The 124,865-nt window shown below is 41.6% G+C and overlaps 1 protein-coding gene, 1 non-coding gene and 1 pseudogene across 3 annotated transcripts; all 3 read right to left on the reverse strand.

The window, feature by feature from the left end:
* Window positions 1-18,096: 18,096 nt before the first annotated feature.
* On the reverse strand, window positions 18,097-18,933 carry LOC127199605 (glycosyltransferase 1 domain-containing protein 1-like; annotated as a pseudogene).
* Window positions 18,934-37,860: 18,927 nt separating this feature from the next.
* On the reverse strand, window positions 37,861-95,908 carry Ect2 (epithelial cell transforming 2). 2 transcript variants are annotated; one of them, XM_051156991.1, is made up of 25 exons: window positions 95,750-95,908; window positions 91,355-91,506; window positions 90,753-90,832; window positions 90,559-90,651; window positions 87,987-88,169; window positions 85,460-85,549; window positions 84,203-84,310; window positions 80,927-81,000; window positions 79,380-79,510; window positions 78,879-78,994; window positions 78,715-78,777; window positions 76,273-76,495; window positions 74,589-74,725; window positions 73,967-74,086; window positions 72,041-72,109; window positions 69,754-69,864; window positions 68,765-68,861; window positions 66,117-66,198; window positions 63,593-63,671; window positions 63,111-63,230; window positions 58,706-58,844; window positions 56,329-56,483; window positions 45,115-45,222; window positions 42,054-42,197; window positions 37,861-38,258 (listed from the first exon to the last, which is right to left on the reverse strand). In XM_051156991.1, the coding sequence occupies exons 2-25, from the start codon at window positions 91,482-91,484 to the stop codon at window positions 38,169-38,171; spliced, it is 2,742 nt and encodes a 913-aa protein (XP_051012948.1). In that variant the 5' UTR covers window positions 91,485-91,506; window positions 95,750-95,908; the 3' UTR covers window positions 37,861-38,168. The 2 variants fall into 2 exon arrangements, with proteins under 2 accessions (XP_051012948.1, XP_051012947.1); XM_051156990.1 differs by lacking the exons at window positions 90,559-90,651; window positions 91,355-91,506; window positions 95,750-95,908 and having other exon boundaries at window positions 90,753-90,883.
* LOC127199715 (U6 spliceosomal RNA) lies at window positions 44,724-44,830 on the reverse strand. Its single transcript, XR_007831980.1, has one exon. It is a non-coding gene; the product is annotated as a U6 spliceosomal RNA (small nuclear RNA).
* Window positions 95,909-124,865: the final 28,957 nt, after the last annotated feature.

Raw genomic sequence — 124,865 nt, forward strand, 5'->3', positions numbered from 1 at the left:
TGTGTATGTATATATACAATATATATTACAACACACAATGCACACACATCATATAATATGTGTGTATATACATATATATGCATATATGTATATATATATTCAAACTATTTCACAACATTCCTGTAAACCTGTTTATCTCTGAATATACAGCTGTAGAAACTGAATCTCAGAAAGGCTAAATAACTTGCCACTTTCCCAAGGCCACACAGATAATGAACAGCATTTGGAACTTATGCCCAAGCCCATCTGACCTTAAAAGCCATCTTTTTGGCTTCAGACTAGCTTGTGCCTCACCTTTGGTCTGCAATGGAATTTGGCAGCTTTTAATTGCCTTCAGACGCCACATGTTCTTTTCTAATGAAAACAATGCTTAGCGATGAATGACCCTGAAGAGAAATTGAAAAACTCAAGAGCAAGCGTGGAGAAGTCAGAGCTTTGAAATTTTTCCCATCATATTTCCTGAAAGCAATTGTTCATGAAGATAAGGTGGTACTTCCAGTAAAACTGTGACAATCCCAGAGGTGCTGAGTCACTCTGAGTGCAATGTCATTCCTGGAATCGCGTCCTATATAAAGTGGCCTGTCAGAACTCCAGCAGAGACAGCAGGCCTCTCTGGTCATGGCGCCTCTCCCCTGGCTACCCTTCAGCAGGAAGGTTCACAAGAAACCTTCTGTCTGCCTGGTGCTTCCATGATGGCCCTGTGTTACAGATGCCAACGGTCCACAGTCCATACCTACCACACACTGACACAGTAATGGACACTTGTTTTCCTTTAAACAAGGTTTGAAATTAGTCATTTTTAACAATGACTCATTTACTAGTCTAGCATTTCTTTGGGACCATTTTACCCTCCTTCATTGCTCAGAAACACCTCTCTCTCTCTCTCTCTCTCTCTCTCTCTCTCTCTCTCTCTCTCTCTTTCTCGTGTGTGTATGTGTGTGTGTGTGCGCGTGTGTGTGTATCTGTGTCTCTGTCTGTGTCTATCTCTGTGTGTCCCCTGTTTCTTTCTCAATATTCATTTATTGTGTGTCCTCTATCTTTCTCTCTCAATATTTATTTTGTGTGTGTGTGTGTGCCTGTGTCTGTGTGTCTTCTATCGCTTTCTCTCTTCATGTTTATTTATTGTGTGTGTGTGTGTGCCTGAGCATACGTATACACACCACGTGCACTCAGACGCCTTTGGAGGTCAAAAGAGGACCTGGAGCATTGAGAACTGGAGTCCTTAGTAGTTGTGCCCCTGTGTGGATTGTAGGAAGCAAACGCAGATCCTCTGCATGAGCAGTAAGCGCTCTTAACCATCTTACTAATCACCTTTTCTCTTCCTTTTGATGAGTGGGTTACAGGGTGCTCAGGGAATGCCTTGGATAGAATCATACTCTGTAAAGAAAATCCAGGAGCAACGAGGATGGTTGAAGGATTTTAATCCACGCCATTTTCCTGTGAGCAGGTTTCTAGTGAGATCCCAAGAGCATTGCTGGTTTACAGCTGAGAAGGAAGAGAGACCTTTGTGATTGTGCTAGACTTCCTGTTTCTCCATGTTGGGGGTGCTCCTTCTCCTCATGTCTCCCACATTTACCTGCCTTTCTGTCTTGTCACAATTCTCCAATTATTTTTCTCTAATCCTCCCCATGTTTATTTATTAATAGTTTAATTCATCTTTCTTCCTCCTGAATCCAAGATGTAAGTTTTCGACAAGCTACTGCATCCAAATCTTTAATTCTGCAACCTCCGTACGTGACCTCATCCTGACCACTTCAAATGTTTGTATTAGTCTGTGTTTTCCAAATCCTGAAATCACATGGAAGGCAAGATTTACACTAATTTTGACCTGGATCCTAGAAAATGACTGATGTGTTTGTTGAATGCATTAACCTATGTCTAGGTTAGCCCCTGACAGCAAATACGCATGTCCATGTTTATATGTACGTACTATATTTGTATGCATGCATGTGTGCATATATGGATCACTTCCTTCTGTGTTGTTGTGATAAAGCACTTTGTCTAAGGCTACTTCTAGGAGAAAGGGTCTATCTGGGGCTTACTGCGCCAGAGTGATGAGTTGTTCATCATGGCAGGGGATGCGCTGCATCCAGGAGGCACCAGAAAAGGAACCACTGACCACAGCATCTCTAACCACAAGCAGCAAGCAGAAGACGCACACTGGAAACTCACTGTCAGTAACACATTTTTTCAGCAATGCCACGCCTTCTAAACCTACCCAAGTTATGTCACCAACTAGGCGTCAAATAATCATATGCCCAAGAATGCAAGAGATCTCTTTTAAACCACTACAATGTATAAATAAGTAAATTTGCTTTTCACTGGCCGGGAAGGGCAGTGTTAGACATAGGGTTTCTCTGTAGCACTGGCTGTCTTGGAAGCAGCTCTGTAGACCAGGTTAGCCTCCTGCCTCTTCCTCTCCCGGCCTGCACTACCATCTCCCAGCATTTAACTTTTAAAAAAGGTTTAACCTTTATTTTTGTTAACTCACTATGTATGTGTGATGCACATACATACACACCACATACATACACACAGTTGTAAGCCACTACCTGGGAATCGAACCTGGGTCCTCTAGAAGAGCAACTGCTGCTCCTAAGCCACTTCTCCAGTCCTCAACTCCTCTTACCTTTTCGGTTTTCAGTTTTGCAGGAGAAGCCACAGAACTCTTCCATGTGGAAATGTCTCCTGTTTGATGGTTCCAATAAAAGGCATTATGAGAATCTGTTTCCGTGAAGATGCTCCCATGACTCTTCACTCAGCTGTTGTCTTCCCATGGTTATTCTTCATCACAATCATTTCTTCCCCTTTGGTCAACTTCCCACACATTTACACTGTTAAATCTTAATTCATGGGTTGTATGGTCATGCTTTCCTTGTGTGCGCCAAGACACCTTTCATGACAGGCTCAATTGAGGTAATTACAATGACACCTTAGTGGCAGGATTTAGCTTGACTTACAAGGGAAGAGTCCTGAATCAAGAGCATTCTGGATTTTTATAGGCTCACCATGCAAGGCCACTGTTGCCAGATTTCTCACCAATATATAGTCTATTTGACTAATTTTAAGTTATTGCTGACATCCCTCAGGCTCCTTAATAAACCCTCTAGTGCTAATTGAGATGAGTGGGAGATGTATATTGATAGTAGCTACCTGATTTAGACTCCTTCAAATGCTAACTAGCCCCCCCCCCAAGTGTGTATTTCTGATGAGCAAGCTGCCCCTGGAGGTGTTTTAGGCCAACTAAGCACACACATATGCATCATACGTCCCATGTTGGATGTTTTTCATCCAAGTTGAAGACGATATAATACCCTATTTTGCAGGGCCCCATGAGCATGCCTAATTTGTCTACTGGGCAATTAAAGAGTGAAGAATGAATATAAAACAAATGTCCCACCAATGCACAAGTGAGTGCCTTTACTTCTCTGTTTGCTGTAAGGCCAAAGACTTGGTGGAACCCAGAATTCATTTCGTCTAGCCAAGCTTCCATATCTCATTTCTCTCACAGTAGCTGCGGTTAGTCTCAATCTTAGCAAAGTGCCAAATTTGAAGTACAAAAACACACAAATATTGTGGTTTACCTTTCTTGCGTGCTTCCAAGCCACCTCCAAATGACAAAATGGAGCTAGTTGAAAGCGCTTGCAAGATTTGAGCTCTACTCCAACGCTTCATAACAAGATCTCCAGAGGAGAAGCAGATGCCCTCCTCTCAGGGTTGCCAGTTGCCTTCAGCCTCATTAATATTCTTAATTATTCAAGAGGGGGGCTGTGGTTGCCATGAACTTGTCATCGATCAATTAAACCCTGAAAGTTTCTAAGGTGACATTCAGATCCTTGACAAGGTGAAAGGAAATCAATTTTCCCTTTTCCGCCTGCAGGTGCCCACAGATTTCCTGGGGTGAGTGGTGAACTCTCATTTCAGACACAAAGGCAAAGATGGCCTCGCCTTTTGGGGCCAGAGGCTGATTGCTGAGGTGAGGCCTAGAAGAATGGAGACCCCAGGGGTCTTGCCTTGCCATTAGAAGCTCTGATACAAAAAGACCTCTTTATCCTGGAGTCAGAGAAAGTAAAGGATGGAATTCCTATTTCACCAATCCTTGAAGTAAAATTACCTCGCACATTTGGGCTTCAAACAGGGATAAGAGCAGCAGCCTTCATTATTAGCCAATACATGGGGGGAAGAAATGCTTTCTGAGGAAGAATGCCACTTCAGGGGAGGAAAGCAAAGAAAGATGAGTCGAAGTGGAGCAAAGTGAACCCACCATTTAATCAGAAATTATCCTGACCTGTCAGGCTCCGCTAGTGTAATTCCTGAATGCTTGGGTCAAAGAAAAGGGGGCCGCGGGGGGGGGGGGGGAGATAATTAAACAAGCACTAGAGCATTAAGAGACCTCACATTTTCAGGGCTTGCACTGTGATCAAGCTGGATAGATGTGCTATGCTTTTTAATATATTCTGCTTCCTAATTAGCAATCAGGGCTGATTTGTCAGTCATTCTACCCAAGATGCATGCAACCCTGGAAGATAGGGCGGGGCAAGGCAAGTTCAGAAAATCAATTATGCTTATGTTTACATTCCCTTAAGGCTAGGGTGTTGCAAAAAAAAAAAAAAAAAAATACTGCCTAAACATTGCCATTCTCCTTACAAAAGAGCAGGAAGGAAGGGGGAGACTGCAATTCAATATAATGAATAAATCTCTGGCTGTTTGGGGAAAGGTACAATGGCTGAATATTTATGAGACTGCTGATGGTAATGCATTTCATGTGATCCGCCACTGTGAAAATAGAACTCCATTTTTAGAGCTCATAGGAACAAGTGACTGTTCAGGGAATGGAGTCTGCACTTGGACCTATATGAAGTTCCGTGCAAACAGCTGAGATTTAGCCTTTTGTTCAATGGTAGTCGGAAGAATGGAAACCTACCGTCAGTGTCAGATAATCACAGCTTGCAAGGCTATATCAGACTCTGAGAAGTGGTACAAAACTTCCTCCAGACTTCGGACAGTCAGCTAAACCCAGTGTCTCCATTTCCTTGGTGCCAATTCCGTCTTCATCTGAGCACCTACCTCCCATCTCGACCATTCCAGCAAGCCCAGTTCGCCCAAGCGTCCCAGTGGCCTTAGAACGTCTAAGCCATGACTACCTCCTCAACTCAGCTTCCCAGACCTCCCAGTCCCATGGCGACTCCTGTCATTGAAGCCCACTCCTTCCTGTTTCCTGACCCTCCCTCTAACCACGCCCACTCCTTCCTGTTTCCGTGATCCTCCCTCTAACCAGGCCGCTCTGTCTCCAGTCCTTTGCTTTGTTGGCATGTGTCTTAAGTAACTGTTTCCTCCCTCAGCCCCACACTGTCTTAGAGGGATACTCACTTCTCTTATGTTTTTAACCATCAAAGACACTAAATTGGCCTTAATTTCATAGCTAAGCATAAATGGTCACTAACATGTTTGACCCCGTATGTCCTCTAGCCCTCTGCCCCTACCCCAGCTCTCCTTGTGCTGTCCCCTGTTACTGTCTGAGGTTAATGGCTTCTGAGATTGCCTCCAATAACTCACGTTGTAATGGCCATGTCCTCAAGAGTCCCAACCTCTCAGATGTGGACTGGATCTGGTGACTTACTTCTAACAACTAGAACATGGTGACATGTGACTTCTAAGATGATGTTTTTAAAAAGGGTGTATAGAAAGATTATACTGTTTTTGTTTTTTTGTTTTTCGGGACACAGTCAGCTGTAGTTCAGACTAGCCTTGACCTCACTACACAGCGGAAGACGAGCTTGAGGTCTTGATCCTTGAGCCTATACCATCTGATAGTTGGGATTAAAGTTGTATGTAACTATATACAGTGTGAAATTACACTAGGTATAAGAGAATTTCTTAAATGTTTTCTACGAATGATACCTTTTCACTTGAGGACATTTTAAATGACCCCCAGATATACAACTACGTAAAATAAGAATACAAATTTAAGTTTTGTTCTTTCTGAAGTCTCTGATGGAGTTGAAGACCAGATACTTTAATCTGACAACTAAGCTTAGTTGATTTAGCAGTTAAAATGTTTTTTTAGATCTAAATAGATGTTTTAAGTTAATTGAGATAGATATTGATTTTCATTCAGAATTTTAGACGCAAGATAGGAAAGATGTTTACTTCAAGTTTGCCAAATACAGATAGACAAATCACTATGAATGTAACATGTATATAATTCCTGATTGTTTTGTGGTTTTTCCTGCTGTATGTAGTTTTTCTTAATGTGTAAGAATACAAATATATATGTTAAAAAAAGAAACAAAAAAATGGAAAAAAAAACACAAAAAAATGCAAATTTAACATTTACTTTACTTTTTAAAAAATCATAGGGAATTTTACTTTTAAACAATTCTTTTCTCAGAGTTTATTTTTATTTTTTAAGGAGTGGGCTTCGTGCATGGATGTGTTTGTGCGTGTGAGTGTGGGTGCTCGAAGACAGAAGCACCTCATTCCTCTGGATCTGGCAGTTGGTTGTGAGTTGCCTGATTTGGATGCTGGGAATCGAAGCATCTTAGCTGCTGAGCCATCTCTCCAGCCCAAATTTTAAATCAACGCATTGATGAATATAAGTCTACTTGGTTTTTTCGGGGGGGGGGGGGTGGTTTGGTTTGGTTTGGTTTGGTTTTGGTTTTTTTGAGACAGGGTTTCTCTGTATCACCCTGGCTTTCCTGGGCTCGCTTTGTAGACCAGGCTGGCCTCGTACTCACAATGATCCACCTGCCTCTGCCTCCTGTGTGCTGGGATTAAAGGCGTGCGCCACCACACCCGGCTCAACTTTACCATTTATTAAAGACAAAAGCAGAGGCTGTAGAGATGGCTCAGCAGATAAGATCACTTGCTGATCTTTTAGAGGACCCTGGTTTGGGTTCTCAGTACCCACATGGGGCCGTGGGTAACTCCAGTGCAAAGTGGTGCCCTCTTCTTATCTCCAAGGGCTCAGAATGCAAATGGTGCACATATACACATGCAGGCAAAACACTCATATGCATCAAATCAAATAAATACTTTTTAAAATGTCTAATATGACAGCAAATATCCGATCTAACAATATAGATATGTATGTTGAGTATTTGCAACTGCAGAACATAAGGCATCTTCATTGTTTCTTCAGAGTTGATGTATATTTTGATTTTATAATAGTCAATGATGTTCCACATACATACATACATAATATAAAATAACAACAATCTTGAAGGGGAACCATGGTGTTTTGGTCGGCACTTATGGGCACGGTGTGGCTGATAGCACACGCAGCGCGAAGTGTGCATGTCATGGGCTCAGAACCAAGGCGATAGCAAAGCCGTGCAATGCCAGAAATGATTCCTTATGTTTTTGGTTTCAAATTAATTTTTGGTTGTAGCATGCTCAGAAACATTTTACTGTTGCCAAATTTTTCATGGACCCTTCATTTTAAGTCATTGCAACTCATGGTTCAATAGGCTTTGATATATGATGTGGAGATGTATTATTTTATATAGATATTATAAATATACACATGTATATGTATACATACATATATATGGAGAGAGAGAGAGAGAGAGAGAGAGAGAGAGAGAGAGAGAGAGAGATTGACTATGTACATGTACAGAAATAAAGAGGATTCATTCATGCAATTGTAAAACCTGAAGTCCCATAGTTAACTATCTGCAAATGGCAACACGAAAGAGCTAATGGTACAGTTCCAATTTCAGTCCAGAAAGAACCAAAGTGGCCAATGTTATAAAATTTGGTCCAAGGAGAGGAGGCTAGTGATTCAGCCAAGTAGTCGGGCAAGTGAATCCTCCCATCGTTTTGCTCTATTTGGTTGGATGACACCAACTCACATTGTGGAAGACAATGTGCTCTGCTCATACCAAACTCTTCAAACACAAAGTATCTCCCTTAACTGTTTAGCCGACTGTCTGGGTATCTTATGACTGTTCAACTGAAAACATAGAGTTAACCTATCATGTTTATAGTTGTGCATTTGTACATAGATACAAATATAGATGTTAAGAGTGTACTCTTTGACTATATACTACACTTTGAAATAAAAGATAAACCATACGATACATCAAACCCTCTTCTGTGTTTTTATCTCACAGAGATGAAAGCAGGGTCTGGAGCAGAGCAGCCAGCTGCAATCATCCTTCTTCCTCATCATGGATGCCACATGACCAGCTGCTTTACACTCCATCAAGATGAACCGTATCCTAGAACTATGACCCACAATAAACTCCTTTCCCCTTAAGCTTCATTAGCCCTTTTGTCATAGCAACAGGAAAAGACTCGAAGGCAGGTGTTTAGCATGAGCCAGAGGAAGAGAAAAGATACCATACGATAGCAACTCTTATAAAGGAAAAGTTTAGTCCATATTCATTGTGGCAGGGAGCATGGCATCAAGCAGGCAGACATGCTGCTCATGAAGGAGCTGAGAATTCTACATCTGGACCCACAGGCAGAAGGGAGAGAGTTCCCCTGGCCTGGCTTGTGCCTTTAAAAGCTCAAAACCCAAGCACGGTGGAACACTTATTGAAACAAGTCCACACCTACTCCAACAAGGCCACACCTCCTAACCCTTTCAAATGGTACCACTCCCTGGTGACCAAGAATTCAAGCCTAGGAATCTATGGGGGCCATTCTTATTCAAACTGACACCAGGTCAAAGGGGAGTATTCTTTATCAAGCACAGGCTTTTACTTCTGCAGACTGGCAAAGCTATTTCACAGCAGTGCACACATTCTTCACATTGCTCCAAAGCCATGCCACACAGGAGGTTTCAGTTCATAATGGGCCACCCAGAAGACTATGTAGGCTGAAAAATGCCTCTAGTGGTGTCATAGTGTCACAAGCTCATAGCACAATCTGTAGTGATGCTACCATGAACATCTTTACTGTACTACCAGTCACAAGAAAGTGTAGCACATAGAATTATATTAGATAAGAGAGGACAATGTTTGTGGGTAGGTTTTGGTTTTTTGAGACAGGGTTTCCCTGTGTGGCCTTGGCTGTCCTGGAATCACTTTGTAGACCAGACTGGCCTCTACCTCCTTGAGTACTGGGATTACAGTTTATGGCATACTTTTATCATTATATTAGATTTCAAACTTATCTTTTTACCAATTAACTGTTATTATACCGTATTTTACTGAGAGCAATCCCATGCATCTATTTAATGAGTCTTTGATTGCATCAAAAGAAAATGTCAAAGGTTCTGTACCTCAGAGAGCTTGATGCTCCTTCAGAGGACTTGAGTTGTGTTCCTAGCACCCATGTCAGACAGCTTAAAATCACCTGGAACTCCAGCTCCAGAGGACCCCAACACCCTTTTATGACTTCTGTGGACACACACACACACACACAGGCGGGGGGGGGGGGGGGGGTGGAAACTATATCAAGCCTGGAGAATAGCTCAGTGGTGGAGTGCTGCTTTCCCAGCATACACAAGGCCTTGGATTTTATTCCTATCATCATAATAAATTGACCTTTTAATTACTATGAAAGTGTACAATTAATTAAAAACAGAAATTAAACTGAATTACTTACAAAATTAGAAACTGGCACACGGTTGGCACTCTGTACAATATTTTCCAGTGTGTAAAGTATCTTCTGTGCAGTTTGTAGTTAAATTGCTCTAAGCCTGGGGTATGGCTGAGTTGGTAGAGTCTACTATCCACGAAGCCCTGGGCTCTGACCCCAACACTGGAGAGGACTGGGTGTGGTGCTGCATTTTTGTAATCACAACACTCAAATGGAAGTAAGAGGATCAAAAGTTCAAGGTCATCTCTAGCAAGTTCTAGGCCAGTCTAAAATATATAAGATCCAGTCTTTTTATTTTAAAATAAATTTAGAATTACAAAGACATTTTTAAAATAGCTCAGAGTTCATGTATACCATTTACTCCACTTTCTACAGTGCTAGTTGCTAATAACTTGGGTAATTAGCAAAACCAAGACATTAGCATCTTAGCAACGCCATTAAGGAAGCCCAATTTGAGCTCTATCCATTTTCTATTCAGCACCCTTCTTGTTTTCAGGATCCTACCAGGTATCACAGCTGGGATATGGTCAAAAGAATGATGCATGCCCAACAATGCCTTGGGGAGGCGAGAAACAAGGCAAAGGACCGTTAGCCTCAGGGGCGTCTGCCTCCCTGGATTGTTCTTGAAAGTCATTTCATGCCTCCTGTGACAAACATTTACATTCAATTCATAAGACATGTTTATTCTTGCTGTATGTCGGAACATAGCTACTGAATCTGGATACGACCATTTGTCTTGGCCTGGATGCGGCCATTGGTGCTTCCCTAGATATAATCCGTGGTACGAGCCGGGCAATTGTGTTTACATTAGTCTGTCCTTGGAAAGTTCTGGGGAAGGGCTGCTCTGTTAATATTCAGTATGTGCTTACTAACGGTTGTTTACGCTTTTCTCTGATCATGTTTTTCTGAACTCAAGCAACCTTCCTTGGAGCATTACTTTGTTACATTCCTGTATAAAAGCACACACTGAAACTGAAGTAAGGCTGTCTGCAGCATGTGACTGTAGCCTACCCCATTCCTTCAGGTCCTCAGAGCCCAGGTCGAATGGCACGGGTCAGGGCAAGCTGACACATCAGAATCCAGCTTCTCACTTTTCTCCACACATCCACAGAACACGGCCTCACTTCTCCCTGCCTTTCGCACTCTGTATGGAGTGCTGGTCAGTTATTTTCCAGAATGTTCCACACCTTGGATTTGTTTCATCTTTTCACTTGCCTATGACATTGAGCCTTGGAGAAAAGAACACTGCATAAACTGTTTGCTTTCCTCAGGGCACATCAAAGGGTAAATGGGTTGAAGTCATAGCCTCCATCGCTGACTGAGCGGCACCTACAAGGGACCTCCTACATCCCTCATGGCTGTATGTTGAGGTTTGCCCACACCAGTTGCCCTGGGACTTCAGACATCCTGACCTTAGTGTTTCTTGCCGCTGTGCTCACTTAGTAAGAACTGCCTTTTCAGGAACCCAGCTGTCTTTGTTTAGTGGGGTTTCTTCCATAGGAAAGACCCGACCTTTCCCCCTATTTTCTTATTTATTTCATTATTTATTTAGATCCATGTAGAGTCAATGGTATTTATTTTATTGGTTAGAATCCAATATTAAACTTGTATATTTTATTATTCAATTATTCCCATTTGGGGCTACCAAGAACCCTCATGTCCTAGTACCATGCTCTGTTTGCCTTTTTTCTTATTTTCTGATACCACAAGCTCTTCTAGTCTCATATTTTATCTCCCCGGCTCTTGAGTCAACCACTTTTCCAAAGAGGTCTGCTTACTTTTATTGGAAACTAGTGTTTAGAAACCAGTATTATATCACCAAGCTTGCTCACAGCTGCTAGGATATTTGTGTCTCCTAGGCTTTCTCGGGGTGTGTGTGTGTGTGTGTGTGTGTGTGTGTGTGTGTGTGTGTGTGTAATTAATTTTTCTGATTCCAAACCAATACATTCTCTTCCTCTCTTTATCCATAATTTCTTTCTCCAACCATCGGAGACTTCTGGCATCATCAGTGGTAGACTCAATACTATGTAAACACTATGCATTATCCATACTAAGTAGCTGCGTGATTGCTGCGCTACACCTGTAAGAAACAAGCTTACTGTCTGGCTAACAGTGCTTGTATACAGCTCTTTACATCCTTTATCTCACATTAGCCAGGCAAAACGTTGTTTTCCAAATTATATGAGTTAGTCCTTTTGGTCCTCAGGCTGATGATGACACCCATTTGTAATGCTGCCAGCAAATCAGTCCGTTTGTGTCAGTACGACCAGAACGGCAACAGAAACGTTTTGAGTGTGGGAACGTTTATTCTGGCTCGGTTTCTGAGCATGCTCAGTCCATTCGGGCAGGAAGCTATGGCCGTGGGGACTAGGGAACAGAGTTCAGGTTTTAACCACACCTATTCACCTACCTTCTGGGGTGCCGCTGCTGCCAAAACCCACAGGACAAGCAGGAGAGGGAGGGGCTGGGAGCTCAAAATATGTCAGGAAGGGAGTTGTATTTCAGATTAAAACAGCAACGGCCAGGTTCATTTTTTTGCTGGTTACATTCCACTTTGTGTTTTTCTATTTGACTATAATTGTATCCTGAGGAAAACTAGGGATTTTAACACCGCCACAGTTCTACCAGGCCTATACTTAAAAAGAACTCAGAGAAGTATTGCTTGCATTTTTCCACTAGGAACAGAGCCCCAGTCATTTCTTCCCACTCCTTTCTCACCAGTCTCTGGGAAATCAGCATCTAGCTAATGTGCAGGTTTATTTCTCTCACACAAATATTTCTCACGTGAAGGGTAGCATGTTAGGCATACTTTTTGTTAGTGCCACTTATTAAGTCCTAGAAATCACTTTGTCTCTGTTGATTGAGACCTTGCTCATTCTTTTTCACGGGAACTTAGCACTCCTTTGTGTGTGTGTGTCTGTGTGTTAGAAGCTCTTCAACTACTGTTCTATGCATCAGAATTTAGGTTGCTCCTGATGTCTTATAACGGCATATACGCTGGAACATATAACTTCACCATAACTGTTATTGTATTTTGAGAAAGTCTTCAGAGTAGATTCCTAAAAATGATGTGCATTGTGCTATGTCTGACCAACCTACCTTCCAGAGGTGATGGTATGTCATTGCCACTGTCAACCTGACTGGATTTAGAACCATGTGGAGACACATCTCTGGGTATATCTATAGAGTTGACTAAAGGAGGACATGACCCTGAATATGGACCATACCATCCCACAGACTGGAGTACCGACACAGACAAAAAGGAAAAAGGAAGTTGAGCATCAATACTTACCTCTCTCGTCTTCCTGAAATAACATAACCAACTATTTCATGCTCCATCATCTATGCTGCCCTACCATAATGATGGACTGTGTCTCTTTAAACTGTAAGACAAAACGCAACGTTCCTTCCTTCCTCCCTCCCATTGCTTCTGACAAGTATTTTCTCACAGCAACAGGAAGAGAAACTAACAGAAGTACTCTTACCAACTCCTATCAGACACTTAGGAGGTGTCTGTTCTCACAGTATCCCTAACAGAACATACTGACGTGCTTCCCAACTTCTGCATCTAATGAAAAGCTGTAAGTGGGCATGAACAATTTTTCTACATTGACAGGTAGGCATGTATTTTGTCTTTGTTCATAATCTTCACCCACCTACATTTGACTGTGAACTCTTGGTCTTTATCTATTTCTACAAGCCCTGTAGAGATCTAGTTGGTCACTTGTGATTTTACTCAGTCAGGAAAGACTTATGATTTTTTTTTTTTTTTTTAACTTACATTTCTCATTCTGTGCTTCTGCTGAGCTTGAATTCCTGAATTCCAAGTCCAAGCTAAATACACTTTCCTAATACTTTTGTTCAGGTGAAATAAAAATTTACTTGTGTTTTCTCTCATGTTTATATTGCTCTTACATTTTAAATTTTAAATCTCTAACCTTTGGGGGATTTATTCTTGTGTATGCATGGTGTGAGATGACGAGTCTAATTTAATCCCCTTCCAAATGGCTACCCTGTTGTCTAACATGTATGCTATTCAATAAACTGATTTTTAAATCTATAAAAATGAACATCATGAGAAGCATTAACAGACAAAGTAATTTAAAGGACAAATGAATTGCAAAAAGCAAACAGATGAATCTCAACAAAGGAATGCGTTCAGGAATGCGTACAGAGAAAAGATACTTCACAAGGGCTTCCAGCAGTGGTGGGTGTCAAGGCCAAGGCCTTGTGCATAGCAGGTAAGTGCTCTACCGCTGAGCTACACCCCCACCCACAGTGACTTCTAGAGACCCAGTTTTCTAATCTAACAAAACTGCCAAAGCTATCACCTGACACAGACGTTGGTTTAGAAAATCATTTACTTATTTGTTTTTCTGGGATTGTTTTTGCATTTCATCGTGCAAAGCCAGAGGCACAATCCAGAGCTTTGGGCCTCATCTACAGTAGCATCCGAATATCCTGACATGCCTCAGGTTCTTAGGAAAACAGCTGGAGAGGGAGGTAATCCGCTCCTCCAGCTGGGACTTTGATCCTTTGCTTTGGGCTTCTTACCTCTTTACCAACTCATTTCTATTCTTTCAGAAAAACATCAGACACTGGAAACTGCCATTTGTTCTCAAGAGAACGATTCTGAGACAGAACTTTTTTTTTTTTTTTTTTTTTTTTTTTAATCCTGAAGGATTATGAGAACTCAGCAAAGTAGTTCCAGGCTACATCCCATAAACTACTCAATTCCAGGTTAGTCCGGGGTGCTTTTCCACCTGCCGCCCTCCGAAACATTGACGGATGAGTCATTCAATTTCCTAAACACTTGCTGTTAATTACAAACTGGATGATAAATCTTGCTCCATGTAGGATCAGTTTGACATTTAGGAGAGGCTCCAGAACCTAGCTTTAAAGGTGTGCGGAGGTAGGTATGTAGACTAAGTAGCTAGGATTCATACCGAAAGATTTATCGGCACCTCTTGGCTGTTGGGATCTGTGAGTCAGCCCGAGTCTTCACTTCCTGTTTATGAAATGCTTTTCCTCCAGGGAGTTCTCCCCACGTTCATTATCTCATTAATCAGCCAGCTATTCCCTTGGAGAAAGGAAAACGGAGGGAACGTGCATTCTATCAGCTCTCTGATTCCCAGGAGGAAATACTCACACTGTGAGGGAAAAAATAATAATCATTTCCTTGTCTGTAAAAGGAGTCCTCGGGCTTAGTCCGTGCCTTTTGCCCTCAGTGCTTGGTGAGGATGAAGCATTTGAGTGGTTCTTTACTCCTTAGGAAAAAGGAATTGCGTGCAGCTCCTCGGGCAAACTGTTAGAGGACATGCTTCTAGAACTCAAGTGAGAGTCTTCATAAAAGCTAAAATGTGCTATGTGGAGCTGCCTACCATGGTGTGCCTCCAGATGCTTACTTCCGGCGGATCCCTGTTAGGAATCCGGTCAACCAGGCTGCCATGGATTGTCCTAAATTTGAGCATGTTTAGAAAAACTGAGCTAGTGCCTTGTGGCTCCATCATGCAGAGGGGAGACTATTGCCCTTGCGTGGTGGGAGAAACAGGGAGGGAAAGGCACCAGGCTCCTAATGCATCCTGACGATCCTGCCTTCAGCGGATGCCCAGAGCCCTACCTCCTTACACCGTTAACTTCTTTAACAGGAATTTCAGGAAACACATTTAACCCACTGCACACAAGGACTGAGCATCTGAAGCAGGCTTGAGCTGGGCAGGTAAAGAGGGAATGAAAGACAGACTAAAATGGAATGAAAAGAATTGAAAAGGCATAGCGCAAAATTAGAGTGTTTGCTAAGCATGCATAACGCCCTGGGCTTGGCCCTCAGCACCACCTAACTGCTTCTGGCCATCCTCCTAACCATGTGCCCTCTCTGGTTAGGGTCAGTTGGCTTCCTCCTTGACTTGTCAAGCATTTGTGGACAGGTCATATGTAGTGGATGTAAACATGCTTTTGTTTTGATCCCCAGTGTGAGATAAGTATTGGGTATGAACATGTTTTTGTTTTAATCCCAAGTATGGCATGAGGAACAGACTTGTGAGAGAACAGGTGATGTTTATCCACTTAGAAGTCGAACCACGTTGCCGGGGGTGGGGGGTGCCTTGGTTTTTGCCAGCTGAAACACATCCTGGTATAGACGCTGAGAGGAAATATATATGAGCCCAAACAGAAGGCTGGGGCTTTGGGGGTCTTAATATTGTTTGGCTGTTAATTGCTCCATTGCTCCACTTCGAGAGACCCCCAGAGAGAACCACTCCAGTGAGGGGGCTTTGAGGCTCCGGGTTTCAGCGGCTGCTCCTGGTTCCGGCTGCTGTTCCAGGTTCTAGCAGCAACTTTGGTGGAATTGCTGGTCTGCTGAAACCCTGCCGACTACGCCAGGGGAATTGTTCTCAGGAACTGAATTCAACGAGGTCTACTTCTCCTGTTCCCATTAACCTCTTTTCTCTCCCATCTAGGGTAAGTGGGTTGGAAGGGAGGTATACTTATTAAAGAACCCCAAATAAAGTAGGCCTGGGAAAGGTGAAGCCTACAGCCACAGGTCATACACATGTCACTGGTTAGAGTGTCCACACACCACCTTTGGAAGCCAGAAGTTAAAGGCAAGCCCCCGGTTAACTAAATCTGTCCCATTGTCATGATTTGTTAGGCACACATGGCATTTCATTTAAAAATAAGAATCTTCAGAGCTAGAGAGGTGGCTCAGCAGCTCCCAGAACCCTCATTGGATAGCTCCCGACCAAGTGTAGCTACAGTTCCTGTTCCTCAGGATCTGAGGCCCTCATCTGTTCTCCAGAAGCACCCACATGGCATACACTCACAAAGACAAGTATACATAAATAACAATAAAACAATAAATATTTTTTAAAATTATAAGAATTTTAAAGATATTGCAATACTTCTTTTTTTCTCCTGGATTACAGCAAGGCTAACTCTGGCCTCTTTACAATGAAGCACACTGTCTCCACTTTGCCACATTCAAGAAGAATGCTGTTGTTTCTGACCTCTGCTGCCTCCTACAATTGCATTTGTGTGCCTGGCCTCTACTGGCTCCTAAGTTTGCAGACTCTGGGCTAAGCCCTCCCTTTACTCTAGTCATCTGTGACCAGAGTCAAGGAGCCAGATACCCTATGATCATATAGAGGGGGAGGAGGTCCCCCTCAGTCACAGACACAGGGGAGGGGAATAGGGTGAAAGCAGCAGGGAGGGAGGAACGGGAGGATACAAGGGATGGGATAACAATTGAGACATAATATGAATATAATATATATATATATATATATATATATATATATATATATATATATATTAAACCCTACAGAACCGTGTTCTGCTCTCATCCCTGAAGCTCTCTGCCTTCTACTTTGCTTCCTTCCAGCCTGCTTCTCTTAAGATGAGATGTTGCTGTGTGTGTGTGTGTGTGTGTGTGTGTGTGTGTGTGTGTGTGTGTTTTAAGAAAAGAAAAAGGCCCAGGATGTGCCTTCAGAGTTGGAGCAAGGACAATACAGATTCTGACTGCGTCTTGGTTTCCTCGGGAGCCTGATACGTTCTTTGCACGTGTGGCTCTTGGCTGCATTTTTCTTCTGTTCTCCAAGCTGCTCGCTTTAGCACAGGTGGCCATTCCTAGCCCTGTTCACAGCAGCACAGTCTTGTTGCAATTCAACAAGAGGGGCAGTGGAGTCACAGAGTGCTGGTGAGGGGAGAGCCCATCAAAAGACTCCCCCAGGCTGACCTCCCGATACCCCAGTGACCTCCTGTCATAATCTTCGGTCCCATCTTGTCTGGAGTCTTGTAACTCAGTCAACACTTGTCCTCAGTTCCCTAGCAGTAAGAGGGAAGAAGGCCCACACTGAATTCAAGGTCCAAGACTCCATCATAGGGACCACCCAGTCATCTTCCAGGCTTCCTGTGATATGATGCGGTGGGCAGGACCTGCAGGGCATCCTGGCCTCTTGGATAAGCCTGTTTATCTCTCAGGTGCACCAGTGAGGAATGACGTGTCCGGATACAACCTATCTACAGCCTCTCCAGCCACAGGGGGTGGGGACAACACAAGGGACACACCCATCAGGACCCTGTGATAGCCTGTATCAAGACCATATTAAAATTGCTGCCATCTCCACTCGCTTGACAGTCCTGGCTTTTTTGTTTCTTCTTTGTGAACCAGCAAAGGTCACTCTGAAGGCAGAGGAAGAGTCTGCACCGTGGTTGCTTAAAAATAGGCCTCCATAAGTTGTAAAAGCAGTTCTTAGAACACTCCCCCCAGAGGCCCTGAAATGCACCTTCGTGTCCTGCATGGAGCTGCAAACATTATCTGGGACTGAGCCATAAGCACTTTCAGGAGTGAGCTATAAGCCCACCCAGAACTGAGCTGTCAGCAAGCACTTTAGAACTCTGTCTGCCACACAGAGTTGGGCGTGGGTGTGTTCCTGGGGACTTTAGGACTCCAGTGGTCCAGGAGGACTAGGTCCTATCTCCTGATGTTTACTCAGGGCTGGACCCCTGATGGTTCTTGGGACCGGTGTGGCAAGGGCAGACATCCATCTTTTAATCCTCCACACTCGTCTCCAGCTTCCTGATGCGGCGCTGGTAGGTGTCTCTCTTGGCCTGCCATGAACAATGCGTCCTCACGTACTCCCTTCCATTGGTCACGATTTCCTTTTCCAGCGCGGGATCTCTAACTAGTCTCTTTGCCAACTGAATGAACTCATGAGGGTTTGAAAACAGCAGTCCTGTGACTCCGTGCTCCACCAAAACCTAGTTCCCGGGGATGTTCCTGGCTAACACGGGACCTTCCAAGTCCACTGCCTCCAGGATGGCGGCCGACATGCCCTCGGAGACAGCTGTTGACCAGCGCAAAGTAGCTCCTTACCGCAGCGTGCCGATCCTCCTGGCACGTCTCTTGGATCAGCCGCACCTCTGCAGCTCTCCTCACCCGGTCCTTCACTTCTCTTGTAAATGCTGAATCTACCTCAGGACCCACAATCACCATGTAAACATGGCTTCTTGATGCCATTCTGAGAATGTGTCTACCAAGTACAGAGGATCCTTCACTGGTCTGAGTCCACATATTACAAGGAATACTTACAGGTTGTCGGCACTTTGGTCAGTCTCCACTGCACCTGTGCTGTGACAGCCACAGCAAACCTGACTTCCACCAGAACCTTTCCCATGACTTTTTCCCATGGCAATTTCAGATGGGCTTTCAAAGGCAAAGGCATCTCTCAGAATACACACGTGGCCTGCAGCTCCTAGGTGATCCCGCAGGCACCCAGCTGTGACTGCGTTACCAATGTGAGGCCACAGCTTCGCCAGCAACAGGAGCTGCGGCCAAGGACTGGGCCACAGGCCCTGGGGGGTGTGGGGGGGGCGGCAGGCATGCATTCGATCCAGGCAGAGCCTACAGATTCAGGAGCAAGGTGGGGCAGGGGGAAGGGGGAGGGAGGGAGGGGACCTACATGAAAGGGAGGTAGGAGGGAAGGGAGAAGGGAGAGCTAGTCTTTGATTTTAAATGGTATACTTTATGCAGTTTAAGCCCACCCACAACACGCAACAAATGTTCCAAAATTTAGACAGCCTTAATAATAAAGACCAAAGGGTTTGTGTATGAATGTACACAAATGCATAACATTAGCTACACAACTGTTACCTAATGGATGATCTAGTGGGTACGTGTGTGTGCATGCGTGCATGCGTTCCGTGCACATGAGTGCGCTGATGCGTTCACATGGACATGGGAAGAACAGAAGAGAACGTCCCACGCCTCCTCGGATTGCTCTCGGCCTTATTACCTTGAGACAGCAGCACCTCAGCAGTTCAGTCAGGCTGGCTAGCTAGAGTGTTCCCAGGATCCACCTGCTCCCCCTCCCCACACACGGTGCTGGGGTTCAGGTGTGTGCAGCAATTCCTGGACTTTGCACAGGTGCTCGGGATTCACTCCGGTACTCATGTTTGGACGGCATTCTCTCTTGTGGGTATGTCTCCGTTCAACACAGCAAGTTTCCTGCAGAATGTATATCCCTATGCAAAGCAACAACCGTGCGCTTCAACATGCATTTAAAGCTACTGTGCGTTTTAAAGTTATGTAATGAATCCGAGCTTCATTGGTTAAATAACACACAGAAACATGGAATCTGGTTTAAACGATTATGTATGTTTTGGTTTGGTTTGGTTTGGTTGGTTTTTGTTTTTGTTTTTTGAGTTTTTGTTTTGTTTTGGTTTTTGGTTGTTTTGGGGGGTGTTGTTTTTGTTTTTCAAGACAGGGTTTCTCTGTGTAGCCTTGGCTTGTGTAGACTCACTTTGTAGACTAGGCTGGCCTCAAACTCACAGCGATCCACCTGCCTCTGCCTCCAGAGTGCTGGGATTAAAGGCGTGCACCACCGTGCCCAGCATGGTTATGTATGATAATAATAAATAATAAAGGGAGATGGATGAGAGTGAAACAACAGTTTAAGTGTGTGTGTTTAAGTGTGTGTGTGTTTGACACCTTAGTGGGAGGAAAGAGACACTGTTTGCATCTCCCCAGGGAAGGATATTTAGTGACAGAGTTTGTCTCAAAAACAAATAAAAAGGGGGGTGGAGAGATAGCTCACTGGCTGCTCTTCCAGAGGTCCTGAGTTCAATTCCCAGCAACCACATGGTAGTTCATGGCTATCTATTCAGGGGCCTGATGCCCTCTTCTGGCATGTAGCTGTACACACAGACAGAGCAATCACATACATTAAAAAAATGACAATAAAATAAGATCAAACAAACACAATACCAAACCTATGGATCAAACCAAACCAAAGTGACAATAATTTTTATAAGCATAATTACAATTATTTAAGGCCTAGTGTTAAGTGTTTATGGCTCCTTTCCTTTCTCTTCTGGGGACCTAGGATAAGCATCTAAAGGAAGAAGTTCCTTGCTTGTAACCTCTTTGTGTCATGCACTTCGCTAACTTCTTAAGATTTAGGATTCTTGCTTTTCGTTAATCACTTCCCTGAAACCTTGGACATGAGCAACATATGGGCAGGATAGCTTCTCCCTTCGTCCACTCCCTGTTTGTTATGCTACGTGCCAAATCCACCTGACAAACGGCAAGACCTTCTGAATGCCCAAACCTTCCCATAAATCCTTTTCCGGGGCATTGTTACCTGCATCATCAGCCCATATATCAGACAATAAGCACCGCACTTGGTATCACCACGTACAGACAAGATGCCTCAGAGGCTGCAGCGTCACCTAAGTGCAGAGACTATAGCCATGACCCGAAACTGGGAGATAAGAAGGCTGCTTGCTGTGATAGTATCTCCATACCCATCAACACAGAAGGACATCTGGAAGATTGGACTATTATCAAAAATACCTTGTTTGCAAGAGGCTCCCCCCCCCACCATGTACTGTTTTGATGGTAGTAGAGAAAGAGCTAGTTCTTCATATAATCGCTGATCACTACCTTGCTCACCCAATCTTTTATAACGGAAATATAACCTAACAGGCAATTTCCTCTTCCACAGCCCCTAAAAGGCACATGGGTCTTTGCGACAGAACACACCAGCTCCACGTCCACTTTGAAGATGTGTATCAGTCTGTCCTGCACACTTTCTGTTCTGGCACTCGTGTCTGCTTTCCGAAAGGAGCATATGAGAGTGCAATTTCATCAACATTAAAAAAAAAAATTTGCTATGCCATTCAATCATTTTTTGTCAATAGTTTTCTTTGTGGGCTCATGCACTTTCTTCACAGGCTTTTCAGCATTCTTAGGAGACATTTGCATATAATAACGTGCAGAAACTGACAAGATAACGTGAAACATGTTGGGGCTGTGTTTGCACAAGACGCAGGATTATCGGGAGAAAAGCTGAAACTCTCCTGCAACACATTCTCAATTTTCACCCTTGAATATGTGTACAAATCAAACAGTTCCAGTGAGATAGTGCAGATTTTTTTTCCTAAGGAGCTTTCCATGTACAGAGTGAATATGTAGCAAAAATCTGTTCAATTTCTTTTAAAGCAAATATTTACACAGTAGACTCAGATGGCAAGGAGTGCCTGTTACAATAGGAGAAAAACAAAAAGATATAGTTCAGCAGGAATCAAAGTAAGCATTAACTATCCCCAAAATTGAGACAGAGGAACTTCAATTCTTGGGGAGAGGGCAGCTATCAAGTGTGTGTCATGGATTAAATGGGTAAAATAGATACATTAGTCAAACAAAATGCCAGCTGCCTGGACTAACAGTGGCCACACCTGAAGCACTTAAGCATGTCAGTACATTCCATCCATTTGCTTTACAAGACTCTGAAAGCTGTAACACAGGACCAGTAACATGGCTCAGCAAGTAAAAGCACTTGTCCCCAAGTCTGACTTCCATCCTCAAGGCCCACATGATAGAAAGAAAAAACTGACTGCCTCAGATTACCACAGGACCTCAACACTAGAGCTGTGGCATGTGTCCCCACCCTACCCGTAGCACACACAAATAAATAAACGTAATTTTTAAATACAACAGGACATTGAGACATTATTTTCTTATCCATTTCAGTGGAAGCCACCAGAAATGTGAAAGCCAAATAGTAAAAGACACATGGCGTTCACGAAGAAGATAAAATAAACAAAACTATTATCAGGTGTAGAAAAAGGCTTTATAAAAGATCTGACAGTGGGTGGGCACAAAGTCAACCACGGGGTAAGCAAGGAAAACTGCTGCTGTACTTCGGTAGCTTTTTTTCTTGCTGTCTGAATGGCCTTTTGACATTAAAGTGCCTCCAGGCTGTAAATGGGTCCTTTCCACTGTATCAGAAACTGAGGCCCAAGAGACCTTTCAGGTACTGCAGATAAGCTCTAATGCAGTGAGCGATCTGTATTCTTAGACCCTAACTGCCCTTTATACTAATGTGATTTTGACCCAATCTCTTGTAGGCTTTCCAAAGAATCATGGGAAGAGATGTCCAACAAGGGAAGTCTAGTCCACCATGATTTAGGAAGGAAAAAGTGTCAGAGCAATGCATAAATATGCTTCCCACCCTCATGAATATTCGTAAAACTTTTAAGATCCACAATGTAGAACCACTGAGCTGCCCACTTTGGGACTGCCCATTCCAATCTCTCTTGGCTCTGTTTCACTTCACTAAACAAGCTTCTTTTTGAACTGTATCTCTTGGCTGAATTTCCTCTCAAGAAAACAAGAACCAAGAGATTCCCCATGACAAAGCCAAGAAGGAAAACTGGGAAAGCCACTCATGATAGCACACATGGGAAATCCCAGCATTCAGAAGACTAAAGAGGGGCTGGAGAGATGCCTCAGTGGTTAAGGGCACTAAATGCTCTTCCAGAGGACCGGGGTTCCATTCCCAGCACTCACATGGCAGCTCACAACTGTCTGTTAAGTCCAAGATCTGACATCTTTACCCAGACATACATGCAATGCAGAAGGCTGAAGAGGAAGGAGTGGACATTTTAATGCCAACCTGAGATATGTTAGGAAACCCTTTCTTACTCAAAGAAAAGGATGAGAAGCTTTAGTTCCACGCTGTAAAGAAGGAATGTTATTGTCTCCTTGCCTTGAATTTGGAGGATGGTTTTCACGGGAATTGTTTAGAAATTTGACATTCTGGAGTAAGAACACTTTACCTCAGGCAGACAAATCTAAAAAAGCCCAGACTTAGGAGGCAGTAGCACCATCTGAAACAACAAAAATGCCTGATATTGCCAGTCAACCAAGACATTCCAGGGCCCGGCATTGCCAGTAAGCCAATGAATTATTTGGGAATGTTATGGAACTTTTAAAGATTTGCTGGAGGAGGCTCTGGGGATGAAATTTGCAAGCTCATAGCCTCGTCCTATGTGGTAGATTGAATAGGTATGGTCCCTATAGACTTGAGTGTTTGGATGCTTGCCCATAAGAAGTGGCACTATACATGTGGCCTTGTTGGAATAGGTGTGGCCTTGTTGAAGGAAGTGTATCACCATGGAGGCGGGCTTTGGAGTCTTGTATGCTCAAGATAAGCCCAGTGTGACATTCACTTCTGCTGCCTGCAGTTCAAGATGTAGAACTCTCAGCTCCTTCTCCAACACCATCTTGCCTGCATGCCATCATGATGATAATGGACTAAACCTCTGAAACAGTTGCCAGCCCCAATGAAATGTTTTCCTTTATAAGTTGTCATAGTCATGGTGTCTCTTTACAGGAATAAAACCCTAAGATGTAACTGGGCTTTTGAGCTACTTCATTTGGGTTCCTATACTTACCACTCGTCTCCACCCTAATCTCTTCCAATTCCCCAACACTAGGCAGGTGAGAAAGAAGGTTAGAGGGGAGAGGGAGTATAGACCTCTTTAGACTACTTTCTGATGACTAGAAGTGTTGAGTTCCTTGGGGAAATTCCAATTTTCATTGTCAGAATACCAGCAACCAACAATAGCAAAAGCAACAGAAGAGGGAACAGCAACCACCACAAGCCCTCTCAGGGCTCTCCTATTTATACCCTCTCTCAAGAGTTCCCAGAATTCCATATGTAAACTATCTGTAGCTGGCTTCTCCTAGAGTATGAGACAAATCACAATTAGTGGCTGTGGACAATCTTAAGTAGCTCTATATCCCACATGTGGTATTAAAAACAAAAAAACATATTACATAACAGGGTTTTTTTAAGAAACCAAAATCTCACTACATTAAGACACCCCACTTCTAGTTTTCTTGGTATTTCTTATTGTGCAACTGACATGTGATCTCTCAGCTCTCTGTTCAGGCTGTCTGCTGCCATGCCTCTCTCACCACCATGCACATCTAGTTCTCTAGAACCTAGAGCCAAAACAAGCTCTTCCTTATGTGGCTTCTCAAAACAGGATAGTTGAGTCTGTGGCATAATTATTACTAATAATCCTTATTATGTCCACAATGAAAACAGCAGGCAGGAGAGGAAAAAGAACTCCAGAAAGCTGAATGTTACAGTCAAGACATGCATTGAAAAAGAGGCTGCAATTATTAAGATAGGTGCTCTTTAAGTAGGCCTCCACACTGAAATAAAGAGAAGGGCGCCCTCAGGACAAGACCCCACGCAGCTAATCTTCCAATCTGTGAAAGGAAAAAGCCTGAGGGGCTTCTGCTCCTGGAAAACAATAACATAAAAAGCTGCTACAAATGTGATTGAAGGAGTCAAACTCAGTAGATCATTCATATGGTGTTGGTGACATGAAAAATGCAAGAGTAGGATAGTTGTAGATTCTTCACCCATGGTTTTGGGCAGCTGCTGATGCCAGGAAATGTGTGGCAAGGGGGCCTCTGCAAGGAGGTCTAAGAGGCCATTGCATGAAGCAGTAAAATTGGAGCTTGGGTTGTGGTGGAGACTCCATACTGGGTACCAACTTCCGTATAAATTATTTTTGTACTGCTATGATAAAATGCCATGTCTAAAAGCAACTTATAGAAGAAAGGGCTTGATTTGGTTTAGGGTTGCAGAGGGAGCGGCCATATTGGTGAGGGAGGTATGGTGGTAGGCTGCCAGAGCAGAAATTAAGAGATCCCATCTCTACTATACAAAGGAAGCAGAGACACAGAGCTATAAATGAGGCAAGCCCTCCTCCAGTGATGGACTTCCCCAGCAAGGCTCCACAACCTAAACGTTCCCATAAGCTCCCCAAACAAAATCATTGAGTTTTAAGTGCATGAGCCTGTGGGGACTTTTCTAATTCAAGCCCCCACAGTGTGGTAAGTTATTTGATCTTGCCTCTTCCAGCAACACCTCCGATCTCCAAGCAAGTTGATGTGTACTGGCCATTATGAACTACAGAATTGGCCCTGATAACTTTATAACTGGCATTTGTATAGCTAGTAGTTGTTTGGATGTGATACATGATGCATTTCTAATAAATGAACCCCTCTAAATTCACCATGAGTACCACACTTATCCCTGGCTTCATCTTACCATGACTACTCTTTCCCCCACTGTTTTATTGTTTAACTTTTATTTATGTGGGAGTGGGACACCTCAGCATACATGTGGAAGTCAGAAGACATCTTATGAGTCAGTTCTCTCCTTCCACCATGTGGGTCCTGGGGGTAGAATTCAGATGGTCAGTCTTTACCCACTGAGCCATCTTGCCAGCAGCCCTATCCCTACTTTCTTTTACATTTTTTATAGTATGTATTTATGGAAGGCACTACAAAGATTTTTCTGAATATGGTAAGAAAGCAGGTACATTTTTAAATAACTGAAATTAAAATTAATCTTGAACATCATTTATCTGTGTTCTCATGATTATGAAGGTCTCAGGGTCTTGCATTGCTTAAGGACATCAAGATGGACATCAATTATTATTGTGCTGTAAGTGTGGTTAAGCCCACAGAGGAGCCTAATGAATGGAGAATTTGATAAAAGCTTGCTCTTTGTCGCTAACCCAGGGTGAAGTGGCAGGTGGGGGAGGTCCTGAAATCATCATCTTTCACTTTTAAGTGTTTCTAAGATGATGTTTGTCTCTGTCTGCCATTTGGTTGTAGAGGAACAAATATGTTTTTTTTTAACCTGAGTACCTTGCTTAATATATTCAAGATTTCATACTTCAGTGAATAATACCTAAAGCTGTAGAGCAGCAATGTTAGTACCTATTTATAATTAGGACTGTAACCATGGCAAATAATAAAGTCAGGGGCTACAGACGTAGCTCAGTTGGTAGAGTGCTTCTGGCATGGACAAGATTCAGTGCCCAGAATAGCATGAACTGGTTGTGATGGCACTTACCAATCACTCAGGAAGTAGAGGCAGGCAGGTCAAGTTCAGAGGCAACCATAATACATGGCTACATAGTGATTTTGAGGCTAGCCTAGGATGCTTTAAACCTTGTCTAAGGAAGGAAGGAAGGAGGGAAGGAAGGAAGGAAGGAAGGGACTAGAGATAGTTACAAGCATTCCTTATTTTTCTAAACAAATTAAGAGCCATACTATTCTTTTAAAAATAATGTTATAATCAAATTGGCAAAAGTTAAGTCTATGAAAGCGGGAGCTGCCAAGGTGAAGCATATCAAATTGAATCTATTCTTTAGCAGATGAATTCACCTGACAGATTTATTAGCAATCTCTCTGCCTACAGTATGTCCCCAGGTCTTTCCCACACGGCCCTGAGTGACAGCAACACCATACCTCTTGGCAACAGGACTCCAGCTTTGCAGAGGTGCCAATGCCTTGTTACATTTTCAACCCAAACCAATGACCCTGGCCCGGGACCCCGTTCCATCAGAGCTCACGTGGCTGTGGGTGGCTCCTTTCATGGACACTACTACTGTGGAGGGCTAAGGCTCTCTGCCTGAGGCTGCCACACCCCTGTCCATGCCCACACTTCTTGTAGCCACATGACCAAGCTACCACTTTCTTCCATCGGTCTCTTTTATTTTCATTAAGTATGTTCAGTATTTAGGTTAGTTATATACAAACAAACTCACACAAGTTTATACTGCACAATCCCCCTCTATCTCTCTGGCCTGTCCTTCTCACTCCTGTCTCTTCCCACTCGTCTCCTACGTTCTCTTAAATAGTTTCACTCCTATTTTGTACACACATGGTTTTGTGTATACAATGCATGAGAAATGAGAGAAAGCATGTCTCCTTAGGACAGGCTTAGCTCGCTTAAATAAAGACCTACGTGCATGCCCATTTTCTTGCGAGCAGCATAACTTCATGCACTGTGAGTGGGAAACTCTGCTGTGTTCACCATGTACTCTTCATCCATTTTCGAGCACCTGGGTTGGTTTCCATGACTCGGCTGTTGTACAAGGCCCTCCTCTGTGCTGTGCTGACTTGGAGTCCTCTTCATGGTTCCCACCTCCTTACCTAACACTCCTTCACATGCTTCAAATTCTCACTGCCAGGACTTGGGGGATGGCTCTGAGGGTAAATGCACCGTCACCAAGCCTGATGGCCTGTCTTCAATCCACAGGACCCACACTATGGAAAGAATTGACTCCCACAAGTTGTCCTCCTGACTTACATATGCATCACAGCATGCATACACACACACACACACACACACACACACACACACACACACACACAAATATACATGTAATCTTGAAAACTAAAGCCCTATTACTCCCAAGGCGCATGTTGTAGGAACACAACAGATGAACACTTCAGAGAGGAATAGGTACCCTAAGGATATAATTAGGCACATATGAGACGTAGTTGGTCTTGCTGTTAGGGGTGGAGTTGGTTGACTTTCTCATTGACGCTGCAGTAATTTCAACTGTTGCTGAACATCTACAGTCTACTAGATCCTGTGCTAGGAGCTAGCTGTGTTTGTGTGATGAGTAAACTAGGTAAAGCTGGGATGGGGGCGGGGAGAGACTCAGTGGTAGTGCACTTGCCTCTATGCGTAATAACATAAATTCTATGCTAAAAGCAAACACTAAATGATGTTGGAAGGCAGACGAGAAACTAACCCAGCTGGGCAAGAGTAGATTCATGTAAGGCTTTCTGAAGGAAAAGGCAAAGATGCAGGCATCCTTGGGAGAGGGAGAAGCAGAGGAGAGGCAGGACTGAGGTAGAACATGTTTTACAAATGAGATTTGGTGTCCAGGGAAGGAGGAAGGGCCTGTGATATGCTGAGGGACACACCCCTCCCCTGAGAAGTTTTAGGAGACTGAAAGATTTTAAGCAGGAAAATAGCGCAATCATTTTTCTTTTACAAAGACTCTGGCTGTAAAAGGTGAACAGGAAGATTGTGGGGGTGGACAGAGGACTCCACTGCTCATTCATAAGAGCCTTTCAGATGTCATCGTTCTTGCTGAAGCCAGGACAGAGGATGTGCCTTGGGGGGACTTCTGAGTCTTTGGTGTCAGACTTGCTGGGTCTACATGCAAGCACAACCTAGGATTATAAAGGACTGAAATCAAGCTCTTGAACTGCAGGTTTGAAAGCTGAGTGAGCACTGCCTCTCTCCTTTCCACGTCTCTGGTAGAGTTCCCACAGGGCTGAGCAGCAGTGCTTTTTATCAGCAGCCAACCCAATAAAGCAAACTGTTGGCTTTCCCTCCTCCGTCTCAGCTCAGGACGAACTATGCAGAGAAACCTGAACAGAAGCCTCTGTTCCAAGATCTGCTTTTGTGGGTCTCAGGCTAGAACTGAAGGCTACCGTGCAGATCCAGGGGAAAGCTGTGCATGCCTCAAGTAAAGCCTGGCAATGGACTGCACATGAGGAAATGGATTCATTTGCAACATTTTAAGAACGTGGGACCAATGTGCTAGCTGGATGGAATGAAGAAGAGAGATGAGCACTCGGGAGAGGAGCCAGGGTGTGGCTCAGGTGGTAGGGTGGATGCTGATGCTAAGTGAGCCATACAAAATGGCATGGGAAGGACTTGAGAATGTCAGTCCTGTTTTGTTTTGATTTTTAATTACTTGGTGTTTATTATATAGTGTAGACACAAAACTTTTATAAACCGTGAGGATTTTTGCGTGTGCTGTGTATGAAGAAGTTTTTAATCACTCAAGGGCTTACATCCTGCAGGCCACTTCATGTGTATAAACATACATGTAAAATGAAAGAAGCCAAGCCACAGACATGAAAGATGTGGTATGTTTAGACAGAAGCTTCAGTGAAATCAGCATCACTTGTTAGCATAGAGCACTGTTGAGTGCTTTGCAGAGAGCCCCTCAGAAGCATCTGCTTCACCATGCACAGTGCTGGCGGAATCCTAAAAGAAACATAGCCAGTAACCCAGCAAGGCACTGTCTGGAGGCTGACAGTAGGAAAATGGGCAAATGTACAGAGCTGCGCTATGGGATTGCATATTAAAAAGACAAAAAAAACATTTTTAGTTGTTTTTCAGTTTTTTTTATATCTCTGATATACCATTTATTCATTCATTCATTCATTCATTTATCGAGACGATTCTTTGTGTAGCCTTGACCATCCTGCACTCACTTTGTAGACCAGGCTGGCCTGGTCTCATGGAGATCCGCCTGCTTCTGCCTCCACAAGTGCTGGGATTACAGGCATGTGCCATCACTCCCCACTACAATTTTATTTTTTGAGAAATAATAAAAGTTTAGAAATCTTTTGCAAACACATCATGAAGAATATAGATGCAACACCACCTCTCACCCTCTGCATAATGTCTGCTTGCAAGTCTCTGTATTCAATGGAGAATTGTTTGTGTAAGTTGTGCTACACAGCATATCTTTGACAGTAGCATATCACACCTTGATTTTTAAAGTAGTGTTACTTTCTTCTTGAAGTCTCATTTGCTAGTAACATGGGAGTAACTTTTCATACATTCACTAGTCATTCATAGAGAACTTGTCCATTGATCTTGATGATTATATCTTGATACTACAATATTTTTATGGAGTAAAATCATTAAGCTGCTATCACATGTGGTACAGATATTTTTCAGTTTACCTTTTGGCAAACTGGGTAACAACCCCCAAAGCCCAGGAATCAGTACATTGGATGGTAAAGGGGACTGTGTAGAAGTGCCTGAGCTTTGGATCATGAGATGCTCCAGGACTATGCAGGTGCGAAGGAGCCTGACGTAGTCACAGGTGCTCTTCTAAGAGAGAACGTGATGTGTGCGTGAGGGCAGGCTGGCGTGGACAGTCATGGCCTCTGAGCTGGAAGAAACAAGAGCAGGCTCTCTCCTAGAGCGTCTAGAAGGAGCCTGCTCCACTGACCTGGGGCCAGAGCGATACTGCACTTCTGTCTCCAAACTCAGGAATTTATGGAGGTCAGGCCACACACTCATGATCCGCCATCAGTCTGTCTTTAAGCCACTATGTTTTAATGTGTCGCCAACAGGAAACAAATACTTTAAAAAGTAGAGTGTGAGCACTTGTCTGCAGCCCCTGCGCTTGGTAGGCAGAGGTGGGAGGACCACAAGTTTGAGGCTAGACTGGGGTATATGAGATTTTGTCCCAAAAACTAACAACAAAAAGGCAGAAACAGCTAGGGAATTGGCCAGTATTCTGCTATATGAATTATACAAAAGTTGATTGTTGGGTATTAAGGTAATATATACACTACCTGCTTGATTAATCCATTCTACAACATATACTTTAAAATACCATGCTGTATACAGTAATATAAAAAAAATTTATCAGTTTAAAATAATGGAAAAGGGAGAATAAGAGTATAAAAAGGAGAAATTGCTAAATGTGTAATACATACTTTTATGAAAAAGATTTAATACAAAAGAAACAAAAACTAAATAAGAGAGGGAAAAGATGGCTCAGTGGTTGACAGCCAAGGTTGCTCTTGCAGAGGATCCAGGTTCAACTCCCAGCACCCGTAAGGCACCTCACACTACTCATCTGTAACTCCAGTTCCATGGGATCTGATGCCCTCTTTTGGCCTCTGTGTACACAAGGCATTCGCACTGGTATACAGACATACATGTAGGCAAAACACTAATACATTTAAAAAATTAAATAAAAAGAAAACAAAGCAAAGCACACTGAAAGGAACTCAACATTATGCCAGGGGAGGAGAGTTTGTTAGAAATATAGATGCTGCCAGGAGCAGTGCTGCATGCCTGCATCCTACCTAGCATTTAGAGAGCAGAGGCAGGAGAATCGGGAGTTCAAGGCCAGACTTGACTACATAGTGCATTCAAGACCATCCTGGGCTACATGAGACCCCCGACTCAACAACAACAAAATCACCAAAGGAAATGTGGGTGTTAGTGATTCTACCACGAGAACTCAGAAGGACCACAGCAGGAAGGACCATATTCTCTGGGAAAGTACCCAAGTTGTCCAGATGGCTGGTAGGAATACACATGTGCAGTATGTACTGGGAAGTCTCTAGAAGAAATGAGAATTGATGGAAACAAGGCAAAAGGGGCCCTTTGATACAGTGGCAAGAAACTCAGTGACTTGTCTCGCTGTTGTGCAAAGCAGGTTTGAACACAGTCAACTTGGATAATTTGCTGAGTTTCAGAAGCAAAGGTGTGGTCTGGTTTCCCTGCTGCTGTTTCTACACTGTGAAGACAGATGGAGGGAGGGATTGTCAGGCAGAAAAGGAGCTTAATATTGCAGGTGAGAGATGCCACCCACACCTGTCCAGACAGTGAGAGATGCTAACTTCACCTGTCCAGACAGTTAGAGACGCCACCCACACCTGTCCAGACAGTTAGAGACGCCACCCACACCTGTCCAGACAGTGAGATGCCACCTTCACCTGTCCAGACAGTAAGAGACACCACCTACACCTGTCCAGACAGTAAGAGATGCCACCCAACCTGTCCAGACAGGAAGAGATGCCACCTACACCTTTCCAGACAGGAAGAGATGCCACCTACACCTGTCCAGACAGGAAGAGATGTCACCTTCACCTGTCCAGACAGGAAGAGATGCCACCTACACCTGTCCAGACAGTAAGAGACACCACCTACACCTGTCCAGAAAGCGAGAAACACTACCTTGAAGAGAAAGCGGGACCACCTTTTACTAACCACCTCAGAACGTCTCTGTAGTGGTTAATTTCATGTGTCAACCTGACTGTATTAAGGGAATCCCAGATAGCTGGGTAAACACTATTTTGGGATACATCTACATTATTTTGCAAAATATTTGCAGAATTAATAAATTGAGTAAGGATTTATCTTCACCAATCTGGGCAGACATCACCCCACCCCCTGAAAGCCTAACTGGAGAAAACCCAGAGGACATGCATGCTCTCAGGCCCTGGACACAGGTTCTCTATTCTCACAGCTCAAGACTCAATCCAGGACTTAGTCACTGGGTCCACTGGTGCCCAGAGCTTCAGATTTGGACTGAGTTATGTCACCAGCCTCCAAAATCAAGGAAGCCAACTCCTGTAAGACTATTTATAAATATAAACGCTACATAATATTGGCCCTGTTTCTCAAGAACTCCCATCTAAAGTTTTAGTACCACTTATGTTTCCAGAGAAACAGGACTGTAAGAATGAGCTTCCCCAACCGGCACTAGAATTTCTGGAGCTGGCTCTTTAAGCTCATTAGATTAAGACATCATTGACTTCCGTCCTAGTAGCGGTGCTAGTCTGTGTTGTGATGTCTTCCCTATCAGCCTTTGATATTCCCAACCTCTTACAGAAGCATGAAGCAAGTGAACCCTTAGGAAACTAAAGAATGACAGGTAGTGATGTCCCATAATGTCATTGAATAAAATGACAAGAGAAATGACTACGCTGAAGGGCTCTAATTCACGTGTACACTGCATAAATGACCTAAAAGAAACTAGGTGTGCCCTGAAGAAAAAGCTAATCAATTAAAAAGCAGGTCATTATCCTATGAGTGCCAGGCGCAGCATACAGGTTGAACTCCCAAGCACATAGAGTGTAAGTCACAGCAAAGAGGTATTCTGGCAGCTGGAAGCACAACAAATCTCACACAAGAGATTTTTTGGGAAGGATGGACCCAGAAGAGTGGCTGCTGGGGAGAGTAGCAGCACAGGACTGAGCAGAAGTCAGAGTGTGAGGGGAGGGCAGGCTGGAGCATTCCAGGGCTGGGGCTGATGGGTGGAGCTTGGCCACCAGCTACATGGTGCATACTATTGAATGGAGGTTATTAACTCAAATGGACATGAAGAAAAAAGTGAGAGGCCTGGGGACACTTAACTCCTAAATTCTGACATTTTTCTTCTCTAGTGGAAGAGGCTGCTCTCATTTCCACTTTGTCAGCCACACCTTTTTATCTTCTGCTGGGATTAATTCTGAGTTATCTAAGTAAACTATAAATTAGCCAAATAAATGATAATGGCCTTCCCCAAGCCAGCACCGACAATGGCTGGGCTCCTTCAGCCTTATAATTAGGTTCCAGTGCCCACTGAGTGTCAAAGATGAGACAAACAGTGTATGCCTAGCATCCATCCCCAGCACCACATAAACCAGGGATCTCAGCCCACATGAAATCTCAGTACTTGGGAAGAAGTAGATCAGCCTCTAAGCTGAGCAGTCAGCCTAGAGTTGAGATCAATTTTTAAAAAGTATTTTTAAAAGCACAATGCCAGGTAGCCTGTTGGACTTTTCGAAGTAACGTTTCCACTTGTCGCTCAGCTCCCCGCTTCAGGCTCTAGGGCAGGGCTGATTATATCACTGTATTTGTGGAAAATTCTAATACAACTGGCAATCACACATGGGGCTCTACTAAAGCCTTCTGAGATCTGTGGGGAGACTAAATATGTACTTTCTCAGCAGATGTGAGGAATAAAGATGGGACCACCAAGAAAGCTGAGGGGCAGTCTCATGTCTAAGTTCTGAGTTGTAAGATACATCTGTGAGTTCAGAGACTGTGTGAACATCATTACAGCCTAGATTTATTAAGAAGACAAAACCAAATGAAAGGGAGTTACAACTCCAATGTCACAAACAGGAGACAGACCAGTCCAACTGCTCTTATGCTAGCCCTCATGAGAGCACAAAGGAGTCCTGGCTACCCAGGCAAAACATTTACAAAGATGTTCTATTTCATCAAATTATGACTGCATGGTACATACCACGGGCTCAACAATCACCAGGTCATTATGGTGTCTTCCTAGTATCTGCTCGAGCAAGACGCCACAACATTTGTAATCACACACTTGCAACAAACTGAGGCAGCGTCCTACTGACCACTGTACGCTATCAAACACTCTCGCTCCCCAGCCTTCGTTTCACAACATAGTCACACTTATGCTCCATCCACCTCTTCCCTTGACCCCAACAGCTTCCATGGGATTTTCCTAAACAACGGTGAATCTAGAAAGCAAGGACTATATTCTTCACAGAAGAGCAACTACGGATGTCCTTAGCTGAAATTCCTTGGCTCTTGTGGTGGGCTCTTTAGATCTGGTGGGGCCACCAGGTAACACACTCTTATAAACACAGAACTATTGTTCTGAATCTTGCAATTGCTTCAAAACAGCACTCTAGAAATGGCTCCATATATGGATAAAAACTAGCTCAAGTACTATATACTGTAAGCACATTTTTATTACCCAACCCCACATTAATGGACATGACTTTGCAGTGTTGCTCTGGCCATATAATGTGGCAACATCTTGTGTGTGGATTTTGGGGTCAAAGAGTACATGTCAATGGAAAACTTGTATAACTAAATTCCCTGGAGAAGGGTTACAGACTTTTTGCTACTAGAAACAGATGGAATAAGTTTTCCCTGTTTTTCATCAGAAGTAATAGCTAAATATTAAGATTTCAATAATGGCTTATTTTGTATAATGGATTATGTTGTGTTTTTAAATTTTCCTCTTATAAGGTTTATCAGCTTATACTGCTAAGGATCAGTTTCTACAATATTTTAAGGATTTATCACTATCTTATGTGTATGAATGTTTTGCTTGCAGATACATCCTTGTAGGCTGAAAAAAGGCATCCCAGGAACAAAAGTTACAATCAGTTGTAAGTCACCACCTGTTCCTAACTGCTGAGCCATCACTCTAGCCCCTCACTAAATTTCATTAAGAACAATCATGCTGGTCAATTATCCATCATGAGCTCTTTATTACTATTTTGTGTGTATTTGCTTGTTTTCTATGTGTGGTGAATACACTTACAAACACAGAAGCCAGAACAGGACACCAGGTGTCTGCTTCTTCTATTCTCTATAGATATAGCTGCCTTAAGATGGGACTGTCACTGAACCAGAAGCTTGCCTTTAGGCTAGGCTGGCTAGCAGTGAGGTCTCGGGGTCGACCTGTTTCTCTCTGCCTTCCTCCCAGTGCTGAGTTTACAGGTACATAGAGCTATGCAGTACTCAACATAGGTTCTGAGAATTTGAACTCAGGTACCCACGCTTATAGAACATGCACTCCTGCCCACTGAGCCATCCCTCCAGCCTGAACATACATATATATGTAAGTATGTATTTTGTATTAACCTATTTTCTTAGCCAACAGATTCCACTTGCTTCATCTACTACTTGCTTACACTTCATCTCCTGTTTTAATTGCACTCTTACCTTCAAGTCAGGCCTCTTCTGTTGCTTGGCATTGTCATGTGCCAAAGGCTATTTCTGATGGCAGAACCACATTCTAAATCTTAGGACTTAGGTATTTGTACATGATCATTCCCATTCCCAAGGTATCATCTCCAGAACATTCCATAGCCCCAAGGTACTAGTTCTTATTCCTCAACAGAATGAGTCAGTGACCAATGCCCTAACACCATTAGACTTTGTTTTCAACTTCTTATACCTAGTGACTTCTACATTGTTATTTTCCTCTTCATTACATATCAACATTATTCTTTGTTATATTTCATAAAGACATGCTTGATGTTGGGCTGGTGACATAGAGAGATCAAAGGTAAGTTTGCCTACTTAACAAGAGGAATTGGGTCTAACCCACAGCAATGAGTGCAGCTGTGATAGTTATGCTGCCAAATGGTTCTCAGAACTTAATCATGGAAGAAAATTATCAACTTTGAAACTTGGAGATGAATTCTATCTCTTACCTAATACAGCTCACATCAATAGCCCTTGCATTCTTGAAAGAATACTACCAGCCAGGTACTTGGGAGGCAGAGGCAGGCGGATCGCTGCAAGTTCAAGACCAGCCTTGTCTACAAAGCGAGTCCAGTATAGCCAAGGTTACATAGAGAAACCTCGTCCCGGGGGGGAATACTAACTGATGCTCTAAACACTTTAAAACAACTGTAAAGGCTTTTATAATAAATAAAATGTGTTACTTTCTCCGTAAAGGAAAAAGTTGCTAATAATTCTGTATGGTACAGAATCCAAATGCATTAAGTACACATAGAAATTTCCTTTATCTGTTAATGGGAGCATACTAACACTCTACAGCAGTTAATGATAAAACCCAGACACAGGGCCTGGAGAGATGGTGCAGCAATTAAGAGACTGCTCTTCCAGAGGACCTGAGTTCAATTCCCAGCAACCACACAGCAGCTCACAGCTGTCTGTAACTCCAGTTCCAGCAGATCTGACACCTTCATACAGATATATATGCAGACAAAACACCAATACACATAAAATAAAAACATGAGAATAAATCAGTTAAAAACAGAAAACAAAAACTCAGACACAATTACTTTTAAGTTAAAATTGACTACTGGCTTATTTGATATTTTTTAACAGTACGTTCAATAGTTTTCCAGGTCCATAACTTCTGCTATTTCTTCTCCCTGGAAAACTCAGTCTTCAGTGGCAAGGCAATACCTCTATCTCCAATAAAACAATAAAGGGTATGTGTTTTCTCCCAGAAAAAAAAAAAAAGAAAAAAGAGAAGTGTATACATAGACATAAACACAAATTTTTACATAAAATACAGGATTTACACTGCCTTCTATAAAGTTCAGCTTAAACTTCCCATCCTATACATAGCTCAGTATATAAATACTCAGAAACATTGATAAACATATGAATACGCTAAATGCAAAACAGTCCAGAGACTAAGGAAGCATTCACATTTGTCCATGGAAATTTCTCTGAAGAAAGTATGACAGGACACATAAAAGATACTTGTGTTTTAAACTATTTATTTACAAAGTTCTTGCTATTATAACTGCTTTTAAAATATAGCGAAATGAGGCCATTTACTAACCTGTCAAGTGGCACATACATGGTATAGAAAAAAAATCCACAGTCAATTAAACTTTTAAAGTAGATTATTGAAAATTAAGTAACACGGAGACTTGTAATACTCCCCTGAACATGTAGAAAATAAAAATACACTTGGCCATAGGAACCCAATCATTCTGTATTATTGACTATACGAAATAATACAGTAGAAGACAGTGGCAGCTTGCAAAATACTTGACAATAAATTTCAAATCTTCTATTTAATGTTGACTATGATAAAATCTGACCATACACTATACCTACGCATTCACAAATGATTAGCAAAACTGAAGGTAACTTCAGAACAACTGTATAGAGAAGAAAAGCAACTCTTAGCACAGTTTCCCACAGTCTTATCCTTTGAAATGAAATTCAATACAGTAGTCAAAACTAAATCAAGATTTGCTAGTGGCTAGAACCAGAAAACAAAATAAAAATAAAGTCTCTGAAACAATTATAAAGTACATACTAAAATCTCATATTCACAGCATATACAATGTTTTGTAATCTTTCTGTCCTTATCTCAATTTGCAGTACTATTTTCAAATGATCTTAATTATATGGTTAATAATGGTGTATCTTTTAAAATTCATGTGTTAGATCTGTTATTTTAAAAGAAAATAAACTGCAAAAGAACAGTTAAGTACATCAAACAATACAAGTGGATAAGCCCCTGGAATTTAATCAGAAGGCTTTATTCAGTAAGTATTGCATTGCCACTTAGTCTCTGCACAAATTGAGATACACAAATATGTACTTCCAGAAATTCATTCAAGATACTATACAAATACACAATAGTATTTTGCACCCACTAATAAAGTTTACTGTCTCAGGGTTACAAAGCTACTGATTATCATGAATAACTTAAGTTACTGGTCTTTAGATGTGAGATTCAAACAAAGAGATAAATTACATCAAAATCAGTATTTTTTTTTTTACATAGATTATCTTGAAAAATGTTTTTAAGGAAACAAAATGGCATTGGTTAGTGTTACTTATCTTCTTCATAACTTTCACCAAGTGCTAATTAAAAGTACCATTTAAGTCAGCATCTTATTGAAGTGTGAGGTCCCTGGGTTTTAAGTTTCATATCAAGTGAGTTGTGGATCTACTTAATGTATGACTTCTTCGTTCAAAGAAAGAAGGGAGGCTGACAAGGGAGGGCGATGGGATACCCTGTGAAAGACAAGACAAATATACTTTAAATTTTCTTCTCAAAACGTGTAGCAGAGTTCAGTGTCGTGCCTACCATTCTCGCCCTCAACTAATTAACATGACCATCAAGACGCTAAGTTTCAAACTCTTTCAATATAAAATGTAAGATCAGAGGACTGGAGTAGGAATGAAACAAAACTAGTTGAGCATTCCAAAACAAAAGCTAGATGACTGACTGATCTAACCTGGTGTCTCTCCTCTATGAGGCTCAGCGTTACAGGTTATAAATAAAGCTTTGAGACTTGGTAGGATTTTCAGTTAAAAGACAAACACCTGAGGCACGTGTTCGTTGGACAGAGGACGTGTGTGTACGCGCGCGCATGCGTGTTGTGAGCTACCAGAAACATGGGTCCTGAGAACCAAACTTGGATACTTTGAAAGAGCAGGACATGTTCTTAACTACTGAACCCCCTTCTCCAGGCCCCTTTTCTTAATTCCTAAAGCGAAATTAGAAGGATAAAAAATAACATCATGATAGTAATCTAAAATTAAGTCATGTATTCCCAATGACTACTGTATTATATTGACAACTCCTGTATGTATGTATGTATGTATGTATGTATATGTATTTTCATGTGTATATTTCACTCCACATGAAACTGAACAGAACTGCAGCACTTCTGAGTAACAGTAATTATTCAATTGCTAAGCAATCTAAACTTTTTCTTTTAAAGGTCAAAGTTAATCATACTAGAATCTTAAACTATACCCAAAAATATACAGAAGAGTATAAAACCCAAAAGCAGGCATAATCAAAATAAACTAAAAGTCTACTTTTTAAAAACTACATATTAATGGCTAACTATATCTAAACTCAGGGCCTATAAGTTAACCGGCTCTTAGTTCTCATCCAAAAGGGAGTAAAATAAATAAAATACTACTGCACAAGTGATAAAATATAATGACTTCAACAACAAAAGGCTGTGTCACCCTCACGTAGAGCTTTCATGATTTACTAAATAATAGTCATAAACTTAAGAATCTGCACACCATAGCACTACTTTCCTATAGATCATTTACCTAAAAAAGAAAAAACTCAATGGAACCTGCTCCTTGTGAACTTAATAAATTCTTTTGTAAAACATCTTTATTTGGCAAATGCCAAAACTATTTAATCTAATTTACTATAAATTCAAAGCAAAAATAAAGTTGTGAATTCAAAAGACCTAACCCACATAAAGTGAGCTCAATAGAGAAAGAATGTTTTTTTCCACAAATATAAATTTCAAATAGCCAATAACCTCACATTAAATTTATAAGACTTATTTCCATTACTGCTTGCATAGCACCTAATCCTTCACAAATGTCAAAGGTGACTTGGGTAGAATATTTTTTGAAATTTGAAAAGGAAAGAACCTAGCTCAGGAGGTAGAATGGTGCACAGGTGGAACCCAGAACATTGACTGTGTGCAGCAGTGCAGTCTGAGGGCTGAGCAAGGACACGCTCCCTCAGAGACAAGTAACTGAGGAGAGGCCGTGACGCCTAAGGACATGCTTCATCAGAGACAAGCAACTGAGAGGCTGTGACACCTAAGGAGATTCTAGATACTTATGCATATTGTCTACATAAAAGTATTAGTACAAATAATATAATTTTTCTACAATTCTTATGAAAACCACGTACCATCATTTAAAGACAATCATATTTACATTTGTTACAATAAAAATCACATGATATAAAACTTTGGCCTTGAAAAAATTTATAATCTAAGAAACAAATGCTTTACAATTTTGTACATATTTTTTCAATTCTTTTGTTTCTCCTTCTTTAAAACTCTTTATATGTATATATATTAAAGACAGAGTCTCATGTAAGTCAAGCAGGCTTCAAAGTTGTTACATAGCTATATAGCCAAGGTTGACCTTGAACTCCTTCCTGGTCCTTCTACCTCCACTCCACTGCACGCTGGGATTACAGACTGGTTAATGTGGTGCCGGGGATTGAACCCATAGCCTTGTGCATGTGGGACTCTACCAAATGAGCTACATCACCAGCCCTGCTTTGCATGTACTTATAAACACACTCTAGCCCGGGTATGGTGGTGCATGCCTTGAATCCTAGCACTCAGGGAGGCAGAGGCAGGCAGATCTCTGTAAATTGAAGACCAGCCTGGTCTAAATTGGGGGCCAGCCTGGTCTAAAAACCAAGTCTAAGAGAGGCAAGGCTACACAGAGAAACCCTGTCTTGAAGAAAAAAACAAAACAAAACCCACTCAATTTTTGGCTATAACTCTTTGAAGTGTAAGAGGTTTTTAACTAGCTTTTAAAAAATTTTTTTGTTCCTTACCTATGTTAGTTTTATAGGACACAAAACTAACCACTCATTAATACTAGGGGACCCAGTGTGCCAGATACTAAGCACTTAACGTGCATTTATTTCACTTTCACCATTGCTTTAGATTTTACAGTTAAAAGTAGAGTAGGGACTGCCTCTGACATGAACTCTGGTACCCCCCAATTTGATCACTTCCCCTTGGCGGGGAGGCCTGGTGGCACACAGAGGAAGGGGAAGCAGGCTACCTGGATGAGACCTGATAGGCTGTGATCATATAGTGGGGGAGGAGGGCCCCTCCTGTCAGAGGTCTAAGGGAGGGGAACAGAGTGAAGGGGGAGAGTGGGGAACAAGAAGACACAAGTGAGGGGATAACAATCAATCAGGATGTAATCTGAATAAATTATAATAAAAAACAAGTTTACAAATTAAAAAAAAAAAAAAGTAAAGCAGATCTTAAATAAAACTTGCCCTAGTAAACGGCAAAACAAGGTTTTGAAAACTTGGGTTTCAGAGTTCATGCTCTTTAACTGTTCCTCAAACTGCCTTCCTGCACATGGAGGATGCATGACGAACATGTATTATTTGATATATAATTTAGTTCTCTGAGGTAAGCGTTATTGACCTCCTGTTCATGAAAACTCAGAAGCTTGCTGAAAGATGTATAGCTAAGAACTGACAGGCACTTGCCTTCCTTAACCTTAGCAGCTTGGGTTAACTATAATTTAGTGAGACTACCCACATACTTTCGTGATGTGACACTTACAAATGTCTTCACCTAACCATTCTAAAACTGTGATTGCAGATCGTTTAAGAACACTTAAATAAGAACTTATATATATAAAAAAAGAACACAAATATTTGCACATGATTTTAGATTCCAAAGAATCTTCTATAGTTTGGTTGCAGAGATTACATGCTACTCAACAAGCCAATCAAAAAGGAATAAACCTTAGTCCAACGTTATTGGAACTCATCAAATAGAAACATAGCATTTATATTAATAAAGTTATAAGCCAGGCCAACACATATTTCTTTCCTTATGGAAATTAGAATGTCTCAGTTCCAGTAAAATTTCACACCCAATAAACTACAAAGTAGATATGCATCTAACTCATTAAAAGCAGGCTCTTTGCCAGGCGTGGGTGCACACGCCTTTACTCTCAGCACTTGGGAGGCAGAGGTAGGCTGCTCTGTGAGTTTGCGGCCAACCAGGTCTACACAGTAGTTCCATGAAAGCCAAGACTATGTAGACGCTGCCCCCACCCCAAAAAAATCTTTTCAGTTGCTTTTGTTAAGTAAAATAAAGGTTAGATGTTTAGGCAATAAAACAAACTCCAATGCTTTATACATTTAATGAATAATGCTCATTTTAATTAAGAAAAAATATTACCAAACCATTTTTAAGAAGAAGATTGCTTTACTTTATTAAAAAGTCCATCAACATCTGAGTAAGTCCTTCAGCACATTAAAGCAATACTCACTGCTAAGGACGATGTGCTGGACAGCCGGCTCATAGCAAGTTTGCCACTGCTGGGAGGACTTTTTCCCTCTGAACTATGGGATGATGAAAGAGCCATCCGCAGCGCTCTCTTGGGAGTTTTGGAAAACGAGAATGCTCTTGTAACCTGAAGTTTAAGAAGAGTTAGTATTAGTTTTAGCTAGACAAACCGAAGACGTCCATAAAAATCTCTCTACATAAAGGAAGCTAAACACGTCATTTTCCACAAATCGGATATGGTAGAATTCTCCCTGGCATAAGCAGTGAGATGAAGTACGTTATAGATGGTTCCCTCTTGCATGGAGGAGCACTGAAGTCCAGCGGAAGAGAGAGACGTGGAAGGAAAGCAGGCAGCCTAAGACACACACAAGAAATGGAGGGGTTTGTTGTGTTGTTGCTTTTATTTCATCTTCTTGTAGTGCTGGGATTGGACCCAGGACTTCCATGTGCTAATAAGCTATGTCCTCAGCTAAAACCCATGGCTTTCTCTTATTCTGACACAGCATAGCTGTGCAATCCAGAACCACTTGAACCCCAACTTCTTACTGAAAGTGAAGGAGTTCCCCTGAATCATAATCTAACTAGTTTATCTACTGTATGTTACAGGTGGTAAGTAAGGGCATATACAAAGGTAGTACAGGGCTTCCTTTTCAAAGGGAAACAAAGCAAAGGTTGTAAATAAAGCAGCAACTCTAAGGCTGCAATGTCCCTTGGCTTTCTGAAACTCTACTTCTATTTTCTTTATTTCTTTCATTCCTTCGTTTTTTATTTATTTATTCACTTTACATCCCGACCATATCCACTTCCCTCTTTTGTTCCCAGTCCCACCCTCCCTCCCTCTTCCCCCTCCCCTACTTCTCAGAAAACTGGACCCCCTATCTTCTATATCAAGTCTCATCAGACTGAGACCCACATTCATTCCCACTGAGGCCAGTCAAGGTAGCCCTGTCAGCAGTGAGATTCAAAAGGTCACGATCAGAAAGCAGGCAACGGAGTCCATGTCAGAGACAGCCCCTGCAACTCTTACTATGGGATACACATGAAGACTGAGCTGTCCATAGGCTACATCTGTGTAGAGGGCCTAGGTCCAGTCCATGCATGGTCCTTGGTGGGTGCTTCAGTCTCCCTCTGCCCCCTGGGCCCTGGTTATTTCACTTTGTTGGTCTTCTTGTGGAACCCCTATCACCTCTGGGTCCTTCGATCCTCCCCACCCTACCCTTTCCACAAGGTTCCCCACACTCCTCCTAATGTTTGGCTGTGAGCCTCAGCATCTGTTTTGATGTCCTGCTGGGTGGAGCTTCTCAAAGAACAGCTATGCTAGGCTTCTGTCTGCAAGCACAGCAGAGTATCATTAATAGTGACAGGGGTTGGCTCTCTCCCACAAGGTGAGCCTCAGGGTAGGCCAGGCATTGGACATTTCTTCAATCTCTGCTCTGTCTTTTATCCCTGCACATTTTGTAGGCAGAGTAAATTTTGGGTCAAAGTTTTTATGGGTGGGTTGGTGTTCCCCTCCCTCCACTAGAAGATCTAAGCTGGCTAGAAGGTGGCCTCTTTAGTCTCCAAAACCCCCATTACTAGGAGTCTTAGCTAAGTCACCCCAATATTCTCCCAGGAGCATACCCGGTTGTAGGTCTCCACCTTGTCTCAGATGCCTTCACCCTTGGTTTTTCTTCTCTCTCCAAGCCCCTGCGGTCCCCCGCCCCCACTCTCCCCACATCTGATCCCCATCTTCATTTCCCTCCCTACTCCCTCACCTACGCTGCTCCCTCTATTCACCCACTTCCGCTGTCTATTCTATTTTCCCTTCTGAGTGAGAATTAAGCATGTCCCCTTGGGCCCTCCTTGTTACTTAGCTGCTTTAGGTCTGTGAGAATAAAAACATGAATAGATCTAGGTTTCCTGACCCAAGTTATATGTTTTGCTGAAAACTGGTTTTGGCGTTATTTAAGATGAATGCAGTATATTTTCTACTCAAGTCTGTTTCATACAATAGTCACTGCAATAAGAATACAACACCATGTTGTTTGTTAAGTGCTGTGGCAAAGAAATCAGGGACTTCATAGACCTTAATCTGTGAGTCATTTCCAAGTACCGTAGATCAGTTTTGCTGAAGACTGTTGAGTGTGTGTGCGTGTGTGTGCACGTTTGTGCACGTGTGTGTGTGTACACACAGGCAGGTCACAGGACCCCCTGATGTGCAATCTGGTACTTTCTGGTTTTTTTTTTAATTTATTTATTCTTGTTACATCTCAATGTTTATCCCATCCCTTGTATCCTCCCATTCCTCCCCCCCCCATTTTCCCATTATTTCCCTACCTATGACTGTTCCTGAGGGGGATTACCTCCCCCTGTACATTCTCATAGGGTATCAAGTCTCTTCTTGGCTACCTGCTGTCCTTCCTCTGAGTGCCACCAGGTCTCCCCCTCCAGGGGACATGGTCAAATGTGAGGCACCAGAGTACATGAGAAAGTCATATCTCACTCTCCACTCAACTGTGGAGAATGTTCTGACCGTTGGCTAGATCTGGGAAGGGGTTTAAAGTTTACCTCCTGTATTGTCCTTGGCTGGTGCCTTAGTTTGAGCGGGACTCCTGGGCCCAAATCTGCCTATCATATTGTTCTACTTGTAGATTTCTAGGACCCTCTGTATCCTAAAAATATGGAACGCTTCACGAATTTGTGTGTCATCCTTGCGCAGGGGCCATGCTAATCTTCTCTGTATCGTTCCAATTTTAGTATATGTGCTGCCAAAGCGAGCACTCTGTTTTTTTTTTTTTTTTTTTTTTTTTTAAGATAAGATCTCTCTATTGGCATGGAACTCACTAAGAAGGCTACACTAGGTGATCATCAAACCCAGGAATCCTCCTGCCTCCCCAGATCTAGAATTATAAATGTCTAAAAGCGCAGCCCTTTTAGATTCTAGACACAGAACTCAGGTCCTCACAACAGCTCTAGACTACTCTTTTATTAGTGTTGAAGATAATATTTTAATTTAATGTGAAAAGTACATTTTAGAGTATGTCCAGAATTTCACTAAAACTCACCTTTTTTGAAGTCTTTTTTATTGCTCTAGATGCTCGACTCAAAGTACTATCCATATCTTTTGTATTCATTTCAAAAGATTCTGGGTCAGCCATGTACATAAGATTCTCCTGTTGAAAAATAATTTATTTTAATGTTCAAAAACAACTATTTCTATAATCAGACCATTAAGCACAGACATACATAAAAAAGATGCTCACAGCTGACTTTCTCTCTCACTGTGCATCTGGAAGAAATCTAAATGAGAGGTTTTGACCTGCCGTCCAGAGTCTACAGAAACAGCAGCTAGAAAGCAGAGCCATGTAACAGCCTGGGAACTGTGAGTATTTTCACTTATAATTGGACACTAGCCCAAAAGGTATGTCCCATGGAAGTCTTCACTTACCAGGAGATTGGGATAGATGTAAGGACATCTTATTGGGACTCTAGGAAGAATGGGGAAATAGAAGGACCCAGAGGGTCCTAGAATCCTACAAGAAGAACATCATGACAGGCGGATCTGGACCCAGACAGGGGGTCTGCTCAAGCTACTGCACCAACCAAGGACAATACATGCAGTAAATATTGAACCCCTACTCAGATCTAGCCAATAGACAGGACATTCTCCGCAGTTGTGTGGAGAGTGGGGACTGACTCTGACATGAACTCTAAGACCCCATATTTGACCACTTCCCCTTGGTGAGGAGACCTGGTGGCACTCAGAAAGGGATAAGCAGGCTACCAAGATGAGACTTGATAGGCTGTGACCATATGGTGGGGGAGGAGGTCCCCTTCTGTCACAGACCTAGGGGAGGGGAATAGGGTGAAGGAGGGAGGGAGGGAGGAACAGGAGGATACAAGTAGGGGATAATAACTGAGTTGTAATCTGAATAAAGTAATTAAATAAAAAAAGAAAGAAAGAAACTGTGAGTATTTTGTATAAATATGAGCAAAGTTGTCTTTCCTAAGAAGGGGGTTCACAGACTATAGAATACATTCCTCAAGGAACAAAAGCCCTCCTAGCGCTAAGCTAAGAACCATGGACCAAAACAAGAAAACCTTGTCAGAATAGGTCCAAGAGTGGAGTCCTGTAAGGAAAATTCTGAGTGCTTGTGAGAAAATTCCAAGAAAACAAGAGTCTTGTGACAGTCAGGATTGTTCTTAGACTGTGTTTTTGTGTCCCGCCCCCCAGGTGTGGTGGGCAGCTTCATTACAGCTGGCTATTTGTTTATGTGCCTTTAGGGAAAAAACACAGTTTGCCACCCACAGCTGGTCCTTGTGATCATACAGTTCCCTCACAGGACTCTTTACCTTACTGATATTCTGAGTAAAGCTAGTTTTATATCTAACACACTGAGAGTGTATTTCTACTCAAGTCAAGTTACTGCATGCGGCTCTAGTCAGCCTCATTCTTCAGCTCCATTTCCCAAGGCCCCATCACCTCTACAGACTACCAGACAGCCCTTCTGCAAGTAATTACAAATATGACTTATCTGTATTATGTTTGGATTTGCAAAGGGAAGTTAAGACATTATTCCTAGGAATGATTTTCACTTTAAATTCATATATCTACACTAAGAAAAGGCAAATGACTTCATTCCTCAAGCACTATGAAGCCACTCATTAGCACTCATTAGTCTGCAGCTACAGAGAATTATATAAACACATATCTATTACACACACACACACACACACACACACACAGTGGAGAAAATATGTGGCATGTCTAGCCCACAGCACTTGTAAGGAGAAAACCTGACAGTGCTCAGAACTGACTGAAATGCCAAGCTACAAACACAAAATATTAAACAACACATCCTACAATAACAAATGGCTATTTAAAACAAAATGCAAACTAAATATAAATGCCTATTTTGCTCTCCACCACTAGCAGCCAAATAGGCTTATTTTCCTAAAACTTTTAGTGTCTTCATTAAGGTCATCACATTTGTTTTGGGCCTAGAGATGTAGCTCAGCAGGTAACTCAGATACTGCTCTAGCAGAAGACTAGAGTGCAGTCCTCAGCAGGATGTCAGGGGGGCTCACATCTGCCTGGAACTCTGCTCCAAGAGATTACTGTCTCTTCTGTCATCCATGGATAGATACCTGCACTCGCACACACATGCATACACATAACTAGAAATAAGATGAATCTTTTAAAAATAAAAAAACAAGAAACCTCCAGACCCAGTTTTTCCATTTGACACATCTGCTAAATGGCAGACTAATCCAATCTCCAATAGATAACAGTACTTGTAGATGTCTATATCCTTAAAAAAGAATGTTCAAGTCAAAAAAAATGACCATTTTTATGTTTATTACTTCTCTTGTTTTTGTAAATTTTTATTTTACATTCTTTATTAACATACAGATACCCCATTTGTTAAACTCTACAACTTCTTTTCCTTATATCCTTCCTGCTTTGAAAGAATACATGCCCTATGTATTTCTTGATTTTTTAAAAATAGGCTCTCATTTTTTCACATTTGTATTTCTAATTTATGTGGAAAGAAACAGGATATACATCTAATTTCTAAATACTTAACTAATTTTTGTAGCACCATGGGTTAACTTAAGAACATGTATTATTGTAAGAGTGCTGATGCCTTCCAGAGAATGGGAGTCCGATTCCGAGCACATCCCTGTTAGCTCACAACCATGTGTAACTATAGACCCTGAGCATTCGATGTGCTCACTGGTCTCCTTGTGCACTAAATGCATGCAGTGCTCAGACAGTCAGTCAGGTAAAACACTCATCCGTGTAAAATATGACTCTTCCTATAGGTTCATATATAAACTTTAAAACAGTGCAAGAGTATTCTGATTACTATAACGTCTTTAAAGTATCATCTTAGGGCCAGAAAGATAATTCAGTGGGTAAACCATTTTTCTACAAGCCTAACGCCTGAATTCCGTCCTCACCACTATGGTGGAAAGAACGGACTCCCACAAGCTATCCTCTGGGCTTCCTTTCCAAGAGCATAGTGGCATATACATCCCACTCACCCAAATAAGAGAATATCATTTGTAAAGCTTAAGTGTAATAATTAGTATCTCAAATGTTAACAGTACTACTAAATTTTCTAGGCATCATTGTTTTTTTCTTTAGAAATTAACTTATGGATCATTGTGTCAAATTCCAAAAGTTCTCCATAAGATTTTAGAGACAGTAGAAAACTGTTAGCTAAAACTGAACCAACACCTGAGTACTATCATTCTCACTAGGGAATATCATAGCAAGGGCTCTCAATATTGTAGGTTTCTGCTTCATAGTTTTTGTGCTGGTTATTGAAAGCAGGTCTTGGGAATACCAAGGTGAATACTCACTCACCCTACCATTGAACTATAATCCAAGCCAAACACAAACTTCTTAAATTGCTTCTTATATTTCTTAAAAGACTAGTCCTATATATTTTATAACAAGTTTTATTGAGAGAGGTCATTTTATATACTTTGTAATTGGTAATTGCCAACATTAACGAAAACTCCTGACACATGTACGTACTTTCACTACTTAGCAGTTCAGAGTCCTAACAGGTCAAAAGTTCCTCACCTCAACAGCCACTTGCAATCTGACTGAACAGCACATACCTTATGCTTACTGTTAGCTTTTCCAATTAACAACATAGGTGCTGTTCCCTGCACTGCTTTACAAGCCACACCATGAATTAAGTGTACATTTTAATGGTCTGCTGCTTCCCAGTGGGAATGTCATTACATAGCTGTGTATACAACACAACATACACCCATGAACACACAGCACACAACACCGCTCTACGATGGATAGACCACTACAGTATGAAGTCTGCTGTTGGCTAAAACAATGCCAGGGATGGCTCCTGCTTTCATCAACAAATACATACTCAAAACTCTTACTCTGTATTGGGACATTCAAACATTTAAATATATTTTCTGTTAAGTATGTTTTACAAGTAATCTGCCAATGTTCATTTGACTTGTTCAACTTGTGGCACTGTTTTAAAAATAGAAAGATGCAAATTGCAACGTTAAGCACTGGAAAATTATTTAAACCAGGACTATGTAGAATGGCTAGCTAAAAACTTAAATATATGTATCAGAGATTCACCTACTAGAAAGAAAGGAAGAGCAAGCGAAAGAGAGAAAGAAAACAGAAAATACTTCGAAGCAAACTAAGTACCAACTTATGATATTACAGAGGAAATTGCCTAGGTGACTCTTATAAATGCACATTTTTAAAGAAAGCTTTACATCTATTCTTCTGTTTCTAGAAAGATAGAGCATAACAAAACCACATCAATGAACAGAAAGACTGATGGGATAGAGGATTGAGACATGTATTACTATAGTATACCTATTTTTTAGTTGATTTGTTTTTACTAGTATGTGCAAATACTATTTTTCAACCTATCAGTAAAAATCACTGCATAAATAAATACATATTGTAACTAAGATTTAGTCCTTGAATTTAAAAAAAAAAGCATCAGTTTAGATACTCAAGCTAGACTCCACCAATGCTCAACTTTTGTAAATGCTCTTTAAAATGAAAGCCTTTAAAAATGTAAGACTCTAGGGTCTGGAGAGATGGCTCAGCAGTAAAGAGCATTTATTGCTCTTGCAGAGGACCCAGCGACGGCTCCCAGCTCCTGCATGGCAACCTACAACCATCTGTTAACTCCACTTCTAGGGGTATGATGCCCTCTTCTGGTCTCCATAGGGACTGCACACATGGTATATATATTTACACACATATTAAAACTTTAGCAATTGATTTAAGGAAAAGGTTATATTATCAACTTCATGCACCTTTTCCTGTTGCTATAACTGTCATTGTGCATATAACTACCTAAGGAGAATGAAGAAGGAGAAAAGTGGTTTCACAGTTATATTCTGAAAGAACAAATAAATCTTTCTGATTTGAGGAAGAGGATAAATGTAAGTTCTTTTGCAACCCTAGACGGCTTTACTTCCAGAATGAGCCAAAGGGGAAAATATACCCAGGTACTCCATTAGAGGGCAGAATAACAACAGAACTGTTTGCTAAAATGCAAGGAAGCACTTCCCACAGTTCTCTAAGCATGACAGAAACAGGGTGAGGAGACTCAAATGTGCCAAGTGAGGGAAATGCATCTACCTAGTCCAGGCTTCTGTTACTTCCCATTAGTAATTACAGCTCTTTCAAAAATATCTTTATTGTAAATCTTTTGAGTTTCTCAAATAAAATGTAAATGAAATCTAAAGCATAGCTCTGAAACCATCTATAGTTTAGTCAAAGTGTACAGAACATAATAAAAGCAGCTACAGGAGTCCAGTTTGCTAATTGCCCCCAAACCCTACAGGAACAAAATGACCACAGAAACAGAAGCACTGAATTTAAGACTGAAAAGCAAACCCTTTCCTACTGAGGTATACAGTGTCAGCTGTCAATGAAAAACAAGCTTCAGTTACAGTTTATAAGTTTACTCATGAATGGTACTGTACACACACACACACACACACACACACACACACACACACACACACACACACACACATACACATTTCTGGTATCTTCAGCCAATAAAAGCATCTCATTGACATGTGAGTCATCAGGCATGCCCTTCTTTTCCTTTCCTTCCTTCAACTCATCTCCCTAGCAAGTTACTCTTCAAGCTCCCACAGCACAAAAAGTTACCTTTAGACCGTGAGAATAAAAAACAAATGAACTGCAGTTTTAAACTCGAGTTAATAGACAATTTACCACACTATGCATATGTAAATATTTCAAAATGTAGAAAAAGTCTCAAATCTGGAATACATGGGATCCTAACATTTAGGACCCAAGAATTTTGAATATTAAGGGATATTAATCCCAATACCTTGCAGAATAGTTATGAATACAAATCATAAATAACTTCATTATAAACAACACTGGCTCACAAGCACGAGTCTTCCTACATGTCCTATGTCCATTCCCCAGTAGTTACTAACTTAGCTTACAAGTTTAGAAATGCCAAAATACTGCTATTTCTAAGCAATCAGTGGCAGTAGTTAAAATCAAGATATAAAACATTTTATTTATGTGTATGGGTATTTTGCCTGTGTGTGTGTGTACATGCATGCATGCCTAGTGGCAGAGAGGCCAAGCATGGGCATCAGATCCCCTGGAATTGGAGATAAGGAATGTTTCAAGCCACCATATAGGTATTGGGAACAGATCTTGAGTTCTATTCAAGACGTGCTCTTAACCACTGAGCCATCTCTCTAGTTCCAAGATATAGAATAATTATTTTTTTATTAGAAACATTGAGTTAGTGGCAAAAACACTAAATTGTGGCATAGGGAATTTAATTCTTAATTTACTACTAAGTATACTAGCAAAATGTACTGCACAGGACCAATCAGGGGAGGAAGCCTGAGATGACCACCAGTCTGGTACTGCACGGCCCTGTAGTGGGGAGCAGAGAGAGAGCTGGAGGCTAGAAGAACCCCATTTGGGACCCTGGGCCTGGCTGGGAGTGAACCCAAGACAGACTGCCATTGCATGAGGCCACTCAGGCAGGCCGGGCAAGGAGCAAGCCCAAGATGACCAGCAGATGGGCACACAGGGCCCAGACAGGAAACTGGCCTAAAATAACCACCAGTCTAGCACCACACAGGCCTTGGGGGATGGGGCACACCACACCAAAGATGGCCCCTGCCTGGCACCATAATGCAAGAGCAGGACAGAGCACTCCTGAGAGGACCCCAGACGCCCAGAGACCGTAGGTACCACCACTAAGCAAGTAAGTGGTCAAGAAATAGAAGAGAAAGAGAAACACAAAGATATGGGCACAATAAAGAGGCAGAACTTGAGACTAGAGGGCAGTTGAGGAACAGCCTGGTGTGAGTAGCCAGTGATGTCACCTAGGACCATGGTGGGGACCTGGTCTGTGCTACCACCGAGAGCCATGTCTGGGTCTGTGGCCCGGCAGCAGCAGGGGCCTGTTACCACCAAGAGTGAGGCAGAAGCCCCTAGTCTGGACTGCTGCCCAGGGACATGACATCTGAGAGCTGTACCAAAACCGCCCCACCTCCCACCTATGCATCAAGGGAGATCTGGCTCTGGTGTGGAGAGCCAGGTCCTGCCCTAGCCAGCTGCAGTACTCAGGAGAGCGGGCCCCCATACATTATGGGTGAACCAGGCCCAGGGATATGAGCGTGGAGAGGGCTGGCCCTAACACTTGTCTCCCATGCGACGGTGTGGAAAGGGAGAGAGAATCTCCTCACCACATACAGCAGGATAGAGACCTGGCCCAGGCAGGGGTCATGAGGGCAGGAAAGCTGGCCCTGGACCATATGAGTTATAGCACTTCCAAGAAGGGGCCCTGCAGCTCACCTGGGCTGCATAATAGACCTGATGCAGATGGTGGGAACATGGAGAGGCAGCCCTGCCTCTTGTCTCCTGCACAGTGGTCCTGGTGAGGCAGAGATCTCTCCTCCCCTCCCTTTTGCCTTTGCCACTAGTGGCTGACAGGAGAGCTGGCCCCTACTGGAATCCTAAGAGCAATAGGGCTGGCCCTTCCCTTCACCTGCTGCAGCACTCAAGAGAGGAGGTCTTGTGCCTCACCTGGGCAGCACAGTAGAGCTGACCCTCCACTGTAGAGGAGGCGAGGGAGAGGGGCCAAGGGAGTGAGATCAAGAGAGCAGGCTGACCAGCTCAGATACCTCTCAGGTCCAGATCCAGGTCTTTGAGTGGCCTCATCCCAACATCTCCCCATCTATGAATGGCTGGAGTGCCTGAAGGGGCTGGTCCTACAGATCCCAAACTACAGGAGCTCCATGGCAAAGGGCAACAACAGAATCTATGGAAAGGAGTCCCAGTGAGGTTCCAGCTTTGACAGAGGAACAGCAGAAGCCAGAGGCCTCACACGAGACCAAGTCATTGCGATGAACATTTGCAAGCAAATGTGTGTAGACAAAAGAGTGCACTGTGGAATACACTGAGACACGCTAGCTTCCACAATGAGATTTTTTTCCCTTTGTTGCAGGGAGGTTGAAAGGGTGGAGGGCAGGTACAGGGGAGAAGATGAGTGGGATAGGATGCATGTTATGAAATTCACAAAAAAAAAAAACAGTAAAATAGTTTAAAGGAGGTGACTGAGAACAAAGATGCCTGAGCTGGAGCTTGCTATGTAACCATCAGTCATTGTTCTTGGCTTTATTTTCATGTGGGTTTTTTGTTTTTTTGTTTTTTTGTTTTTTGTTTTTGGTTTGTTTGTTTTCTTTCACCTTGAAAGCTTTAATTGTTAACTCATTTACAAATGCTCACAATAAATGAGACAGTATATAAAATAACTGTATCATACTTATTTCACTCAGTTAAGCAGTGTCAAGTTGGTGTGGTAATCCCAGCACATAGGAGCCTAAGGCAAGAGGATTGCTGCAAAGCTGAGGACTCCCTAGGATTATATACCAAAGAGACAAATTTCAACAACAGAAGGAGCAAACGTCTACTATTTAGGGTGCCAGGAAATAAAAAAACTGATTCAAATAATCAAATTGCTTTTTAAAAATAAGTTACATGTATATTTATACCTTCTGAGCATACATATTTAGAAACATAATTTCTTCAACACTGAAAAATATTCTCAAATAAGCCATTAACTAGGGGCTTTAAAATCTTTACTACATGTGAAACCTTAAACTCAGGAACAAGCTTAGCTGACGCCACCGAGTCTTTGCCTATATAAGCACAATTCTAAGGGAAAGATCTCAACAGACTGGAATGATTCTGGTGTGTAAATGTTTGCTGCCATCTTGTGGATAATTATACTTTCTGAAATTGTCTGCTTTTGTTGCTTGTAGTTCAGCTCTAGTATGAATATTCATCTTACATCTACTAAGTCAACATTTTAAGAAAAAAATTCCCACTAGCTTTGCATTTCACTGTTATAAAGTTATACACCTAGAAAGGACTGCATAAGCCATCCTATTTCCTCCCATGGTATGTATAAACTTCAAAATCATTATAAGGCAGATGTAACTACAGTAAAATGTTATTCCCATGGGAAGGTCCAAGGCCAATCCTAATCCTATTATTAAACATGGTCAATCTATTTCAGCAGCAGATTCTGGTCAATGTATCATTTCTTCAGAGTAAGGGTTCTGTACTAACAATCTGATCCCATGTGAAGATTGAGTTATTTTCCAAGGGACCTTGAACTTGTCCAAGACCTACTATAGATCCTGAGATTTCTGCCGATTCATTTACTTCCAGGCACCACACCTAGCTCTTCATTGTAATCTAACTGGTACGAATGTAATTTAAGAGTTGCTGTGAGAAACGTGGACTGGAAATTTGTCTTGACAGGAAAAGCAAGCCTCCACTGCTTTCAGTAAGAAAATAAAATGTTCTCTTTTACTACAGTCAAGCATCCCAAATCCAATAATTTGAATTCTAAAATGCCCATAGTCCAGTACAGCAGTACTGAGTTCAGGAACAATATATCTCAGAATTTCAGAATCTATATATATCATCAGGTAGATAATCCACAATTTGAAAATTTTACCTAAGCTTGGGACACTTCTGGTTCAAAGCACTTTGAAAAGGAATGTTTTGCCTGTACTACCCATACCTAAGAGCAAGACAGTGGCTGGGCTGGCTGAGCACCACAGCACAGTGATAGTGAACAACAGGAAACATGGTGCTACAGAAAGCCAGGTGAGAGGGGTGTCTACTTTAGCTGAACAGAGAGGCAGGCGCACTGAAGGAAGCAGAGTACATCAGTCTTTCCTCAACTCGAGGCAAAGTGGGAAGAGCCTTTGGCCTGGATTAAGTCCAGGCCCTAGATGTGAAACTCATTAACAGGCACATCATGGTGAAACCAATGCTGAGCAAAGTCCCCAGACAAGGCATTTAACTGCTAGTCATGTGAGGCAGCAGTACAGAGGCTGCCTCTGCCGGCAGGATGTTAACGATTCTAGACCTTCTGCCACACAGGCTCTGGGCATGCCTTTGGAGGGTGATAGGCTTTGGGATAATGTGAGAAGGCCTGTCTGTTGTGGGTGGCACTGTCCTGTGCCCTTCTGGGATCCTGAACTATAGGAAAAAGGAGACAGCAAGCAGAGCATGAGATTCATCCTTCTCTGCCTCTCCACTGGGGAAGCAGTGTCAGCAGCCACCTCCCTGCCCTGACTTCCCCACTACAGTGGACCATACTCTACAACTTTTTTTATTTTAAAGATTTATTTATTTATTACATATACAGTGTTCTGCCTGCGTGTACACCAGAAGAGGGAACAAGATCTCATGATAGATGGTTGTGAGCCACCATGTGGTTGCTGGGAATTGAACTCAGGACGTCTGGAAGAGCAGACCGTGCTCTTAACCGCTGAGCCATCTCTCCAGCCCCCCATACTCTACAACTTAAAAACCACTGTTTTAAGGAAACGCAAGTTTCAAGAAAACAGAAAAGTTTCAACCCTCAACAGAGACACTTATCAGTGATGAGAACAGCTTAAAAATCACCGTGCAGAAGAAATGCACTATGTTAAAAAGACAACAGAAGAGACCATCAGTGTCAGGATAAGTAAAACAATAAAAATAAATGTTGAGCTCAAAGGCCATCACAAAATACAGTCAAAAGAAAACAGAGGATTAAAGAGAGCTCGCACAAACTTCAGGACAGCATTGAGCAAAGACTTTCATTTCTGGAGTTCAAGAAGATAAGTTAATTAGAGAGGGCTGGACACATGGCTTAGTAGTTAAGAGCACTGGCTACTTTTTCAAAGGACCTGAGTTTGATTCCCAATACCCACATGGTGGCTACAACTCCAGATCCAGGGGATCCAGTGGCCTCTCTGGACTCCACAGGCACCAAGCCACAAACATACATGTAGGCAAAACATCCATAAACACAAAATGGTCATTTTTTTTAATTAAAAAAATAGAAAATAACTTGTAAAACGACTACATTAAGACTTTATATGTGCAAAATTACCTTACTGCCAATTTATTAACTTGTTTGATTAAAAGGGAAAGCATCTGTGAAAAGCACATGGTGCATTACAAGTCTCCAAAAGCCTCACCAAATTGCAGTCACAAGAGCTAAAAAGTTAAAAAGGGACCATCTGTGAGTCAGAGACTCATATGCCTTAAAATTTTTTAATCCTTTCCCCAAACAACCTAGGTTTTAAGTGTATGAATAAAACTAAAGGCTCTGTTCCATCCACGGTTACCTTGTCATTGGAAATGTACAGTGAGTCAGCCTGTATGTGACACACATTTAAGAACTTACAGCATCTGCTTTACAAATGGTGTTGGCAACATGTCGACACAGCATCTTCAACCAGTCTTCCTTTGGAAGTTCATCTGCTGTCATCTGGAAGCTGAGCAGAACGTTGGCCTGCTCTGTTGGTGGCCTCACAAGCAGGGCAAAAGCATTATGACAATCTAGGATTCCAGAACAACCATTGACAGCGTTACCCTTGGCTGTCTAGAAATACCATTTCCACAGAGCACCCAAACCCAGTACCTCTCCTCCCTGTCCCTGCTTTCTTCAACTAAAAAGGGACCATCTCTGCAGTGGTTTGAAGCACTGGAAAGAATTATAATCAGATATATTATATAAGGAACCAAAATAATCTGAAAACAAAGAAATAGTACTCTGTGATACTTAAATTTCTCAATAATTTAAAAAAAAAATAGATAAAATGTCTTAGTGTTCCAGCATTTAAGTTTCAAAATAAAAATAACAGCGTGAATCACCAGCAACTTATATAAATCATATTCAAAGAAGTATACAAATATTCAAACATAATTGTTTTGTAATTGAGATGCTAAAATAATCTATTTTAAAAACAATCCTAAAAAAGATTTTAAAAACTGAAAACAAACATTAAATTGCTACTTGTAGGAGAGTTCTCTCCGTGACGAGGGTCCCTAGAGCTGAGCTCAGGTTATCAGGTGTGATACAAGTGTCTTCACCTACTGAATCACCTCACCAGTCTCTCCACCTCCCTGACTTCTATCTTCAAGACATCCCTCAATATGAACTCTTTCACAACTACAACTGCCCTAAATTTAAATAAATGTCTCATTGCATGCGCTAATAAATATGGAGTTGAACAGCTGAAAGAACTAGTTCTGTAAGTCACTGTGCCTGAGTGATGGGGGTCAGGGGCAAAGGGTCTGATCACCAGCGACACACATGATACAAGGAAAGGCTCATGCTTGACAGCTCAGCAGTGGGTCACTGAAAGCACTTAACTTTACTAAAGGAACAAAAGATGTTACCTAAAACATGACCAGGAACACACAGCACCAAGCACAAGCTAGCTAGATAGCATCACCTCAGGTCCATCTTGGGCCTTTCAGACCTATAGAAAATCACTTAAAGCTAGTGAAGTTAAAAGGAAAAGTTTGCCTTAGAACAATACTGTAATTTGGATGTGGAATGTCACCCCAAAAACGGTGTTAAGGCTGGGCATGAGTGGGAGGTTTTAGATGGCAGAAGACATGCCTTGAGGGAACTGTGGGACCCTGACTGCTTCCTCTTCACAACTCAGCAATGAGGCTCCAGCCATAATGAACCATGTCATCACAGTTCACAACAGTAAGACCAAAAGAGAATGTCATGAAATACCCAAAATTATTAGCCAAGATCTCTCTATAGACTACCTCAGAAATTTGGTTGCAAAAGAGAAAAACTGGCACACGTGCGTGCACACACACACACACACACACACAAATAAGTACACATGCCTACTTATTTTCTCATTAGTATTCATTTTTGAGACAAGGTCTCATTACATAACCCATAACTGGACTGAAACTCACCGAAATCTGCTTGCTCCTACTTCCCAGGTGCTGGTGTTAGAGTGAGCCACCACACCCATCTTTTCCGTGTGTGTGTGTGTACACACGTATGTACGTACATACTGGAGTCCATGCTAAGCCTACCAGTTACTGTGGGCCACTTATTTCACATACATCTACTCCTAATATCTATCTTTCCTTAAAAAGGTGTATGGCTGTCTGTTCCCATGCACACTTATATACTCGATTATGTGTGTTTAGTAGACTATTCGTGGAAGTGAGTTATTCTCTTCCACCATGTGGGTTTCAAAGTCTGAATTAAGGTCTTGGCAGCAAGCACTTCTACAAACTGAGCCATCTTGTCATCATTCCCACAGCTCCCTTCCCAAATATCTATCTTAGAAACATCCCTGGAGCAGGAGAGATGGCTCAGTGGTTAAGACTCCGGCGGCTGCTCTTCCAGAGGACCTGGGTTCAATCCCAGCATCCACACGGTGGCTCACAGCCATCTTAACTCCAGTCCTGCTGGATCTGGGGCCCTCTTTTGGCCTCCATGGTCACTATATGAATGTAGCACACAAACACTTTTTTTAAAGGAGTGTGAAAAAGACACCCTAAAATGCACCATTGGAGAGAAAATATGTTAAAATATATGGTCCAGAACAGGACTAGTGACCTATTCTGAATTATGATGAATTACTAATTAGTAAGCTTTGATTGTATGAGAACAATTACTTTCAGAGAGGCGAGCTACATTTGAAGAAAATTTATATATTAGAAAATATTACAATAGTAAACCTAAGTGTCAACGAGAAGAAGCTGTTCTTATTTAAGGAATGCGTCCCCTGTGAGCTTACCTTCTGTCTCTCTGATGTCTACCACCTTCTTAATCTGAGAAAGAGGCATTAGATGAATGTGCTTCAGAGAAGCCGGCGGCCGGGTGCGGTCATGAGGACTTCTAAAAGTACCAATAACTTTATGCCGTTTTCTCGCTATCTGATTGTAGAGGGAAACTCATAATCATTATTGTGATAAAACCAAAATTTCACACATTTAAAAATAATAGCACCAATCACATAAATCTATATGCAACTAATCTGATGATTAGCCATTCCAGTTACTATGCGATAAAAGCAAGAGACTGACAAAAAGCACACATGTAATTGTGTAGCCAGATGCTCACGTCCATATTAGGAAAGCTCACAACCAGAAAAACAGGCCTAGGGATAGGGAGTGCAAGAGGTCCCCACACGTGGGACAACAGCAGGGGTCCTGAACCAAACCCCCAAACCTCAGCCGCAAACGACTGCTCTGAGGCCACTGTCTAGCGCTCAAAATGGTGTTAATTTTAGCTTAAGTAAGTATTTGACACATCTCCTGGCGACAGAAGAACACAGAGGAAGTTTCAATAGCTTCTGTTCTCATGATTGCTCACGTAATACTACAAAGGGAAGCTTCAGAGAAGTAATTAAACACACGCTCAACACTGAGAGCCCAGCTCTGGGAGGCTACAGCAGGAGAGGACCTTCATTTCTAGGACCTTGAGCTATAGTGAGACTGTTTCAAAAATAAACAACAACAACAATGCACACACACAAGCAAGAAAAATTATAAATTCAAAGTGCTGAATTAGGCTATAACTTTACCTTAACTGGATACCATGCAAAAGGAAGAGATAGGTAACTGGAGAAGAGCAAAATCAGAAAAATCTTGTGATTTGTGATATATTGAGATTTTTGCCAAAAGAAAAAAAAAAAAAAAAAAAAAAAAAAGGAAAAAGGAAAAAAGTCTCCTTTGCAGAGTTTACTGAAAGGCATTAACATAAAATGAGTATAAATAGTTACTTGAATTGAGATTGGTCATCATGAATATGACAAATACAGTTAAAATATATTACCTGGTATTGGGCTAATGAATAAGATGAGTTATCTATGTACCATAATGTCACTAAAGCAGATATGGAAATGTCTATTGTACATATCACATATATAGACCAAATACTAAAGGTTCACTTACATAAGCATAGTGAAAGTATGCAGCAGAGGTTCTAATTTCTCTGCAATGAATGGATATGTTTTTTATTTAGCTAAACAAAAATATAACATCTTAAGGTTTATGGTTGAAAATGAAGACTATTAAAATTGATGGCACATTAATAAATGAAAGTTAAAAACTCAAAGCACAGACAAAATATTCAACCGGAAAATAAATCTTAAATCTAGATTAAGTTTAACATTAGTCATCTGTCATGTTAGACAGTATAGATGCAACTGATAAATTTATCTGTTCTTAATGTATAAGTACAGTGATTGCTCTGGGTTTTTATGTTACAAAGTATTAGAATATTAAAACTAACTATTTTTATTTCAAATTTTCTATGAGTTTTAATTTTAGAAGTACAGCAGCTGAACAGGCATGGTGATACACGTCTGTAACTCTTAACACTTGAGAGGCTGAGGTAGCTCAAAGCAGCCTGGGAAGCCTAACAGCCTGCCTTCAAACTAAAGCATCTGGGCTGTGGGTACATATAACAAACAGCGTGCCGCACGTAATATGGGTACGCACAGTAATGAATAAACTAAGAGGATGAGGCAAGAGGATTACAAGGACAGTCCTTGCTAGACTCAAAATAAACAACAAAAAGCAGAAACAGCAGTTTCTATTCAAGCAATTGAGACAGAGGCTAAGAGGATTGCTGGCTACTTTTATGTCAACTTGAAACAAGCTAGAGTCATCAAAGAGGAGGGAACCTCAACTGAGAAAAATGCCTCCATAAGATCCTGCTATAGACAAGCTTGTAGAGCATGGTCTTAATTTGTAATGGATGGGGGAGGACCTAGCCCACTGTAGGTAGTGCCATGCCTGGTCGAGCAGTCCTGGGTTCTGTAAGAAAGCAGGCTGAACAAGTCAGTAAGCAGCACTCCTCTATGGCTGCTGCATCAGCTCCTGCCTCTGGGTTCCTGCCCTGTGTGAGAAGATGATGAACAGTGATATGGAGGGTAAGTCTTTCTCCCCTGAGCTGCTTCTGTTCATGGTACTTCATCACAGCAATGTCAACTCTGATTAGGACAGGGGAGGGGAACAAAAGTCACTGGATCCATAGGGTGAAAAAAATTGAGAGGTCGAGGCATGAGAAGGTACAGGGATTGCCCACAATGAGAATTACAGTAGAAAGGAAGTCAATGAGCCAATTATGATAAAATATATGAAGGGCCCATAAAATAATAATAAAAAAAAATCAAAACAAATCACTGCTGTACTAAAACGGAAAGATAAATTCTGTAACAAACTATTCAGGAAATCCAGATAACCCAACCTAACAGAATGGAGCCAGCAGACCAAGAGATATCAATAAGGAAAAACCTCAAAGTCTTAACAGAAAAAGTCAAACTATACACAGCTAAGCCTCCTGATAATGTAAAGTCAAGTAAAATGGCATTAAGATTGACTCTCGACCTTGTTTTCTTTCTCTCTCTCTCTCTCTCTCTCTCTCTCTCTCTCTCTCTCTCTCTCTCTCTCTCTCTCTCTGGAGAGTCTCTGTGTTAACCTTGGCTGTCCTGGACTCCCTTTGTAGACCAGGCTGGCCTCAAACTCACAGCGATCTGCCTGCCTCTGCCTCCTGAGTGCTGGGATTAAAGGTGTGCGCCACCACGCCCAGCTCTGACCTTGTTTTCAAAGGCAGAACAGGTTGACATTCTTACTGTAGTGGGATCAGGTAGTTCACAATCACCTACTGCAGGACTTTATAAATTTTTTCACTCCACATGGTCAACTGTGTATCAGATTATCACTATTTTGTGCTTTTTGTTAATGTTACTACTAGGCAAATGAAAGTATCACTTCTTAACCTCTAAGTACAAGGCTGTTTTACAGAGGTAGATTTTCCTTAGATTTTACTGCACCTAAAGCTCCTCTATGCCTGGCCTGGTGTCTAAGACTGACTAGTGTTTTTACACTTTAAATAGGGTACATGATGGAAGAAGGTAGCTTTTTAAGAGAAACAACACAGAAAGGGATCAAGGAATGGACAGACTTTAAAGACAAAGATAAGGCAAGCTCTCACTTTGTTGAGGGCAACAGAAGTTACTCAGTAACAAACATATCAAATACTTTTCTTGTTAATGTCTGTTTTACCAAATGAACATCTTTTCTTTTTTGAAATAAAGAAAACTACATTAATTTCTACCAGAACTACATAATTTTATGTCAACTTGACACAAATTAGTATCATCTAACAACGTAATTAAGAAAATGTCTCCATAAGACGAGGTTGTAGGTAAGCCTGTATGGCATTTTCTCAGTTAGTGATTAATGTGGGAGAGTCTAGCCCACTGTGCATGGAGCCATTGCTGGTAGTCATGGGTTCCACTAAAAAACAACAAAACAAAACAGCTAGCCATTATCAGGCAAGCCATAAGGAACATAGCCGCTGCATCAGTTCGTGCCTTCAAGGTCCTGCCCTGTTTTCTCTTCCTGTCCTGACTTCCTTTAATGATAAACTGTGCTGTGGAAGTACAGGCCAAATAAACCCTTTCCTCCCCAGCTTGCTGTGGTCATGGTGTTTCTTCTTACCAACAGAAACCCTGACTAAGACACTTCTTTTCATTAAATTGGTTAACTACTCAATATTTGCCTGTGAGGTACTATTGGGAAGAAAATATTGAGCATAGACACGTTAGTTGTGGATTTGGAATTACTACATCTCATCAATAAAACCTTCTAATTTTAAAGACTCCAATTGGCATAGTGTCTCATGTTTGTAATCCCAAGACTCAGGGAGGCTGAAGCGGAAGGACCACCCAAAATTCACGGCCAGCTTGGACCACAGAGTGAGATACTGAGGAAGTAGGAAAAGAAGAAATCAAGGGACTCATGGTCCTAAGTTATCAAGTTAAGCTCTTCAACTGACTTCATCCTGGCTGCAAAAGTCGACTAACAATTAAAAAAAAAAAAAAAAAAAAAAAAGCTCAATGTGTGGTGAATAAATACACGTAAAAATACAAGGTCCCCAAAACTCATGATCTAAGCATTTATTTGTAAGGAATTTTCACTTAAAATTAGTCTGGAAATTTATCAAATTTAGTATTAAACTTTCTTCCAAAAGAATTCCACAATATGAAATCAGCAACTGATCTTAATTTTTTTTTAAAAAAATTACTGAACATACCTCAAATTTCTATATTGTACTTCAAAGCTTTATTTTAAATATTTAGGGACATCACAAAATACATCAATATTAAATTACAGTGAGTACGAATTTACCTCGAGGCAGTCATTGAAGAGAAAGAGAGTGACCTGCTCTCCTCGGTCACACGGATGTTCGCCTAAAGAAACTGTTTCCACCCTTTGTACTAGACTTCGATGAGAAGATAATAGATTAGCCTGTGAACATTAATAACGTGGTCAAATATTACCAAGTAACTTTTATAAGCTGTCATTCAAAAATGGTGCTAAGATTGTTTATTTTTGAAGATCGGTTTCTATTATTCTTAGGTGCATGTCTCTTTGCATATATGCTATGTGTGTAAAGGTACCCTCAGAACCCAAAAGAAAGTGTCGATTTCCCTGGCAGCTGCGGTCATAGGGTGTGAGTCACCAGACATGGGAACTAAACTCAGGTCCTTTCTGAGGGCAGCAAGTGCTCTGAACCTCAAGCATCTCTACAGTGTGAGACTGCTTATACTGAAACTACAGAAACCTCACTAAGGCAGAAAACTCAATGGTATTTACCAAAAAATACTTACTGGGCATCCGTCTACTTCATAAACAACATCAAAAATTTGCTTCTGTGCTTCTGTTTTTCTCTTATCCTCATTGATATGTCTGAAAAATTAATGATTGTTTTGTAAAAACCTCTTTTAAAACACACATGAAATCAGTACACAAATAAATCTCATGTCAGAAAGCCTGACTTTCATGTGCGTGCCTTGATTCATGAATCAGATAAATATTCTTTCAAAACATCCTATTAAAAAATACTCCATAGAATATCTCAGAATGTTATGTTTCACTGTGAAGCAGTTTACTCATTATTTACACTTTCTAAAATACAGTTAGACTGTATAATACATGACGGTAACAAAATTCTGAAGCGTGAAACATACTTTCAGGTAAAGCTTTATGCCTTAAGTCACATGGTAAAAAGAGAAAAAGAAAAAGAAAAAACCACTACAACTATTGCTTCTAGACAGGATGGTCCAAGAGTCTCCTCCTGCCTTTTCCCCTGTGTCCAAAACTAAAAATCAGTCAAAAAAAGAAAAAAAGAAAGAGAAAAAAAATCAGTCAAAACAAAGAATTTTCCTGAAATACATAAGGGTAAAAAGTCAAAGAATGTACTCATGGGACCAGGCTTTTAGTTAGCAATCGTGTCTTATTAGACACTGTGAATTAACACAGTGAACAGTTTATCAATGTAATCGTATGGGAACTTTCACTTATAGCTCATTGGTAAGATGTGGGAAAGCATCCACTCAGGGTGCAAATCTTACTGAAGCTCAGAACGTTATTGTCACTAGGAAACTCCATGAGGTGGTAGTGTTGGGAGTGGGGGTGTCCATCTGGAGCTTATACCTTGCTCAACATCGGCAGGGAGCCTTTGGAAAGTCAGTCATGTAGGACAACTTATATAGACTTAGGATCTTGATCAACAGGAGAGTATTCATGAAAGGAAACTCCATGAATTTAAACAATGTGTAAAAAATTCTTTTCACTGAATGAAGTTTAATTAACATTTGAAAATGTATTCAAGTAAAGACATATAAAAAGTAGTAGAAGGAAAAAGAAAAGTCCTGCTGGTGAGAAGGCTTATAAATGCCAGGTTTTGCAGAAATACATCTTTGTAAATCAGAATTTAATTGAAATCAGAAAATTCCCCCCAATGAATAAGACCATATGCATGTGAGTGACATGAAAAAGACTTTCACTATGGCCCAGGGAAAAAAATGTCTATTTTTGCATTTATGGGTATTTTAAAATTTCCATTACTGTCTCTGTACATGTAATTAATGTCAGAAATAAGTATTTAAGCCAATATATCTTTACAATACTTATCATTTTAACTCTAATTATACTATTAGAGAAATAATTTAGATATTTTAAAAAAATAAGCTATTGATAATTTTCTTTTTATGACAAAGATCTCACTTCCAGCCTAAATCCAATAATAAAAGCATGGAAACAGGCCAGCAAGATGGATCTACAGGAAAAAGAAACTTACAGCATGCAAGTCTGACAACCCAGAGTTCAACCCCCAGATCCCATGTACAAGTGGCAGGAGGAAACCCATCCACAGTTATCCCTTGACTTCCACGTGCCTACAGTAAAGCCCGTGTGTTCACACACTCAGATTCTGTCCGACTGACAGACTGTCTCTTTCTGTCTCTGTCTCTCTGTGTCTGCGTCTGTGTCTGTCTCTCTCTGTCTCACACACACACACACACACACACACACACACATACGCGCGCGCGCGCGCAGAACACTGCTGTACTGAGGTAGATGTCCACTTCCCTCCCAGAGAGCCATTCCATCTAGGCTCGGGGAAAAGGGGAGTGCTGCCCTTCTGATCTCAGCAGGCCAGTAACCTATTTAGTGAAAATTGTCATAAATCTGGTTCTGCTTTAGGGGCCATTCCTGAGACAGGCTCTCGAATTTTTGCTGTAAACAGGAGCAATAATTTCTCCTCTTTTACAACTCAGGGCTTAAAACCTCCAGGCTCTCCAGTGGGGTGGCCTTTTGGTCACCTTTGCTGGTTGTTTTTCTCTGGCCGCTCTTCTGTCCCTTCCCTTTGGATATTTAGGTCCCCTGTCACCCTTCTCTTGTTCTCTTTTATTTTTGGCTTTTGACTCCCCCTTTGCACAGAATTCGTGAGAGTTAGAACGCACATTAAAGCTTGGTGTTTTGGTTTTGGCTATCTCACTCTGGCTTGTGATTTTAGCACCCCCCAACCATGCCCCCACCTGCTCAAGAGACACCGTGGAGGCGCCTCACAGATTTCCATGATGAGGCCAAAGCAAGCTGTCCTGCTACTCCCTCCGCCCAGTGCTCCCAGCCTCCACACGGAACACCTCAGGCTGCAGAGCAGCTCCAGCCGAGCAAGCTTTCCCCAGGGCTCGGAGAACCAAGGGCAACACTTTCTCTCTCTCCCTCTCTCCCTCTCTCTCTCTCTCCCTCTCTCCCTCTCTCTCTCTCTCTCTCACCACACACACACACACAAAAAAAAAAACCACGCAAATAGAAATAACATTTTAAAATAAAATATAAATTGCTTACGTCATCACTTCTTTTAATGAGCCAATAGCTCTTTCTAAAGTGCTTTTGTCAGGATTTTCATCAGCTGTATGCTTCTTAAGATCTGCAATAATAAAATGTGGGGTTCTTTATCCATGATTAAATAAGGTCAGTGGTTTCCTACCTATACCTTGCCTTAAATACACCAATCTTGATACAGGTTAGCTATTCCTAAAAACAAATTTTTATTTTGAAAAGGAGTTTATGACCAGGAGTAGTAGAGCAGATCTGTACCCTCAGGAGTTAGAGGTAGGTCAGCACAGTAACAGGCAGCCTATTCTGCAAATACCCAATAGCTAGACAGGCAGTTTGAAGGCTCAACACTTGCTTAATATGTGCAGGGTCCTAGGTTTGTTTATTCCTTAGCATGATGGTGCATGCCTTGAATTCTAGCACTTGAGAGACAGAAATGAAAATATGACTGTAGGCCACCTATTAATACACCTAATTGGAGGTGCCACAGTATTAACATCAGCTCACCAACTGCCCTAATTAAAATCCATTGCAAGTTCCAGGATAGCCAAGGTTACACTGTCTTTAATAAAACAACGAGGGGCTGCAGAGGTGGCTCAGTGGCTAAGAGCACATATTTGCAGAGGGCCTGAGTTCAGGGCCCAGCACCCAAATTGGACTGCTCAGCCCTACAACTTCAGCTCTGTGGGATCTGATGCCCTCTTCTGGCCTCTGTGGGCACTCAAACTCACATGTATGCCACTACCACCACCACACACAAACTTTTTTTTTAAAACAATCAAAACAGTTTTAACCAAATTCTCTAAAACACTGTCTTTTTTCCATTAAAGTTTCCAATCTTTTCTACTGATTAAAATTTCAGAATATGTAACATGTTTCTTTTAACATTACTTTGTCACTTGCCTTTCAGTCACACTTGGAAAACTTCTGGATTCCTCAAGCTTTCTCTACAGGGCTGGATGATCCTCACGTATCTTATACACTACTATATTGTTTAAATGTCCTCTGGGAACACATGGCCCCATCCCTCTCAGAGAACATTTGAACACTGTAAGAGTAAGCTCTGTGTTGTTGTAGAGGTTCATATCTAACATGCTGACTGCTTCTCCAGGTTTTCAGTTTTTGTTTGGCTTTTGTTTGGCTTGGGGCTTTTTGTTGTTGTTTGTTAGTTTGTTGTAAGGTCACTCTAAGTTCAAGAGGCTAGCCTTGGACTCATAGAAGTTCAAGTTTGCCTGTGCCTCCCAAGTGCTGGCTACTCTCAGGTTCTTCACTATGCTCCCTGTGCCGCACACGACACAGTCTTACCAAGCCACGCCCGACTTCGCATGGAAAGGTTTAGGACTTCATCTTAGTCAGAATACTCTCTGACAGACTTATTAAGCCTTTCTGGGAGCCATGCACTGGTTCTCACCTATAATCCCAGCACTCAGGAGGCTTAGGCTGCAGGAATGCCTGAGTGAAGGCCGGCCTGGGCTAAAGTGAGACTCTGCCCCAAAAATAAAGGAAGGAAGGGAGAAAGAAAGAAAGGATCCCCCTTTTTTCTTAGCTCTGTCATTTTATACCAACCAAAACATTCTGTTGGGGGTAGGGGGAAAGAGATTAAACAAACAATTAATAAATTATATTCCTGAGCTTCATACTTTAATTTTTAAAATTAACACTAAAAAGTATCACTACCCTTAAAAATACTGCTTTAGTCAACTGAGTATAAATGACAAACACACACTTTTTAGACAGGAGTAAAATTTAATCATAAAATTTGTGATGGAAAAATTATTAATACTTGCAGTTTTAAGTGCTAACATAAATGAATGTAGGCTGCACGTGTATACTAAACAACTTGAGGTGGGCCTTGGATACATAACGTTCTCTGCAGGCCACTGGAACTGCTAACCCTCTGCTCTCACTTCCCAGCACAGACGAGTGCAGCACCACACCTGCTGTTTCAAGGCCCCCAGAACCACACTTAGGGATCTTGCACTCTGCCAACTCACCTACATCCCCACTCCAATTTTTAAAAAAGGTATAAACCTCAAATGTAAAAACCTTAACTAAAATTCAGAGGACTAGGAATTTGGACTATATTAGTCCTCTTCCTGTGATGTTTCTGTGGGAATTTTGTTACTTAATTAAACAAATGTATAAATAGTGACACTATGAAACATAAAGAGCTTCTAAGCAGTAAGAGAAGACCAGTGTTACAACAAAAGAATATTAGGTAAAAATGAGTATTTGTAGCTTTTGAGACTGCTTCTCAAGATTATCAAAAAAAATTTGTTATCTATATAAAAAAACAAGCTTTAATGCTAAGACCTAATAAGCTTTAAAAGTAAAGATATCAACTCTTCAAGAAGAAAGTATCGCGACTGAGGGTGGGGTTGTTGGCAGACAGCACGAAGCTGCGGGCTGGAACTCCAACACTATATAAAGCGGGTATTAATCTCTGCATTCAGAAGGTTGTAGAAGCAGATATTCATGGTCATCCTCAGATCCATGAGCTCAAGATCAGCTGGCCTACAGAAGACCCACCTTCTCAAAGAAGAAAAAGAAAAAAGAACCCCCCCAAAAAAAACTGCATAAAAAATAAGGAAACAAAAAACAATCAAACACAAAAACAAACAAACAAACAAAAAAGAAAAAACAGGCAAAACCAGTACCATTTAAAAGTAAAGCAACACTGGGTAGCCGCTGTACTGGCCGAATGAGAAGTTCCACAAGGCTCTGTCGTCCACACTCTGGTTTAGCTTGATTTATCTAAAAGGAAGTAATTTATTACATACAAATATAGTTTAAGTTTTGTGCAAAACTTCAAAACATTCTATCACACATGTCCTTGTCCAGAACTAATAGAAAAGAGGTAGCAGTTATGATGATTCTGAAGGTAAAGGCACTTGCTGCCATGTCAAGCGAGGCCCAGAAGCTACAGGATCAAAGGTTAAGAACGTCTGACCTGCACATCATGCACAAGCACTGGCATGAACATGTGCACAGGTAAGTCAATAAACGAACTAAGAATTCATGGAGCAGCTGCTCTTAGGCACATCACCACAACTCAGTAATTTTCCAAGGCCTAAAATTCTCTTGGTCAATAAAGGCTAACGTGTTACCAAAAAAAGTGTGCTCCTCTACACAACTGTATGCATATGGCCTTTTGTAGATAAAGACTGTATCATTCCTGAAAAATGTTTTTTGACGTATCAATTACACTGACACTCTGGTTAAAGGAAAACACTGGTGTAGAAAAATACAATCATTAAAGGCAAAACACAGTATCATCGAAGCATCACTGGGTGTTTCAAGAATTAAACATGGATAACATTATTTCATTTTAAAATAACTACATATGAACTACCATATACAAGGCCCTGGGTTTAATCCCCATCAATACAAAAATGCCAAAACAAATCAAACAACATATAACATTTCTATTCACTCAACTGCCTGCTGGCTTCTGCTGTGTAAAATGCCAAAATCATCTAAGTCTAAACATGATAGGTACAACTGAAATTAAGACCAATATTAAGGTGTTCTTACGTGAGTACAATTTTACTAACATTATACTTTACTTTACTCTTTTAAAGATTATTTTTAAAGAATTCTTTCAGAAGTGTTTCTCAGATCTTTCTATGAAAGAAATTTATATTACCTTGAGAAAAGCATGAAATCTGGGCTTCTGTTTTTCACATTTAATAATTGTTTCCTTGCTCATTTCAAAGAAGTTAACAAATGGAGGGTAGGTTTTTACCAAATCTTTTGACTAGAAACAAAAAAGGAAAAACAATTTGTTATAAATGCCAACCTTAGACAATGAATCTTTGTGACACAATCTACAACCACAATGGGATTTATATGCAAAAGAAAACATTTTAAAGTTTTTGCACAATTTCTATTAAGAACAGAAATGGGTTTTACAAATAAATTGGTGCTCTTGGGGGTCAAGAGGATTGGCAGTAATAGACCAAAGTGGTCTACCAAGCTCCACCCTCAGCAGAGTGAGAGTTCGCCTCAAAACATTTTTCATTACTATTCAAACTGTATCATCTGGTACACACATTCTATGATAAAAAACAGCAAATAAAGACACAAATATACACTCCTAAAAACAGGACACATTTTTGAGTCTCAGGCTGGGAATGTAGCTCAGTTGATAAAGTATTTGCCTAGTAAACACAAAATCTTGGATTTGGATCTCCAGCACCATATAATCTAGGTGTGATGACACATACCTACAACAACTTGTTTAAAAGCTGTTTTCACACTAAATTAAATTAAATTAAAGCTAGTCTATAGCGAGCCTAAAAATGCATGTTATCATTTGTTAAAGAATCCAGGTCACTATTAAAATTCCAATTATATTACCCAAGACACACAACTTAAAAGGGGGGTAGGCAGGGCTGGAGAGATGGCTCAGAGGTTAAGAGCACTGGCTGTTCTTCCACAGGTCCTGAGTTCAATTCCCAGCAACCACATGGTGGCTCACAACCATCTATAATGTGATCTGATGCCCTCCTCTGGCCTGCAGATGTACATGCAGGCAGAGCACTGTATACATAATAATAAAATAAATCTTTTTTTTAAAGTGGGGGGAGGGTGGGAAAGATGGCATAGCTATTGAGAGAACGCCCTGCTCTTGCAACAGACCCAAGTTCAGTGCCCAGCACTCACATGGGGCAGAACGTGTTCATAACACCCTGCAGCTCCAATGCCAGGGACTCTAATGTACCTTCGGTCCTCTCCAAGAATCTGCCTGCACTCACAGCCACATACCCACACACATATATAAATACCATTAAAACAAAAAAATATAATCTTTAAAAACAAAAACTGTCTTGGCTAATTAAACATATTAATAGTCATCAAATAAATATATTAATGACTTCCATGTTTAGAATCCGCGAACAACCTGAACAATTATCTATATAAAGATGGAAAAGAGGCCTCAGAAGACAAAAAGCAGAAAGACCATCAAGCATTCATTGTCACAGGACATCATGAAAATGAAAATATTTCTAGTGTTTGGGTTTTGGTTGCTGTTTTAAGACAGGGTCTGACTCTGTCAGGCAAGCCCCAAACTCAAAGCAATCCTCCTGCCTCAGCCTCTGAGTGCTGGGATTAAAGATATAAGCCACACATAGTAAAAAATAAGTAATTTTCTAAATTTAAGCTACATGGCTTTTGTCTGCTTCTTGAGACAGGGAGGGATCTCTTTATGTAGTCCGGGAAGGTTTCTGACCCACAATTTCCTTGCCTTAATTTCCTAAATACTATAAGGAAAAATATATGCAACTGTATCTTGCTTTTTGTCTATTTTTTATAATTGTTTGTTGAAGGACTTAAAAACAAAACAGTGCTAGAGATTGCATTTCGGCTCCATGCACTGTAGGCAAACACTCTAACATTGACCTACCCTGACTTCTAGCCTTAAATGGTGAGTTTGTTTCTTTTCTCACCTACTACAATGTGTGATGAACACTCAGCAAGCACCCTTGCCTGAGCTACACACTCAGATATGTGGTTTTATAGTTTTAATTCTAATTGGGGAAACAAACTCAACAAAAGCAGACAAAGAGGTATCGTGGGGGGGGGGGTTGGTACATATATATACATATATATGTGTACACACACATGTACATAATGTGTGTAGGTAAAAATATACATGTGCAAAGGGTTTTTTTTCATCATGAATATATAATCTTTTGGGGTTAGCAAACAATTTTATATAAAAGTCACTATACAACTGTGTTCTAATGATATTGTATTCATCTGGACATTCTGAAAGCATATTTCAAAGGTCAAGTAAAATCTAACCTATTTTATAACTATGTGAAATCTTTAAATGGCATTTTTGAATTTCCTTCCCTATCAGTTCTTAAAGAGATACTAATTAAACCTGAACTCTTTAAAGTCCTTGAAACTATAAAACAAACACTTACATATTTAAGAAAGATGTCACCAATGCTTTTGCTCTCGTCCCAGTTGACAATAAGGTCTTCAAGATCATCCTGAAATCGAACAAATGGAAACATTTAAACTCGACAACTAATAACATTTATGAGATCTTGTGCTGGGGAAAACAAAAATCCACTTTATGCAGTACTTTAATGTTATGTGCAAGCTTCCTGTCTCAACAAAGAATTAAATTTTGTCTACAAAGAAAATAACCTTTGAATTAATTAAGAAAATATAAATAGCACTGTCAGGAAGACCAATCCTCATTCCCTAATGTGATTGATAGATCAGTGCTTTGTCTTACTAACTATAAAACTGATTGGCCTTATTAATTATGAAAAGGCTATTTTTAATCCTGCTGCTTTAGCAACTAATTTAACACAAGTCATTAAAAATTATAACCTGTAGCAGGGTCAAGCAAATTTTGCTAAAAGGGACAGATGGTAAATATTCCAAGACCATATGTCTTCTGTTACTCGTACTCAATTCTGCAGAACAGAAGCAACCACACAAAGTCTGCAAATGAAGAGTGAAGAGGCTGGAACATTGAGTCCTAAGTGGCATGCCTTTCTCAAACCTCCTTCTTCGGGGATTCAGAGATCTTGGAAGAGGAGGCAGAAGTGTTGTAGGAGCTGAGGTGGTGGATGAATACAAGGAAGCAGCTTCCTCCTGACACAGTACAACAGCACATTCATAACCTCACAGACTATGGCAGGATGCACAAGCCAGACGACAACTCATCACTGAGAAAGGGAAATAAACATAAGTCCTACCCCTAACCAAGAAGTTATTTGCAGCTGCTACCTTCTGGGAAAAGAAAATTAGGTTTCTGCAATGGAGTGTCACTGGGTTTACCAACCACACCCCAGGGTGGGCTCCATACCCAGAAGCAGTTGGTCAACATAAAGTGGTTTCCTTTTTTCTGTGGGCTTTTTGTTTTGCTTTGGTATATTTTTATCTTGTTGGGTTTTATTTGTTATTCTTTAAAAAAAGGAAGAGATGAGGAACATGAAGTTGGGTGGGTAGGCAGGTGAGGAGCATCTGGAAGGAGGGGAAGGGAAAAGAGTATAATCAAAATACAATGTAGGAAAAAGACGGTATGGACATGAAGAGGCTCTACTATAAACTCTTTACAGAAACAGGGCTAGCTGCAGCCTATCAACCATAACATGGTGATGTCCGGCCCATAAAATTCCTCATAGTCATCCTAACACACACAAAAAATATTAAGACAAGTTTGAATGAGCTGCGGGGATGGCTCAGGGTTCGAGAGCCCCTTTTCCCCTTTTAGAGAACCCAGATGCAATTTACAGCACCCACACCTGTAACTCCAGTTCCAGAGAATCCAATGCCAGCAACTGGCCTGTGGTGTGCACGCAAACGTGCAAGCAAAACAGTCATACACATACAATAGAGTATGTCTGAAAAATTCTTTTTCTTGGGACAGGCATGGTGGGGCATGTCTCTAATCCCAGCACTTGGAGGCAGAGGCAGGTAGATCTCTGTGAGGGCTAGGCCAGCATAGTCTACAGACAGCCAGGACTACAAGAGGAACCCTGTCTCCAAAAGCCAAAAGAAAAAAGAAATTGTTTTATCATGCACGCCTATAGTCCCAGCATTCTGAGAGGCAGGCAGATCGTTGTGAGTTCGAGGCCAGCCTGGTTTACAAAATGAGTCCAGGACAGCCAAGGCTACACAGAGAAACCCTGTCTGGGGAGAAAAAAAAATTCTTTTAACTACAGACATTACCATATTTAAGCCTAGAGTGGTGTCTTAAACCTGTAATCCCCACCGCAACAAGGAGGACCACCATGTAAGTTTTACACACAAAACTGAAATACATGAAATGTTACAATAAATATATACAACTCCCAAAAAAAGAAGCTGTGGACCTTTAACTGCACACTTACCTTTATCTTCATATGTACATCAAAGATATCTGGAATGCTCCCAAAAATAGTCTTGATCTCCTCAGGTGCAAGAATAGGTCCACCACGCTGCCCTTCTTCTTCTAAGGGTACCTGAAATAACTAAATGGGAGAAACCTTGTTTTGGCAAACTATGAGAGAAAAAAAGCTAAATTATAAACAGTTACGATAAACAATGATGACAACATTAGAAAAAGTCAAGAGAAAGTATGTTTCCTAAATTTGACAATCTTTTCTCATAACATTTTCATGCATAACATATTTTTCTCATAACATACAATTTCTCAGCTTTTGTTCAGACTACCTTTTTTCACATATATGGAGCATTAATTACAGCAATTTCTCTAGAACACATATTTCAGAAAATCTTATTGCTACTAAATATAAAGCAGTATCATAACAATGTGAAAGCTATAAGAACCTGGCTGTAGTTCTTGGCCAAGAATAGATTGTCCAGACTAGCTTCCAAGACTAGGCCCAGGTTAGCAAACAGGCAGTAAGCCTCAGAAATGACATTTAATTCAGGCAAATAAAAGCTACTTTTACAGGACAGGAATAGTCTTTTAAACATTAGGAATCATTTTACAGCCAAACTCATACTCACCTGAATAATTGTTGCCAGTATATTTACATAATTACTCTCGGTCTGATAGAGTTCTTTTGCCACTTGCCACCTGGCTGACTGCTTTGGAGGAACAGGAGTAGAACTTCTAGAAGACTTAGTACAAGACTTGGGTGTTTCTGAAAAGGAAGGTCCAAATGGAAGGCAGATCTAAACTGTACACGGACTTATACATGTAACACCACCATAGAGAGTTCTATTAAATACAATTTCCTCATGGAATAAGGCAAAAAAAAATACAATGACAAAAGGTCATTGATTCTGAGCTGAGAACATAGCTCAGTGGTAGGAGCTCACCTGGCGTATGTGAGTCACAGTCCAGGTTCAATCTCAATAGCAATTAAAAACCTGACAGACGTTTTACGAATAAATGGTCTATACTTTTCAAATTTGCCAAAGTCATTAAATTAAAAGGAATTTCTCTAAATGAGAAGAAACTAGATGATAAAAACAATGTATATCCTAGGTTGGATTCTAAACTAAAATACACAAGTTTGTTGTTGCTGGGAGAGAGGGTTAGAAATCAGGTCACGATTAAGGCAACTAGAGAAATCTAAAGTACTAGAGTGGTTTGTGCTACTGGTGTTATAACTGTTAGGTGGCTATTTAAGAAATGTCTCCAATCTAGCTACAGTGGTGCATGCCTGCTAGCTCATCACTCAGGATGCTGAAGGAAGCCCATGACTTCAGAACACCCTGGACTACAGTGTTATTCCACTTCCTGTCTCAAACCTGGGCTGGAGATGTAGTAGAAAGGCATATGGGCCACTTAGTAGAGAACACTATGGAGTCAATAGCTTTTTTTTTTTTTTTCTATCTTAAATCTAGAAAATGCTACTATTCTCAAAATAAAGAGTGAAATACTGGTAATCAAAACAGCTGATCATAGGGGTCTTCCTGACAGTTCAACACAAAGTGACGTTACCCTCCTTTGACATCAGTCCACGTATTCATTCTACCTCATTTTCTCCATAGCATTTTTCTTTTTTTTTTTTTTTTTTCTTTTCTTGGAACTCTCTTTGTAGACCAGGCTGGCCTTGAACTCAGAAATCCTCCTGCCTCTGCCTCCGAAACACTAGGATGAAAGGCGTGCGCCACCACCACACTCAGCTCTCCATAGCATTTCTTATAATTCTAAGACAGATGTGGTGGTGCATGCCTATAAACTCAGCACTTGAGAAGGATCAGGGTTGCAAGCAAGACCTGCCTCAGTTACATGAGACCTGTCTCCAAAGGGTAAAAAAATCTTTTAAAATAGCTGTCACTCTCCAGCTACAGCCTTGGGCAGGTCATAACTGCCCTGAACCTCAGTTCAGTGGCCTGTGAAACAGACACCACCTTTTATAAACACATAAAGGCATACAGTAAACAATCGTGCATAGTTGATTGTTTTACGGGATTTTTCTTTTCTGGATGTTTGTTGTTTTGTTTTAAAGCTGAGTCTATATTGGCCAGACTGTCTTGAACTCATCTTCTCGTCTCCACCTGCTCAGTCCTGGAATTACAGGGGTGTATCTGTCACCTTGCCCAGATTTTGAGGTGTCTTGTTTCCTCTACTAGAACAAGAGTAATTAAGAGAAAAGCCTTTCCTATTGATTCTCTGTAGTAGGGATTTATTCTATTAGTCATTCCACTTTTAAAGGTTAGTTTGTAGAGTGTGAAATACCTCCATAGTGCATGCTAGACTCAGGTGTATTGGAGATATCGAGGAGCGATCCAATAGAGAGGGAGTGTTCTGCTGAGGGCCGCTTACGGGGAGGGAAAGGTGAGAGGTCAGCCTCTCTGGAGAGCTGAGCCAGTGTTTCTTTCAGTCTTCGTCTTTTGCGGTTGCTATTTGGGGTATTTAGAGACAGCAGAGACACTGATTTCTTGAGCTCAGGAGTGTTAGCCTGAAATCAAAAGCACAAAAGCTTAACTTTACTATGATGGCTCTGACTGAGACAAGAACATACCACATACATCTCAAATGACAAAACCGTGAATGTTGTACAAAAGTTTTTCAATCTTAACAGTCCACTAGACAATTCAGACACTTCATTAAAAAAGAATGGTTAAGACACCACTATAGAACCAGGTGTGGTGGTACATGCTTCTAATCTCAGCACTCCGGAGGCAGAGGCAGGTGGGTTGCTGTGAGATCCAGGCCAGCCTGTTCTACAAAGCAAGTCCAGGACAGCTAAGGCTACACAGAAAAACCCTTTCTTGGGGGAAAAAAAAGATACCAACTATAAATGGAAAGCGAATGAATACCTCTTTTTTCATAGCACCTTCTCCATTGTATGGCTAGCTCCTCTTTTCAGGGCATGAACTGTGCGAGGATGAGCCACAGGTTATTTTCCTTGTGTCTCAATACAGGAGAGAATGAACAGAACACACACCTGACAATATGCATGTTAAACAAGAGTGCGCTGGCCGAGTTCTCTCAGCGCTCCTACAGCACATTTAAACTTTAAAGAACTTTTCATCAAGAACAAGAGTCTAAAGAACACAGGGAGATAATCACATAGACTCTATAGAGGCAATAGTAAGTCCAATACCTCAAAGTCAATGTACCATCCAAAATTTACTTTCATTTCACTGAGGCAGGGTCTTTCTGTATAGCCCAGGGGTACCTTACCACATAACCAAGGCTGGCCTCAACCTCACTGAAAACCTTCTTCGAAAGCCTCCTGGGTAACAGGATTATGGGTATATGCCATCACACCTGGCTCCTCAATTCAAAATTACTAAATCTCACACTGAAGTAAATCTCATAAATCCTTCTAGAATTTATAATGGTCCTCTTCATTGAGAACCAACATGGAAACTAGATTGCTTACATTCTATTGGGAAAATCATCTTCTTAATGTAACAGCAATGACTCTTAATTCTGAATGATAAATACTTGGCTCTTCAGGATAGTAAGAACTTTTATGTCTCCCTATATATTGAACTGTTGGGTTTTTTCCCCATAATTTGTAAAAAAAAACACATTCTTATCTACTTATCATTTTAACGTTGTCTCAAGTTTCCTTACCTCTAGCTAATGTCCTTACATGAGTAGCCTAGGATGTTGGTTCAACATTCACTTGTGCTAGTCAATCCTGCAGAGTCTCTCAGAATGAGCCTCTAGAACACAATATTCGGGTGTAATACACATGTAGCCTAGTAGGATCGTAAGTTTCTAAAGACAAGGTTGATACTATTGATGACGGTATCATCAAAAACCAGCAGAGAATAACTTGTTACGTTAAATGTCTTAGAAACACCAAGACCAAAAGAAACTCGGTGAGGGCCAGAAAGTCAGTGTAGGAGCCTGGAGGCAAGGACTGAAGCAGAGGCCATGAAGAAGCGCTACTCACAGGCTTGCTCAGCCGGCTTTCTTTGTTTCTTTCTTTTTTTTTTTTTTTTTTGGTTTTTAGAGACAGAGTTTCTCTGTGTAGCTATGGTTGTCCTGGACTTGCTTTGTAGACGAGGCTGGCCTCGGACTCACAGCAATTCGCTTGCCTCTGCCTCCTGAGTGCTGGGATTAAAGGTGTGCGCCACCACATCTGGCTCAGCCTGCTTTCTTATAGTGCCCAGGACCACCAGCCTAAATGTAGCACAGCCCAAGGCAAAGAAGGCCCTTCCACAGAAATTAACAATATACACATAGCTTGCCCACAAGCCAATCTGGTGAGAATATTTTCTTAATTGAGGTTCCTTCTTCCCAAATGACTTTGTATCAAGGTGACATTAACACTTAGCAGAATATATGAAGACTAGTTGCACTGCATAGTTCCACTTAAATTTACATAAACAAAGAATATGGGTATTTACTGGGTGGTGGGTGGCCTTTAATCCCAGCACTTGGGAGGCAGAAACAAGTGGATCTGTCTGAGTTCAAGGCCAGCCTGTTTTACAGAGTGAGTTCCAGGACAGCCAGCGCTATACAGAGAAACTCTGTCTCAGGGGGAAAAAATGTGTATATGTATACATACATACATACATACATGTGTGTGTATAAATATGTATTCAAATATTTCTAAACAGCTAGAAATACAAATTATACTATGCTTTCTAAATGCTCTGCATACAAAAGTATTAATTTTGTACAAATTCACAGAACCAAAGCAAAAACATACCATACCTTTTCAAACAAATACATAGTTTCTCCAGCACGAGCATCCATCTGAATGCTTCCCCAGAACCACTAGAGGAGAGAAAAATATTTTCATTAAGAGTTTAAATTTACCTTAGCAAAGAAGCTACAGCGCTGTTAAAGCTAACTAATTTGATTCTGGAGTTACTTGCCTCTTGCTTGACAACAAAAAGTTTCTTCAAAGGTTCGAATGGAAGCTCTTTTACTGTGCTCTCTTCAACAATAAGGTGAGTGCACCTTTCGTCCCCAACTGGTAAACAGCTACCTCCTGAAGAGAACAGGAACACAGACAAATCAGCCAGATAGCTGTTCTCCAACTCTCCGTCCCTCAAACAACTAGTTATGCAGAAGACCAGCCTGAAGAATTAATGTATAAACTTTTATATGATGTCAGTCGTTTCTAGTACAGGCCTAAAGGGTTTGTTTTGCTCGGTCCAAGTGTCTAGTCCAGTCATGGCGGGTATGTCAAAAGCATGGGGTATCTGGTCAAGTTCCAAGAAGCAGAGAAATAGAGGCAGGTGCTCCGCTCGCTTTCTCCGTTGTATCTGTGGACAGCACTGCACATTCCATTAGTCTAGCCCAGAAACTGCCCCACAGATGTGCTAGGCGCTTGTCTGTGAACAGCACTAAGCACACGGTGTCAGTGGTGGTACCTTGCATTTCAGTCATCTCTTCCATACTGCGCTTCTCTTCCTCTGAGAACCCCAGGAAACTTAAAACACAATCTTGGAATGGAGGAACTTTAAATTCATTTCTAAACTCATCAACTGCTGCACAGAAACACCTAAAAACAAAATGTGCACATTCTAAAGCCAGCTTAATTACATCACGTACGCACATCACTTCATGAAATCTCAGTAGTTCAAATCTTAGAATAATGCATTTATTGAAAGTATTTTACATAGCCACAGGTGGTGGCACATGCCTTTAATTCCAGTACTCAAGAGGCAGAGGCAGGTGGATCTTTATGAGTTTGAGGCCAGCCTGATCTACAAAGAGTTACAGGACAGCAAGGGCTACAGAGAAACCCTTGCGTAAGGTCCTGAAGTGTTCACAACCGCAGTTGGTTTTTGGTTTTGTTTGTCTGCTTTGTTTTGTTTTTTAAAAAAACAAGGGTTTTTCTGGGATGTTGTTTAGTAGAAATTGAAGTTAACATGTGTAGGTCCAGGGATCCATTACATCTGACAAAATAAACAACCTTCACATCATTCAAATCCTGGCTGTGCTTTTGAAATTTTATAATACAGACACTGTCCAATTTCATGCAACGTTACATAATGGTGAAGTGCCAGGGCACAAATGAGCAACTGGAAAGTTAGCAGAATGAAGAATAAATTTTAAGCACCAATTCATATGTACCTAAACATAAAGTAGAAAAAAACATAATGCAAATACCTGAACATATTAAGCTACTAATAAAATTTACTTGTATATGTGCCTATGTGTGTACATAGGTGCTACAGTGCACACATGGAAGTCAGTGGACAACACCCCAAAGTCCAATCTCTCATAGTCATCTCCGCCCGTCAGAGCATCTGGACTGCACAGCCTGTGACACAGCTCTGCAGGTAAAGGCACTTGCCATGAACGCCTAAGAACCTCGGGTCCATCCCTACAACTCCAGATAAAGTAAATGGGAACACCAACGCCAGTCATCCCCTGACCTGCAAATGCTGCTGCAGCTGTATGCCTACGTGCACAACCATGCACACACGCACACAAAGGTTTGTTTTTAATTTCGAGAAATTAGTTTACAAAGTAAAACACAATGTACCAAGTCTTTCAACTAACTGTTTTATAACCTGTTTTACTCTCTAAGCTATTCAAAGATTGAATTCAATTTTTTCTATACTATCTGCAAACTTAAGTTTTTGCTGACACATGGCTTTATCTTTAAAATATTGGTTCTATTTTCTTTCTTTCTTTCTTTTCTTTAAGTAACATATCAGGCTAGAGAGATGGTTTAGTAGTTAAAAACCCTGGCTACTATTCCAGGGGACTCAGGTTTGATTCCCAACACACACATGGTAACTCCAGTTCCAGAGGATCTGATGTCACCACCTGTCTTCCTCAGGCACTGCATATACATGGGATAAAAACACGTATTCAAGTACACAAAGATACAAAAGACCATTATTTCTTAAATAAATGAATAAGATGTTGAACTCACACAATAAACTATAAGTTGGTAAGTACTTACTGTTCATTCCGTCTTTCCCACGCTTTATAAATCCATTCTGGCCTCATAATTGGAGTACCCAGGCTCACAGCAACCTAAGAACATTAATGTCAATTACAATGAGTTTTCACCTTAAATAACTTCACTCAGGAAGTGCTTCTAAAGAATTATGTACAGAATTTTACATTATACTGTTAAAGTTCTGGTAACTTTAAAATAAGTTTCATGGTACTCCTCCTGATAGCTCTTCTTCGCTTATTAAATTTCTATTTCACTTTTCCTGTTTCACATCTTGGAAGTACTGGCCAAAACAGGACTACAAAAGAAAACACAAGATTAAGTCACTAAACTCCTAGGATATGAGAATTTTTAGGTGAGGTCTAGAAAGTGAGGAGAACAACAGTGAGGAGTCAAAACAGGGGTGGAGGAGTGGTGTCTGGGGTAGAAGGATGGCAATGGCATACAGCTAGTATCAGAATCTCGGACCCTGACCTTGACACCAGTAAGACACATGATGATACTATATGTGACCTTGTAGTCATCAGAATAATCTTATCTAATTTGAAGTATAATGGTGCAGTATTATTTGTTTAAAAAGCAATCTGTATTTTCATATTACTTTTTTCTTTTTTTACAATATCACAATCTTGAATCAAAGGTAGCATATATTAAGTTTTATCAACACTGCTACCTATTACTTATAGAATACTGAATGGACAATTGAAAAGCTTCCAATGTGTACCATAAAATTGACTTGCAAATGAATGTCCTTTACAACCAAAATTTTGTGCATCTATATAAAGATTTTGATACTGTTTATATACATATATTTGGGATAGGGTAAGTTGTCATTACTAAGTGTGATGCTACTGGACTGTTTGACATTAAAAATACAATTAAAGACAAACAGGCGTTCCCTTAACAAGTTACTTAGAATACCGACACATTCACAAAGATTGACAACAAGTGTTTATCTGAGGCAAGAGAAGGAGAAGCCCTGAACAACTAAAACAAAAGATTTAATAGATAGATTGTAACAATAATTACACAGTAAAGTAGATGTAGCTAATGGCACTTAACTACAAACTTACAAGACTGAAACAGGCTTAACCAAAATAGGAAACTGTAAGTCTACTAGTAATACTGTAGGAAATTACTTCCTTAGTACATAGGAATGAATCAGGTAAGTGAATTTAGTTTTCAAATGCCCCTATGATAGGCTTCCATCCTATCAGGTATCATAGCTAACTCTCAGCATTATGCTCTAGAACAGCGGTTTTCCATCGGTGGGTTGTGGCCACTTTGGGGGTTGTATACCAGATATCCTGCATAACAGATATTGAAATTGCAATTTATAACAGTAGTAAAATTATACTTATAAACTAACAAGATAAGTTTATAGTTGGGGGCACAAGCTGAGAAACTATATTAAAGGGTCATAGCATTAGGAAGGTTGAGAATCACTACTCTATAAGTTTTCTTCTGGTCTCCAAATGTTCGATATGAAATGCACATACACATACATACACATCTACACACACACACACACACACACACACACACACACAAATGAAAATAAATTTAGGGAAAATTCAAGCCGGTTACCATTTCCTACACAAATACACTTGAGAATGTGACAATGAATGACGAACTCCTGTTAAGACAATTCAACTAGGGCCAGGTGGTGGTGGCGGCAGCAGTGCACGCCTTTAATCCCAGAATTTGGGAGGAAGAGGGAGGCAGATCTCTGTGAGTTTGGGACCAGCCTGGTCTACAGAGAGAGTTCCAGAACAGCTAGAGCTGTTACTCAAAAAAAAAAAAAAAAAAAAAAAAAAAAATCCTGCGTTGAGGGGGAAAAAAAAAAAGAACTCACCGTGCAATCCCCAGGCCCCACATAAGTGGAGAAAACCTAGGCCTAGTTGTTGTCTTCCTATGACATATGGGCCATGGCATAAGCACACACCCACATGCAAGTACAGACACACACAAGATAAATCAAATGCAGAACTCAACTACAACTTAGGATAGATTTCTACCATACCAAGTTAGCTTCAGATGGCACAGCAACATAGCCCACTAATCCCAGCATGTGGGAGGCTGAGGCAGAAGACATGAATGTGAGGCTAGACTGGGCTACATGGGCGGCCATAGTGGTACACAACTAAAACCCCAGCCCTTGAGAGGCAGAAGCAGGTGGATCTGTTTCAGGCTGCCATGGCCTATACACTGAGTTCAAAACACTCTCTCCTGTTGTGTTTTTGTTTTTGTTTTTTTAATTCTCCTTTTAAAAAATTATATGCATAAGGCCAGACGTGGTGACACACATCTTTAATCCCAGCACTCAGGGAGGTAGAGAGAGGAGGATCACTGTGAATTTGAGGCCAGCCTGGTCTACAAAGCAAGTCCAGTACAGCCAAGGCTACACAGAGAAACCTTGTCTCCAAAAACAAAACAAAAAAAAAAAAACAAAACAAAAAATGTATGTATATACATACACACACACACACACACACACACACACACATATATATATATATATGGAGAGAGAGAGAGAGAGAGAATTTACACATGCAAAGACACAGGATCATTTTATAAGGGCTAAGTTTCGATAAAGCCAATAGTGAGATATTGATTCTCACAATCCTTGACCTGCCTGTCATCGCTGGTCATACTGTCTTTACTAGCAATACCCATCTCCCAGCCTCCCCTCACAACCACACCATATTTCAACATCTAACTTGAGTTTCACTGCCTTCTTAAAAACTAATGGACCACTTGAGGTTTTAATTTAACTTCAAATTAAACTGATTTAAATCTGTACTAAAGTCTGTTGTGCTTCCCCCTTTGATTCTGAGGTAGGACCAACCGCAAACCTAAGCAAGCAGAGACACCTTCAGCTGACACTCCTTGCCTCCCTTCAGTGTGCTGGGATCACACTGACACACTCTCGGGCAGGCATGCATGCGGTGCTGGGAACTGAGGGAGTCCGTCAGGCACGCCCGCACACTCTCTAACTGAGCTACATCGCAAACCCTTCCACTGGCAAACCTCAATCTGCCCCTCAATAAATGGTAGAATCAGCAAGAGTGACATTATTAAACCCAAGCCAGGCATGGTAGATCACGCCTATGAAGGAGCTGGACAGGGGAAACGGGAGAAGATTCATGAGTTCAAAGCTAGCCTGGCCTACATAATCTGTAGATTTGTCGATTATCCTGGACTATATTATTAGACTACTTCATAACTTATAAACAAAAAACATTAGTAGTGGGGAAAAAAACCAGTAAGTTTACATACCCTGAATTTTTCTCCTTGTGTACAATTTGCCACTAGATGTGTTACTTTGGAATTACACTCTTTTCTAATAACTCCACCCATATGATGAACCAATGTCACCAACTTGACCTCAAAAGAAAAATTAAACAAAATTTATTTTAATTAACTTGAACAAAAATTAACAACTCATTTAGCACAACTATTTTATAAAACTTATATAAGGATTTTATAATGCTAAATTATTTGTATACTTTTTAAAAGGGTAGTTTGCTATTGCTATAGGCAAAACTATATATAGTGTATTAAGTTAATAGACAACTGCTCAAATACAGCCTAAACGCATCGATTTATTATTTTCATTTTCCCAATTTATTTTTTACAATAGTGGGGATAGAAACCACAGCCATGGCAGGGCAGTGGTGGCGCACGCCTTTAATCCCAGCACTTGGAAGGCAGAGGCAGGCGGATCTCTGTGAGTTGGAGGTCAGCCTGGTGTACAAAGTGAGTCCAGGACAGCCAAGGCTACACAGAGAAACCCTGTCTCGAAAAACCCAAAAAAGAAAGGAAAAATAAGAAAGAAAGAAACCACAACCATACACCCACAAAAAATGTTTGATTTTTTTTTTTTAAGTTAATCTTTACTTATGTGTTTGTGAGTATGCACACATACAAGTAGGTGCCTCAGAGGCCAGAACTGGGTGTCAGATCCCCCAGAGCTGGATACAGGCAGCCGTGAACGATGTGATATGGTGCTGGGAACCAAACTTTTGCTCTCAGATGAGCAGCAAGCGCTCTAAACCACTGAACCATCTCTCCAGCCCCAAATATGCTGATTTTTAATATTAAGTTATATAACAACAGTATTCTTCCCACAAAAATCACAGTTACTAGTTCCAACTTAGAAAATATTGTGAACCAAAAATAATTTTTATGACTTATTTATGGTGGTAAGAATACTTTAAAGCTTGGCTTGTATAACAATATTAATCTTTTGTTACAAAAAACTTCAAATAGCAAATGCAACTCAAAATTAGCAAGGAAGTAAAACAGTTCACGTAGTTATAGAATTTCCTATTAACTCACATGACAGCTATCACTTACAAAACATTTTTTTAACAAAGCTCTTAAGAATTTCCTTACAATTTAGAAGCTGATAGGCAGCATTTTACTTCAAGGCTTTGTAGATTAAGTCATGATAGTAAACAAGTAAGTAAGTTCATGAGACTCAGGTCTTGCGGCCAGGACACGCCCTTGAAGCCGCGGTGCCTGCACACTTACGAGCTCCTCCTTCTTCCTGAAGCCAGCGAAGCACAGCACGAGGTTCAGCATGCTTGTACAGTACAGCGGCCGGCAGGAAAACGGCAAAGGCTACAGGGCAGAATTTAAACCCTTTTCAGTTAGGATTTAGAAAACATTTCCTTAAGCTTAAAGATTTCTCTTCTTGCCAATTAACCCAAGGTTTACTTGAATTTTCCAATATGCAGGGGGAGAAAAGTGCCAAAATTCCACAACTAAGTATCTCCTAGTCAGGTCGGGGCCTATGCACTGGTTACCAACGTCAGCACTCAGAGGGCTGCGATAGGAAAACTAAGTTCACAGCCATCCAGGATCAATAAAACAACCTTATCTCAAAATTTTAGAAACATTTCATGATTCCCAAAGCATAATTGGAAAGTTAAGCAGAAGAGAATTATATATAAAATATATAAAAATTCTGAAACCCAAAATGCACTGATATCCATGACTAGGCTACCATTTCAGAGTCCAGAGTCACACACTACTGTAATAGTTTCCCGTCACTAGGGAAAACTCAAGCCATGCTGCGGGGGAGACACAGCTGCTGTCAAGCTTCATTAGCTGCTTGATCCCGAGGACCCACAAGGTTTCCTCTGAGCGCCACAGTACACAATGGGGTGATGCACACACACACTAAGTAAAATGTAGTGATGATGATGATGATGATAATAATAACTAAAAGACATTTTAAATAAATATTAGGCAATATGATGCATATGCTTTAACCAACTACAATTATTTGAGACTGTGTACTACAGATAGAATAGGGACCATTCTACAAAAGCATGCTCAGATTTGAGTCCATCTTTACATAAAACACTTTAATTTCCTTGGCTTTGGTGGTGGTGGTGGTGGTGGTTTTGGTTGGGGGGGATTCTGGAGTTTTTGGTTTTTGGGATTTTTTTGCTGATGTTATATTGTTTGGTTTGGTTTTTGAGACAGTGTCTCACTGTGTATCCCTGGCTGGCTTGGGACTCAACATATAAGCCACACTAGCCTACAATTCACAGAGGGTCAACCAGGGCTGCACAGTGAGACCTTATCTCACACTGGAGGGGGGAGAGGCAAAAGCAGGCTGAAGAGATGGCTCAGAGATTGTAATACTGCTTGGGGCTCTTGTGGAGTGCCTGCATCCACAAGGCATCTCACAAGCACCTCTATCTACAGCCACAGCAAATCAGATGCCCTTTCCGCCCTCCACTGCTACCAGGCATGTATATTTACACATACAGAAATGCAGTCACTCACACATACACATAAAATAAATCTAAAAAGTCTGTCAAGCCAACAATTAGGAAGTAAATAGATTAGAATTCTTATATTGAAATATGATTTAAGCCAAGTGTGGTGCAGTGGAGTATGCCTAAAGGAGTACTCCAGCAATCAGGAGGCAGAGGCAGGCGGATCGCCATGATTTCAAGGCCAGCCTGGTAAGTACAGGACAGGCAAAACTACATGGTGAACCACTGTCTCAAAAAAGAAAGAAAGGAACAAAGAAATAAGCAAAGAGAAGTATGATTTAAAATTAACACCTGTAATCTCTGTACTAAGGAGATGAGAACAGAGGGATCAAGAGCTCAAGTCATGCTTGGCTATACACCAAGTTCACATACGGCCTGACTGTGTGCGCAAGCTGTCCACTTTTTACACACACACACACACACACACACCACAACCAAATGTTTAAAAAAAAACTGGGGGGGGGGGGGGGAGCTAAAATTATTTCCCTAATTAAAATCTTATGTTGGGACTAAAGAGATGGCTCAGAGGTTAAGAGCACTGGCTGTTCTTCCAAAGGTCCTGAATTCAACTCCCAGCAACCACATGGCAGCACATGCAGGCAAAACACTGCATACATAATAATATTAAAAAATAAGTAACTAAAATAAAATCTTATGTTAACAGATATAACATCGGTTTTAAATTAAAAGGAAAGGTTTATGTGTACACATTTCTGCACGCCAATCTCTCCTAAGATAACGAGGTGTAATAGTAAGGCCCTATGTACATGCTTCTACATACACACACACTCCTCACTGACTGACTGTTCAATGAAGAATGCGGGCCAGGCTTGGTGGCGCACGCCTTTAATCCCAGCACCCAGGAGGAAGAAGCAGGCGGATCAAAGTGAGTTTGAGGCCAGCCATGTCTGAAAAGTGAGTCCAGGACAGTCAAGGCTACAGAGAAACCTTGTCTCGAAAAACAAAACAAAACAAACAACAAAAAAAATTTTTTTTAAGAGTACGTAAGTGTAACCCCCTATTGATTATCTTTTTGATGGGGGACAGGGGACCTCATGAAGCCAGGCTGGCCTACAACTCACCAGAATGCACTAGACTCCAGGTCCTCCAATATTCACCTCCAAGTGCTAGAACTACAGGCATGAGCCGTCATACTCAGCAACCATGAAGCATTCTGACAGCATGTAGCAAGATTTTCTAATTACAAACTTTCAAAAAATTAGCTAATAAAAATGTACTTTTGCAAAGTCATGATACATGTTTCTTACCTCTCCCTTCTGTGCACAGTTGAGTATAACTGGTGGCCCAACAATTCTACAGTCAGTCTTGTATAAGTCATTGAAGACAGAACTCTGAAAGTCAGTGACTACAAAAATATTCTCAAATTCTGGCGAATCCAAACTTCCAAATTCTTCCATTGAGTCCATCTTCACACAGGGCACTTTAATTTCCTAGATTTTTTTTCATATGGTTATGACAAATAAAAATAACTCATAAATCGTATAAGATAATGTAGTTTTTTGACATCTTTAAAATTTGTTGAAAATTTAAAAGTTAAAGAATACAATAGTTACAACACCGTATTTCTCTACTTGTATGTCACATATCCCCATACATATTAAGACTTTCAGATCGAAACTCTGAAAATGTAAACTTTATGACTCTGTGGTCTATAAACCACTGAGAATGCATTGTAAGTTCCATGTACTAAAAGGCCAAAAATTTCCTTTCTGTAGTTGTAGTTTTAGTTTTTGGTAATAATGGGGGTTGAACCTAGAACTCCAAACATGCTAGGCAAACATTCTACCAATGAGCCATAGGCTTTTTATTGTGTTGCGTTTTGTTGTGTTTTTAAAGGCAATGTCTCAATGTTGCCCAGGCTAGTCTTAAACACTCAGCAACCTTCCTGGCCTCAGCCTGCTGAGTGATAAGATTACAGGCATGAGCCACTAGGCTCCACTTTTTAAAAAACTTAAGTACATGTATTTCTTTCTTTAAAAAAAAAAAAAAAAAGATTTATTTATTTATTGTGTATACAATGTTCTGCCTGCATGTACACCTGCATGCCAGAAGAAGGCGCCAGATCTCTTTACAGATGCTTGTGAGCCACCATGTGGTAGCTGGGAATTGAACTCAGAACCGCTGGAAGAGGAATCAGTGCTCTTAACCTCTCAGCCATTTCTCCAGCCCCAGTACATGTATTTCGATGCACTGCATTAGGTAAGTACCCAACAATTTTCATTCTGACCAAGAAAAATGATGATACACACCTATCTTTATTTACTTATTTATTTATTTTCGAGACAGGGTTTCTCAGTGTAGCCTGGGCTGTCCTGGACTCACTTAGTAGACCAGGCTGGCCTCAAACTCACAGTGATCCACTTGCCTCTGCCTCCCCAGTGCTGGGATTAAAGGCTTGCACCACCACTCCTGGCTCACAGCTATCTTTAAGAAAGAAAAACAAAACAAAAAAACAAATCATAACACCTGATGAGATAAAAGGTTACTAATTGGCATTCTCATTTCAGTACATATGCCATAAAGAGAGACCATGAGCCACGTTGGGAGCATAAAACAAATGTATAATATACAAAGGCAAGCATCTCTTTTCTGGTTTTTTTTTGTTTTTTGTTTTTGTTTTTTGTCTTTGTGTGTGTGTGTGTGTGTGTGTGTGTGTGTGTGTGTGTGTGTGTGTGTGTGTGTGTGTTTTGTTTTTCCAGACAGGGTTTCTCTTACAGTCCTGGCTGTCCTGGACTCATGTTATAGATCAGGCTGGCCTCCAACTCAGAGATCCGCCTGCCTCTGCCTCTCTGGAATTAAAGGCGTGCACTACCATGCCCAGCTCAAAGGCAAGTATATTATAATGCTTCATTTTTTAAAAATTAACATACTGAAGACTAGGCTGTGTGGAAAAAAAAGGAAATTCTGAATAGATCGGTAAATTATTTGGGCTTTAATCTGAAAGACTGGCGTAACAGGCCAAATCACCTATCCCTGAAATTCTTATGTTGAAAGCTAACCCAAATGAAGACTGAAGCCTGATCTCGCAATGTGACTGTATGTGGCTAAAAGGACATTATAGCAGCAACTAAAGTTAGAGGAGATGTCCTGGGTGGCCCTCACCCAATCTGAGGCAGGTGCTCATAAGAAATTTGAACATACAAACCAATAGCAGAGATGTACTACACACACACAAGGCCATGCGGGGTGCAGCAAGGAAGGCTTCAAAGGACACTACACCTGCTGGCACCAATTTCAGACTAGCTCCCAAAACTGAGAAAACTAAGTTCTGACATGTAAGCTACCTGTGCTGTTTAAGCAGTCTGTGTTACTTTGTTTCAACAGCCCTAGCAAACCAATGTAACTGAGAGTTAGCTCAGTAGGAAAATGACTGCCCAGCATGCATGAGATCCTGGGCTCAATCTGCCAAAATATGATAAATAATTCTGGTCTAGAGAACTAGATATACTACAAATTCTGAGGCAAAGTAACTGATAATCACTGCTTATTATTATTTATATTTTGCTAAAAAAAAAAAAAAAAAAGCAAGAATTTAAACTAAACAAAAGTAATGGGGAAAAGTACTTAAACCTGGAAAGAAAATTCAGATCATTGTACACATTACATCCTTTACTTAAGTAAATAACATTTCTAAAATTTGCATTTACAATAGGTGCTATAGTTTGGGGTTTCAGAAACAAGCCAATTCTAAGCTAAGCGACTTCCCCCATTTCTAATTCAGATGCACAGCACACCTCAGGCCTGATTCCAATCACCAGAGTGAAGCAATTCAATCGAGGGAAGTGAAGCATGCCACATGCAATGAGATGCTTGACCTACCATATTAATTACACTTTTTATTAATTTTTCATCCGATTTTCCAGGACAACTTTCTTTTATCTTTATAACGGGGACTTCCATTATCTTAACAGTCTGTAGAAAAGAGACTTATGTATAAGATTAAGAAAGGAAAGTATTTACAAAGACGGATGAAGAATCTCTTTAGAAATGAACTACAAAACCAAACTCCTTACCTTCACGGCCTTGACGAGCTCTTCTTGTTCCCCAGCTTCCTGGACCATAACCACTCTGGCTTCAACCTGAGGCATTTCCTCTATCAACATGTAAAACATTGCCATGTGGTTACAAGGTAGCAACAGCACAATTAGTAGTGTCTAGGCCTTTTTCCTAGCTAGGAAGCCTTCTAAAGTTAAAATAACCTAATTCTGAATTTCCTACAAAAATATCTGCCCATGCTTCACTTCTTAAAAAAGTAACAAAAGTCATACAACATCAAGAAACAGCCCCCTCAGAGCGGCAGTATGAAGACTAACCCTCCTCCTTAAAGTACATGAACCCTTAGGAAAGAGCATCTAGAAAGCAGGCCATACAAGCGGCTCCTCCATTAAGATGCGTGAAGTCTAGCCGGACGACATTACAGCTAGCCCGCTTCATCCGAAGTGCTCCCTTTTCCAAGGTGGGACGCATGAGCCCGACAGAGGACGCAGCCCTAAGTCCTCAACATACGCGTTCTAACTTCACAACGGTAACATCGGTTGCAAACAAATCAGTAGTAAGCTAAGTACTTTAGGATTCAAATAACAAGTCTGTGTTTAAAAGCCAGTAATGTGCTTACCATCAACGTTTGAAGTAGATGCCATGCACAAGTGTTCTTTGGAAGTTTCAGTAACTTTAGAATCAAAAATGGAAGAGTCTGCCAAGCCGGTTATCTCAGTAGGAGATATTAATACACTGTTGTCAGCCATTGTTTATACTATTTTATGAAGGCTGAAAAAAATAAAATTTGAAATGTGAATTCATGAAACAAACATGGCCACTGAGCAACACACTTTACAACAGTGGCTCTGAATCTTACTACTGCTGCAAACTTTTAATACAGTTCTTCCCCAACCATGAAAGTATTTCAGTTGCTACTTCATAAGTATAATTTTACTACTATTATGAATGATAATGTAAATAGCTAATATGCAGGATATATATGTGATGACCAAAGGGGCTGAGACCCACAGATTGACAACCACTGCATTAGAAGTTGTACTTGTGCATCCAGAATTTATAAGCTGGATCCAAGTGGTAGGGGTGGGTCATCACGCTTATAATCTCAGCACACAGGAGTTGGAGGTCATCGCTTGCAACATGAATTCAAAGCCAATGTGGAAGCCAGGCATGGTGGCGCGTGCCTTTAATCCCAGCACTCGGGAGGCAGAGGCTGGTGGATCGCTCTGAGTTCGAGGCCAGCCTGGTCTACAATGCGAGTCCAGGACAGTCAAGGCTACACAGAGAGACCCTGTCTCAAAAAAACAAAACAAAACAAAAAAGCCAATGTGGAGTCCAAGAGATCCTGTCTCAAAACCTCCATGAGCCTGTATTTTCTCTTCTACAAAATAAAACTGTTCAGGACTAGTTTACAGAAATACAATAAATAAATAAATAGCAGAGTGCATGAAAACAGAAAACTCTGTGACATACGCACACAATTTCCTACCTATCTTCTACATCTGTCTTCAACCTATTTCTCTTCCGAAACATCTACACAACATACACCTACTAATAATAATCCAACCTTTACTCTTCACCTCAATTTTCCTGCCCAAAACTCCTGTCAGTCTCAAATCAAATAAGTCTAGTGTCAGATTCTATGCGCCAACAATGAAGTCCTGAGCAGTCGCCAAGCACAAACTGCAATGTACTTCCCAACTGCATATATTTAATAGTGATCAGCTCTACTTTGCATGCCAACTTCAATCATCGCTCTTCACTCAACCTCTATGGATTCTCAGAACCTTTCATAGGTAACTGTACAACTTACAGTTAATCGCATTTTATATTAATTCTCAAACACCTCTAAGATTTGGCAAGAAAAATAAACCAATATAAATCTGGACTATGGAAGAAAGCTCTTTTAGACATCTAGAACCTAAGAACTGGAAAGTTAGGCCAGCAGGGAAGAGAGTCTAACTGAAGTGTGGAGCTGGAGCTTGTTGTCACTCAGTGGTAAGCGCATGCCTAGCATGCTGAAGGCCCTGGATTCTATACCCAACTGGGGGGGGGGGGGAGTTTTAATATCTTAAATACTAAGCATTCAAAAATGTCTGATCCACTTTTCCCTACTTCAGAGACAAAGTTCAGAGACTGCTCCAGATTCTCAGTAAAGAAACAATTTAAACTGTACGCTTTGGAGAAACAGTAGATATGAATCTCCATTTTTTTTTTTTTCGAGACAGGGTTTCTCTGTGTAGACCTGGCTGTCCTGGACTCACTTTGTAGACCAAGCGGGCCTCAAACTCACAGAGATCCACCTGCCTCTGCCTCTGAAGTGCTGAGATTAGAGGCATGCACCACCACACCCAACTTCTGGGTAGATTCTACAGTAGTATAAAATATACGCACTATAGACCTACACACAGTTGTAAAAATCATACACTTCAAATGCTGGCTCAGCTCTACATTAAGTCTCATTTCCATATGAAGGAAGCAAGACAGTAATCCGAGACTCCAATGCAGGTTAAGATAGAAACTAAAGGGGTATCTTGAAAGGACAAAGAACTATTCTTATTTATCCAACAGTCACAACTCAGGACTGTTCATTCTCTTACCTATGGCAATCACTATTCTAAGGTTCAATACAGAAGAGCTCTGCATTGAGAATCAGTGGCAAATCCCATACAGCCTTTTTCCTACATCTCCTAAAATTCATTTCTAGAGAAAAGCACAAGGCTCTAAGTCACTTAAAGAAACGTCACAATGACTTCTTATTAACACTCTGCTATATACCCGTAAATCAGCGTCTGTTCAGCCATCATCAGAGAACCTTGAACCTGCAGCCCATGGGAACAAACAGAGGCCCACAACCAGCTATTATGCATCGAGTGAGAGACCTTGGAACCCTCAGCCCTAAACGGAGGTCTCCATCAAACCCTTCCCCTTGGAGCGGGAGCAGAGAGAGAAGGAAGTTAATGTGACTGCCTATCCCTAACTGAGACGCTATGGCCAACTGTCCACTCAGAAAAAAAAACAAAACAAAAGCAAACAAACAAACAAAAAATGTCCTCCAAAGGAGTCTCGCTGGGCACCCAGCAGGACATGGCAGCTCAACAAGAGCCCTGGTGTTCTTGTGGAGTGTTTGTTGTATCCTGTTTCCCTTTACTGGTCTGCATTTATACACTATGGTTCCCGCAATTTGACAGGCTTCTGTGTCTCTGCTTGTGCTTGTGCTTCCCAGGCTCTTCCCTAGGGTTTTCTTTCTGTTTGTTTTTTCTATTCTTTGTTTTGTTTTTGCTTTTGCTTGTTTGTTTTCTAAAGAGACAGAGGAAGAGGCTGTGGGGTTGGATGGGTGAGAAGGAGGGGAGATGGGGAGGATCTAGGAGAAAGGATCAGAATGTAGTATATGAAAAAAATAAAAACAGCCAGGCAATGGTGGAGCAAACACACCGTTAATCCCAACAATCAGCAAGCAGAGGTATTTGATCTCTGAACTGGCGGCCAGCATGCAGCCTGGGCTACAGAGCAAGTTCCAGGGCAGCCAGGACCACACAGAAAAGTCCCCAAAAAAAAGAAAGAATGAATCATAAATGTAACTGTGACTTTGCTACTTTGCTCTAATCGTTACACACTGGATAAACATACTAAAATACACTAGGGCTTGAAGTGGAACTCAGTGGTAAAGCCAGGATGAGTTCCTGGGTTCAATCTCCCAGCCCTACAGGGGAGGGGAGTCAAAATACAGCCCATAATTATGTACAACAATGCACTTTTAATGATGTTTACTGACCCTCTTTAAAAAAAAAAAAAAGTCACCAAAACAGTTGATTGATAATTAACTCCAGGCACAAAACAGAGGCCACCCCCCACAAAAAAAAAAAAAAAAAAAAAAAAAACTTAAAATGCTTCAATGCGTACATCATTTATTTACAAAAAAAACAACTTCAAAATTAACAGCAAAAGTGCTACATGCTGAATTAATGCCATAACTAGCACCCAACAATCTGATTTCAAACTGAAATGCAGCAATCACATTCTTTCCATGTTCACATATTCTAGAGGCATTTTTAAAAATAAGCACAATAGACTCAGTGATCATGAAACAACACATCTTTGTCTCGGGATGTAGCCTCGCTGTAGCATCATGCATGAAGTCATCCCCGGGCACCTCATAAACCAGGCACCTGTAACCCGAGCACTCAGGATGGGGAGGCGGGCAGATCCGAAGTTCAATGTCACCTTTGACTCCACAATTCAAACCTGTGCTGGGCTACCTGAGACCCTGTCTCCCAACACATGGGTTCTCTTAAACAGTCATTTTAGCTTCCCTTTTAACTTCTTTTAATAAAAAAGTTATGCAGAGTAAAGAAGCAAAATTACAAGAGTGAATACTTTTTTTTATTTATTTAGTGAATACGTTTAGTGTAAACAACAACCCTCATTTACTTAGAGCTTAATATTTTACAGGTACTGTCCTAAATCTCTTCCTTGGCATTTAGTTAACCTTTGCAGCCATCCTAGCAGACCAAAACTACTGCTATATCCAGTTGGTAGTTAAGGAAAAGCTGCTCGCACAGCGACTCCAAGCCTGGTCCAACTCCACTGATAGCGCTTTGTTAACCACTAACCACACGCATCTGTGGCCAGGAAGGGGCGGGGCGGCCTGTGTCTTACATTTGAAAATCGAAAATCGGAATTCTGCAGGAATTCCAGAGGGAAACCACAAAACAATCAGGGTAGCTCTGGGCTGCGGCGGCCGGGCGGCCAGCCAAAATCCCAGTCCCAAGTGCGTCCTTCGCCCTGGGGTGCCCGGCAGGAGCAGAACAGGGAAGAAGAGGACCCGGACCGCAAGGGAAGAGCGGGATGGGGTTGCAGGACAGGAGACGGGGGCGGATGGGGGACCAGGTGGAAAAGGGAGCCGGACACAGACAGGTATGGAGCCCGAGGATGCTCGCCCGGGGGACGCCGGCCGTGGACGCCACGGCCCACGGTTCCGGGCCCTCGTACCCCCTCCCGTCCCCCCACTCACCCCGCAGTCCTCACCACGCTCAGATATAAAAAAAAAAGGAACCACTCCGGCGCGGCCCTTGGCTAATGCTCCTCAGACACCGACTCTCCTCACTGGCGCCGCCATGGCTCGAGGGAGGCTGCCGCCGCCGATTCAAAAATGCAGCCGCTCTCTCTAAGAGCCATGCTGATTGGCGCGCCCTGTCAACCTCCTTTTGATAGGCTGGAGCCTCTTAGGGGAGTGCTGATTGGTCATGTCCCAAAGCCCGCCTCCAGAAGACGCCGGTTGATTGGCCGTGCGTGTGTTTCAAATAAGCGAAAACGGCTGGAGCGTGTGAACGTCAGCGGAGTGCCCGGATGTGGCCGAGGGGGCGTGGCTCCGCAGCGCCTCTGGAAGCGGCAGGTGTTTCTGTGGTTACCGTTTGTTTACTGAGTAAACAGCCCATTTCCTGAGGAACAGCCTCACTACCATCGTCTCCAACTTGGAGACAAACTACGAGGCATCGCAGATCTTCCGCTCATACTCCTTCCCAGACTTTATTTTTAAAGACGAGCTTCAATCTGAGCAATTTTAAAAATGTAGAAAGAGATTCTAGAATCCCCTGAGGCATAATTGCTTCCGGGTCGCGCCCCAACTCCACCCCAGCCTACGAATATTAGTGAATGTCCTTTGAAGTCTAGACAAGAAGTGATCAATTATTTCCTGGGGTTAGTGTTGCTATTCTGAACATTGTTTCTAGATAGAATGGTCTATAATACAATCTCTTGACCAGACACTTGTAGCTGGGCGTGCTTGTCAAATCCTGTAACCCCACCACGAAGGAGGGTACGCTGGAGGTGGGGCACAGGACCGGACTGGCCTACACAGAAGACCCTGTCTGAGAACAACTACGGTTTAGTGTAAAACAAAACCCCTACCAAGCGGTTGTTGACTTAGATGAAAAGGACATGGGTGGGTTGCTGTGGCCCAAATCTCAATAAGAAGTAGAAAAACATTTTTTTCCTTTTTTTTTAAAATTTTTTTATTAATTTTTGTTACATCTCAATGGTTATTCCATCCCTTGTATCCTCCCATTCTTCCCTCCCTCCCATTTTCCCCTTATTCCCCTCCCCTATGACTGTTCCTGAGGGGGATTTCCTCCCCCTGTATATGCTCATAGGGTATCAAGTCTCTTCTTGGTAACCTGCTGTCCTTCCTCTGAGTGCCACCGGGTCTCCCCCTCCAGGGGACATGGTCAAATATGAGGCACCAGAGTTCGTGTGAAAATTTTTTTAAATGTATTTATGTGTCTGACTTTTTGCCTGCATGTAAGTATTTTTTCTTCGTGTATGTGCCTTATGTGAGTGCTTGGTGGCCTGAGAGGGAAGAAGGCTGGATTCCCAGGAACTGGAATTACAGAGGATTAGGAACCACTATTTGGGTGCTGGAAATGAAACCCTCTGAGAGTGTCAAGTGCTTGTAACCACTGAACCGACTCAGCAGCGCAAAATCTACTGTAAAAACAACACATCCTGTTGACAACTTTTGCAGCCCCTCATAGAACGAGTAAAACAGTTTATATAGTCAACATTTTTTTTTGTCTGCTTGCCAATATCTATGGCCTGCCATTCAGGAGAATCTCCCAACAACAGTTAGGTTGAGGGCAGAAGAAAAGAAAGTAGGCGCTGAAATTGCCCTCTGGAGTGTGCTCAGAACTCAAGCATGGGTGTGTCTGGCATTCCAAACATTCTCCTCACTACAGCCGCCTTAGGAAAACAAGCTTCCAGTCTGTCCGATGAGGCTGTGTGGTGGATGAGGCTGTGTGGTGCCAGTGCAGGACAGTTAGGCTAGCCTTTCAGAGCTTGTGCGGGGGGGGGGGGGGGGGGGGGGGGGGGCCCTTGATGAGAAACGAAGGAAACGAAGAAGAGGCACTCTCTGCACTCGCTGGCACTAGGCAAATGTCTTAACTGGAATGCGGTATAGATCCAGCCTGTCAGAATGGAGCGGCCTGTTGTGGTGCACACTTGTAATCCCAGCACCACCAAGCTGGGAGGGCTAGAGGTCAAAGGTCATCCTTGAGTACATACCAATTCCAGGCCAGCCTGCGCTCTGAGATCCCATCTAAAAATACAAAGGAACTCAGAAATAATAACAGATGCATAAAAAGGAAGTCTAACAGAAAACAATGTGTGGCCGGGCATGGTGGCACATGCCTTTAATCCCAGCACTCGGGAGGAAGAGGCAAATGGATTGCTGTGAGTTTGAGACCAGCCTGGTCTACAAAGTGAGTCCAAGACAGCCAAGACTAACACAGAGAAACCATGTCTGGAAAAACAAAACAAAAAAGAAAAGAAAACAATGTGTGAGGAGCATTTCAGATAATCGCATGTGAAAGATGAGCACTAACAAACTGTACCTAGCAGAGTGCAGATCCCAGTGAAATAACACACAATCCTTCCTCTCTGAATCCTCACTGTGTGTGTGTGTGTGTGTGTGTGTGTCTGTCTGTCTGTCTGTCAGAAGAACACTTTCAGGAGTCAGTTCTCTCCTTCCACTGTGGGTTTGAGAAATGCAACTCAGGTCATCAGGTTTGCATGGTAAAGGCTTTTTATTTTTCCTTTCTTTTCTTTGCCAGCGGGGGGGGGGGGGAAATGGGGAAGTGGGAGGGCTTGGTGGGGGGGGGAGACATAGGAAGTCTTACATTGTAGTCTTTGATTCTCAGTGATCCTCCTGCCTCAGCCTTTCCTGAGTTATGGGATTATAGGCATGTGCCATTCAGCGGTTGCCCTCCAAGCGAGCCTCCTACTGTGTCTGCCTTCCTTTCCTTTGGTGAGTCCCTAACAGTTCTAAAAAAAAAAAAGCAGACTGTTTGTCATTGTACTGCCTGCATGTGTGCCTGTCCGCCAGAAGGGGGCACGAGTTTGCATTATAGATGGTTGTGAGCCAGCACGTGGGTCCTGAGAACTGAACTAGGGCCTCTGGAAGAACAGACAGTGCTCTTAACCTCTGAGCATCTCTCCAGCAGGGCAAAGGCTTTTAGGCTCTAGGCCATCTTGCTGGCCTAAGTATTTATAGTTTAACGGAAAAAGGGGCGTGGTGGAGGGGGAACTGGGTGGGAGTGGCTCAGCAGCTTGTAGAAGACCTGGCTTTGGTCCCCAGCACCCACATGGTGGTTCAGAACAACCCCCAACCACAGCTTCAGAGGATCTTATACCTTATGCTTCCTTCTGACCAAATGTGGGCATTAGGCATGCACAGGGTATGTATGCATACAGACAGCCAAACAGACACATAAAATAAAATGCTAAAATCTAAAAATGTTTTTAATGTGAAATATTTTTAATGGTATTTTGCTCTTTGATAGGCAGGGGTGTACCGAAGTAGGTACCAAATTTCTACAAGGACTGAGTTAAAACTGTTCTCACTTATTTACTCGTGGTTATCACGCAATAAGTACAGAGCATCCATTAAGAAATATGCTAGAAAAAAAATAAAAATAAAATAAAAAAATAAATATGCTAGAAGTGAGACTAGACTTGTGACAAAATAGACAAGGACCTTGACCTCATTGGGGAATTAACTTTTATGCACAAAAATATTCACAAAATTTGGACACCTGGAAAAACAGTAATAATAACTTTGTCTGATTATGAAGCCTTTCAAGTGTTTTCATGCTTCCAAGTCTACATGATCACAATCTTTTTAATAACATGCTTATAGACAAAGCATAAGAAAATTAACTCAATGGCATATTAACCTTGAGCTTCGAAAAACAGAAAGCCCAGGTATTGATTTTTCTGCTTACTTGGGCTGACCTCTGCAAAAAAACAAAAACAAAAAAACAAAAACAAAAACAAAAAAACTCAGAATTATCCAGACACTTATAACCCCAGCATTACACGCAGTAGAGGTAGGAGAAGTTTAAAACCAGTCTGGTCTACTGTATAGTTACAGGCTTCCTTAAGCTGCACAGTAGGTCTCAAAAACAAAAGGGAAACAGAACCAAACAGCTAGGCACGGTAGTGTATGTTTACAGTCCCAGCTTTGGGAAGTAGAGGCAGAAGGATCAGAATTTCAAGGTCATGTCAACAAATATGTGTCTGCTGTGTAATTGCGAAGTAACTGAGAGCAGGTAACCGACTGCTTCCTGATTAGATCTGAGGCCTGCTCTGGAGAGGTCACGCTTGGTGCTGTAAATCCGCTTGAGGACCTGTGGCTGTAGAGGTCCTAGGCCCTAAGAAGAATGTCCTACCGTTGTTCTGTGACACAGACATGCTGTCAAACTGCCTTATAAAATCCTTGTGTGTGTACCCAGAGCCTAACGCTGATCTTAATTAGTCAGGTAAGCTTCTTTTTGCAGTGGGCAGAAGTCAACATGGAGACTCATAGCGGGACAAAGAGCGGAGGAATGGTGACTATTGAGCGTTCAGCATAAAGTGGGATACCACACCTTCTCCCACCCCAGCTCTCAGAGAGCATTGAAAAGGAAGAAACAGAAAGAATGTCAGAGACTGAGGATGGGAAAGAGTGCATGGAAAGGTGAAATGCAGTGTTCTGCGCTGACTCAGGACCACACAACCGCGGATTACCTGCAGAAGACCTGCAATAGACCAAACTTGTCACCACTCAGGATGGCCCCAGCCCTTGCTGAAGAACTGATGTCAACTGAAGGCTACGGAGGAGAGGAAAGATACCCTGTTTCTTTGAGGGTGCGATTGGTGTAAGGGCTGAGAGGAAAGGGAGAGGCCTGGGGGTTACTAGGATCTAGATACATTGTATACATTGTATATATTATGTTGTATATATAACTCTCAAAGAGTTAATTTAAAATTTCTAAAAGAAAAAATATGACCTAGCATAAAATTTTTTTTCAAGGTCCTTCTCAGGTACACAGTGAGTTCAAGGCAAGCTTGGACTGGGTGAGATCTTGTTTTAGAAAAGTAGAAAATATCGCCAGGTGGTGATGATGCACACCTGTAGTTCAGCACTCAGGACGCAAAGGGCAAGGCAGACAGATCTCAGCCTGGTCTCAGCGAGTTCCAGGACAGCCAGAGCTATGCAGGGAAATCCTGTCTCAAAAAACCAAAACTGAAAAAGGAAAAAGAAAGCCTGGCGTTGGTGGCACATGCCTTTAATCCCAGCACTCAGGGAGGCAGGAGGATCTCTGAGTTTGAGGCCAGCCTGGTCTTCAAAGAGAATCCAAGACAGCCAGAGCTACACAGAGAAACCCTGTCTCGGAAAATAAAAAACAAAAGAGATAAAATAAGAAAAGTTCAATGGATTTCTGCTCCTTGCCTTCCTCTGAGGAAGCTTGCCTGTCAGTCTTGGTGGCATTTCTTTGTTTAGAGTTTTAGCTTTTTGACACAGGGTTCCCCTAAGGCCGAGGCAGGCCTGGCAGTCCAGCACTGCTGCCTTGCCGCCATGTGTGGGGACTCTGGGCAGGTGCTACTGTGCTCAGGGTCCAACCACCACTTTCAATGTTTTGCTGTTCTTCCTGCTTGCTTTAATTTTCCCTCTCAGATATCGCTCAAAGTCATCCTTGATTTACTCCCCTTTTTGTACTTATTTCCCCACAGTACCACCATTCAACTTTACACACACATACACACACACACACACACACACACACACACACACACACAAAACAAAAAACAAAAACAACAAATACCAAGAATTGAATCTTCCCCAGGCAGTTCAGATTCACTGTCTCTAACCCCAACCATACATAGCACAGCCTTCTAGTTAGTCTCTGCGGGAAGTTCAAAGTCCTGAATAGAAAACGGAGATCCTTCACCAAATTCCCTATGTTCGGCTATATTGGCTTCTCATCCATCCACAACTGACGTCAGACTCTTTCTCAGACCCTTCTATTTCCATATCATTTTCTCGCTTTCCCTTTTTCTGCATTAAAAAATAATATTGGTCAAAGGATGGGATAACAATTGAGATGTAATATGAATAAATTAATAAAATATATTAAAAATAAATAAATATGACATTGGTCAATCACGACCCCACTCCAGGCTGGAGATGCAGCTCAGGTGGCAGACAGGGTGTTTGCCCCGCGTACAGGAAGCCTTCCTTCCCATCCTGGCACCACATACATCAGGCACAGGGGTGCATGCCTGGAATGCTAATACTTGGGGACATAGGAAGCATCCCTTCCTACTAAATGAGCTTGGGGTTAGCCTGGGCTACCTGAGACTCTCTTTTTTAGAAAAAGAGAACCCATTCAAACAGCACTTCAATGAAACCTATCCTGATTATCTCACAGAAAACTAGCTGCTGCTTCTGTTGTATAAAAGTGCAGCCATGTTCAGGCCTTCAGGGGTTTTCCCCATTCTGGTAAACATCCATTGAGGTGGATCTCCTCTATTAAAACAGGAGCTGCTGGGGGCTCCAGAGATGGTTCCGTGGGTAAGACTCAAGCTCTTTATTTCCCTGCCCCCACACCAGCTGGCTCACAGCCATCTCTAGTCCAGCGCCAGAGAATCCAGTGCCCACCTCTGGCATCCTATACCACCTGTATATATGTAGAATAAACACACAAATATAAAAAAATATATATGAGGTGTACTCTTGTTTGTTTGTTCGTTGTTTTGTTGTTTTTCAAGACAGGGTTTCTCTGTGTAACAGCTCTAGCTGTCCTGGAACTCGCTCTGTAGACCAGGCTGCCCTCAGAGAGATCCACCTACCTCTGCCTCCCAAGTGCGGGGATTAAAGGCACACAACACCACTGGCCCTTGGGGCATATTCCTTTTTGGCTTTTCAAGACAAGGTTTCTCTGTGCAGACCTGGAACTTACTCTATAGACCAGGCTGGCCTTGAACTCAGATATCTGCCTGCCTCTAACTGATAGGAATAAAGGTATGTGCCACCACCACTCAGCTGTGATGTATACTTCTAAAGAGCAAGATCATATTGTACCCTTATAGTTAGCCTATGTGCATCCTATAGATATTTATGGAGTTGGGCATGGCAGGGCATGGGGAAAATCCACTTAGGAAACAGCAGCAGAAATATCAAGAGCTTAAGGTCATCTTTGGCTACATAAAGAGTTCAAAGTTAGCCTGTGCTGTATGAAAGACTGCCTCAAACAAACAAACAAAACATGTGTTACCCAGGTATGTGGCACACACCTTTAGTCCTAGCTCTAAGGGGGCAGAGTGGGCCCCTGTGAGCATAGGCCAGCCTGGTGTGTGTGTGTGTGTGTGTGTGTGTGTGTGTGTGTGTGTGTGTGTATTCCAAGCCAGACAAAGCTGCATAACAACTACCCTGTCTCAAAACAAAACAAAGCAAAAATGTTTGTGTATGTGCTGATACTAATATATGTGTGCATATATTATATATACAAAGGATAAGTTTATATATATAATATAGATATATGGGAAAAAGTAGAAGGAAGATAAGCAAATATTTCATTATCTTAATGTATATCTATGTCTCACTTCCAATGGTAGAGGCTAGGTGCCTGAGTATAGTTTTTTTTTAATGCATTATATCCCTGCATGTATGTCTGTATATCTTGGACATGTCTGGTGCTTGCAAAGGCCAGAAGGCTTCAGGTCCCCATGAACTGTAGTTATAGACAGTACAGACAGTTGTGAGACACCATATGGAAGCTAAAGACTGAACCTATGTCCTCTGGAAGAGCAGACAATGCTGCAAATCCCTGACTCATTTCTCCAGTATATTGTTTGTTTGTTTGTTTTAGTCATGAATATTTCTTTTTCCTGTCACTTTACCAATTGTCTAAATTTAAATCCAAAATATTTCACAGTATCTTGTTCCCGACCCGCAGGTTCAGTTATTCGTGGAGTGTCGAGGAGGGTCGAGACCTGTGAATAAAGAATGGACGAAAGAAAGGCACAAGCCCAGGAAAAACTTTGCTTATCGAGGGCCATTTATTGTAAGGGGGTATCCAAATTTATAATAAGCTTCTGAAAGGGCGGGGGTGAGAAGGAATGCAGTGGAAAGTTACAAAATCTTCTGGGCCAGGCCCAAGGACAGCAGGTGTGGAGTGGGGCGACTATACAGAAGTCTCGATACACCGAATGTTCTCTTTCTCAAGGTCAGGCTGGATCTTTGTGGTAGCCAGGCAGAATAATTATCTCAAGTATGCAGACAGCTGTGGCTTTCAGCCAGCAGGGCCTCTCAGCCACTGGGGCAGGTCAGGCAAGGTCCTATGGCTCCTGACAGTATCTGTTTACAGCTGTATTTATAACACTGGTAATAGCTGTTTAAATGGATCAAAGCCATATTCTACGAGTTTCATGTCAAAATAGATCAATAAGCTCATATTGACTTAATTTTCTGTCCTCCTTATGCCCATTTGAGACAAGGTCTTATGTATCCCAAACTGGCCTCGAACTTATTACCTAGCTGCATATAACCTTGAATACCTGATCCTCCTGCCTCTGTTTCCTCCAGTGTTGGGATTACTGGCATGTGCCACCACATCCGCTTTATGCTGTACTGAGGACCAACGCAAGGCCTGATGCTTGTTAGGCAAACACTCAGCTAACAAGCCATTGACTTAGTTTTTCTATGTCTGATATTAATGTTTTCTTCCCTACTTACCAACTTGGTTCTAAAAGCTACTACTTTTTGTATAAGCTGGAGTATGTTATTACATTGTAAGTATTACAATGTGGGTTTTTACATCTTATTTCTCTTCATAAATACCTAGCACTTGCTTCCTCTTGTGTTACGACTTGGTTTAAATACAAAGTACCTCCCCACAAAAGTCCCAAGTATTGACAGGTTTCGTACCCAGCACTTGGTGTGCCAGGGAGGTGACTGGCCACTAACCCCAGGGATAGATTGATTCCTTGATAAGTTCATGGAGACTTGGAGGTGGGGGCCTGCTTAGAGGAAGTGCATCTCTAGGGGTAAGCCTTTGAAGGGATACCTTGTCTCCAAGCCTTCCTTTCTCCTTCTGCTCCCTGGGACTGCTCCACACTGCCTCCTCACGCATGACTACAAGAGCTGTGGCAGGCACGCAGCTCTTTCCTGGCCCTGGCCTCCAACTACTACGCTTGCCCATTATTCCCACTTCTACCTCCACCCCAAGGCTGTTCCAGCCAGTGTAAGACTCCTGTCGGGAGAGTCTTTTCCTGGAAGCCCCAATGAGAGACTGAGTCTGAGATCGATGCAAACGCAAGAGGCTTTTATTGATCCGTCGGGACGGAGTCTACCTGCCTTTGGTTAGGGAGAGACCCTGAGCAGCAAAAGCTGTGCGTTTTTATACCCTTTACAGAAGCCGACTTCAGCAGCAGCGATTAGTGCAAACTTGACTGGCTAACAGGGTGACCGCAGGGGGGGATTTTTCGTTTGTTCTGGTCACTGTGACCTGTATCTCTGATTGGTTGGCCCGGGGTGCCCTAGAAACAGTTGCTAGCTGTGTGTTTGTGGCTCTCCCTGGAAACTAGTAGGGGAGTGGGTAGGGGGGGTGGGGGGCTCAGGTGCTCAGGCCCGAGCACAAAATTGTGTCGATTTGGTCTCTACACCGGGACTTCCACTCCACAGGAAGGTGGTCCCACATCCAAGGCTGGTTTTTTCAAATGATGACCCCAGGCTAACATGACAGTATGGGCTCCCTCCTAGATCCGGGGGCAGGTAGCGGTTGCAGGGGCCAGAGGGACACAGAAAGAGAGACGAGATCTAACCAGCATTTGAAAACAGCAATGGGCCTGTTTCTCTAGGCTTCAGGTAGGCATCACGGTGTTGTATTTAGCCAAGGTCTGAGGTCTTACATCTGTGCCGCGTTTTTTTTTCTTATCGAGAAGAAAATCATTAATGAGAAACAGCTGTCTAAAGAGCTTTACATATGACTAAGCCTAATATCCAGGCACCGTTAAAGAATCACACCAATTATTTTATTCTTTGGAATACCTTTCTGCTGAGTGTTTTTAAGACCACACAGGTAGCTAAAATTAATCACTTTTTCTTCTTCTTCTTTTTTTTTTTTTTTTTTTTTTTTTTCCACTGTCAAGATCCCTGGAGAATCTTGTCCTTTAGGGTCATTTGGGCTTGAAAGCAATTCTGGCTCCTCTAACACCTCTTCCCCCACCTTGTCCCATGCGTGTGAGAATAATTCAAAGGCCTTGCTTGCCCTTGCTTGAAGAATGAAGAAATTTCTTCGCTGGGCGTAGTGGTGCACGCCTTTAATCCCAGTACTAGGAAGACAGAAGCAGGCGTATCGCTGTGAGTTTGAGGCCAGTCTAGGACAGCCAAGGCTACACAGAGAAACCACGTCTCAAAAAAACAAAGGGGGGGGGGGGGAGAAAGAAACAGAAAATTTTTTTCTCTGTACTGACCCTCTTCCCTCTTCTTCCTAAACTGGACACTGTTAGAGCACAGCTGATGGGGTCGCTGCCCTCCCAGCAAGAGATCAGGTGATTCCCCACGGCTGCCGGGCATTTTGTGAGACGCCGCCGCATAGTCCTCTGGTAATACCTGCCTGGAGAGGAAAGGGGGAAATATTCTCCCCTTTAATTTTTCTTATCACAAAGATAAGCCTCCTAATATGGTTATTGAACTCCCAGAAGGTTAGTTATACCATTTTGGTACTTTTAACAACTGTGTAATATTTAAATAAAACTTGAGGGAAAAAAAAAACCCCAAACACTTAAATTCACTTTGATTAAACATACATTTTTGTTCCTTAGGCCAGTCCTTGTATGTCTTTTTAAATTTAAAAAAAAAATCCCAATTGTTTGATTTTTACCAATGAAGACTCAGGATGCAGATGCTGGGGTGAACACCTGCTAGCTCCAAGAGACAGAGGAAGCCTGCAGCTGACTTTCCCACTCAGCTCACACCCTGATGGAAAAAGCCAAAACCAATGCTCAGAGCTAAAGCCCAGAATGCCAAAAGCCCAAAGCCAAAAGCTTGCTAACTCAACTGACAGCCCAGGAGGAAAAAAACTGAAAGCTAAGGGGCAAAGCGCCCTTTTTTCTTGTCTGCACTGTCTTAAATACTCTTCTCTCAAATCCTCGTTACAACTTAATTCCTGTCAGCTGGTTTCTTACTCTGCCTCTTGACTTTATTAAATCCTGTGTACAGAAAGCTCTTGGATTAAAGATGTGTGTTAGGGCTGAGCCACAACATAATCACTGTTTACAATAGGCAGAAACTTCTTGGATTAAATGTGTGTGTTAGGGCTGAGCCACACCAAAAAATAAACAGGTTGGTACAGTTCACAATCTCAGGGTTCACAATGAGATAAAATATTCTGCAACCCTTGTAATTATTTTGCAGAATAGACCAGTAACTCCTTTGATTTAAGCAGAAATTTGACATCAGCGTTTTGAACTTTGACTTTTTACATACCGTGATCAGACACTTGCAACATATTACACTTTCCAGCTTTCTTTGCCATTCTCAAAAATCATCCAGCCAGCATAGAAGACATAATGACATTAACCAATCAACAAACAACAAGCCTAGCTGCAACATCAGCAAAGTGGTACCACTGACGTAGTGGCAATGGCTTGTCTTGGAAGATAATATTGTACAATTCCACCTTAATGGGAGGAGTTCATATGTCCAAACGCACACACAATAAATTCATATGACCTGAGTATGTACTGTTAAACTGTAGGGCTTGGTAAATTCCCAAGTAAAACTTAACAGCAAGACAGCCTTCATACACTTAGATAGTACCACCCACCATAACCAGACTGTTGGTTTTGAATATGTTTAAATATTCAGATAGGGACAGGGCTTTAGATCGTGAGATAAATAATAACCACAACATCTTCATTCTTTGCACTTTTCTCCTCTCTCCCTGTTACAGAGTTAGGGGGACAACCTGACTCGGTGAAGGGAGCTTTGGAGATTGTTTTGAAAGAAAAAAATGCCTGGGTCTGAATTGGGAAGACCAGGTCCCTCCTCTGGAGCTAGTTTCTCAGCAAGGTTCAAACAGCACGTGACAATGTAATGTATAGGCAAAGGCATTTGTTCCTTTATAAAACTGGATCTAGGAAGAGGAGGAGGAGGAGGATTCCAGTAACAACTGGCAGGACAAAATATACCTGCCCTCCTTATAACCTATAGACGCGTGTACATGAGCTCTGGTGTCCTCTTTTAGTGATAACAGTGCTCCGCTCTAGTGATCAGCCACAGGGCTGAGGACAAAGCCAGATATAGAAAGATTACTTATTATGTGTACAGTGTTCTGCCTGCATGTACACCTGTACACCAGAAGAGGGCACCAAATCTCATTATAGATGGCTATAAGCCACCCTGTGGTTTCTGGGAATTGAACTCAGGACTTCTGGAAGAACAGCCAGCGCTCTTAACCTCTGAGCCATCTCTCCAGCCCCTTGTAGTCTCTTCTTAATCCCATCTGATTTCTCAGCACTAGCTGACCAGTATTTTTTATCGCTGTGTTGTGGTGTTTTTTTCCTCCTATCCCCAAGGTCCCAGAGTAATTTACAAATTCCTAGGCCATATACTTAGGCTCTTCTCTAACTATCTCATAGCTTCATATAACCCCTTTATGCTAATCTACATTCTGCCACACAGCTGGTTATCTTTGCTCAGGTGCATCTGTCCTCCTCACATCTTCTCAGTGAATCTCCAACGCCTGGCTCAGAGTCTTTTCTGCCTGCTGGATGTCCCACCTCCTATTTCCTGCCTCAGCTATAGGCCATTAGACTTTTGTTGACAGGTGATGCTTCTATACAAACTCAAGATTTCTTCTATGTCCCAGTAGAGCAAAGGCTCTTGCCTATGATGATTGACATTCTTCAGCCCCAAATGGTCATGAATGGCCCTGATAGAATCTTTAAGGACTCACAAACTTCTCTCTGAACCTTCAAAGCCAGTCTTATCAACCCATTATCAGGTACAGCTGACTGACAGGATTGGTCTTCCCTCACAGGCTTGCCTCTCTGGGGCCCACACGTTCCCTCACAGGCTTGCCTCTGGTGCCCACAATGTTCCCTCACAGGCTTGCCCCTCTGGTGCCCACACGTTCCCTCACAGGCTTGCCCCTCTGGTGCCCACACATTCCCTCACAGGCTTGCCCCTCTGGTGCCCACACATTCCCTCACAGGCTTGCCTCTCTGGTGCCCACAATGTTCCCTCACAGGCTTGCCCCTCTGGTGCCCACACATTCCCTCACAGGCTTGCCTCTCTGGTGCCCACATGTTCCTTCGCAGGCTTGCCTCTGGTGCCCACACGTTCCCTCATGGGCTTGCCTCTGGTGCCCACACGTTCCCTCATGGGCTTGCCTCTGGTGCCCACACGTTCCCTCACAGGCTTGCCTCTGGTGCCCAGCACATTGCTGTGTGCTCCCTAGATGAACAAACTGGAGGCCTTTTGGGGAGAGAACTCCTGGCATCCCCATGACCTGAGGCTAGGGTCATCCAAATAGCACAGTTTCATGAGTCTTTTTAGACTTGGAAGCAAGGTTTCCAACACATGCTGTGCCTGAATTCATATCACTGCTACTTGCCCATTTTTTTAAAAAAACAGAAACTGGCAATTTATATACCCCTTACTACATCTCACTACACAACCATGAAGCCAAGGATTAAAGACTGCAGTGAGTAGATTACCCCGGTTTTTTTGTTTTTGTTGTAAGACAGAATCTCCTACAGCTCATTCTAGCCCCATTTATAAATACAGCTATATATAAGTGCCACTCTAGGGGCTGGGTGTGATAGTATACGCCTTTAATCCCAGCACTCAGGAGGCAGAAACAGGTGGATCTCTGTGAGTTCGAGGCCAGCCTGGCCTACTAAGTTGAGTCCAGGATAGCCAAAGCTACACAGAAAAACCCTGTCTCAAAAAAAAAAAAGCCACACTAACTAGGGTTACAAAGATCCAAACCCTCTAAGAACCTCATTTAAGGCTTTCTTTTTCATGAATAGCCATGAAATTTCTGTCAATGTTTTTAAAAATTAGCATTTTCCAATTCCAATTAAATTGTTACACTTCCAATATGGCTATGCTATAGCATCTTCTAACCTGTCACCCATTCCTGTAAAACAAGCTTTAGATATTATAATCACTATGAGCCCAAGGAAGCTGTTTTGCACACTTCAGTGGTCAGTAATTAGTATAGGAATCTTTGCTTTATTCATGTGAATCATTGAGCTCTTAATCACTTGACACCAATCTGCAAGACTGCAGCCGCAGCTCTAGTGCTTCACGGGGCACTAGAATTCGCTCCCCTGGTAGCACAAAGAGGTGCCAAGTAGAAGGAAAGTATTTCAAATTAGGTAATTTGATTAGCAAAATGTTAGCTGTGGGTAGAAGACCCCACTCTGTTCACTGCTCTCTCTCTCTCTCTCTCTCTCTCTCTCTCTCTCTCTCTCTCTCTCTCTCTCTCTTTTTCTTAAATTTATTTTTGATTTATATATTCACTTTACATCCCAATTGTAGCCCCATCCACCCTCTCCTCCTGGTCCCACCCTCCCACCCTTTCCCTATAGCCCTCCTCCTCATCTCCTCAGAAAAAGAGAGCCCCACCACTACCACCAACCCACTGCAGCATGTCAAGTCAAATCAGGACTGAGCGCATCCTCATCCACTGAGGCTAGGCCAAGCAGCCCCATTAAGGGAAAGTGATTGAAAAGTAGGCAACAGAGTCCATTCAACTTACTAGGGGATGCACATGAAGAGCAAGCTGCCCAGCAGGTCCATGCGTATAGGGGGACTAGATCCAGTCCATGCATGCTCTTTGGTTGGTGGTTCTATAGCTGTAAGTGCCATGGGCCTAGGTTAGTTGACTCTGTTGGTCTTCTTGTGGCACTCTTGTCCCCAGCTGGTGCTGAGGCCTGTTCCTTGACATAGCTGCAACCATTTATGTATTCAGCTTCCATTTTGTTTAAATGTGGTGCCCGCACCACCGCAGTACTGAGTCAAGAGCAAGGGACTGCAGATTTAACTCACACACACATACACACACACTAAAACAGCGGGTCCTTTGTGCTAAGAGAGCAGCAGCAGCAGCAGCTTTTATTCAGTGTTCAAAGAGCCCTTTTATAGGCAGCAAAACAGGAATGCAACTTGCAGGTGAAATCCCTCAAGAAGTGATTGTGCATAGGAGAAAAAGTCTCGAGGAGGGGAGGGGTACATTCTCAGAGCAGTAAACATGACTAGCTAACCAACATGAACACAGACACAGAAACTGCTAGAAACAGGACATGAAACAGCAAGACAGGCAGGCAACCGAATCAGGCCTGGTTCCTACATTTATAGAGTGAAATTAAGTTCAGGTTTTTTTTGTTTGTTTGTTTTTGTTTTTAACTTTCTACCTCTGCTTCCTAGAAGCAGTTATTCATAGCTGACACTGACATTCCCTGACAGAGAGTCCAGTTAACCTACACTAGATGATTCCATGGTGTCATAATTCATACTTTGATATCTACACACTTGGCTTCCCTCTGACTGCACTCTTGTTATCTAGACACTTGGGTATACCTTGGATGTCCTCTGAAAGACCCTAACCATCACCTCACTCACCTCACTTGGGACCAATCAGCTTAAAGGTTAGTTGTTAATACTTTGTCTAGTTGGCCAAAAATATAATATTGCTTTGTACAGATAGCCAACATGTGTTACTGCCCTCCCCTTGTCTTTTGCACTTGGCATCTCTATGAAACAGGTGCCCCAAAAGCGTGTTGATGTCACAGTTAAGGCTCCCGGATCTTTTCTGTGGCCCTGCTTGCAAGCAGCCTTGCCTTGGGGTATGTATTCAATATCTCATGGAAATCACTGTTCAAGTAGTTTGTAGGGCAATTCTTGTATTACAACACTGGTCCTTTTACCCTTCTGCTCTTTCACAAGCCTCCTCCACACTCTCCCCACATCTGATCTCCCGCCCTTTGTCTCCATCCCCACAACCTCTCCTTCAGAGTTCCCTTTCTTCATCCACTTCTGCTGTCTGTTCTATTTCCCCACCCGAGTGAGCTTCAAGGAGGGTCTCTCAGGCCACTCTTGCTACTTAGTGTCTGGGTCTGATTATCCTGTAATATATGACTAAATACACTTATAAGTGAAAGCATACCATGCATGTCTTTCTGGGTTACCTCACTCAGCATGATCTTTTCTAGTTCCATCCATTTGCTTGCAAAATTCAAGATTTCCTTGTTTTTAATAGCTGAGTAGTATTTCATTGTGTAAATGTGCCACAGTTTCTTTATCCATTCTTCAGTTGAAGGACATCTAGGTTGCTTCCAGATTTCCAGATTCTGGCTATTACAAACAAAGCCGCTATGAACATAATTGAGCAAATGTCCTTGCTGTATGGTGGAGCATCTTTTGGGTATATGCCCAGGAGTGTTATAGCTGGGTCTTGAGGTAGTATTATTTCCACATCTCTGAAAAGGCATCAGACTGATTTTCAAAGTGGTTGTACAAGTTTGCACTCCCACCAGCAATGGAGGAATGTTCCCCTTTCTCCACATCCTCACCAGCATGTGCTATCATTTGAATTTTTGGTCTCAGCCATTCTGACAGGTGTAAGGTGGAATTTCAGAGTCATTTTAATTTGCATTTCCCTGATGACTAAGGATCTTGAACAATGGCTTCTCTGCCATTGGAGATTCCTCTGTTGAGAATTCTGTTGAGAACTGTACTGCCTTTTGGGGGGGCTGTTTCTCGAGACAAGCTTTCTTTGTGTTGCCTTGGCAGTCCTGGACTCGCTTTATAGACCACATTGGTCTCAAACTCACAGAGATATGCCTGCCTTGGCCTCCTGAATGCTGGGATTAAAGGTATGATCCACCATGGCTGGCCTGTACTCCATTTTTAAATTGGATTATTTGGTTTATTAGTGTTTAATTTCTTTATATATTTTGAATCTTAGCCCTTTGCCAGATGTAGGGTTCGTGAATTCCTTTTCTCAGTCTGTAGGCTGCTGCTTTGTTCTGTTGACAGTTTCCTTTGTCTTACAGAATCTTTTCTGTCTCATGAGGTCCTATTTATTAATTGTTGATTTTAGAGACTTTCTGTTCAGGAAGTTGCCTCCTGTGTCAATGAGTTGAAGGCTGATCCCCAATTTCTCTTTCAATAAATCTAGTGTATCCAGTTTTGTGTTGAGGTCTTTTATTCACTTGGACTTGAGCTTTGTACAAGGTGATAAATATGGTTCTTTTTTTGTATTTTTCTACATGTAGACATCCAGTTAGACCAGCACCATTTGTTGAAGATGCTATCTTTTTTTTATTGTATGGTTTCGACTTCTTTGTAAAAAAAATCAAGTATATGTGGGTGTGTGGGTTTATTTCTGGGTCTTTGATTCGATTCCACTGGTCTACTAGTCTGTTTCTATGCCAGTACCATGCAGGGTTTTTTTTTTTTTTAATTACTATTGTTGAAATTAGAGATGGAGACACCTCCAGAAGTTCTTTTATTGTACAGGATTGTTTTAGCTATTCTGGTTTTTGTTTGTTTGTTTGTTTGTTTTTCCATATGAAGTTGAACATTGTTCTTTCAAGGTCTGTAAAAAATTGTGTTGGTATTTTGATGGGGATTGCATTGAATTTTTAGATTGCTTTTGGTGAGATGGCCATTTTTACTATGCTAATCCTAGTAATCCATGAGCATGGGAGATCTTTCCATCTTCTTATATCTTCTTCAATTTCTTTCTCCAGAGACTTGAAGTTCTTGTCATACAGGCCTTTCATTTGCTTGGTTAGAGTTACACCAAGATACTTTATATTATTTGTGGCTATCGTGAAGGGTGTTGTTTTTCTAATTTCTTTCTCAGCCCATTTGTTGCTTATATACAGGAGAGCCACTAATTTTTTTAAAAATTAATTTTTGTATTCAGCCACTTTGCTGAAGGTGTTTATCAGCTAGCTGTAGGAATTCCCTGGTAGAATTTTGGGGTCACTTACATATACTGTCATATCATCCATGAATAGTGATACTTCTTCCTTTCCAATTTGTATTCCCTTGATCTCCTTCAGTTGTCTTATTGCTCTAGCTAGGACTTCTTGTACTATACTGAAGAAATATAAAGAGAGTTGGCACCTTGTCTTGTCCCTGACATCAGTGGAATTGCTTTAAGTTTCTCTCTGTTTAGTTTGATGTTGGCTATAGGCTTGTTATATACTACCTTTATGGTTTTGAGGTTCTACGCCTTGTATCCCTGATCTCTCTAAGGCATTTAACATGAATGGGTGTTCGTTTTGTCAAATGCTTTTTCTGCATCTAATGAGATGATCGTGTGTGTGTGTGTGTGTGTGTGTGTGTGTGTGTGTGTGTGTGTGTGTGTGTTTTCAGTTTGTTTATATAGTAGATTGTATTGATGGATGGTTCATATTTTGAGCCATTCTTCTATCGCTGAGATGAAGCCTATTTGGTCATGGTGGATGATATTTTTGATATGTTCTTAGATTTGGTTTCCAAGTATTTTATTGAATATTTTTGCATCAATGTTCAAAAGGGAAATTCTATTTCTCTTTTGGTTCTTTGTGAAGTTCAGATATAAGGGTGATTGTGGCCTCATAGAACAAGTTTGGCAATGTTATTTCTGTTTCTATTTTGTAGAATAGTTTGAGGTGTATTGATATTATCTCTTTGAAAGTCCAGTAGAATTCTGTGGTGAAATCACCTGGCTCTAGGCTTTTTTTGGTTGGAAGACTTTTGATGACTGCTTCTATTTCCTTATGGTTGTATGCCTATTTAACTTGTTTACCTGATCTTGATTGAACTTTGGTAAATGAAATCTATCAAGAAAATTGCCAGTTTCCTTTAGATTTTCCAATTTTGTGGAATACAGGCTTTTGAAGTAAGATCTAATGATCCTTTGGATTTTCTTAGTGTCTGTTGGTATGTCCCCCTTTTCATTTCTGATTTTGTTGATTTGGATATTCTCTCTCTGCTTTTTAGTTAGTTTGGCTCAAGTTTTGTCTAGCTTGTTGAGTTTTTTCAAAGAATCAGCTCTTGGTTTCCTTCATTCTTTGTATTGTTCTCTTTGTTTTGAATGTATTGATTCTAGCCCTGAGTTTGATTATGTCCAGTCATCTACTCCTCTTTTGTGTGTTTTTCTTCTTCTTCTTCTTCTTCTTCTTCTTCTTCTTCTTCTTCTTCTTCTTCTTCTTCTTCTTCTTCTTCTTCTTCTTCTTCTTCTCCTTCTTCTTTTACCTAGGGTTTTCAGGTGTGTTGTTAAGTTGCTAGTATGGGCTGTCTCCAATTTCTTTATGAAGGCACTTAATGGAATGTGCCTTCATTGTGTCCCATAAGTTTGGGTATGCTGAACCTTCACTTTCATTGAATTTTAGGAAGCCTTTAATTTCTTTATTTCTTCTCTGACCCAGTGCTAACTGAGCATGGAGTTTTTCAGTTTCCATATGTGTGTAGGCTTTTTGTTTCTGTCATTGATGAAGTCCACCTTTAATCTGTGGTGGTCTGGTAACATACAAGCAATCATTTAAATTTTCTTGTATCATTGAGGTTTACTTTGTGACCAACTATATTGTCAGTTTTGGAGAAGTTTCCACGAGGTGCTGAGAAGAAGGTGTATCCTTTTGTATTTGGGTGAAACGTTCTGTAGATATGTGTTAGGTCCATTTGATTCACGACGTCTATTAGTGTCATTATTTCTCCATTTAGTTTCTGTCTCGATGACCTGTCCTTTGGTGAGAGTGGGGTGTTGAAGTTTCTATTAATGTGTGGGGATCCATGTGTGATTTAAGCTTTAGAATTGTTTCTTTTACAAATCTGGGTGACATTGTTTTTTTAGGCATAGACATTTAGAACTGATGTCATCTTGATGAATTTTTCCTTTGATGAGTATGAAGTGTCCTTCCCCATCTCTTTTGATCAATTTTGGTTGAAAGTCTATTTTATTAAATATTAGAATGGCTACTACAGTTACTTCTTGGGTCCATTTGCTTAGAAAATCTTGTTTTTTACATGCAGCAGAACGATGGATCCTGTTTATGCCTCCATTCTGTTACCTTCTGTTTTTTTTTTTAATTGAGGAATTAAGTCTATTGATGTTGAGAGATATTAATGAGCAATGATGCTAGTTCTTGTTATGTTTGTTTGTTTTTGTTTTAATTCTTAGTGTTTTGATGTTGATGGTTACAGTGTGTGTGTATGTGTGTGTGTGTGTGTGTGTGTGTTATTGTTTTTTCTTTGTTTAGGGGTTTGGGGATTGTGTTGTTTTTGTTTTTGCTGCAGTGGAGTTATTTATTTCCAGTGTTTTCTTGGGTGTAGTTTACCGCCTTCAATTGGAGTTTCCTTCTATCTTGTGTAGGGCTGGGTTTGGGCAGAGATATTGTTTAAATTTGGTTTTGTCATGGGATATCTTGTCTTATCCATCTATGATGATTCAAAATTTTGCTGTGTATAGTAGTCTGAGAAGACATCTGTGGTATCTTAGTGTCTACAAGATGTTTTCCTAGGCCTTCCTGGCAAAGGGAAAGGTGCAGGGGGAGAATGCAGGGGGACATTGCAGGGGGAGAATGTCCTTTGCCTTACGGAATATTTTCAGTCTCATGAAGTCCTATTTATTAATTGTTGATCTTAAAGCTTGAACTGTTGGTGTTCTGTCCAGGAAGTTGCCCCCTGAGCCAATAAGTTGAAGGCTGATCTCCAATTTCTCTTCTATTAGGTTTAGTGTATCCAGTTTTATGTTGAGGTTTTTGATTCACTTGGACTTGAGCTTTGTGCAAGGTGATAAATATGGCTCTTTTTACATTTTTCTACATGTAGACATCCAGTTAGATGAGCACCATTTGTTGAAGATGCTATCTTTTTTCCATTGAATAGATTTGGCTTCCTTCTAAAAAAAGTCAAGTATATGTGGGTATGTGGCCTATGGTTCTAGAAGTGCAATGTCTACCATAGTAGGGAAATGTGGCCGCAGGCAGCAGACAGGGAGCCTCTGAGAGCTGCTGTCTAGAGTGGTAAGCAAGAATCCGTGAACTGGGAATAACGTGAGGCCTTGAACCTTCAAGCCCACCCACTCCCAGGCATGTATTTCTTTAGCCCACCCACTCCCAAGCATGTATTTCTTCAGCCCACCCACTCCTAGGCATGTGTTTCTTCAGCCCACCCACTCCCAGCCATGGGTTTCTTCAGCCCACCCACTCCCAGCCATGGGTTTCTTCAGCCCACCCACTCCCAGGCATGGGTTTCTTCAGCCCACCCACTCCCAGCCATGGGTTTCTTCAGCCCACCCACTCCCAGCCATGGGTTTCTTCAGCCCACCCACTCCCAGGCATGGGTTTCCCCCAGCAAAGCCACAGCAACTGGGAGCCAAGTGTTCAAACAGCAGAGCCTGTGGGAGACATTCTCGATCAAACTGCCGTAGCATCCAACTCATCAAAATGTCCTGGCACTGGGACGTGGTGGCACAGCCTTTAATCCCAGCAACTGAGAGGCAGAGACAGGTGGATCTCTGTGAGCTTGAGGCCAGAGTGGTCTGCAGAGGAAGTTTTGGGATAGCCAAAGCTACATGGAGAAACCTTGTCTCGACAAATAAAAGAATAAATGAGTAAATAAATAAAGGAAAATCACTAAAAACAACAACAACAAAGTAGTGGCTATTTAAACTTTACTACATACCTCTGACATAAGCAGGTTTCAGATTCTATCTTAATGTTTTTTGTTTTTTCTTTTTTTATAAAATCACCACGTAGAAGATGTAGAAGATGAGGGACTTTTTTTTTTCTTCCTTTTTTTTTCTTTTTTGGAGATTAATGAGGCTATGAGATCTGCAGACATGAAAGATGGGGGTGGGGAGAAAGAGAAGCATCTCTAAGCCTTTGCAGCACTTTGGAGGTAGAGGCAGGTTAATCAGGAGTTTAGGGTCATGAGATCATGTTTCAAAACACTAGCACATCAAAGATAAAATAAAGTAGCCAGGCAGGTCTCATAACACTACAAAGCCAGTCAGTACAAGTGTCTCATCAGTAGGCATTTACCTGCCAGCTACTGTACTGAGCGCTCGGAATAAAACTGAAACAGGTTGGTGTGATCTTGCTATGATTCGTTTTAAAGCAGGACCCATAAACCCCAGGCTTCTCTACGCTTGCTATGTACCTAATAAAATGGCCCCCTTCCAAGTGCTGGGATCGGAGGTGTGCACCACCATGCCTCCTATGCTGTGCTAGCGTTAAACCCAGGGCTTCGGGGATGACAGGTAAGCCCTCCACCAATGGGCACCGTCCCCAGCCTCAGCTAACACTAATCCACAACACTCCTCTCCATTTTGTACAACTGGAATGCACAAAGCTTTATAGCTATACTAACTATCTGTAATAGAGTGGTAATTTTGGTTAATATATGTAAAAAAAGAAAATGTTTCCCTACTGAGTACTAATGTGAAAGTTGTGGTGTTTGATACAGTTGCCGCTCTGAAGGGAAAACACTCTAGCGCATTATTTTCACACCCCGTTGAACTAATTTTATGGAAGTTACTAAAAATATTGGGCTATTTTCTCCTTCGCTAGGCATAATTTTCTTTAATTTTTCATTAACATTTTGCATGCTTCTTCTTTGAAGATTAAACAGTCATTACATATACTATTGAATAATTAAGATCATTATCAGTAATTCCAAATTACATTGTTTCATTGTTCCAAATTAAAATCCTTTTCTTATTGGCAGTGGTGATTTTATTGTTGTCTTATCTTAGGAAGATGAAGAATGAAAGAACTAACACATCACTACTGAGAATGTGGATGTGAGATGTAAACTCAAATGTGCCCTCCCTCCATCCCTCCCTCTCTCCCTCCCCCTTCCTTCCTTCTTTCCTTCCTTCCTTCGTTCACTTATTGATTTATTTAGACTGGTTTCAGGGAGTCGAAGCTTGTCTTGAGTTCAGTATGTAGCCAAGAATGACCTTAAATTCCTAATTCTCCTGTCTCCACCTCCTCCCAAGTTCTGAAACTAGAGCTTGGTTTGTGGGTGTTTGAGACGAGGTCTCACTATGTTGCTTTGGCAGATTTAGACTTGTCTAGACCAGATTAGCCTCGGATTTCTGCCTCCTGAATACTGGGTTTACAGGCATGCACCACCGTGCCTGGCCTATATTCCTGTCCCCTGCCATTATGAATGTAGATTACTTTTCCAATTTAAAACATGAAAAAAGAAAAGAAAAAACAAAACAAAAAACAACAAAAAAGCAAACCAACCCCGAACCACTTAGATCATGACCTGTTCCTTGTGAAACTCTTCACAATGGTGTTATCAATGGTGTACATTGAAGCTCTGCCAAAGAATGTTGAAAGTCTTTAACCAACTCTCCCCCGAAGCAGAAAAAACAAACAATGTAATGGATAACATTTATAGCCAGGCATGGGTGGTGCGTGTACTTGGGAGGCAGAGGCAGGGGATCTCTGTCTACAGATTGAGTTCCAGGACAGCCAAAGCTACACAGAGAAAACCTGTCTCAAACAAACAAAGATAGCATTATTTGTTTATGTTTTGTGGCGTGTGTATGTGTGGATGCACAGCTCAAGGGAATCAGTTCCCTCCCTCCACCATGCATGAACCTGTGGGATCCGAACTGGGTCTTCAGGCTTGGTAGCAAGCATCTTCACCTGCTCCGCCATGTCACTGGTCCACAAGCACAAGGAAAGAAAGGTGAGAGTTCTACAGCTTGGAAAGCCTTGGGAAACTTAAGTAGAAACCTCTTCATTTGAAATTTCAAAACAAAAACAAAACCAGGGGCGGACGCCTTTAATCCCAGCAGGCAAGTGGATCTTCGTGAGTTCAAGGCCAGCCTGGTCTACAAAGAGAGTCCAGGACAGCCAGGGCTATTAAACAGAGAAATCCTGTGTGAAAAAAACCCAAAAAACAAAAACAAAAACAAAAAAAGTAAAATAAAATAAAATAAATGAATGAACCAGTAAGTAATAATAATAATTTTAAAAGCTATATGTGGGATCCTGCTGTTGAGGTCAAAGTCTGGCATTTCCAGGAAGCCTCTGAGCTTGGCATAAGATTACAGACTCTCTTTCTCAGCTGGGTTCCGTCTCCACTCGATCTGGGGAACCTCTCACATACTCCTCAGGAGGATTACAAGCCTGGCCCTTTCCTCACAAGAAACCAGGCCACGAAGCACCTGGGGACTCCTGGATACACCCACCCTATGCTAATAAGATATCTTCCTGTCTTGGCTTCCAACCAGTGACCTTTAGCCATACCTGGAGTTCTTCCCCCACCCATAAGATAATTAAGTAAAGCAGGAGGATCTCTGTGAGTTTGAGGGCAGTCTGGTCTACAAAGAGTGTCCAGGACAGCCAAGGCTACACAGAGAAACTCTGTCTCGAAACAACAACAACAACAACAACAACAACAAACAAACAAACAAGCAAACCCAAAAAGCTAAGTACAATGTTTCTCATCTTAGGGCTGAAATATCCCTGTTGTCCCATGATCCAGCAAATCAAACACTTTCACCCTCAAAACCCCTCCCACTGCCCAAGGTTTATAAATTCCTGTTTCACATGAAACAAATGGGCCAGCATCATCTGTTTCTTCAAAGATCATTTGATACATTTATTCTGGGGAAGGAAGGGCTGATCTCTGTCAGGTTTGTAGCCAGCTTGGTTTACATAGCAAGTTTCAAGGCAGCCAGAACAACATAGACACTGATTTAAAAAAAAAAATCAAATGTGGTCTAATTTGTGTAACAATTTCCAAATCTGCCTGGGTTACTTAGTGAGTTGTCTCAAAAAAAGAAAGAAAGAAAGAAGGCAGGCATGGTAGAGCACAACTGTAATCCCAGCACTGAGGAGGCAGAGGCAGGTGGATCTCTGTGAGTTCGAGGCCAGCCTGGTCTCAAGTAAGTCCATGACAGCCAGGGCTACACAGAGAAACCCTGTCTCAAAACACAAAACAAAACAACAACAAAATGATAGAAAAGGAAGGAGGAAAGAGGGAAAATAAGAAAAGAAACTGGTGGAGCATAATAAAATACACTTATTTTTAAAATTTACAAAACAAAAAAAATAATATTGTTTTGTTTATTGAGAGACAGTCTCATGTAGCTCAGGCTATCCTCTAACTGACTATGTATCCAATGCTTGCCTTGAGCTGCTGATCCTCCTGCCTCCACCTCTTGAGTGTTGGGGATATAAGTATTTACCAACCACCACACCGGCTCATAATTATGAAAATCATAGGTCTAATAGATTGCCTTAGTTGTGCATGCTTGGGAAAAGCTATAACCACAGTGCTACAGCAGAGGAGATGAGGCAAAAGGACTGTAATTTTCAGGCTAGCCTGGGCTAGAAAGAAAATTCAAGGTCCTATCTAAAAATAAGCCCATAAAAATGTAAAATTTTATATACACATCTAACAAACTGAAATTATAAACCTGTGTTTATAGCAAAGAATATCACTATTTTAAACTTCTCCCTGAAGGAGAGATAAACCTGGGTTTTGTTTAGATCAAAGGGGGGAGGGTGAGAAAAAGACTTGTGAGAGAACAGGTGATGTTTATCCCCTTAGAAGTCAAACCACCGTGTGGGGAAGATTGGTTGTTAACCAGCTGAAAAACATCCTTGAACAAATTCTGAGAGGAGGTATAATGTGAGCCAAAAACAGGAGACGGAGCTTCTGGAGACTTGGGATAGTCTGGCTGTTCATCGCTTCTCTTCGAGATGCTCCTAGAGAGAACCGCTCGAGGGAAGGCTTCGGGGCTCCGGCTCTGGCTGAGGCTCTGGGTTCTGGTTGCTCCAGGTTCCAGCAGAATAAATCCTGTTGATTACGCCAGGAGAATCACTCCTCAGAACTGATATCTTTACGGTTTCATTATTGTATTCTTTAATCTTCTTTTCCTATGGTTTAGGGTAGTCGGGTTATAAGTGAGGTACTCTTGGTTAATAAGTTCATAATAAAATATATTTGCTAAGAAAATTGAGACTACATCTTCCTGTTAAAAAATATTGTTTGTAGATCTAATTGTGTGTGTGGTTTTTGTTTTTTTAGACAAGGTTTCTTTGTGTAGCCCTGGCTGTCCTGGACTGGCTTTGTAGACCAGACTGGATTCAAACTCACAGTGATCCACCTGCCTCTGCTTCTTGAGTGCTGGGATTAAAGGTGTGTGCCACCACTGCCCAGCTAAATTTGTGCTTCTTAGTGTTTCTGCACAATTATTATTATTATTTGTGATTCTTCTTAGATGTTGCCTCCCTAGAATTATAAAAATATTGATTGCCTTAAGAGTTCTGGCACCAAATGAAAACGCAAAAACCACCCATGCACACTAGGGCAAGTTCCAGAGGGCAGGCAGGCACACACTAGGGCAAGTTCCAGAGGGCGGGCAGGCACACACTAGGGCAAGTTCCAGAGGGCGGGCAGGCACACACTAGGGCAAGTTCCAGAGGGCGGGCAGGCACACACCAGGGCAAATTCCGGAGAGCAGGCAGGCACACAGAGCTGAGCTGCTGACCTCTCACAGCTTATATTTCTTCTGATGCTTTTTTTTTCCATGAAATAGTCTAAAGTGGAACTTAGATATTTTTTTTAAATATTTTTATTTAACTTTAATTTATGTGCATTGGTGTGAGGGTGTCAGATCTTAGAGTTACAGACAGTTGTGAGCTGCCATGTGTGTGCTGGGAATTGATCCCAGGACCTTTGGAAGAGCAGACAGTGCTCTTAACCACTGAGCCATCTCTCCAGCCCCCGGAACTTAGATCTTTAAAGTATGTGGGATAATAACCAATAAGAACAAATGCCTTAATAGAAGTTTAATTTGTGTCAAGAGCTTACAAAAAATAACCAACATTGGGTATTGTGACTTATACCTTCAATTCTAGCACTTGGGAGGCTGGTGAAAGAGAATTTCCGGTTCCAGGACAGGCTGAACAATTTAGGAAGACCTTATCTCATAGAATTTCAGAGTATAGCTAGAAATCTAGATCATCAGTAGAATGTTTGCCTAGTATTCATGAGGCCTTTGTACTGGAGAAATAGTAAGCCCCAGTTCACTCTGACAGAAGTCAGAATGCAATTTGAACTTCAAAACAAATTTATGAAATGAAATACCCCACACACTTTACAAAAAGAAAATTCTTCTGATCCCGATCCAGGAAGGTGCTATGTAGGCAGGCTGCTGAGGGCAAAAGACACCAGCAGATTAATCACCATTAGACTCTGTGTGATACAGTGTGCTGACCAGGCTGGCAGGATGTGCCCAGTGTGCAATAGTGGCATGACTGTTATGGGGTAACTAATTGCTTTCTGATTGGATTTGAGGTCTTCTCCAGAATATGGAATTCATGTTTAGTACTGTAATCTTGGTCAAAATCCATAGCTGAAGAAGTGATAGGCCCTAGGACAAAATCTGCCACTGTTATCTAGTTCAGTGGTCATGTTGTCCAATAGCCTTCCAAGTACTCATGTATACACCTAGAGACATGGCTGTTCTGCTCACAGAAGCTTCTTTTTGCAGTGGGTAGTCAGTCAGTGCAGAAACATAATTGACCAAAGCACTGAGAATAAGAGACTGGGAGCTCCTAGCTAAGTAACAAGGCATGTCTTTGTCTTTAGCAAGTCTCCTGCACTCTCCTACCCCAACCCTGTCCACCCTCACCTACCACTGAAAAGGCTCAACAAATAGCTCAGAAGAGGAGGAAGAAAGAATATAAAAGCTGGAGGGTGTGGAGGAGGGCTGTGAAATGCTGTCATGTGAACATGATGTTGCTATCACATACTCGTGTGTGCGCGCGCACGCACACACACACACACACACACACAACCTTACAACAGTGTGGTGTGGCTACTGGCACAAGACTTGCATGAGATCAACTCAGCCAAAATTCAGGCATAGCTGGGAAGATGCTCCCTGTGTCCTTTTCCTGCCTGAGGAGCTGCAGGAGGAGGGAGAGTCATTTTATTTTGAGGATGTGCCAACTGGTAGGTTTCCTGAAGATGGGGGTTTTCTGTAGCTCATGTTTTTCAACCGCACCCTTGTTCCCAGAAATAATGACACTGTAACTTAAATATATTTACAGAAGCCTAGGCTAATATAGCTAGCCATGTTCTCTGACCTGCTCGTAACTAATGTCCTGTTTATTCTAAGTTCTGTTATGTGACTGGTTACCTCATCTTAGGGTCCATGATTTTGTTCCTCTTCAGTGTTCCAGGGTGAATCCCATACAGGCTTGATTCTATGCCAGCATTCACTTTCTCTCTCCACCAGAACTCCTCCCTCTTATTCCTGCCTCAGCTACAGACCGGTCAGCTGTTATGGACAGGCAAAGATTCCGTACAGTACACAAGGGATTACATTCACAGTTTCCCATGCTCCAGGGGATGACCCCACACTCATGCACATCTTGACAGAACTAATTGGAACTACTGGCTTATATAGAGGAGGAGGAGGAAGAGGAGAAAGAGGAAGAAGAGGAAGACGTGAAGTGGCAAATCATGCTGGGGAGGATTTGGGGCAGGGAAATGAGGGGTGGATATAATCATATGTGTATGTAATTCTCAAGAACAAGAAAAAAAAGCATAATTGGAAAAATTATTCTGAGAAGCTGAGCATGGACACCAAAGCCTGTGCATTTGAGGCAAGTCATCTCCCACTGATCCACACCCTCAGCTCCAAGATACATTTAAAGAAGACAACAAATCAGCCAGGAGCTGCTTTCTCCCTGAGTCACTAAAACCCTGTGCTAGATTGTGAGAACACATTACTATAGACGAGAAGCCATAGCCAACCACAGGCCGGACTTTCACCTCCTCACTCTTCCATGGCCTACAGAAGCATTGTTATTTGTGGCCTTTATTCTTTGTGTTTTTCTGACTTTTTATACTGCTATTATTTTGAATACTCAAATCTCCGTCCCTGCCTCAGATCTCTCCACAGATCCAGACCCATACATTGACCTGCCTACCAGAATCTCCCCTTGAAAACACAAACTTCCAGGAGAAGAAAGAAAACGCAAGTTTTAAAAAGCTTGATATCAGTTTTTTTCTACAGATCTTCCCTTCTGTTTTAGTCACTGTGTTATTGCTGTGACAAGACACCATGACCAAGACAACTCTTATAAAAGAAAGAGTTTAACTGGGAGTTTGCTTACAGTTTCAGAGAGTGAATTCTTTATCATTGTGGTGGGGAATATGGAGGCATGAAGGTGAGTGCTAGAGCAGTCGCTGAGAGCTACATCTTTACCCTTAGGCAGAGAAAGAGAGAGAGAGAGAGAGAGAGAGAGAGAGAGAGAGA

The sequence above is a fragment of the Acomys russatus genome, chromosome 15 (assembly GCF_903995435.1).
Source record: "Acomys russatus chromosome 15, mAcoRus1.1, whole genome shotgun sequence".
NCBI lineage: Eukaryota > Metazoa > Chordata > Mammalia > Rodentia > Muridae > Acomys > Acomys russatus.

Bases quoted from the DNA above. Each gene is read 5' to 3' on its own strand.
- Ect2 (XM_051156991.1), bottom strand. From the start codon at position 91,484: ATGGCTGACAACAGTGTATTAATATCTCCTACTGAGATAACCGGCTTG. The intron at 90,833-91,354 runs GTAAGCACATTA...ACATGTTGATAG, and splicing joins ATCTACTTCAAACGTTGATG to AGGAAATGCCTCAGGTTGAA. The intron at 45,223-56,328 runs GTAAGTTCTTAA...ATTTTTCAACAG, and splicing joins CCATTTGTAAAGCAGATGCT to GAGAATCTTATGTACATGGC.